The sequence below is a fragment of the Micropterus salmoides genome, unplaced genomic scaffold (assembly GCF_014851395.1).
Source record: "Micropterus salmoides isolate LMB-PRFRI ecotype aquatic unplaced genomic scaffold, ASM1485139v1 Ms_hic_scaffold_9, whole genome shotgun sequence".
NCBI lineage: Eukaryota > Metazoa > Chordata > Actinopteri > Centrarchiformes > Centrarchidae > Micropterus > Micropterus salmoides.
Window position 1 is genome coordinate 33,482,887 of NW_024044681.1, and position 132,183 is coordinate 33,615,069.

At 39.4% G+C, this 132,183-nt stretch overlaps 2 protein-coding genes and 1 long non-coding RNA gene across 3 annotated transcripts in view; 2 read left to right on the forward strand and 1 right to left on the reverse strand.

The window, feature by feature from the left end:
• LOC119894908 overlaps window positions 1-8,235 on the forward strand; it is a 29,037-nt gene extending 20,802 nt beyond the window's left edge. The window contains exon 6 of the long non-coding RNA XR_005442998.1: window positions 7,019-8,235. This is a non-coding gene — a long non-coding RNA (uncharacterized LOC119894908). The remainder of the gene's footprint in view (window positions 1-7,018) is intronic.
• Window positions 8,236-31,811: 23,576 nt separating this feature from the next.
• On the forward strand, window positions 31,812-35,117 carry LOC119894906. The gene is made up of 2 exons (XM_038707618.1): window positions 31,812-32,510; window positions 33,314-35,117. The coding sequence occupies exons 1-2, from the start codon at window positions 32,135-32,137 to the stop codon at window positions 33,595-33,597; spliced, it is 660 nt and encodes a 219-aa protein (XP_038563546.1). The 5' UTR covers window positions 31,812-32,134; the 3' UTR covers window positions 33,598-35,117.
• Window positions 35,118-53,995: 18,878 nt separating this feature from the next.
• On the reverse strand, window positions 53,996-77,001 carry wscd1b (WSC domain containing 1b). Its single transcript, XM_038707510.1, has 9 exons — window positions 76,711-77,001; window positions 74,802-75,437; window positions 67,254-67,368; window positions 65,858-66,042; window positions 63,872-63,993; window positions 63,072-63,255; window positions 62,365-62,529; window positions 62,057-62,257; window positions 53,996-55,060 (listed from the first exon to the last, which is right to left on the reverse strand). Exons 2-9 carry the CDS (start codon window positions 75,223-75,225, stop codon window positions 54,708-54,710), a joined length of 1,749 nt encoding a protein of 582 aa, XP_038563438.1. The 5' UTR covers window positions 75,226-75,437; window positions 76,711-77,001; the 3' UTR covers window positions 53,996-54,707.
• Between the last annotated feature and the right edge of the window lie 55,182 nt (window positions 77,002-132,183).

Below are 132,183 nucleotides of genomic sequence, written 5' to 3' on the forward strand. Positions count from 1 at the left end.
TAGAATAGCTGCAATTAAATTAGATATAAACTTCAGTGTGAAACATAAAAAAATATTGTAATATTATGAGAAATGCAAAAGATACAAAAAATGTTCATCAAACTTTTTGTGGTTTTTGTGTGAGTAAATAAATACTGTAAAAAGAATATTAAAATTTTGCACTGAGTGAATGCACGGGATTTGGTTGGATCAAGATAATTTGCTTTTAGCATGCTGTCTCTGAATTAATATTGTATTTGAGGAGTCCCGTTTCTAATACATTTTGAGTGTGTTTCCTTCTCGAGCGTCTCTGATACAATGGGCTTCCCAGACCGGACTGCTGCGGTTGGATCTAGCAGCAGGAATCCATCAAACAAGATTTGTCTCGGTGGATATGCTTGTTTTGTCCTTCAGGATTAGAGCCCACCACCCATATTCTACCCTAGTCTGAGTTACTTCGTCTTCTGCACATCGAGACAGTTACCAAAAGTGTGCCTGTAGAGTTTTAATTCATTTAGGAACAAATTAGACTTTCTTTTTGTTTCCAACCTTTTTAAAAATGATCTCGGGAATTTGGCTAATTTCAGTGATGCAAACATTTAACAAAATAAAAAATACAAAATACAATGAAGAAAATAAAAAGTGCAAAATTGCTTCAATTGAATTAAATACCAAACTGCTGCTCAAAAAAATATAGTCTTTCAAGAAACCAGATTTGTCTTTATTTTACAATGATTGCAGGGCTTTCTTTGACATATTACATTAATATTTTTTTGCATTTTAATAGTGTTTTATATTTTTTATTTACTATTAAATATATTGAATAATGTTAGATAGGATTTGTTTTCTGGCAAATTTGCCTTTATATAATTGTTGTTTTAGATATATAATTTAAATTATTTGAAAAGTTATGCTTGCTATTTTCTGGTGTCTGTTTTGTTCCATATCCAGAGTTCATCGTTATCATCATATTATGCTATTTACTATATACCGTATGTGGGAGCATAAAATCTGACAAGTGTTTAGTCTCAGTCTATAAAATGAGCAGCGTGTTGCAAGAGGGCCTGTGTGTGTGTGTGTGTGTGTATGTGTGGGTGTGTGTGCTGTTTTGTCTATCCATTAGCACCCATTCATGAGACAATGAGTTAGAGAAGCAGACGATGGGCTTGTTAACACACAGGCATTAGTGAATCAGTATGTGTCTTTGAAAAGGAGGGGACACTCCTCTAGTGTTATGACGGGAGTCTTTCACTGACGATACACTCCACTCCAACAGCACAAGTGTCCGGCCACTGAATAGGGAGGATTTGTTGCTCTACACCTAATTAAACCGTGCTTTGAGTAGGGGCCCTTTGTTCCAGTTCACCTTCTAAAGCACCTTCGAAAGCTTAATGTTTGACTTTGGTGAAAGTGATGGAGCGCGTCAGGAACCATCTCTGGGACAACCACAGGAGCTGCCTTTCATACACAATGATCATATGTAGCTCTTCATACTGGTTGTGATCTACAGGGGTGTCCAATGTTGTCTTTCATCTCACAAATTAGTGCCACTTTTCATGTTTTCTTCAGATGATCCCTCATGTCATTATCAAAACTGACCTATTTAAGTAGTAAGAAGTAATCATAAATCAAATAGGAGGATTTTTAACACAGAAGCCAAATGTGGTGGAATAGCATGAGCCTGATAAAATAGTGCAGATGTTTTCTTAGCATTGTGGATTATGAGCAGGGTGGACTCCAGGGGGTTCAGGAGATTATGATGCCCTCTGTTATGTTTTGTGCAGCAGCCTATGGATTTGACCGGAGGGAGGGTGACAGATACCTTTGTGGCCTTGAGGAGGGACAATGACTACTGGTGTCTAAGTTAGTTGAGAGTGTGTGTGTGTGTGTGTGTGTGTGTGTGTGTGTGGAGGAGGTTAGTAGAAGTGTTTCCACTGATCTGTTGGGCTGATCTGGGCTGACTTTTGCCGTTTATTAAAAACTGTCATCTTATCCACAGGCTCCTCCTTGACCGCAGCTACATGAGAGCAATTTGTGAAGAATGCAATGGAGTTTGATTTTATTCACACATTTTATTATTTTGTTTAATTATTAAATTTGTGAATTAACTCTTTATTTAAGGGCGCAGTGTCTTCCAGGATTTTCACGCCTTTGAATTGATGTGGTCGGTCACCCTGACAACCCTGAAAGAATTTCATTAATTTGGATTTCAGGGGAGTTGTAGTGTCTCATGATGGTCTAAATGCTGTTTGAGAGGCTTTTAACATTTGTAAGACCCTTGCACTAATATAATTCTGATGTAAAGAGGACTACATATACTGTGTGTGTGTGTGTGTGTGTGTTTTTCTTTTTATATATAGATATAGATTGTTTAAGGTAAGGGATATTGACAATTTCCAGAAATGTAGCTGCTGACTTCTGAGTTGCTGATCAGTCTAACTCTAATTACCAACAGGAGCAATACATAGTGTGTGTCTTCTCAGCTAACATTAAAATGAATGATTGCTGTGCAGATATGTCACATGTAATCTGTAGTCACACAGTTTGCTGTATGCCCAATCTGAATTCAGGAAACCGGAACAGGATCAGAAAAAAAATAAATAAATCAGAGAGTGGTAGCTGGAACTTCTCAGCATTTGCAAACGATGGCATGTATTTGCTTTGCTTCGCTGCCTTGTAATGATGCGTATGTGCTGCTGACACTGGGTCGTGTCTTTGCAGCACTGCGAGCAGACGTGGTGGAGCTGCACTTGGCATTCGGCTGCCCCTGTTTCCAGGCAGGATGATGATGGTGATGATGGGACGCTGGTTTACTTGTATGTCCCAGGGAACATTTGCCAAAGCTGTTGCTGTGTGTGTCTGTGCTTCTGTGTGTGTGTGTGTGTGTGTGAGTTGCAGAAAAATCTAACACTGATCTTTGTTATCATTTAATAGATTTATGCTTTGCCTGATATTTAGTTACAACCAAAATACAATTGATAGAGTATGAACACTACCAGATCTGTGAGGCTCAGTTTCTGATCCCCTCCTCTGTACTACTCAGGGAGAAAAGACAAAAAAGGACAAAATTCAACAAAAGTCATTTGACTCTGATATCTGTATTTTTTAAACCACGTTGTGTGCCAAGACAAACTCTGTCTGGAACTGGTTTAAAACTGTAGTATAAAAATTATTTTAGCTAGAATTGGAAATATAAAAAGCTTCCCTATTGTATTTTATTCCCTGTTGTTCACAAAGCACAGCCTTTTATAATTTGATTTTGAATATTGTATCTCGTGTAAAATACGGGGCTAGTGTGTAATATGAGACAGGAAGGTTGAGCGTGTCTTTGTGGCATATTTGGCCGTCCCGTCCCTGTCGGTGTGTATGTTGGTTCAGTCGAGACATCCCCTCACCCCCACACCCCCCATCCCCACAGTTTTTCCTGCTCAAACCAGCTCTATTTTCAACATGTCACTACTGCTGTTAGTATCCCACAGGTCTGTTTTTTTTTCTTAACCAAAAGGATAAATTATGTTCTGCATTATTACTCTTACTGTATTTTATACTTGTTTACACTCATTTTTAGATATTTCCTTTAGATAGATTACAGAGAGAGAGATTACAGAAAAGGTATATTATATTAAATAATGACACTATATGTTTTACTCTTTAAATCTTTGCTCTTTTTATTAATGTTATTATGATTATTGTTAGGAATATAATACACACACACACACACACACACACACACACACACACACACACAAATACATATAATGGTATTCAGAAGTATTCAGTATTAATTAGAGTTATTTAAATCAGCATTTTTCAGAATAATTTGTTTTTGAAGATTTGTTTCTCTGATTATAATCTTACTAAATTTAAATAAAATAAAACTCCAAACTAATACTGAATTGTTCCAAAAGGGTTTTTTGCTGTTTGTTCGCGACATTGCTTTTCCGCCTGTTTAATTACATCATTAATTTTTACATAAAGCCAAATTTTATGAAGCAGACCTTTTGCCGAAGCCCTTTGGTTTTGTGCTGTTATGTGGCTTGTGGTGGTTGCAATATTTTCGGAGGCAGGCCTGGTACTCACTGTGGGAGCAGACTTGATTGTTGTGCGAACACAATGCCTTTGCCTTCTTACTTCACTGGTTCCTTTGCTTTCTGTCCTGTGCCTTTGAATTTGCTCATTTTCTGCCCTGTTTTGTTCCCCCTTCTGCCCCCTTTGATTGGCCCCTGCATAGCAACTTGTCACATGGAGCATGGAAGCTATAACTGCTCCTCTTCGCAGGCTTTGCTTTCCAAATTGGATTTTAAGTAGTATGTTCACAATCTTTACAATTTGTTTTTCATCTCATTTGATTATGTGCTGTATTTTTAACTCTCATTATGCATCTAAGCACAGTTAAAATATATATTATATATATATATATATATTACTTCAGGCTGTTAAATGCATTAGAACTATTTTTAAGATAAGTCAAAATATTAAAACGAATGAAATTCATTGATAACATTAACTGGCTTTGTGAGCATTTATAAATTAGATTCTTTACATTTATTGTACATATTGAATGTGTAAGATAAATCATGAAAACAAACCAGCAATTCATTTTGCTGTTTTACTACTGCACCACGTTTAATGTTAAAGAGAAAGTGGGACAAAGCATAAAATCACGTGTCAATTAAACAACAAAATGAGTTTTGCTTTATGAATCCGATTAAACAAATAGTCACCTTATCTGTGGCCTCGTCACTGATGGAACAATATTGATATGTTGACATTGATCGCCTCACCTTTTACTAAAGCTGTCATCGACGCTCTTGCCTGCCCTCTCTCTCCATCACCCTGTCAAATGCACATATACTCACCCATAACCATTTACTGCAAGAGGTCAATATATAAACACACACACTTTATGTCAACAGAAACAGATGTCATTTTAGCAGCCTTGAAATAATTATTATATTTAGGTAATTGTTCTTGATTACCAGGACATGACAAATTAAGTGTATTGTGACTTAAAATGCTAATTATGGTTATTTTGTCTCTGTAAAAATATTCGTTTAGATCAGATAACACAATAATTTATGCAGTCATCTTAATTTCCTATATATAAAAATGATGAAATTCTGCCAAGAAAAATAAGAAACCAACCACTTTATAATTTCAGCCACAAACAGCAGCTTTTCCAAATCAGGCTTCACTTGAAAGTTTTTATCTGTTTTGCCTTTTTTTCGCCATAAGATTGAAGTAGTTGTCACAAAGGGTTCAGATTTATTTTTGGAGTGTAGCAAATGTATTAAAAATTAAATACATAATTGCTTCACACCTCTGATTGCACCCAATGTCAGTTCCTAATTGTTTTATTCATTACAACTTAGAAATGCTTTTGTTGTGGATTTTTTACACTATTACATGATTTTATTTTTTTTGCACGGATGTAGAAATTTGTGTAATCAATAAATACAATTTCAAAAACATGCACTCTAAATCAAAGACATCAGATTATTCACTGATCTGTGAAGAATGAAAAAAATCCTCCAATCCTCTTTTCTGCGTCAATCACCTATCAAAATTAAATTTACCGTAGCAGCATTACTAGAGAGAGAAAAAAATATTTTAAATAAAAATGACGCTATTACAATTAGTGAGAAAAGAAAATCACAGCTCTGGGCCCGCAAAACAGACCTGAGAAGAGAGAGAGAATAAAATGCTTGCTAAGCTATCCGTTTCACACACGCAGGGACAGAAGGTTCGATATTCATTCGATCGATGAATGAAAAGGCACAATGGCAAAATCGGACGGGCTCCTTTTCAAATCCACGTCTCCAATGTCCCCCCCGCCACCCCTCCACAGTCTGCAGTCGCTGGGCTGCTGGTGTGGCAGGCAGAGAGAGAAAGAGAGAGAGAGGAGAGCAAGGGTTACATCAAGGCTGCTCCCTGGACCGTGCAAACAAGTCTAGACCAGTGACCTGTTCAATGGCTCCTTTTGAGGAGTGGGGCAAGTTCGGTCAGAGCGAGGAGAAAGGCAGGCATAGCCTCTTTTCACTGCCGAAGCAGCTCACAGCCTGCGATCGACAGGAGGTAAGGAGGGCCGGGAGGGCAGGCATCTGCTTCCATGGTTACGGGCCGGGTATGGGGACCCTACTATTGAGGAAGCTCCGTTCTCATGCTCCCACAGAGGCAATGTCACGCATTTTAAAAATGCGTCAGGCCGGTGCGAGGACCACATCCACCAGCGGCAGAGTCGCTCTTTGAGAGGGTGAAATAAAATGATAGCACGTCAGTTTGAGGAGGGGAAAAAAGAGCAGGGGTAATGCTTTGGGATGGGGGTGGCGGTATGTGCACGAGAAAGAAAGAAATGCGTCACATGATCGTGGCAAATCCTAATTCAAAGTAAGATGTTTTTTCGGCGAGCCACAGTGATGTTTTCAAATTTGCTGGGTCTACATTTTGAACTGCTTTTGTGCTGAAATTGTATTGTTCTGTGGAAATCAGGGGCACAGATGATTTATCCTCGGAGGGAGCAAAGGTCAAGGTTTATGTGGTGAACTCCTTTGTTGAGAAGTAGAGATATCATCATAATGAGGATTTTCACCAAACAGCAACTTTCACTTTTTAAGCCTAAAAAGGCAAAAGAGGGAAGAAGGGAAAGGAAATGATCTCCTTTTAATTTTTCACAGGAATTTATTGTTTAACATTTAATGTTTTTAGTTAGCAGAACACTGTAACCTGGTGAAAACGTCAGTGTTTATAGGCAAGTTTAACAGAACACGTTGTGCATAATTATTGCAATAACAGATTGTGTGCGAGGGCTTTGAGTTGCAAATCTGTTGAATGTGAGGAGTCACATCTGACTGTTTGTGTGTTGATTTGTTTGTGTTTGGGCACAAGCTGTGTGTGTGTGTGTGTGTGTGTGTGTGTGTGAGTGTGTGTGTATGGTGAGTTGAATGGATGCTTTGGGCTTTTCTTCATGAAGGAGGGGTGTGTTGGAACGTTGAATTTGGTCATGCAGCTGACGCTTTACCCCCTAACACACTCCAAACAGAACGGACAGATGGCCGGCCCTCAGGAAGGGCTTGGGGCGTTGGATTTGCTCTCAGACCGTGGGAAAGTCTTTGGCTGACTTCACCTGCTCAGGGAGCTGATGTGACTGGATTAAACAGCAAAGAAAGAAGTGAGAAAAGAAAAACTGACACGGACAACGGTGCACAAGGTTTTGTGCAAGTGCGAGCATTTTCTCATATCTTGTTTAAGAAAGAGAGAAAAATGGGACAAATGGGACCCATTAAAACGATTTACTATTTGAATTTAGATTTGTTTTCAGCATACATGCTTTGTAAAATATTTTTTTAGTGTATGCAAAGGGAGACAGGGTGGATGGGTTCATTCTATTTTTTGCATGTGTCTTTGTAATCCTAATTGGAAACAGTTGATCCTCAGTTTGTTGGGACATTAGACATGATGTTTGGCCATCTCTCTCTCTGCTTTTGATTATCTCTGTCTCAGAGAGACGGCCATGTGGAGGCTTTGATTTATTGTTATTAAAAAAGAATGGGGCCGTTTGTCAGCCTTTCATCTGATTGATGCTAAGATGCATGCACACTTCAGATTCATACTCATAAGGAAGCACGGGGCCGTGCATTTAATGGGTCATTAATTATCTGTTTGAATGTGCAATAAAGTTAGATAAATTACTTGCGCTGAAACATCGTGTTTTTCTCATTTCATTTAGTGTGTGGATGTGAGAATTTATGAAGACGCCACTTAAAGGTGTGCTGACAAGTGTGAAACTCCATTTTAAACCATACAAATGAATGATTGAAAACAAAAATCACTGTCATAACTGGAATAATGAACAGTGCAGCATGACGTCCAGACAGGTAGCTCTTTATTCACAGCTCAAGGATTCCCCTCTGCGTTCTGAGTGCAGATTTCAGCAAAAGAAAAGCAAAGATCCTCACGTTCAAACACCATCACCTGTGAGGTTGTCAATTCATGTTCCACTTGAATTCGATATTGTTTTTGATAAGTTACAGTAACCATGTCAGTAAACTCATTTTTAACATTTTCAGGATGGTGTGTGTGTGTTGTGTCTTTGAGATTAGTTACTGACAATATCATCCAGTTAATTTTCACTTACACTATAATCTATTACACATTTTAGAAATATATAGATAAATATATTTAACGCTGTTTTTGATTATTCTTTCAGATTTAACTGGCAGCGACTTTGTGGAAAATTCAGGGAAAAAAACTTGCCAAGTATCTTTGTGCACTGGCAAATAATTGCATAGTTGTCATGTTTATGACACCAGCCCAGGCGTCTCCAAATGTTGATTCATAACCACAAGAATCTGTGATTGCTGCTACTTTTGGTGCCATGCTCTCAATGAATTACTCCATTGCCGTTTGGCTACAAAAAGGCATTATCTTTCATACAAGTAGAGTGCATAAGAGTTCAATTTGGGTACGAGTCAAGGGCTCTTCATCCGAGAAGGGTGTGTGTGTGTGTGTGTGTGTGTGTGTGTGTGTGTTGATGGGTGGATGGGGCTGTGGAGAACTAATCAAACGTGGTTATGCGCAGAGCAGTGTAGTCAGTGTATGACAAGAAATGTGAACTTGACTCTGCAGTGCTCAAGAGACCCTTGAGGAATTGGAGCAGTTTAGTTTATCGTACTCTTCAGCTTTAGACGAAACTGCCTTATTTGTGGGATTGATTTGTGGTGCAAGGATTAGGTCTTGCCGTTTGATATTCATTTGGGCCACGTGCTCTACCAGAGCAGTGATGATGGCACAATGTCAACAAGAATTTAGACGACATCGTTGTTTCTTCCTCTCTCAGCCCTAAAGGTGTTACTCGTAGCAGCTAAGCACTTCATTCAAAGAGATACGATGTCCCAACTTCTTCTTTCCTCCTTCTGATTGCCTGTGTCATTGTCTGTGAGCTCATCTCAGCCGCTCATAAATGTTGATGCAAAGAAACGCTACTAAAATGTACATGACTGCTTAGCTGCATAACATTGATGTGTATGGCACTGGTCTCTGACAGTGGACGAACTCTAATTGGGTTACTAGAGCTCGTTCCCCATTCGCTCATTCACTGTTTGTATATATATACACACACACTAAGAGACATTTTGTGCTCCGGCCTCTCTGACCTGTTCACATCATGGTTTATTTTTATAGTGGTAATTTGCCATTGGCCCGATGGTTTGGTTTCAGAGGCCCACATCATTAATCATGGAGGGCATTACTGCAGTATAATTACACTTTCTCTAAGTGAACCCGCAGCATTTCCCGCGTGTGCGCTCTCTGTCTCTGTCTATAACACAAATATACACACAGTCGGGAGGTAGTCAACGCAGCAGCACGAGAGAGAATAGAAGTGCCTGGTCTATATTGCTAATTCTGCATACCAGTGTGTACTTTATGAAGTAATAAGAGGGATAATATCCTCATATAAAATGCGAACGTGAATATTCTTAAGAATGACTGAAAGAGTCGTGTTGGTGTGGATTGACCACACTGGGACATCCTCTTAAAAAACACCGTTTGAAGGTGTTTACAAGAACTTAAAACAAGAGTTGACAATAATTGCAAACACCCCAGGAAACAAATGAATGTGTGTGTGGGGTGGGGGGGAATCAGTGGCAATGCTGTGTAACCCCTTTAAGATCATTATTCCACACAAAATGCACCCCCGGGGTGTGTGACACATTTGTGAATGGGCTCTTCCACGGGATTTAACGGGTTAACAGCAGACAAAGGGAGCTGGGACCATGTAGCCCAGCAGGGGAGACCCCAGTGGAAACACCAGGCTGCCTTATAATCCCTGCTCTGTCCCATCCCGTTTGCTCTTCCTGCGATCACGGCTGACTGGCATGTGCTCTGAAAGGCTGCATGGCTGTGGGGTGAGAGGAGCCACATGTTTTCAACGGGAAGGCATCTCGGCAGAATTCCTTAACACCACGTCTACCTCTGCACACACACACTCCCCTCCAGGCCACGTGAAGATAATTTGCGTTTTTGTACAAGAGAAATAATAATTAAAGACAAATGGTTTAACACTGAGCGGATGAACATGAACTTTGGCCAGATGCCTTACTTTATTGTCTTGACCAGCTACATGGGATTTCATGCTGTAAGCCCTGATCTATTATACATATCTAGAGGTATCACACATACACTGTAGGATTACAGAGTACATGTGTCATATAGATCTGGGTGTATGCTGGAGATCAGAAAGGCCTAGCAGAATAAATCCAGTTGCACAGTTGTCAGCTCCAGTCATGTTTGCAGCATATCTTTTGTCTGTGGTAGACTCTAATTTATTTTTATTTAAAAAAAGAAAGATTAGGTAAGACACAGATTTTCACTTCCTTTATGAGAGTCTGAAGCAGGTCAGTAACTCAAGTTTTAAATTCGACATTTCTTTGCTGTGTGAAAATGTAGCGAGTTATTTATGAAATCCAAATGAGCTTTTGCTTATTTGCTTCAGATATTTCCTTCAACGTGGGCAGATTGTTATGAAAACTCAGTACATAAAATATAATTGGATGATATTTGTGAGAAGACTGGTGTAACACCAGCATGCACAGATGTTTTGAATGCTCAGTTACAAATCTCTCATACCACTTTTTGTGTTTGGAAATAATAAAGTTCTTTCTTGGAAACATTAACCGGAACTAATGTGCGTGATATCTTCTAAACAGCAAAAGTGATTATTGTGATTATTCTAAATAACCAGACACCACAACAGTTCCAAGCTCCTTGTCTTATAAAGCTTGTGAGATTTATTTAGTTAGATTTTGTAGTTTGATTTTCACTTTGTCTAACCTTTGCCGAAAACATACCTGTGGTGATCAGTCTTCTTCATGAGGCAGTAAAACAATTAACAGCAGTATTTCTGAAAATGGCATAAATTAATTTCCTCAAGGCTCTTGTTTTTGCACAAATGTGTAATTAAACTAAATAAATGTCTAAATCATTTAGAATGAGTCTGGCCTCTCAAGTGAATGGATGGTAATGCTTCTTATGGGATTATTAACACATCTGACAGTCTCAGCCGGTTCTGGAATAATTTGAAACAGTTCAGTTCTGTGAAAAGTTTTATGTTGAAAGTTGTTGTTTGACCTAGCTGAAAGCTATGTGTTGCCATCTGTACGTCTTTAGAATTCAGAGCATGTTTCCGGACACACTCACATGGTGCTTAGGAAGTCAATTAGAAGCTAATGGCCATTTTCATTGGAAGGCAGTGCTGATTCACCTGCTGATTTACCTGCAAGTCGCCTGCTTTATTAGCCACAATAAGAGCTGTGGACACTTTCTCCTACCTAGTACCCAACTGTGAGCAAACGGCATCTGAGCTCAAATAACCATTTAAAAATCATCAAATATTAATTCATCTCCTCTTGCTTATGAGTTTTAGCTTATTGACTGGTACCTCCTAATTGTGTCTGATTGTTTTGCAAGAGCCTAATTAAAGTCTTAAATCGGCAATCATTTTTCCCATAGTCTTACACTAATTCATGTAATTTTCAGTGTTCTTCTTCGCATTGTCAGGCGATTGCTTTGATAATGAGAGGTTGTGCAGAGGGATTATCTTTGGGAAAGCATTTGCTAAAGCCACACGGAGCAAAGGTATCATTACCTAAATGAGAAGGCATCCTTAATGTAGTCGATTACGGTCCGCTCCTCTGGAGAGTCTGTGGAATATTATTTCTGCCATATCGTGTTCTGAGTTTCTTTGAAATTTACACACCTGTCACTAAGATCTTATAGCGGAAAGAAGCAGGAAACTGTCTTTTAGTTTGGTTATTGATGTGGAACTAGAACACAGCAGTGAATGAGTACTGACCGTTAGAGATGTACCAGATTCAATCTGGAGGAATCGTTTTTTGTCGACTACTTCAACAAGTCTGTTTAAAGAATAATTTGATTGTACACTTGACAATGATAATAAAATAAATCTTTTTTTTTATAAGCGGTAATGTTTTGTCTCTTTCAGTTCTCTGAATGAGATGTGTTTGTGAGCCCCTTGAGTTTTAGCTCACCTGCACTAATGTGCTCTTTATCCTCCCCTTATTACTGTGTTATCTATCTAAAATGAACTAATTTCAGGAACATATTTAATCTGGAATCTGCTCCGTTTCAGCCTCCACATCAAATGCTGTTTTGCTTTTTTCTCAGTCAGGATAATGTCAAGAGCATTTGTCGGTCATCTACACAAGCTTCTCTTCTAATGACAGACCACATGAATAACAGCAAATGTTAAAATCAAAACCACGTGCCCACCCACTCACATGACTTCTAATGAGCATAACATGATCAGTATTATCAGGATCAGGGTATGTTCTCTCTCTCTGTCTGTTCGGTGTTAGCATTGCAAATTATAATATTAAATCACAAAACAACTACCTACCTACCATGTAGACGCTTCCTTAAGGGACGATTTTGTAACAGGATCACACAAAAACATTTTAAATGTTTTCTGGGATTCATCTCTGGTTTCTGTGGCTTCCTTAATGTTTTCGTACAGCAGCTGTGTGCTTTTTAATTACATTAGATTCGAGGACAGTGCTACCCTTATCTCTGAATAGTGCTAATTCCATCACTATATAAATGCTAAACTAAGCCTTTCATTTCTCCTTTGTTTTTTGTTGTATTGCCAAGGCCGCCTGATAGGAGACAGCGGTAATTAAAACACAAGCCAGGTCATGAGGTGAGCCACACACACAATAAAAAGCTTTCCGAGAGATTCCAGGACGAAGGTGCCACACGGTCCAATCCATTTTAATTGTCGTTTGAATTAATTTGAAAATGCTCAGGTCAATTAAGAAGATGCATTCCTCTGGCTGTGGGTAATGTCATATTCATCGATCCGCAGGGATACTTTATGCACTCATGTGCAGGATACATTTATGTTTCTGAAACTCCGCCGTTTGGAATTCATTAGGTATTGATCCCTTCTAGTGACGCTAAAAGCAAAGTCTGATCGCCTTGTCTGAAGTCAGGTTATCAATTCAGTGCCATACAGAAACAGATGCCCTTTTACTTTGTTGTTCTTATAGGACAACATTTTATAAACGTTTAAAATGTCTTCATATTAAGATGCAGCATTTCTAGATATTTACCCCAAAAATCGAAAATGGGGAGATTTTTCGTGAAAAGAAGGACAGAAGAACTTGTCGTGTCTGGTCGGAGGAGATTTTGACTTTGCGTGCTTTCTCAGAGTTGTGTGTGAGGTTTGGTTGTCTCTGCGAAACCTCTTCCTCTCCTTTCTACTCTCACAGTCTGATTTTTACCCTCTATCCCTCCCTCCCTGTGTGCTGGTTGGCTGTCGGTTAGTCAGCTGCAGCCAATAAGGCTTGGTAAAAATCTCAGTGTTTAGTCTGGTGCTAGGCAGCAGGATCAACAGACAGGTGGGTCAAGCAAAGTCATCGCCTTGGCTGGCTGAACGGCAAAGCAGAATTTTTGTTTAAAGCAACATTACACCCTGGGTTAGCAGTCACAAAACGTTATTTCTATCATCCCAAACAGTTTAGTCAATATTAAACTATCTGTGATACTGAACAAAGTGCATCACAGGGCAAGCAAATTTCCAAAACGAATGGTTAATGGTACAACAAAATTGACCTCATGCAAGTGTCCTCACTCTTGTCTCTAGGTGTTACACCTACTTGTTCATGCAGACAAATCATATTTGTTCTAATACAGAGGTAATATATTTTTTGGTGAATCCTGTTTTCAAGGAGTTGAAGACTGAGAATAAGGGGCCAGATGAGGGCAGAGTAAGGCTAGGCCTCTCTACAGGGGAAATACAGAGTCAATTGTGTGTGCTGCCTCAACTCTCTCTTTCATTGCCAGTCATAGTCTGCAGGGTTTTCTTTTTTCCAATATGCAAAATAACTCAGGAAACAGTTATCCGAATGTCAAATTTCAGCATTTGGGGATTTTATTGTGTTATTCTACCCTTGACAAGTCAAGTCAAATACTCAAAAAACTATGAAATGGCTGTATTGGTATGGCTCTCATTAAACTGAACTGAACTTCCGTCTGGATTAACCTGTTGACTGTTTTTTTCTGCCACGGCTTGAGGCGACATTAAATTAATGGAGATAAGAGCTTTGAGCCAAAAATAACACCCAGTCTCTGGTGTGCCTGTGGAGAATAAAATAGCACACATTATCTTCCTTCAGAGTTTTGGCTGTCAGTATGCAGGGTTTTGGTGAAGATAATAAAATGTATAATGTGTTGTTCACTTGACGATTCTCAAGTGAACAACTCTTGATTAATATAGCATTGATATTGATATTTATTTTCACATAAACTGTAGTTTATCTCAGTTTGGGTGTTGTTTTTCACCATAATGACTTTAAAAATGTGCTGGTTTGGCCGTTAATCATTATAAAATTTTTCGGTTACCGTGCAGATGTATGTTGTCGTTAGGGTAAATGAACTGGGCAAGCCTTTTCATGTCTGTGCAGATCCAATGTGTTTTTAGTGTCCACCTCTACCTCTCCCTCCCCCAGTGACTATAGATTTTCATCATCTTATGTATTACCAGGTTGAGTAGTCTGGCGGATTTTTCCACCCCTGTCTGGTGTGCAATGGTATATCCCCAAGGGAAGCCCGTTACCGCACCCATTCTCATTTGAACTTTGACCCTGGCCTTCAGCCTTCCAGGATATGACCTCTCAAGGGGGGAATGCTTTGGGACTGTTTTAGTTGAGTCTGTTTAATGTGGGCTGCAGCAGATGAGCAGCTCAGAGGGCTGCATGGCACGGCATGTTGAGATCTAAAGGCTCTATTTTAACTGTACCATGGCAACAACAAGTCATGTGTCTTTAGGAAATGAGGACACTTCGACACTTATGTAGGTCTTTTTTTCTTTTATATAGTGTGCTGTGCGCAAAATGGTGGCGTGACATGCAATATATATAGTGTGGTGGTTAATCCTTTCTGCCAGTCATAGCGCTCGCCTCATGTATTTAATAAACAGATGTGCCATTCACGGAGCATGATGAAAATGGTTGATCAGAGCGGTTTCTCCAAGTGAAGAAAATCATTTTGTTGTTAGTGAAGTGCAGAGTGCAAATGTGTCCCCAGGATGTCACCATTTCCCACACCCACTGGGTTGCAATAAATAAGAATGCAAGTTGTAACTGACCAGTTTAATGTGCAGAGAAGCAGCGACGTTTGCATGGTTCTTTTGCAGCAGAGAGGTGTTGGCTTGACATGATAAAATCAACGTTAACGTGCGAGAAAAAAACCCCAAAACAATATAAGTGCCAAGATGCAGAGTGTTGTTTGCACCAGTCCTTGCACCACAATGAAAAAGGGATCTTAGTCTGCTTGTCCTGGCCACCACACCAGTCTGTGGTCGACAAAGCCGGCTGTAAGACAGACAAAGTGGATTTTGAAAGAATATTCTATGGTTTATGCACTTGATTACTTATCTCTTATTGTCTTCTGTAACTATTATAATTTCCGTGTTCTTTTTTTTTTTGACTCAACCATAGTGCCAGTGCATGTACAAAAATCTGTTTCGAACTGGCATTTCCGGCAGCAGCTACACAGCTGTACCTTAATTTATAGTCATCCACACTAAAATCTGATAATAAACACTTAATAACAAATATAAGTGTTTAGATATACAATAGGAATATCTTAAACTTAGCCACTGTGTGAATTGACTTGCAATATATTTTTCCAAATATGATCTGTGTGTGTCTCCAGTGCACACTTTGGATACTTGTTGTGCATTAAACACTTGTAATGTCATCATATATGATGGAAGTGCTTGCTATACTAGCATTTGGCTATTATTGACTGTGGAAACCAAAATTAGGATTTGATTATGCGTGACCAAAAACATTTCCACATACTAACACAGTGAGAAAAGAAAACAGAAAAGTCAGAGTAACACAAATATTAAGCAGCCTTTGACATAGTTCTCCCGCTCCAATCACAATCTGAGCGTTTTCTCATTTATTTATGGACAGAGTTGAGCAAGTACGGCCGATGCTCAACAGTTTGGTGCTAAATTGAGTGAGAGAGCCGGCACATGAGAGGAACTTTAATCTTGTCTCTGGCGGATACCTTGCTCTTTAGTGAGTCACAGGTCCATGACTTATGCGTGTGTTATTGTTAACAAACCGCCTGATTGTGTTTGGCTACTGTTCTGGCTAAGCTGCAGAAGTACGCAGCTTGGGAAAACACGTTCGTCTGCTGTTGATACATGAGAGACTTTATTCGCTCACTGAAGAAAACAGGAATTTAAATGTAGTGTATGAAATAAAACAAGTGAACTGTTGCATATACAATCACAGGTTCCTCGCATCTCTCAGTGCCCCGTTACTTGGTACGGTCCAACAATGCCGCTTTAATGAATTGACTCATTTGACTTATTATGAATCTGATCTTCTTTTTGTTTGTGTTGTGCTGAAAGGGCTCGCATGATTTAGATGAATTGTGTTTTAAACGCATAAACATGTCAACTTTGTTTCAGTCTCCGAATGTATTTGAATCAGGAGGTTCAGTATGAGTTTGTCAGTTTTTTGTGCATCCAGTCTCTGTCAAAGAAATTTTGGCATCTGAGCTGAAATCTTAAGCAACCAGCACGCCCATAGAGTTGACTTTGGAAGGCACTAAGCATTCCTGCTCAACACCATATTAGCCCCTACTTCTCTCCACCTCGGGGTGCTGGGCAGCCTGCCAGGTAGAGGTTGCCATGACTCCTAACACCACCCTTTACACTGCTCCGTCCCCCCCAGAAGGAGCCAGAGTTTGGGAGGGGGCAGGCCGGGCTAACGTTTTGATTTAGACAAAAGATGTCTTCACAATGTCAGCAGAATACTTACTGGGAATGCTGTGGCTTTCTGGTAGGAAATCATGTGATCTTTCCAGCCAGGGTTTTGTAATGGTGCCAGGCGAGAGAGAGAGAAAGAGACAGAGAGACACATAGAGGCAAAAAATAGAGGCAAGAAAGGGGGAAACTTTGAATAATGATGCCAGCTAATCGTTTTTATCCAGTTTTTTCTTCCCTTGTTCTTGTTTGTTTCGGAGAAAATGGCGGACAGCGCGTTGCCTAACTGAACCCGTACTGTCAGTAAGCTCAGTTTAGAAGTGCCCCTCGGTCTTTTCATCCTTGCTCTCATTTCCAAAAAAAAAAACACAAGAAAAACAACCCAACGCTTGTAACGCTCGCTGCTCTTTGCTCACTCCCAGATAAAAAGTGTGGATTGAGAAAAATAGAGATGATAAATCAGACAAGATAGTAGAAATCTGGGTAAGTAGCATTTTCACTCTCTTCTCACTTCGGACTTTCCTTTGTCGCACTGCGGCCGTAGGAATATTCCGTTGTTTGTGGCTGCATGGCACTGGCACAGTTAATGGTAGCTGACCGTGGCATGCTTGATTACACTGGCATCCCTCTCAGGCTCTGCTCTCTGCTATCTGCGGTCTTGGCTAAGTTGAGCTAACCTCTCACCACAGCCACATTGCTGCTGGCCAGGAAGAGGACTGCTTTGGCAATTCTGCGGGCTAGTTTTGGGGTAGCAGTCCACAAAAGAATTATGATTGTTATTATTATGGACTTAATTTCATATCTGGGAACTGCTGAGGCATGTGACGCTCCCAAACTGAGGCACTGCAGCTTCAGAATATACAGTACTTTGTGTTTAATGTTTTCTCCCCCCATGTGGATCTGATGTTTAACAGTTACTGGCATGTTTTACCTAATACTCTTCCCTTTATCACCAAGATACTACTCGTTGGTTTCTTATGCAGTTTACTGGTATTGTTGCTAGTATTTCATAAAGCACTGTAGCTGTTCATCCAGTGTTATATATAACTATTACTGTTCAGTACCAGGCCTTAAGAACACAACAGATACATACCATAATGTCGTGTTTAAGAAGAACTTTCTTGTTCCTGTTTTTAGAGAGGCGAACTACAAATTGACCGAGGGCAACAAGGACCCCTGAGCGAGACACTGCCTTGAAGGGTAAGTGATCACAATCCTTTCACCATGTGCCTGATGTACTTTCATTTTTTGGGGTGAATCTCAACAAAGGCTCTTGCTGCAGTTTCTCTAAATGCCAGCTGAACTGAATTCAAAGCCCTTTTGCTCCAGACTTTCGACTCCCCGTTTCTGTCGTGCTTTATATGAACGCTGAAGACCGCCTACACTGTCAACTAACGTCCAGCACACAAGGGAAGGAGTTCTGAGGTCAAGTCCTGTTGTTTGACTGGCATCTCTCTCTAAATAACATTGTTAGAGACACGTCACACGCATTAACTTTTATAGTTCTTTGTCCCATTATCGGAGACCGCCGTGCTTACATTTTACGCTACATCTTTAGTCCTTTAGTCAATTATTTTGATACTTTGGCCATAGCCATTTGGCACAAACCCGTAGATCCGATCTTGTGGCAAATTCTGACAGCACAAGCTCGCCTCTGTGGGTCTTTGTCATTGTGGTGTGAACGTCGTCTTTTAACCTTCTTTTTTTTTCTTTAATAACTTAGGTTGTATGGGTGATATGAATATGTGTAACACATACACACACACACACACACACACGCACGCACATAATAATTTAAATAAACAATGTGTTGCCCTGACCTCCCAGCAATGCACAACATCTCTGTTAGCTGTGAAATCTTACATTAACTTAAACCCCAAATATGATGACTGTGATGATGCTTTGTGCTAGATAAGGAGGACAAAGGGTTATTTCGGCTAAAACAGGACAAACTTTGTTTAATAAACAGAGAAGAGGAACACTAGTTGAAAATGTGTGCATCCGGGTTGAGGTAGTAGGTTGTATGGTTTAGAATTACACCCTGGGAGTTAACTGTACAACCTTCTAGCTTTCCTTGGAGTACACGTATGACATCAATCTGTGCCTTATAAAGCAGCATGCAGTATGGAATCTCTTACTAGCATTGCACGCTATAGTGGCTCTATGCAGTGTTAACGGTCCTCCTATTAATGTCATTTATGCCCACCTGAGGTTCTCATTTCATAGCTGACCTTTAGCCATGGTCAGCCTGCCTGCTGGGGCTCAAAACCTTCAATTAGCGTTAGCTAGAAGTATGCTGTGTTTTTAGACATAATGCATTGTGGTTAGTCAGAGTAACCGCACTGCATCGATTGCATTATGGTGTGCCTTTAATTGCAAAACACACAGAACAAACAAATGAGCAGCCTACTGTTTTCCTCTATCTGTCTCTTACATTCCCATGTATCAAGTCCTGTTAATGGTCAATCTTAGGAACAAATGCAGCTTTGTGCTAGTTTTAGGCCACATTACATGTTAAATGGTTCACCCAGCACCGTAGTATTATCATCGACAAAGACTTTCTTGTGCTATCAATGTGAAATTCAGCATGTGAAAAAAAAACATGTGTTCTAACTGTGCTGTATTTATTATCTTATTTGGAATTTGCCGTTTCCTCGCTAAGGTGTAATTGTGTGATGGAACCTATTTCACACAGTGATGGCTTTGCTCTTCAAACTGTTGCTCCATCTTTGCGGCCGGGTGTTACACCTCAGCCTGTTTAGTCAGCGTGGGGCCGTGGCGTCTTCTGAATCTGTCGCATGTGAGCTGTGTGCCAAACATTATGATGCACAGATGGTTTGATATAAACACAAAGTATGAAATATAGTAATCATAATAAATCTGACTTGTTACTGTTCAACAGATTCTTCCCAGTGACTGCCATGCCCTGTGGTTTTACAGCGTTGCCTTTTACACATTACATTTGAATGTTTACGCAGCAGCTGACTCAGGTTAGACATATTTCTCAGGGATTTAGAGTTTTGATTGTCATACCTAACAGTATTTAAAGCTGGTTGCCCCAAGCTGCCTTAGTAATATTCCACATTTCCCAGCGTGGAAAAAGCTGAATGTTGTCTCTGGGCGTTGTGATATATTGTCCGCAGCTCCGTACAATGAGCATTTGTGATATGAGGTCTAGTTTCAGGTTGAAGCTTGCTGCGGCGACACTGAAGTCTCTGTTTACTGTAGAGTTGTCCACTAGGCTGAATGCGTCTGACTTCATCTCTGTCTGGCACTAAGCCACGGCTTGTAAAATGACTCCAAAGCACCGCACAGGAGAAAAATGGCCTAGCAGATCAGCCCAAGATTTACCACAGCGTTTGTTAGTCTTCAGGACGACCTGATTTGAAATGCAGCTTGAGTGGGAAACTTTGTTGTAATTTGTGCTGTAGTTCTTTATCATCGTGACAGTGTTTTCTTTTTATTTGATGGATGACACTGCTTTTGCTGTGTTTAGGGCCAGGGCTGAGTGGACCGCCTTTCAGCAACCTTTGTCATTTATCCAATTAGCTCTGTGGTTTCATGTGGTTGAGATTGCATCTTTTTTTTCATGGTGTTAGATGCTCAGAGTTTCCACTGAGCTGGCCTTATACTAAGCCATATGTGTGGTTATACTTTACAATTTAAACTGAAATCATTTACAGTAATCTTAAGGCTACATTTGCTCTTTTAAATAAATATTATTTCTAAGACTCCTTTTGGCTATAGGATTGTTTATACATTACACTTATAATAATAACCAAGTGAGACTATTCATTTTACAGTAACAGCAAGAAATGGAAACCACACTCCCAAAGCTGCATAGTAAGGGACTAGCTTACACAGACTAGTCTTCTATGTTGTTTTATTAAATTCAGGTAATGAAAAAAACACTGGAAAACCCCTTTCTTGTTTCCTGGTGTGCAGATATTGAATGGGATTAATTGGAAACAGCCATTTTTAGATAATCAGAAATCCAATCTGGAGTGATACTAACACCTCCATTGAAGCCCAGTGATCCTGCTCAGCCTCGCATCACCAACAGAGTCACTGTCATCAAACAGGTTTCTGTGAGGTAATGTGATCCTGGAAAATCCCTGGAAACACAAAAACTCAGTTCATCTCCTATTTTGCAACCCCACTGACAGGAAGGCCAAGCCTCCCCGTTCAGCCAAACATCACCAGGGTTCATCAGTGCTGTTCTGACCCACTCGCATGAAAAATAGTCAGAATTACCGCTGAGAAGTGGACAGTGTGCGGCGCGACACAGAGGGAATATCATGCTATTCAGCTTCAAATGAACTACGAGTGAAGGCAGGAACAAATATAAAACAGAAACATATACTTTACTTTACAGTGTAGCTAAAACAAAGAATCGTTCCTCCTCCTTAGCGCTCAAAATTTAACAGAGCGTGGAGAGTCAAGTTTATTTTAAGAACTGTGATTTTCCCATCTTTCCTCACCTCTGAACCCCAATCGTTCCTCCAGATGTGTAGAAGAAAGCTTCGCTGCTAAGAATTATGCTGCCTCAGCACTCTCCTGTCCAGCTGCCCCAGCAGCACAGCTAACAGTCATTATTCCAGCTGGGCCTTCATTTATGGGATGGCTGAACAAATAAATTATGGGATTAGATAGGGGCGGGTCAAGCCGCTGATTTTTTCCCCGCTCTACACTGCTATAACAGCTCCTTAGAGAAGTCAGTTTGCCAGGAGTCTCAAGGTTCTTCAGCTGACCTTAAGAATTAATAAAATAAAGATTCTCTTTATTGAATTTGCTATGCTGCGGTCCAAATGATGTATTATGTATAGCAGAAAGTGCTGGCAATGCCGTGAAGCTCGACAATGACTCAGTGTCACCTTAACCTCATATCCTCACCGAGAAACAAGCAGTAGAAGCAGTTAACCATATACCTAAACTGTGCCTAGTTTACAATAGTATCTTGTAATTATTTTCTTGTTTCAAAAACAATTCCTAGAAACACAAAGCTGTGAATTAATTGTTTCAAATATCTTTTCTTCGCGCTTGGCCAGTTCAGTATGGATTAGTCAGTCTTGAAATTAATTGACTGCTTACTAACAAAAAAGTTTATTGCCTCCTATTGTGTGTACTCCTAAACTTATAATGACACTGAGAAGATGCAGAGCTCTTTGTAGCTCCCCTTGAAGGTAAAAGCAAAAACAGATAGTCCTCAAAGTACATTTATTTCATTGTCAGAGGAGTAGATTTAGTATATACATTGTGATCACTTACACTTTAGTTTTATGCGTTGAGATCTGAGATACTTTCTTTTCCTCAGGTGCTCAAGAGCCATCCAAATCGTTCACAGGGAGTGACACTAAACTCTTGTAAAATCAGCCAATTGCTGCCTGTAACCGATCCACGAGCAGTGACTGGCTCCTTGTTCTTGACGTCACCGGCGGGTAGAGACCTTAGTAACAAATTGTCTGAGACCAGAACACTGTCACTTCTAGCCAGACCGGTACTTAGGCTCCCCAACTCATAAAATCTCTCTTCCCTGTAAAAGAGAGCAGCCTCGAGCACTATTTCTTCCCAAGGAAACATATTCCCTTAATGTGGTCGGGTTAATAGCAAATGAATAATCATAACACAGCGATGGCAGACGGAGGGTGTCATTGATCTGTCTGGAGTCAGCCTCTCTCCGCCTGCTGCATCAGCCACTCTCCCCCTATTGATACGCTCTTGCCCCTTGACCCCTGGGACAGATCAATGCCATTGATTGGAGAAGGGCAGGGACAAGGGCAGGATCTGCTGACTGGCCCGACAGCTAGTGTGACAAGACATGATCGTCATTAATGTCCCGCTGGCTGGCTGGCTGGCTGGCTGGCTGGCTGGCTGGCAAGGCGCTTTGCATCACATATTCTCTGCCTCCTGCTCCCCCCCCCCCCCCCCCCCCCCACGTCTTCTCCTCCACCGCTCTCCTCCTTCACCCCTCCTAGGACTGATGCTCCGTGTTCCCATTCTGTGCTGCTTGCACTGACTGAGATAAGTCCATTGTTTGGATACCTGTCTGGTGCTTGCCTGGCATCTGTGGCACAGATATGCATCTCCAGGCTGCATGGAGACATTTTCAGCTTATTGTAGAAAAACGAACGTAGTCATTGCAAGTGTCTGCTGCATAATGTCTCTTGGCTCATTGTGCGTGCTACTTACCACTCACAATGGAGCCGGTCCTATTTTTGGGTGCTTTGAAAAGCTAAGTCTTGGTACAATTCAAAGCGAGTGAATTACAATCTGCTTCAACTCTGTCACAACAACTTCCGTATTCTCTGATCGATGGAAAATCCCACCCTAATAAGATACGTGCCCTGATTCTCACCGCTGCTCTGAAAATGTCATTGGTATGTAACAGCGACTGGATTGTGTATCTGCCGTTGTACATCGTTTGCTTTTGTTTCATCGCGCCAGTGGTTTATATTTCCAGTCTAGACTGGAAGATTGTTTGTGTTTGTATGTGTGTGTGTGTGTGTTTGTGTGTGGAGGGGTGATGGGCGGGATGCGGCGACAGCTCCAGACTCTGCAGTGACACGGCTGTAATGGAGCTGATTGATCACCTATATGGCCGCCTGCTAGCCCCGCTGGCTTTTGCATACAGCAATTCCCAACCCCCCGTGTTTACGTCACCGCCGGTACGACTGAGCCAATCTGCGGAGACCCTCCATCCCCCATAGACTTCAACCTGGCCACGGTTTTGACATTGGCTGCAGGGTTTACATCTACACCTTTTCGGCGTTTGGCTCGCCCTGCTTCTGTGTGTTTCTGTAGGATAGAAAGGTACCGACGCATTTGCCGTCTTTGATGAAGTGACATTTTCCAATTCTGCCTCTTCTGTGTTGCAGCAGAGTTAAAAAGCTGCTGTTTTCCATTTGAATTAAAGGGCATAATCAATCAATGATAACATTTGTAGATCTCTCTCCCTGCCCCCTCCATGTCACACAGGGTCATAACCCTAATCTATCCAGGGTGTTGAAGGTGATTAAGCTCTGCGATTAGAACAAGCTGTCAAGGGCAGATCTCATTCAGACAGGAGAATGAGAAAATGTCTTCTTTTACATAAATTCGCAAGTGTAAAATATACCATACTATAAAAATGTATTATTTATATTTATAAAAACATTTATCACGTGTACAGTACCTAGGAAAAAATGGATTTTTGTTTCCATTAGTGAAGGCTTTGTTAAACATTTAAACCCCAAATAATATTCGCTCGCTGGGGGGTTCCATCGGAAGAACATTTAGGTGACATGAAAAGAAAATGTTCCCCTGAAAAGTAAAATTAACTTTCAAAGGAACATATTTCACTTACCATTTGTTATTTGCGACCCTGCAATATCCTGCATATTATTTAATAGCTGTATGTATGAGCATGGATAATAACTGTTGTGGAAGCGTTGACACGGCTTCTAAATGTAAAGGCCCTCGGTGTGCTTCTGTGGTGCTAAGCTGGAAGAGAGAAGTATATGTTTAGATAGTTTAGAGGAAGACACGGGATGAACATCTGCAAATGTGGAGCCTTCAGATCACAAATAAAAAGGTTATTCTTGACTTATTCTTTCCAGTGATGGAGGAAATCTCTGACACAACATTAGCCGCTGCTTTCCCGTCTGACTCGCACAGTTGTGTGCCTTACGCTGCTGCTCGCTGCTCTCAAGCCTCGGCAACAATGTTGTGACAGTGACTGTTTGTGTTCTTGCTTGCACTGACCACATCGCTGTCTGTGTGTTTTAGCTGACCATAGCCGCTGCAGTGTCAGTCTCTGTCCCGTGTCTTGCTTCTCCAATCAAGCTGCGATTTAAAAAAAATAATAATTTTGGGTGTGTGTGTGTGTGAGTTTGTCTGCTGTCGCCTGTGCATGTGCTGCTAGATCTGTCTGTGTGTGCTTCCCTGTTTGTGTGTCGTCTGTCTCAGATTTTTGCATCCCGAGCTGTATCTGTTGATTAGTGTCTGTGTATGTGTTTGCATGTGAGAGTGCAAGTTACAGTCCGTGTTAGAAGACAGGGGGGATACGCGCTACGGTGCATCCTCCTCCATGGCCAACCAGTTCGCTGCAGCGTGTGTAAGTGTGAGTGTGTGCGCCGCTGGAAAAGAGAAGAAATTGATCAGCACAGGGAGGAACGTGTTCACCAGCAAAAGGCTGGGTGGAGGGTATGAGAGAGAGAGGTGGAGGGGGAGAGAGAAAGAGCGAGGGCTGTCGCTGCAGACTCTTGCTGCAGTATCTCACTTTGGGCAAGCAGCTGCAGACAGGGAGTAACAGACAAGCGAGACAAGCAGACAGGTACAGACCTGGTGTGATGGGAGGGGATGGGTGGGGGTTGGGGGTGTGGAGATAGTGGCAGAGGGCAGTAGATGCTGGAGAGGCAGGACTTGGGGGTGGAAGGGTCAAATGGGGGAGGGGGTGTGGGTGAGTGAAAGGTAGCGGGTTGCGGCGGCAGAAGCTGGAGGAAGCGAATGTTTTTTGGCTTCTTTTTTTTTTTTCGGTGATGGCAGCTCATCATGTTGGACCTGTGACGATAGAGGAAGGAGGGAGAGGTGGAAAAATAAAAGTAGAAGGTGTAGATGACAGTGTCACGGCACGGCTGATGTCCCAGTGTCTGGAGCAGGAAGGAGAAAGAGGAGGAGGAGGAGTGGTGGTGGTGGGATGTTAAGATGCTGAGATGGAGCTGACAATGCAAGCGCTGGGTGTTGGTATGGGGTGACGGGGTGGGGGGGGGGAGGCGTCCCACCTCACTGACCTGCGTCTGGCTGCAGCTTCCCGCAGACACCTCGTCCCCCCCTCCCCCTCCCCCTCCCCCCCATCTCTTTCTTTCAAACCCTTTTTTCCCTTCTTCTACCGCTGCCCTTTTCCCCCTCTGTTCTTCCTCATCCTCAGCTCAGAGGCGGATAACAAAAGGCGTAATCGGTGGCAGAGTGAGCATGCGAGGCAACGCGTCGGGTGGCGCGGAGCATTCATTTCCGGAAGACTCCACTTTGCCTGGCATTCCCCAGAGAGAAGGAGACAGTCAGAGACATCTATCCGATTCTTTTTTTCTTTTTTTTTTAGTCTGAGGGGGAGGAGTTGTGAGGTGGGTGGCGGGATGGGGGGACAGGGTGGAGGGGGTGGGGGTAGTCAGTGGTGTGTTTGGGTACATGACAGGCAAAAATGCCATGGGAATGTTTTCAATATTACTTTGTTAATATTCACTGCAGTTTGGCATTTTATGGCAATTGATGTCTGGAGTCTTTGTTTCCAACCTGTGCTTTTTTCTTTTTAGTTTAATAGAAGCTGTCTTTTGTCGGACTGAAGCTTGTTGCCTTTGACACTGACAACTTATTGGTTGCCAAGCTTGCCGCCATGGCGGCAGAGTTCGGCGGGTAGGTGGTAGGGTCTGGCTTCAAGGGTGTTGCAGTCAGTGTGGTGTTTTACCTGTGTTCTTATCAATGCTGTTATTCTTACTTGATGTCTGACCGAACAGTGTCGGCGCTTGCCCTTGTGGAGGAAACCCAGAGGCTGATAGGTGGCTCTCTGCATCCATCGGTCAGTGCCGACGGAGAGACGGACTGACGAACCGGGTCCGGGTCCAGCCGTCCTGGAAGAGAGAAATTTAGACTGATGATCAGCCGACGCTCTTTAGGACAAAGAGGCGAGCCCGGCTGCTTGGCTGGGGGGCTTTTCCTTTTCCAACACAAAGGCTAGTTAGCACAGAGCAGGCAGTGCAGGCTTGTCTGTTTGTCCGAGCCTCTGCTTCTGCTTCTGTCTGGGTGCTGCGATGAAGATAATTTGTCCAACAAATTTGCCTCTTTTTCTTCCTTCGTCATCTCTGTTCTCTTTTGCTGCCGCTGTTGTTGTCTGGTGCCTTGTGGTATTTATTGCGTGTGAGCATTTGTCTGAAAATGTTTCTACCTTTGCATGTCTTTGTGTGCACAGGAATCAAGCTGAGCCTTCTGAACACAATAACTTATCTGCGGTGGAGCAAAGGAGGAAGATGGGAACCGTTTTCTCTGTCCAGGGCGCAGAGCCGTTTTTTCTGTTGATTGCAGCCCATGCTGTGGGTGCCTTTAGGTAGAAATTGGGTACTTTTAAGTGGAAGTGGTTGAGAAAGGGACAGGTTGTGTGTGTGTGTGTGTGTGAAGCAGAGAGAGAGGGAAATGTGTCAGTGCCCTGCAGCTGACTGCGGCTCCTCAGTAGACTCTGTCGTACTTCACCTGCTCCCTGAGACCCTAACTTGTGAGCTCTCTTGATAAAAAATCACGGGTTAGGCTCTTGGGACGCGGGCGGAGGGCACAATCGACTTTCTACCGAATGTTCCAAGGGTGGAGTTGGAATGAAGCACCAACTGATTTACTGTTGAAAATCTATACATGGTAGGGACAATGTAGAGAAAGGGAGAAGAAACATGAAAAGGAAGTCGTGTAATAAAGAGCAAACGTTTTTAGGATTTTTGTTTGATCAACTCCTCGGTCACATCATTTATAAAGTGAACTGTAGTCCTGATGGAACTGTGCATGTAGGAATGTGCATGTTTGGTATCGCCGAAATGTTTAGTTTTCCCCCAAAAATTCATCAAGAACGCCTTTCGTGATCGCAGCAGTGTCATCGCTGTAAAACCGAAACACTCGTCTACGCTGCGCTATGTTCTCAACCGACATTGTAATCTCTCTCTGTGTCAACATCTTTGTTTGAATGCCATTCGAGTAACACATGATCTGATTAGAAATGGCAGGACACCGACCACTCCAAACCACCACACCCCGGACTCGTGCTGATTAACCCCTGTCAGCACCGCATCACAGTATCGCAGAGACCCAACCAATACATGTGATCCTCCATTACCGAGGCAGTCGCTCTGAATTTGATCACTCCAGCTTCATTCTGACGTTGCAGGAGTAGTCTGATCCTAATGCCACATCTGCCGCTGCTGTTTTACACGTTGTAAAACTAAAGATTCTAATGCAGGTTACAGTTTTGTTTTCAGTAGTGGGATAACTTAATCTCTTGCCTGCTGCAAACTCATTTATCTACTCCTTATTTCTTTTTTCTTTTTTTTTTAACATACACACACACACACACACATTCAGTCATTTTAGTTATATAGCTTCATCATTTTAAACATTTTAAACAAAATCTGAGCCAGCTATCAGAAAGAGTTTAGACATTATGATATTGCCATATTTCAAAATCAATACCAGTATTCAGCATCTGATAACAATTCCCTGAGAAGAGTATTTTAAAAAGCACATTCCAACGTACCCACTGATTAACAAATACACGGAATCCCTAGGGACAAAAGCCAAATATGTATTATTATCACAATTACAGAGTAATTATTTGTTTTCTTAACAAATAAATTTTTAATAGTAACTGGAACTGGAAATGTATTCAAATGAACCTCTTCTATACATTAAGTTGCTGGCTATGGTAAAATCAGAGATGCCAGAAATCTTACAGTATGTTAAATAAAAATAAGCACATTTTTAAAATGTTCAATCAGTTCCAAAGGAATTTTATTGCTCTCTTAATTTGATCGGTTGTAATTTGCCATTGTCGAGATGAGATGTCCCAACCAAATTGGTTAATGGTCTAAATCCATATTTTAACTGGAGTTGTAGGCCGACTCTGACAGACATTGTAATTCAGCAAAAAGGTAGGCTGGCAGAAAGACAATATTAAACATTGTATAGAAAATGAAAATATTTGACTGGTCTCTTGTGAGCACGGCTAAATAAGTGCAATTACAATAAATTAGGCCTTCCAAAACATAATTCTTTTTCTTTATGCTATTCTAAGGTGACTTCATTCAACATTACAGCTTGACCTGGATTTTAAACTTTAAATTTTTCCCAAGGCAGCATGCTTTTCTGAAAACCTAATTTCTTCTAAATTACCCATATTAGGAATGCAGTTCAAAACAATTGATTTTCTCTCTAATACCCTCCTCTCCATCTCTCTCCCAGTCTCCAGTCTCCCTCTCTCCCTAATTATGTTTTTTTTTCTTCCCGTCTCCCCATTTAGTTTCATAGTGAACAATGCCGATGCCAACTAATCAGTCTGTGCCTATGCCACAGAGCCCCCAGCAACAGCTGAAGGAGTGCCATGCCCCATGAATACCAAACAGCCAGGCACAGTGCGACAAGTGCTGAGCAGTCAGACGCAGCACAGCCAGAGTGGAGCTGGTGCCCACAAAACAGCCAGACAGTTTTATTAGGGTCTGTCTGACACGCAGCAAAGTCTGGCAGCACCCGAGCCCACTGATGAAATCCTCACCGCTCCCCCAACAGTAACAAAGCAGCATGCTCCCAGCAATCCGCCAAGGATCCAATAAATATCACCCCGTAAAAATCTGCCACCGGCTAGTTTGTAACTCCACTGAATGGGGAATACAAACTTTGTTCAAAGTCAAACTAGTTCTCAATAAGCAACCACTAAATGAATCTCTTTTGTGCCATCTGAACATTACACTGCATCTGACGCATCAAGGGGAAAAAAGAAATCTCCTTAAGGGAAATTCTGCAAAAGCTGCTATTTTATTGAAAATAACAAAAATGAAAATGAAAAAAAGCCTCATTAATCCACTTTTGCATCTTTGACCTTTTTAAGCAAAGCAACTTTTAAAAATTTTATATTTTCAGAGGAAATTCAGAATCCTGCTCCGTTTTTGTCAATGTCAATTGGCTATGAGTTACTGAAGTGTATGAAATATGAACATATTTGTGAGAGCAGTGCTTATAATTTTGCTTTATTATGGAAATAATTCATTTAATGAAATCTTTTAATTTTGATATAATTAGATAAGTCATAAAAAATTTGGAAGTGGTTGTCAAGGTCAATTATGCAATGTGTGCAATAAAAACATTTCTGTTCTGTGTTTGCACAGAACCAATCAGACTATTTTACAGTGACAATTTAGACAGAAGAAATGATTATGAAACTGATGAAGAAGCAGAAATTCTGCTTTTGCTTCATTTGATGCACAAGTAACTAATGCAGTGCCTCAGCAAGATGTATATAATATAAATATGGCGTAATACACTTTAATCAGTAGATGTCCTAAATAAAGAGCATTCGCCGCGTTTGCGCTGGTTTCTATGCTCAGCTAGTCTTCAATTCCTGCAGGAAAGATTGATTCAGACCTTGAATAGGTGTAGATAAACCAAAGGCTCCAGCTGATGGACCCGAGTGTGTGCGAGAGATTACACTCCATTGTTCAGAGGTGGTCATGTAACACACTTCGCCGCTGCATCGCTTCCCGATAAAAGTAATAAGACAGATTAACATTTATCCTCCACATTTGGATTTGGGCTCAAGCTGACATGGAAATCAGATGGATTTAGTGAATCAGAGGGCTTGATTATTTTGTGTTTTTGTTTTTTTTCAGTGATTGTCAGGTTGTGTTGTCTGGTGAAGCAGTTTAGTGTTCACCGGATCTCTTATCGCAGCAGGATGGGGGAGGAGGCGCAGGTGGGGTGGGGGTGGGGGGCGTCAGGTATGCCTGAAAGCGGAGCAGCATAGAATGGTGGGGGGCAGGGATTGTGTGTGTGTATGGGGTGGGGGGGGGGCGTCTGAGTTTCCAGACACTGCGGCAGGAGGCCAGACAGTCACCTGAACACACACACTCACGCAGAAGTGTGCCTATGACACCACAAAAACATGCAGACACACATTTTATACGCAAAGTCCCCCCCCCCCCAAAAAAAAGTCTGCACTGAAACCAATTCAATTTTGTTTTTAATTCAATCAAGGGTATAAATTGTTGTGCCACTCGTAATGTAATTATCCCTGTGCATCGAAAGCACAAAAGTTTCTTTATTATTCTCTGGGCGACAAGGATGAGAGATAAACTCCATTAACTTTTTCAGATTACAGTAAGTGCTGTGGGAGGTGGGGGCGTCTACTGGAAGGACAGACTGCGCTGAGACTGGAGGATTTTCGTGGCGGGCCTGTGGGCATAGAGCAGGAGTCTGGAAAGTGGGGCTGATGATTGAAAACCAAACAACAAAGCTCAAAGGGAGCTGACTGACGGCCTGCAGGCCAGAGGTCTCGGCACATCCAACTGCAGTGCTCTCAGACCTGGTTTGTTGTGTCTGTTTGTGTGTGTGTGTGTGTGTGTCTGCTTGTGCATGCCAGCATTGCACATGTGTGTTTGTATTGTCTAAAGGTCCTCAGTATTTGAAGATGCATTGCCCCTTGGTCCTCCTCGCCCAGCTCCCTCCCCGGGTCCGGTCTTATCTCCCCTTCTCTCTCTGATCTGTGATTCACTTCGGAGGCGTTGCCAGGGAAACCTGGTATCTGGCTAGCAGCTTGATGGAGTTATTGAACTGTAACTGGCTGGGATAATTATGCTCTGTCTTGCAGGTTGGCTATCCAGTGGCTGGGACTTGCTTGTGACCTATAGTGGGCGCAGCATTGTCGCCACAGGCAAAAGCTTTTAACCCCTTGGCCACCAGACAGCTGAACTGTTGTAACTTTGACAGAGATGCCCAATCAGAGTTTAGACTGTCAGCTTCTCTGTGGCTCTTGTTTTTGTACACCGATGCTGCATTAGCAATATAGTCAGTTATTTAAAGTAAAACTTCTCACTGTAATTCTAACAGACACACACACACACACACACACACACACACACACACACACACACACACACATGTTTGGCTAGCCTAGTCACATTCTGGTGGTTTGCTTTGTGTCCCTCAAACAGGTCATGGCCACACATTCCTAGTGTTTCCTCAAGTGCATCCGCTCAGCCCCCGGGCAGGTGGACACTTGGCTAATCACAGTGTGTTTACTCTGATTTTGTCTGTGATGTTCCACCACAAAAGAGCTGATGTTTCAGAGATAGTCTGAAAAATAAGTCTGCTACATTTTCCTCTCGTTTCCAAGTTTCCCCATCCTTGTAAAGGCAGGAGACACGGACACCGTCCTGTATTTTCCCACACTTATTCTAAATTGCTATCAATATCTCTTCTTCTCTAGGAGCCCTGGCAATTGTCTTTCTGTCTGTCTCCGAGCTCAAAGGTAAGACCAATTAAATAAGACTTGCATTTGCAACACAACAACAAAAACCTCACTTTCTGGTCTTTTTCTGTGTGATCCATTTTTGAAGCAGACAAGAGTGGAGGACAGCGTTTGGGTGTATGACTGCCATGTTTTGCTTGCACACTTGCAGTAGTAGAGTGAGTGAGTAAAAGTGTCAGACTGCTGTAACAGACGGCCTCCGCGAGATAATTAGCCTGGAGTCATTTGGAAGCTGCTCAGCTCTGCCCAGGTGCCCGCTGTGCACAGAAAGAGACCAGACGACCTTTTACTCAGCTCCATCCCACTGCAGTCACTTAAAACAGTGATGGATGCTTCCCTTAACAGCCCGCTCCCTACCAGCCCTTGTCCTCCTTTTCTCCCCACCTCCCCCTCTTGTCTCCTCTGCTCCAGCACCACTCTCCCCTTATTTGTCCCTTTTCCTCTCCTTGTTTTTTTTTACAATCCTTTGCCTTTTACAGCCCGCCCATTCTCTCTGTTCTTCCAGAGTGATGAGGAGGAAGAGGAAGAAGAAAGGTGGGGGGATTGGAGTGAAGTCAAGGGGGCGTTTCCTCCTGGTGCAGAGTCAAGCCCTCCCTCCCGTCAGCGCCTCATTTGTATGCAGCGGCTGTTGCTCAGGTGACATGGCCGCTGGATTCGATCCCGACTGCGGGAACATCAGCAGCGTGGCGGAGAGTGGGATAGCAGGTAAGGACAATGAGAACAGGTGGGAGAAAGAGAGGAGAGAGAGAGAGGGAGGTGAAGAAGGAGGAGGACAAAGGGGTGGAAGGAAAGGATGGATATCTTTGAAGGACTTAGCACCCCACACATACACTTTATACTGCTGTAATGCATGCGCACATATTATCAGGTTCGAGTCCAGCCTCCCTCCCAAAGCCGTATCTACAGTTCAGCACAGGAAGTGTGTGTTTTCTTTAATTAAAATGACTATTACTCTCTGAGATATGCTAGATGAGTTATAGTAGTAATAAATATCTAGGAACATGCAGTTTTTTTTTCTGTACATAAAGCATTTGACTTGGTGGGTGTTTTCAAAATTAATGGAATATCTTTTTCTTGTATTTTCTTAACAAAGAATGGAATATTTGTAGATGTTACAATGTCTACTTTTCATATTGTATATAGAGTGATTTCAATAAAGGTCTTTGTTGAATATGTCCTGCGTTTGGTTATTTAGAAATTTAATGGTTTAATCCATGTAAGCAAACAAGGAAGGAATCCTGCAGTTTCCCCTCAAAACATTTTCATTGTTTTCACTTGTGAGGTTTTCATTCCCCTTGATATTGGTTTTGTTGCCAAAGGCAACAAAGAGAGAGGTGTATTACACAAATACTCATACATTCTGAGTGTGTGTGTCAGAGGAGAGGGTAAGAAAGGGAGGAAATAGAGTCTGTGTGTAGGTGTGTTTTTGTTTGCTTTATTTGTGTGTGTGTGTGTGTGAGAGAGAACTAGACACAGACTTTGTGTGTTTGTGTGCACTGGGGGAGCAGTGCGGCCAGGCTGCAGATATCATCCATCTCCCTGTCACCGGCCCAAGGGCTGCTGGGAAAGTGGCAGACAGCTCCCCGGCTCTGACAACAGAGGCTGCATCCTAATTTTCCAACACAGAATGCCTGAAAAACCTGCTCTGCTCCTCCCTCACCACCCAGTATGGAAAACCATTAACCCCGCGATCCGGGAACAAAGCACGGAGCTCAGCCCTGACCACCGCTGGCTGCCTGTCGTATCAGCGCCCATCATCTACCAGACTCTGAGCACTGAACATTTTGCATGAACACCACTGTATAAAACATTTATTACATCTCCAAGACTGCCACGTTAGAGCTGCACATATAGAGGGACGCCATAAAATAAGTTAATTTCTTCAAGTCACATCAAACTAGGAGGTCTTACACTGACTGATCTTTAAATACATTGTAAAGTGCATTTTCAAAATAAAAGTCCTCTTTGCAATAGCTGTTATAAATGGATTACATGCTTTCTGGTTAGCCATGACTAACTGTGTTATAAAGCTGTTGTCAGACATTCTGTAGCTTTTGTTATATGCGCCAGCACTTTTGGCACAATTCGCATCTCTCCGAGCATTTCTATTGCTCATCTCTTCTCCTCGGCATCAAATAAACATTGGCATGAGGATTGAATTAGTACTCATTAACGTGTGGTGTGTAGCCGTTTGCAACATTTTTTTCCTGCTTGTAAAGTCATTTGAGTTTTGCAGTTTATTTTTCAAATTAAAAAGCCTTCCAAAAACTATGCACTGCATGTAGTTCTCACATAGACATAAAGTCAAAGGTGCACACATGGGTCAGGTCCCATTTTCAGATATAATTAACATAATGAATGATAGGTCTCAGAAAAGTAGATTATCTGTGTAAAACAGTATATTTGGTGTTATTTGTAAACTGTAAAATAGATTAATCTAACTTTTTGACACATTAAACCACTTTAAATGTTTTACAGATATATATGTCAGTGGATATATTTCATATCTATAATTATTTATTTTTATCAGTTTCATCTATTTCATGTCACTCATTGTTTTTTAGTTCATTAGACTATTACATTCTACTGTCAAAAACTAAGCTGATACTTTACTTCAGTGAGACTGTCTTATTCTAAAGCTGAAAAAGACATTTCTGATAGACAATTGCATTTGAATCCCGCTCCCAAATGTGGCAACACAAACATTTGTTCATTGTAAACAATGTAATTACTGGGAAAATGTCATGAATCAAAAGATGAATTGATTTTCCTGTCAGAAAATGTCTGAAATAAAACTATTAGTAACAAAGTAGTCCATTTATTTTTGTGTTTCTACAATATCTAATATTAATCTTCAAGTGATGAAGCTGAGTAGGTCGTGCTGGTTTAGCATCTCGATGTATCATCGTTTGAATAAAGTACGTTAGACCATAAGAATTGTCTGCTGTCATGGTGAATGTTGCCTTATCCTGCCAAAAATATTTAAACAAACTTTACAATATGATATTGACATAAGAACGATCTCAGATGATATTAAGATGATTTCATTTTTTCCCAGACTATATTCGATATGGGAATGACTGCTGTCAGGGCTTTAAAAGCCATGCATGTATGATCAAAGCTGTGAGGACTAGGCCTGCTTTAGGTCTTGGATTATTGTAAACAAATCAGTAGACCACGCTGGAGGGATCAAACACGTTCAGTATTGAACTAAACATCCACATGTTACGTGGGAGGTACTGTATGTTACTTATGTTACCAGTAGAGCAAAAAACAATCCCCTGAACAATATGCAACTGTGCTGCCCATTATAATGTCTTGAGTGCTTAAACTGAATACAAGTAAAAGTGAAGTGTGACGTTACAGAAGGCGCTCCAGTCAAAGCAGGACTACAAGACAATGATATTATCACTTATGTCAGCACAATCAACATTTTACTGTCAGAATTATAACCTATTTGTAACCCTTTATTTTAGGCAGTATGTAAGCAGTTAATACAAAATAATGTACTTGTAAGAAGATATAGGGACATTTTAAGTTTTGTATAAATACTGAGTAATGAATGAATGATTGAACACATTATATGTTCATATTTAATCTAAATATGAACATATATTGTATTGATTTATTATGTTTACTGATTGTATGGTACTTTTATTTATTAGAACTGAATATTGTTATTACTTCTAACTTTATGAACATTTCTTCACTGTCCATGGCAACTGAACAAACTGAATGAAGGCCACCAGATGCAGCTGAAAGACCGGGAAGAAGATTAACACTTATTTTAGCTGCCTGTGACTGGTTTGTTTATCTATATACACAGATAATAAATGTTTTATTACACAGCAAGAATGCTCATCTTCCTAAGCATATGTCATTAAATATGATTGCAACTATGTTATACTGCATAATCAATCATTCAGTTGCAGATGCTGATAAAAAAAATACTTGTATCTGCTTACAAATACATTACAAACAATTGTTAATTTACTGCTTGTAAATTATATGTATATAAGTAAAGTGTTTGAATTTTACCAAAATACATAGCAATGATGCTGCATTCATGGCATATGGTTAAGTAATAATTTAAAGGTTGAAAATGCCATTCAGCTGAGCTTTTGGGTCATTAGAACTGAAAAAAAATTGTCTTCCTGAATCCTGGTGTCACTAACAAGGAAAGCACCAAATGATAGGCCCACAGTCACCTTTAAATAAACAGACAGAACTTAATGCCCGCGGTCATTTTTTTGCTGACATAAAAAAAATAGCATGAGAGCGTTCAACTTGCTGGATGTGCCATTTGTGGTTTACATTTCTATGTTTGGCTTTCTGTGAAACACAAACGCCATAACAAAATGCACATGTGAAAAAGCTTATGAGGGGAAGCCAAAATCTGCAGGCAAGTGCAATCACAGTGTCGTTAAAGCTTCAAAGTGTTTCAAATATGAACACTTCCACTTCTTTGACTTTTACCAAGAAGTAATTTCCTCAGTTATTCCCACATGACATGAACGCAGCATGAGCCTTTTGTTATTTCACACAGGAATAATTGTGCAAGAGGTGGTGTCTTCATGTCAACGTGTAAAAGAAACAAACAATCAAAACAATTGTGTTCTTGCCTTTTTAAGAAACATTTCAAAGGACAAATAGCAAACAGCACCCAATAAATGAACTGCAGTCAAAAAGTAAATGCCAACTGTTTACAGCATTACAGAATGAAATAACCTGCTTCTCCTTGATTAACACTTTCCCACATGATAAAGCCTCTCCCTCGGCTCTGCTGTGGTGTCTCTCTGCAGCATTGTGCGTGAGGGTTTTAGAGCTTCCCAGCTGTTTTGAAATCCCTGTGATTCAAACACAGCTTGCAAACGCTACGCTGAGCTCAAAAAGACCTCTCTGCAGCCTGGGAATCCAACCCTGGCTGTGCACAAAGACGACTTTGATTTCTAATGAGTAAAATAAACATCATGCTTGTACATGTTACCAGAATTTGCTGACTGTGTCTGAGTAACTGGCCTCCGGGAATCTCACACTCAGAAAAACAAAACAAAAGACAAGCTTCTCAAATGTTGCAAATGAGGCTTGAAAACACATAAACTCAGCCACAGAGAATGGCTGAAAGTGTGTGTGTGTGTGTGTTTACAGACCACAACTTCATGTGGGTGTGTGCGCATTTTCAGCAGTAACGTGATCAGCAGATGACTATACGCTATGCACTTGTTGTTATTTTGCACTTCATGGTCCACTTACAAAGGAAAGATATATGTTGTCTGTTGCTAAAGTGTAGTTTATTTTAGTTAAAATCGAACTGACTGTGGAATGAATAAATTACATGTTTAATTTTGTTTCATACCATTGAAATGGTCCATACCACATGGGATGACATGGCACACCATAATACCACATATAGGCCTAAACAAAGACATCCAGCAGTGACATTCATGTTCCAAAGAAAAAACAATCGTTGTCCTGTGTCATGTACTTCACATGGTTTTTAAAGCAAAGAAAAGAAGGATGTTTTGGAGACACAATGTAAAAGCTGCTTGTATAACACATTTTAGCTATGCTATCTGCGTGGCTCTGTGGGTGGCAATGTTCAACCACCTTGGTGCAACAACTGTTGGATGTACTGCCATGAAAGTTTGTAGAGTCATGTCCCCCTCAAGATGAATTCTAACAACTTTGGTGATCCCTTAACTTTTCATCTAGCGCCATCCTCAGGTCAAAATTTCAACTTGTCCAATCCTTTGGTTTATTACCAAACTAATTACCTTCCCATCAGCCTTATCTGTACTTTGTGTTTAGTGCTAATTAGCTAAGTTCAGCTAATTACTTTCTAACTAAGATGGCTAACATGGTAAATGTTATACCTTTAAAAAAACACCAGCATGTGAGCTTTCTCACTGTCAGCATGTTAGCATGAAGATATCAGCACTTAGCTCAAAAGGCGATAGCATGACTCTTAGTCTTGTTTCTTAATGACCAGGCATCCTGAAGATACATTTTCATAAGTGCAACTTTTATAGTCTTCTTTTTTTCAGCATCTTTCAACATTGTTTTAGTTCTACTGAATAACTTCTTTCATAGGTCATAAATAAATGACAATATAACACAAACTGTGTTTTATTTTCTATTTCATTTAACTCACATATATCAGTCTTGTTCATCAATGCTAACAAGATGCTGTTTCCAGATAGATAAGATACCACACCTCAGTTGGGCACACAGAAATCTTTTGATTCATTCCACACAATTTTCAGTCCTAAATTCAGTTTTGATTAAACCATATGTCTGAGTTTTCTGCTTCTTCTTCATCTCAGTAGCCATATTTTTCATTTAACAACTGAAGAACGAAATCAGAAATCAAACCAATATTCACTTTTTCAAAATGTATCATTGAAATAAAGTATTCCTTACACAGTCAAAAACAAAAAACCCAGTGCAGTTCACAGGGTTCCCATCCCATGTCAGCTGTCACAGCTATGGTTGGAGCAAACATATTCATTCCCAAAAAGTATGTCATAGTTTATGACCTGTTTGAACCTGTTCACATCGCTTTAAATGTCCAAACGTGAGCAGCATCTACTCCAACACAGGGCAGACTTAGAAGAGTTCAGTGCACGTGGAGTAACCAAATAACTGAATTTAGTTTTACCTATGACTCCACCTAAGCCCTGTTAGCTGATAAATAAGTGGTTATCCCCATTCTTTTCTCTGTGTTTATACATAGATAGTTGTCACTTCTCATACCATTCACTAATGAGAGAAATCATACATTAAAACCTAAAATGTACCTCTCACATAATCCTATGTCTGAGCATCAGCATGAAATGATGACATTTGCTTAGAGGTTTAAGGGCTGATACAATAAACCACATACAGTACAGTCTATAGGCCTCTACACTGAACACACAAACACAGACATACACACACACTGTATATCTTCAGATTATTGATTCGTCTTTATTTCACAGTCTCACACAACAATGATGGCGGCCACGGCTCGCCACGCAGCCAGGCGAGCGTGCACCTCCCCATGTCCTGCCATGCACACTGAGCAGCACATTGTGGAGGAGTAGAAAACTTGAATATACAGATGTCTCCGTCCCTCACAGGCTCACTGGTGCCTGCACGCAAGACAGCAAACACACAGCACTGCTGCTGCTGCTGCTCAGGCAACAGCCTGTCAGACAGACATCCATCAGTGCAGAGATGGAGGATACAGCCGTTTCACTGCGGCTCCGTCTCGATGATGTAAATGACTGGAGGAGACAGATTGTGTCAGAATTAGCTGCTGGAACAGAGAGGACATGTGTGCTGTTTTCTCGGTGTGTTAAAGAGACAATGTAGCATCTATGAGAAGCTAGCTCTAGCTTTAACACAGAGATGGAAAACAGTCCAGGCTGCAAAGGTGATTGACAGCTTTTCATACCAGAGACTTATATAATAGTTAAATACGTAAAATGTTTGTAAACCTCAAAAAATAGATTTGAAATAAGACTACATGCGCTCTCCATATGTTCATCAGCTTCATTAAATAAGAAATAGCACAGTAACAATGAGTCAGTGATATATCTCTCTGTGGTCTAATATCCTCAGGCCTAAGACTCCTGCAGACCTTAACATCAGTTGACTGGATGAAAGTCCTGCAGTGCTACCTTGTTACCAGAGAGACCTCTGCCGCCATCTTGTGGCAGATGTGAGGACATTTAAACAGTTAAATGCCACATTTCCAATCTCCATTATCTTTATAGCTTAACAACCATCCACCCTCCATTATACCATTGTATCTCTGCTTTCCTTACCTTCACTCCTTTTAGAGTCTATTAGAAATGAGGGCCAATCCTAACATTACAGAACATATGTTACTGCACTTATTCCACTAAAAGTACAGTTTAATTTACAAGGAAAGCGAAGTCATTTGTCTTTGTTGCGCAAAAGTTAACATTTTACCAAAAGTATTGTTTTTACAAATGGCCAAACATTTTGGCAAATACTTGTTGGATGAGAAGATTGATACTGAATGATAAAAAGGTCTGCCTACCAGCACATCAAAAAGTCACTTACAGCTCATTCGTTTAATCCACACAGAAGTGTACAAATGACAAGCTATGGTTTTGTGAAGGTTCTGTGCCAGAGACAAGTTCACTTGGAGACAAATTTCCAGTGCTTGTGTTGCATTAAGCTAACCAGCTGCTGGCTGTAGCCTCATATTCAGTGTGCTGATGATAGACTGGTATTATGATTCTCCAATCTACAGCAAACCAAAGTTAGTTTGTAATCAGCCAACTATGAGAACACATTCTAATCATAATTCTAAATTTTAACAATATAGGTTGTTTATGGAACTTAAAAACACTATTCCCTGAAACAATGAAAACTCTGCTTTATACTCCACTCACCATAGCTCCCTCTACTGAGGCCCATTGGATTTTCTCACTTCCTGTTTGGCAGTTTAGACCCATGAACAGCTGGTGATATGGATGGTTGCTCACTAATAAAAAAAAAAGGTCAATTAAAGTGGAAGATAACCAGTAAATGAGCTCGATTTAAAAAAGTAAACTAAATAAATTTTTTTACTTCATTAACAATGTTAATAATGATTAATTACCAGAATTACATTTGTTAGCAGGTTAGCATGCTACACCCACATGTGCATACTATGTTAACCCAGAGAGACCTGGGCTGTACAATTTAGTAACACAGGGACTACAGAACAACTGTGCCAACAGAATGTAATAAATATAAATAAATAGAGCTGCAAGAACTACAATGTGCTAGGCCAGTGTGCAACCTACTGTTATAGGACACCGGTTAGCACTGTGACACCTGATTTACTGGGGTAAATAACCATAAAAAAATTTCAGGGCTGTAATTAAATAAAATCAAGCAATTAAAAGTACAAAAAAAAAAATCAAGCAAAAATACACACAGATCTGCAAAACTAAAACGTAGCACCCTAACATAATGCAACAAAACAAAGGAGGCTGAGGGACATGTTAATGAAGCACATCTATATACAGCACTAGTAGTAGAAATAAGGACTGTGGACTGAATCTATTGTTTGGATCAATCTTAATCAGAAAAGTAACCTGTAATTATAGTTTTGTTTAATTAAATAAATGTAGTGGGGTAAAAAAAATACCACCACTCTCAGAGAGATGTCTAATCAGGCATTAAAAGTGAAAACACATCACTTCCATTGTTTTGTGGTAGGGACAGAAATGACAGACACTTCAAAACCTGGCTGAATAAAAGCCAAACTCTGCATGGCTAAACACCACTGGAGGTAAGTACGAACATACATTTTTTTCTGTGATGCTCGAGTCACTGCAGGTTGACAGCCCAGCTCCTTCTTAAATAATGTTAGCTACCACTGCAGTGTTGCCAGAATGTCTGTATTTTCTCTTATATAAATAAAAATCCATTATCAAACAGAATGTGTAATAGTTTGGTCATACAACAAAAATGCAGCACATGACAGCATTAAATGTGGCAGAGAGAGAGTACACAAATATGGTGGGATTGTGACCAGCTGTGGGCTGAAGCGAGCGACCGCAACAGCTTGAAGATGTAAATGAGGTTAATTTGCAGAACCACTGTGTTTACAAGTTCAGAAGAAGAACAAGCTCAACTGGCTGCCGTGCTGTCAGTGTGAATTAGTCTGACATTGTGCTTACCCACAGGGATCTAGCAGCAGGTAACGGTAATACCCTTTTTTCTGTCTTGACTGCAGTGGTGTTGGGTTTTTTTTTTTCACTGCAGCTGAGTTTTGTAAATCGCTTTATGCAAATACGTTCCTGAAGAGTCCATCCTCTTCCTCAGCCCGATGAGGTGGGTATGTTGTCATGAAGATGTATCCTATGATTGATTTATTGACAAGACCAGCCAGTAGTGAGGCTGTAAAGTAAAAATGATGTGTGTGTCATCACTTCACTGATTACTGAGTTTACCCAAAGATGTAAAGCAAAGAGCTGTTCAAAGCACTGTTCAGTCAAACAATGAACCACTGTAAGGACATTTCACTGTCAAAACATATATCTGCAGTATGTGTGTCTGTATGAAAACCCTTTCCTTTAATGTTTCTTTCCGTCACACTATTTGCGTGGCTCTATAAGAATGACGATTTCGACTGAAATATCTAGAAGACTATTGCATTAATTTGCCACGAATTAATTGTTTTATTTCACTCCCAATGACATTAGTGATCTACTAGCATTTCCTCTAATGCCACAAGCTGATCAAAGTTTTCACATATCTTAACATCTACCAGATAAATTGCCACAACATTTTGTACAAAAAGTAATCACAGACCATAAATCCTGCCATCACCTCTAATGAGGTTGACATTTATGGTTTTTAAGGGAATATCTCTTCAACTATTGTAATGAACTGATTTGGTTCAAAGTCAGACATGTCCGCATCAGGATGAATTGTCACAACTTTGGTGATCCCTAAACCTTTCACCACATCAAGGTTTTAGTTTATGACCAAATACCAGCAAAACTAATGTAAGATGACATTTATTTTGGTGAAGTTTTATTTTGTAGATCACCTTCAGTTATGTTTATGGGAATGGTTTACATGATTTCATTCATTCTAACTAGCCAAGCTGTACTTGCAAATGTTAGCATGCTAACACACTAAACTAGGATGGTTCTCAACATCAACATTATACTTGGTAAACATCAGCATGTTAGCATAGTCATTGTGAGCGTGTTGAGGTTAGTAGTTAGCTCAAAGCACTGCTGTGCCCATGTTCAGCATCACACAGCAAGGCTAGCATTGTTGTGGACTAGTTTTGTAGTAGACCTAATATGCTGCGTACAGGTAAATTGCCAAGGTAATGACTCTGTATATATGTAAATAATGTAATGTAAGTGATAGTTTGTGCAGTGATTACATTTGTTCAACCACAATACTGAATCATTACTTTATTTATTTAAAAAAAAAACAACACAGACATATTCCTTTTTACAGATAATGTCTGCACAGACACTGGAATATGTGCCAAGTTTGAAAAACGTTGAACTATACATCACTGTCATCATTACTAAAATGAATAATTAGTCTTTTAGTTTCTTTAGTAACAAGCCAGATGCTGCTAACATGACCTGCACTGGCTGTGTGGAACAGCACTTTGTTTACAACCTCTTAGTAACTCTAGAGGGGTCACTTCTAATGACCTTTAAAGGGCAGACTGGATCTGGATCACTGTACCTGTTAATGTACATATATATGTGTGTGTATAATATTTTTCTTCATAATTATGGATATACAGTTTATAGTATATACAGTTATATATATATCCATCCATCCATCGTCAACTACTTATCTTGTGTACAGGTTCGGGGGGGCTGGAGCTCGCAGAGCGCTTTTCTCCCTGTCTGCTCACCAGAGCAAAGAGCAACCCCGCGGGGGCTAGCGACTACGTTGTGATTTTAAGAACGTTCCTAAGATCGACATCTTCCCCAATAGTAATCCGCATGCAGCAATTAGCTATCCTCTTCGCTATGGTATTTGATTGCTTGTCTTGATTTTTGTTCATCTACTTCTCCCACACGCTGCATCCAGAGTAGTCTGCCTTTTTCAGACCATTCTCCGTAAACCCTAGAGATGGTTGTGTGTGAAAATCTTAGTAGATCAGATCAGTAGATTAGCTGTATTTATGTTTACAAGCAATTGAACAGGTGTGCCTAATAAAATGGCTGGTGAGTGTAGATTATAACGTCTATTATTAAATTTAAAATGACATTAAGAAATATATTTGCATACATTTTTCAATATATGAAAAGTGTAATATATTAATACATATTGTATATTTTCAATAGTTTTGTATATATTAATATTGTATTTATTCCATTTATTATTAACCATATCAGTCAATATAATATATTGACAGTTCATATATAGTGAAATAAACTTTCTTTGCTTAAGGGGCTGGTGGGGTACTGAAAGGAATAAGGTAAGAGTAAAAGGCCAAGGGATTTCCATTTGAACAGGAGTGCTTGAGTCTTCTCTTGTTTTATCAGAGAGAAGAATGTGAAAAGTAACTGATATCCAGCTCACAGGACAGGAGTAAGAGTCTACAGCTCAGTGCCCATCCAGACATGTTATCATAAAGTATTATATTACCAGTCCAGCTGGGAGATGATGCTCAAAGCTTCAAAAACACCCAGGATCTACTCAACATCTGAAGGTTTTATGATTTAAGTTTTTCCTTTTTATCCTTTCTGTAGCTCCTGCTGATTTATCCTCACAGCATAAAAGAAACCATAAAAAGAGAGGTTGGGTAGCTGGGGAAATACTGGTGTCAAACAACACGGCATCGTTGCTCAACAGCCTCTGGATCTGTGTGTCCTAAAACCTGACTCTGCTGTTGGCTATCATATATTTTACAAAGGTTCAAATATTTGCCAAACATCCAGCCAAAACAGACACTATGTTCTGTCTGTATATCTTCCTGCCTGCCTGTCTATGCTCTATAAAATCTAAACTGGACTGAAAGTCTTAACATTTGTAGTGGCAAGCTGAAAGTCATATATAAGTGGATGCACATTCTTCCCATTGTGTATTAAATAAAACTTCTAAACTTAACTATTTTAAGTCATCTGTGGAGGCCCTCTAAATGTTTGTGTATTGTTGGTCTGCTGATGAGCCAGTACTGTGGTCCAGACTGAAAAATCTAAAACAAATGATTGGACAGGATTGCTGTCTAATTTGCTGCAGATATTCAAGGTCCCCAGAAGAGGAATCCTAATGCCTTTGGTGATGCCCTAACCCACCATCAGGTCAACATTTTAATTTGTCCTGTGTGGAGGATATTTCTCACGGGGCTTAATTCAGGTAACAGGACAGGTGAGGCAGGTCACCACAAGTGTATGTTGACTGACCTTCCAGCTCTTGTCCTGCCTCTGTCTCACTCACTGTCAGGGTGATAACAGCTGGACTGATAAGGGAGAGACTGTAGTTCAGGCGTCAGACTTCAGTGTTCTCTGGGAATCTTATATGTTCACAAGAACTTAAAAAGGCCTAAACCTCAAATTTTACCCTGCCAATCTTATCCAGGTAGATAAATAAATCAGTCGGTGTGTTTCTGTGGTTTGTCACAATGTGCTGACTACAAAGGTCAAGTTGTTATGGCCTTTTTGCGGTGAAAAAAGTCCATATTTTGCTTGGTTAAGGTACTGTGACGGCCCCCTTTTCATACTGCTACTCATATGCTTTCTGTCTCCAGGGCTGCAGACCTGATTGGCAGAGTAATCAGCAGCATGGGACACACCTGGGCCCGGTGTGCCCCATGCATATAAGCCAAAGCAGCAGTCAGTCTTGGTTGGACCTCCTCATCTCAAGGCTTGATATTTTGTGTTTGGTTTCTTGTCTTTGTTTTTATAGCACAACATCCATGCAGCACGTGCTCCCCCATCCACTCCCCACACCATTCATTTTGCTTATTTTTCTTATCAATAAATCAATTTGTTATTTAGTTTACCCGTGTCTATTGTTTTTGTTACAGTCCAAGAGCTGGGCTGTGACAGTACATACACATGATCACTACTGTAAAATAATATATTTATATAAAAGTATAAAAGTAGAGTTGTTTTTTTTAATAATAAAAATCAACAAGTCAACTATAGCCCATCTCTAATGTGATGGTCGTGTTCCAGTACAGTCCTTCTCTTTAGCACCCCCAGTGAACATTTGTTTCTCAAAACTGTGGCAAAATGTACCTGAGGGTACGTAACTGTGGCGCTGCAAAAATGTAGTCAGAGGTACGTATATCCCATGAGACCAGGTTGTTCATATCACATATAAATGTAGTTGCTACCTCTGCTGGACATTCCTAGCTGACTAAGGAGACCTCTGCATTGCTCTGAAATAATTGGGAGAAGTCTTAACACTGAGGAACATTTATATATGACATTTATTCTTAATTCTAAGAACAGAATTACTTTACTTCTGAGGAGCTTTATACATTCTACCAGCTATTTTCCCCTATTTCCAGGAAAAAAAACCTAAAGTAATATCCAAAATGAACCAGGAATAACTCCTCAACCATTTGGCCTAGATAAATAATTAAATTCTGGTCTCAACTGTAAATGAACCTGTTTATTTTGCTATTAAAGAGTAAACGGTAATGCAATAAAGGACAATATATTTTCATCCTCGCCTGGTATAAAATGTGTAATTTAATAGCAATATCACCATCATTCAACTCATTATAATGCAAGTGAATATCTTCTAATACACCTGGAATACAACTGTAACTGTAAATTTGATGAAAATAAACTAATATACAACAGTTATTGCACAATTATAATTTATACCAGGCAAATGTCCATGTTTTATGTGTCCATATTTACTGTTTATATGTTCACTGGTATGGGGAGTTTTCTTCAAAACACTATTTCTGTCCATACAACCACGTTCCAAATAACATAAAGCTTCCAAAACATTGAAATATTGATAAAAACAGAGAATATTCATCAACATTCCTATGACTGAATGAACTCCCATGCTTTACCGGCCTGTAACTTGAGTCATTGGAATCCTAGGGCTGATAGTGGGCTCTATCTCTTCGTCTTGAGTAGACAAATCATTTGGTATATTGGATGTCTGTCTGTCAACGATAGAGAGCTTAGAGGGATTGTGCAATATCCAAAATGGCGGCCAGAATTATTTTTGTCAACAACTGAGATGTTTTTGGACTGAAAACAGCGAAAACAGCAAAAGAAAGTCAGCTGTTGTAACTGTAAATGTATATTGGTGTGTTTGTTGTTATTATCCGGCTAATAACTCTGTGAGTTTGGTGATTTGAGTGATATGAGTTACACAGCTGATCAGTGCTGGAGCTGAGCTTTCTTTAGAGTGGTCGGATTGAGGTATAGGATGAGATGAGAGATTTCTGGAAGGCAATACTGCAGCCATGTACAGTGATTACAGAGCGATTTATGTTGTGATATAAGCTCATTTAGATGCTTGGTGTTTGATGTGTGTTTGGTGTGGATAGAAAGATGGTTGATTTGAGAGTCCAGATGAGCCTCCTAGCCAGAGATGGGGACTCGAGTTAGAGACTCGGACTCGAGTGCAACTTAAGTCGCACACACAGTGACGTCAGACTCAACTTGAGACTCAGACTTGACTTGGACTCGAGATGTTTATTTTTAGGAAACGTCTGATGAGTTTGCTGTTACTCCCCTCCCTCCGTTACCTATAACCTGCCTACATAACACTATCTGCTGCGCGCGGCCACACATGAGAGAGAACAATAAACACCGCAGCTGCTGTGCTATTCATCATAAACTTTGGCTTTAAAACTTCATACAACAAGACCCAAACAAAGAAGCGCTGAACGCAAAATAGGTTAGTAACCTGTGGTGAGTAGACATGTTTAGCTCAGCATTGGCCAACGTTAGCTTGCTTCTTGCTTCAGCTACGACCTACGAGAGGTTTACTCGGACTGTCGTTCGTTATGAAAAGATGAACAAGCGTTTGTTTACTTGCCAAACTTGTGGTGGTCGATTAAGGTAATCATTACGTCCCGCTGGCTGCCATCACCTTAATTATTACTGTTGGCTAGAAAGAGGTTACAGGTTTATTGTTGATCATGTAGCCTTACAGTTTTATTTTAAGTTACACTGGTTTGAGAGTCTGGGGGATGTGTGAAGTAGTTTAGAAGCTGTCATTAACTGCATTGCACATTATGGTTGTGCTCTGTAAGTTAAAAACAGGTTACAACTTTATTGTTGACCATGTAACTGTACAGTATTATTTAGTTAACTTTACACTGGGTTTGAGAGTCAACAGGGTTTGTTGACATACAGTAGTTTATAAGCTGTCATTAACTGTAGACGCATTGTACATTAGGCTGCATGGTTGTGCTCTGCAAGTTAAAAACAGACAGATTTATTGTTGATTATGCAACGTCACAGTTTTATTTAGTTAACGTTACACTGGTTTGAGAGTCTGGGGAGTGTGTTGACTTACAGTATTTAATAAGCCGTCAATAATTGCATTGCACATTACATGGCTGTGCTCTGTAAATGAAAACAGGTTAGTTACAGAATTCCTTATAGCTATGCAGTTTTATTAGCAACATTGATTGATCGCAGCAGGTAATAACCACGAGAGACTTGAGACTTGACTTGGACTCTTGCTCAAACACGTGAGCATCTCTGCTCCTAGCTCCACGGAGGTGTGTGGCATGCATAGGGTGACAAAATAATACACAAATGGATTTCTCATTTTCATTTTTCAAAAATCAATTTACCTACCCCTATACAGGGCAGGGCAGGGCTTTACAACACTGTGTCCACATTCTGTGTCCATGTCAGTTCATCAGGACTTCTTCTGTACAACTCCATTCCCTAAGGCATGCGCACAATGAAGCAACGCTGCAGCTCAATATTCAGAGCGATTTTCTCCAGCTCTTCAGTTCTGTGAGAGCAGTTGGTGTTGGTCAATCTTCTAATGAAGTGAGGAGGCAGGGCCTTGTCCATATTAAACCCTAATGTCCACCAGGAGGCCTGTATTGGTTATATCAGCTCTAATTTATCTTGATGATAAGGAGCTGGCGTGCCGAGACATGTTTTGTTCAATACATATGAATTTACAAGATACAATAATTGTAAAAGTGCGTCTTTGTCTTTAATTTTTTCAATAGTTTAATTAATTTACCAGTCCACCTGGTCATCGCTCACACAGCAACCTATTCTGTAATCTCTCTTCACGTGTTTGATCAGTTTGTCTGATTAAACACCCACGAGTGAAACGGGGGATACAGGCTTTCTGAAATGAACGCATTGGTGCTTGAGCCTGCAGTTTGTTTAACTGAGAAATGTCACCTTCACTTCTGACCTAATCACTTTTCAGTCTGATGTCCCTTTGTGTGGGGAGAATTAAAATGCTGGCAAAGAGGAATACATCATGAAAATAATGAACTAATACCCGGAGAACTACTGACAGCAGATAACACTTTGGAAAAAAGGTCCAAAACATATGCGCAAGTATGGATGAGACGTGATGATTTGATGCATGTATAAATGCATGTATCATGAATTCATGTCGCTCACTATTTAAATGATCAGGTCACTGTGAGTCCAAAACCTCATAGAGATTTATTACTGCTTAATCAACCTTAATGGCATCAAATAACTCATTAATCAAAGTTATAGTCAGATGCAATCATCTACGTTCACCACCTAGTTGCTAACTTTGTCTGTCTGTAGTTTGGTGATGGCCACAGGTAGAGTATAGTTGGTTTGTAGAGCTTTTATCTTTCCAGAAAACTAAAATATGAGAGCGGTGAGAGTCAATCATAACAGTAAAGTTGCAGCCGGAAAACCAAAGAATGGGCTGAATGATGCTAAAATGCTCCACAGAGTTCTAGGGGACCTGCAGAGTTGAGTGATGTACGTTTCTCTGTGTGTTTGTCACTGTGAGCAACCCATCCATCCATCCATCCATCCATCCATCCATCCATCGTCAGCCGCTTATCCTGTGTACAGGGTTGCAGGGACTGTGAGCAGCCCCTTTCACATAAATGTAGCCATGTGATCCATTGTTTATTTTAAAAACATTAATTTTAGCCACTTAAGCATGTGTCATGTACCCTTATTATTACTATAAGAGAGGTAAAGTTGTGTCGAGAAGTTTGGAAATAGCATGTTTTAAAACTAAACTCCATGATTTCTTGTAGCGTGCTGGGAGTTAATTACTACATGACTGATTACTGCTCACATAAGTATCATTCAAATATTATCTTTTACTTTGGCTTGGTACCCACAAGCTGCACATATATGTATAGTATGTGCAATGCCAGCTTCTCAGTTATCTAGTTATTACAGTCATCCACTAACGTTAACTGCAGTCATAGTCACCACCAGCATCCAGGCTTTCCTCCTTATTCATTATAGATGATTACAAACCAACAAAACCTGTTTCAACTCCAACCAAACAACCAACTGAAATATAATTTGGGCGAGAGTTGTTGTTATAGTGGGTTTTGTAATCCGTTTTGTTATATTACAGTATGCTAAGATGTCCGTTTTGGTATATTTATTAAAAAAACCCAGTCAAAATGGACATTGCATATGGAAGCTTTCTACAAAAGTAATTGTCAAATGGATCAGTGGGGAACAGTGGGACTAACATTAGTCCAGTCTGAGGGACTGATTCCAAATGCCATCTACTTCTCATTAGAGGCACCGGCAGCTGTTATCTGTTTTCTCCCAGCATGCAGTGAGTCTGATTTCACAGCAGCAGAGGACTCTCAGCTCACTTCAGAGGACAGCGTGAATTATACTGATCACTCAGTTTCTTATTTTGGAGTACTACTTCAAACCTGCAGTTATGGTAGATTGGGCTGAAGTGAAAGAATTTCATAAAACCGATTAATGCTGGATATTCACAATATTTCGTATGAGCATCTGTCCACCTGATAAATGTTTTTCTGAGCTGATTGGGTGTCATATTCATTATAATGTTGAATATTATAAAATATAATTTTACACTGTCATATAGTATAATTAGGCCTATGTTTTTAGAGATGTATTTCCTTTCTGACCATCTCTGCTTTCTGTTCCCTGGCCATGATGGGAACTAGATGAAAGCAATAAAGCTGTACTGTAGGTTAAATGATACAGTGCTCAAGACCAAAAACAGGTACATTTGTCGAACAGTTGGTGAATAAAAAAGTTCTATCTTACAGCAAAATAAACTGTGTCATGAAATAATGTGGGACCTTAATGTACTGTGAGATGAAAATTACTATAGCCTGTCTGAAAGGATAGATCCAGACAGACCACTTCATCCCCAGGTTTTCCACATCAGTCAGAAACATATTGTATCTATAGTTTTGGACATAAACAAATCGCAAATCACTGATCTGGACAATCCATTAGACATTTCCTGAAATATTATTATGAAGGAGTATAGCTGTTTATGTGCAGTACATGTGTTTTCCATTGCTGAACTGAAGGGCTGTGAAACCTCTGTGGTAGCGGCTGCAGTGTTTCATAACACAAGAGCAGAGAGGCTGCAAATGAGGAAAACAACACGTGTCTGAATTGTGTGTGTGCTTGTTAAGTACTGAGGTCAATGTGCTATTTTGGTAACACAATATACCACGCTTGATCACAGGGTGGCACTGTCACCTAGGACCCACTACAGTTTGAAAAGTAGCACCAAAATAGATATAGAATATAGCATAGCCATACTGTTTTTCATAATATTGCTGCTGTGATGCTGCTCAGCCCGTATACAGCACACCTTTAACACATATAAAACTAAAGATTTTGCTCAGCTACAGATAAAACATGTCCCCTAAATTAGTATTGTCATTGCACAAGGAACAACTTTTAAAAATAATTCCAATTGGATCAATTAAAAGACAAGTACAGGCAGAAGTATACAGATCTAAGTCACAATAGTACACTAAAAATACTCTAAATACTAAAAATAGAATAAATCCTACATTTAAAATATTAAAATTACACTGAGTATTACCACCAAAATATATATATATGTAAGTATCAAGTTAAGGTACTCATGCAGAATGGCCCCTTTTACAGTGTCACGTTAAGTTATTATAATGTTATATTATATTATTAGATTAGTGTTACTGACGCATTAATGTGTAAGCAGCATTTTATTGCTTCATGTACTGTTGGGTTATTTAATCTGTAGCAATGCACCATATAAACTCATGATGTGTTTTTATAAAAAAAAAAAAATGCAATATTTTCCCCTGAAATGTAATTGAGTAGAAGTCTAAAGTAGCATGAAATGGACAGGCTAAAGTCAAGTAAGTACCTGAAAACAGCACTTAAATACAGTATTTAATGTAATTTTAATTTACTCAATGTATATACTTAGTTACTTTCCACCCCTGAGTACAGGTTTTTTTTTTACTTTACATATTAGTTTTTAGTGGCCAGTGCACCTTCTTCCTCCCTCGTTATCCTCCCTTTGTGATTCGATGGAAGCCATACTGATTCTGACATTGTGTGTCCTTTGCTATTCATCTGAGCTGTCAGGACTGGCTCATCTCACTGTCTGTGCTGCACAAGTAACAAGCTCGAATCCTGTCCATGTGACAGGAGGGAGAGGCGCGCCTGGCCCGAACATCATCTGCAGTCTGGCTACATCCTTCATCTCTCTGCCCTCCCCTGGTCTCTTTCGCTGGAACGTTTTACTTGCAGTCAAATTTATATTCTTTTTTTTGCACGTTTAATCGCTTTATGTTTGCAAATAGACAGGAAAAAATGTTTTCAAAGCAGATGGTGTCGGGAGGTCTTAATATAACCCATACGAGCCGTCAGTCCATTCACCGTTTATGACAGACACCTGACTGTGAGGCCTTATGGCACTGCTTCACTAATTAAGCTTAGTCTCAAACTCATTCGACCCTCTGGGAATAACACAACTGTTAAAGAGAATCAACATGATGAGCCTGTACGCTTGTCACCCAGCCTTCAGTGAACTCCTCTCAGTTTTAGCATCTGATAGTGTTCAATCAGTCAGATCACGTCTGACCGTCATTTCTATTTGAGAGACATTTAATTAACTTATAACTAAGAGATTGCTACTGTTTGCACTGAGAAACTTAAGATACATATTCCATAAATTGGATCATTCTTACCTACAACAACCCATATACTTCAACCTGCATTCCGTGTTGGTTTTGTTGTTGTTTTTTTGCCCACTTGAGGGCAACACAACAAGCTGGATGCTCAACACGTCGCCTTAAAAAGTTGATATGGGGAACATGTTAGCCAACAGTTGCCTATTTACACACCAGATATGGAGCAACATCATCATTCACTTCAATATTCACTCTCCTTTTAGCTCTGTTTTGGTCTCCCCCAACTGCTAGTTTCTGAGTCTGTAGTTTGTGGTGTTGCTGTATGGGCAGAGTATTTGAGGAGATAAAGCGCCTTACGGTGATGTTGCCCCCTACATGAAACTGCTCATCACAGTCAGGTCCACTGATCACAATCATGCTACCCTGTCAGCCAGAAGAGCCCACAGCACTGTGTCCACCCTCTTATTCAACCTGATTTTTATTTGGATACTTGAACTTTTGCTTTGCAAAATCATCTCCACTAGAAATGGCTGGACGTACAGATTAAAACACTGCCTCCGATTCTCATTGTTTGCATTCAAACTCTGTTTCAGGTGTTTCTTGCAGGTATGCAAGGAGGAGGTCCAGGAGAGAAGAGCATGCATACCTGAGGCACACAATGCTGCAGCTGTATAGATGGGTGTTTATGAGGATGTAGTTCCCAGCAGGGCCGTGAACCAGCTCATAAATCCGGGGATTGAGACTGCTTCTGTGGATTGGATTTTGGTTTGACATTCAATCTTTGTACTTGTACTGTGCCCAGGAAGGACATCAAGCTGGAATCTTGCCTTGTCCCTGTGACAGTGGCTAGACACAAAATCATGAAAGCTGTGCAGCCCAGTATCACAGCCCTGGAATGAGGCCTACTTTTTATGAAACTTTTAATGTTCAGTTTAGTTGACACAGTGTCAGAGAGCTATGAATTTACCTGCATAGTACATTTTAAGACCATAGTTCATGATGTTTTCTTGGAAGTTACTATGTTAAAGTGTCCTTTATATTTGTAATAAAATAATATACAATAACACACTCTCACCAAAGGAAAAGACTACTGCTCTGAGTTCAAGTGTTATTGACATTGTGTCTCTCCTCATACAGTGACAGACATCTCTGTGTTGTAGAGGTTCTCTTCGGTCCCATATGCCGCAGACTCCTAAATAATGTAAGGTTATTTCTAGATTTTTGATCTAGCTTTTCAAATGTCAATACTAAAATCTGGTCACAACATTTTTTATCTTCATGTCATCATTTTTTTCTCCAAACTACAGTCAGATCAAGGTGTGCACGTCTCAATCTTAAATATTAAAGCTTGTTTCACTGCAGTGTCTGCAGTTCATCCACCAGGTGTCACTTTCTTTCAGTCCATATATAAATGATTAAAGTGGTGGAGTAGCACATCTTCAGCATCTGTAAGAAGAGTTTTTTTGCTCAGATCTGTACAGTGACCACTGACTGATTGCTTTTAGCCTCCGTTTGTGGTAACAGATTGAACACTGTGTACACAAAGTACTATAGTGCCTCTCCTTGGTCCATTAAAGTGAAAAACATTTCAAGTAATGCAAGTGTAAGCAACTGAATGCATTTAATGAAATTCAGTACTCATAGAAACAGCTGGATTTCATTTACAGTTCAAAGCATAAAGCACGAAACATATTTCAAGTAAAGTCAAACTAGTTGCATGGAGACTTCGTACAGCCACATGTGGCAGCTTTGAGGCTTTTCTCTATCATGATTGCACACCTGTAGCAACCAGCGGATTCCCACAGAAATCCAGTACAATCTGGGTAATGCTAATGCTGTGGTTGTCATCTGTGTATGACTGGTCGTTTTTATTAATATGGGTGCTAAAAACACAATGTATGTATTAAAGTGAAATTATAAAGAGCCGTGGAAAACCCTCTTCAACCAAATTCAGCCCATCCTGGATTTACACTCATATTTGTGCAGTCGGGCACTTTGCAAGATAATCCCAACTCTGCAGGCCAACAAATCATGTCAAATCCTCTCTGAGTATTTGTCATGTTTGCGGCTCTCATAGAAGCAGTCCCTGCCCCGAGGCTTTCATTGCTGTTCATCATTGGATTTCACAACGAATTGTCATATTTTCCCCAGCGACCTCCAGTGTGTTTCCATGACCCTTCAAGCAGTCAGGTGGACCACTTACATCAGCCAGTGTGTGTCTGCTCCTCACAGAGCACTTGGTGAAGAACTTCTCTCTCGTAAATCCCTGCTGGACCAGTCATTCTCAGGGCTATATGTATGACCTTTTCACATCATCATCTGGGGAGGTATTCTTTAGGAAGTCTGCTGAAGTTCCTGCTCTGCAGTGCCTGGTCAACGGTTTGAATGAAGGGGTCAATCATCTGTCTCATGTCAGGAGTAAATGGGTCGAAGGAGGGCTGCTGGGCCCCCGAGCGTTTGAAATGCCCGTCCTGGTTGCTCTGTGCACAAAGCAGCCTCTCCTCAGTCATAGTGACATTTAGAAAGGCCGTGATGAGACGGAGCTGAGGGAGAAGAGCCCTCTGCAGCTCCTCATAATGGACCACCAGCAGGCGGCGTCCAAACTTCAGCCAGCCCAGAGCGTGGGACGCCCACCAGGGGGCGTAGCTGGAGACAAATTCGGGCCAATCTGCAGGTGCAAGAAAGTAGAGTTAAGAATTTAGAGGACAGTGAGTTCCATCAAGCATCATGTGATTTGTCAATATCATTCCTAGATCTTATACTAATTGTTAAATAATAATAATAATAATAATAATAATAATAATAATTGGAACTTTCTTTGTACAGAACTTTTCAATACAGGAAACAAAGTGCTTTACAACAATCAATGTAAACAAAAAACAAGTTGTAAAATATTTTCATCACACAGTGGCTTACAACAATGATTATCTAAAACATAAACAAGGCAATAGTATATAAATAAAGGGGAAATAAAATACGCCTCACACAGTGGTTTACAATCAATAAATAAAACATGACCAAGTCAATATACAACTAAAGGAAACTAATTATGAATCACACATTGAAAGCTTTGTGTAGAAGTTTGTCTTAAGAAGTAAGTTTAAACCAGGAACAGACTATCTGCTAGCCTGAGCTCCTCTGGTAGATTTTTCCAGAGTGTAGGAGGACAAACAACAGAGGCCCTGTCTCCTTTGGTTTTTAGCCTAGACCTAACCCTAGGACCACATAACTAGACACATTTCTCTACGTGGGGTTCAAAGCACAAGTCTTGGTCAAAAACTACCCCAACATTTCTGGCTGAGGATTTAGCTTAAGTTGCTAGTTCACCTAACTTTGCCATGATATGATTTCTATTTGCTGGGGTACTGAGTACAATGACATCAGATTTGTGAAGGGCTGCAATGTTAGACTGCTCACCGGCTCTGATATAGAGCTGTGTGTCATTGGCATAAGTGGAATTGTACAATTTATTTGCAGATAATATTACTGAGGGGGAGCATATCAATGGAGAATAGAATGGTACCCAGGAATGAACCCTGAGGGACGCCATAGAGCAAGTTTGTGGGGAATGAGCCTGCCACAGTGAAACATCTGTTAGAGAGGTAAGACCTGAACCAGAGAACGCTGACATCCAAAAGAACTAGAATGGAGCACTCACCAGCATCTTCAGTCAACAGAAGGTCATTACACAAGAGCAGACTGAAATATTTTGAATAAATTGTTGTCAAATATAATAAATAAATACATAATTGCCACTAATGCCACTAATTGTTTGAATGCAGCTTTTTCTTGGACTTTAGATAAAATTATAAGTTTGAAACAGGTCTGTTTCAAGTAATTTAGACTTAGTCTAAATTATTTTTTTTTCCCAGAAAGCTTCAACCAGAGCAGTTTTAAAACAAGCGGAAACTGAGGCGGAGGTCAGGGAGCTATTTTTAACAGTCAAGATGAAAGGGCCAACAGTGTGCATAGTCTCCTTCAGTAATCTGGAAGGGACCACATCCAAGAGGCAAGTAGATGACCTGATATGGTTAACTGTATCAATAAGGGCAGAGAGAGACATTGAGCTGAAGGAACTGAAGGATACAACATCACATGATATGCTGGTTAATGGCTCTTGGAGAGATCGGTTGCGGGGCCAGCTGCTAACAGACTGGGATGTGATTTTTTTTTCCAACTCTGATGAAGCTTAATCATAGGGTGAAGAGTAATATCCTTTACATCAGAACCAATCTTCATCTCATATAGAACGGCCAACAAAATATTATAGTATATGACCTGAATACAATCATCAACTGAACTTCATACTTAACACAATTTGATAAATAAGATGAATGCTGCAATATGTTTTCCTGGTCTGTGCTTAACGAAACTCCTGCGTCTCTTTTCCACTGTGATCGTATATTTATGCAACAGATGTAAAAAGTGTATAGCGGTTTCTCAGTAGTATCTTTATGGCTAAGCACGGTGCCCTTAGCAATACAACCATTTAGTTGAACGTTTTACAGTGTATACTGAAAGAAGTTGGCATCTTTTAAATTATACTGCATTTTCAGTTAATTAAAATTAAGAATATTGCCAAAGCAATTGCCAAAATGTATCTTTAATAGCTCAGGCTGCTTCAAGTGAAGTAGAAGTAAATCTGAGTGGAGATGCGGGACAACCCTCTCTAAAAGATCTAAACAGTTGAAAGGAGGTGATAATATTTTGTTGGTGCAGTAATTAAAACCCAATAAATTGCCTTAACCTACTATATACATATTGTACCAAAGCCAAATGTGGATGTAAGATTTAAAAATGAAACCACTCCTTAAAGATGTATTGCAAGAATCTTTGCAAATACTTTATAATTATTTAACAGACTTAGTAGAAATCTCAAATGTTCCTTGCCTGCTTTTGGCAACAGAGAAATCACAGAGGAATTCATACTGTGCCACACTGACTGACTGACCGACTGTAATGTTAATACAAAGTAAAGTGAGGAAGGGGATCAGTAGGGGTAGTAAAGGCCGTAGTGGATACTGCTGCTTGGAGCTTCTTTATTATATCAGTTTATTCAGCACACCTTTGTTGTATTTCCACAAAGAATCCTGGTAGACATGAAAAGGTTTGCCTCTCCAAGACAGGTCCATTTGGACATTTTTATTGGACTTATTTTTAGTCCACAGAAGACAATCAACAAATGTTTACTATGATTCAAAAACATTTCACTGTCCACAAATATGTATATTTACGTTTGCATTGTGTAAAATCACATCTACAGAAATACAGAGTGATTTGTACATGTGAAATTGGTTTTGCACATTTGTGGATCACTTCCTGTCAGTATGTGAGCCATGTTACATTTGTGACTTCCCTTTAACACATTTGTGGTATTTTCCCGTGTCTACAGCGGAAATCTGTTAAAGAGGTGATATTTTTGGCTTTTCCCCTCTCCTTTATTGTGTTATCTCTCTTTTTTGTGCATGTAACAGGTTTGCAAAGTGAAAAAGCCCAAAGTCCAGCCCAAAGGGAGTTCCCATCTCCCACAGAAAGCTCTGCTCTGAACTGCTTGAAAACAGCTCGTTTGTAGTGCAGCCCTTCACTTCCTTTACTTGTGACGTCACAATGAAAACGCGTCATAAAGCTTGCCAAACGGCTAGCGGGGTCAGGCATGCCCTCAAACCAAGCTAGTCTGAGCAGAGGCTCTTTCGACTCGCCTTTGTTGGTTTTCCACTGTAGAAATGTTGCACCTGTACCCGCTTCCAGGTACTTTTTTTCGTATCACCTCACCTCCGTCGAGGTTCCAAGCGAGCTGAGGGATACTAAAATGTAACGTGAAAACACAACAGACTGCTGATTGGTCAGAGAGAATATTCACTATTCACTGCATCATCATTGTGTGCCCCCAGACAGAGGTCTAGCGCACGCAACAGCAACAGAAAGTTTTATATTTTACAGTTTTTGTATGGAATTTCATCACTAAATCCACTTCTGAGAAGTTTAGATTTCAAATATTGACAGTACGATGTGATGGCTGAACAAAAATGTGCTTGAATATTTTCGGAGTTGAGGAGCTCTGCAAGTGGCTGTGGGGGAAGCCTGCGGCAACCGGCGGGAGGAGCATGTGCTCACAGAGCCCTCTGCTCCCGCCGTCACACAGACCGCTGCAGCAACAACGGCAGAGGAAAACACATCTGTCTTTACATTCATTTTCACTTAAAAAAGAGAAAGCTGTGTGGGTCGCTGGTGTGTGTGTCGCATTGAATGTTAAGTCGTGGCAGTTGTGTGTGGCGTCGCTATGACGACAAGCTATGTACTATCTCTGGGTACTGTCTGCAATGGAAAACGGAGCAGGACCGCTATGGTAGTATTTTTCGGCAAGGCAGCATAGATCATCAGAACACCGGCAACAGTTCAACGTTTAGTCCTAAAAGACGATGCAACTCCAACTCTGTTTGGGCCTGGAAATTCACAATCACAACCTATAAGTATGCTTTACTGTGAATTGTATTTAATATAAACACGGCAATGTAACTTCTCAGACTGTTCAAGTGCGGAGTTGTTGTAAACGTTGGCTAACACAGCTAAAGTTATAGCTATAATGCTAATGTTACACCTGATGAGAAAGCTACTGAGCAAACAAAACCACTTTTTATGTAAAACTGAGTGGAAATAGGGTGATTTTTGTAGTGGTTTATGGTAAGATGTGGAACAATGATGTTGTGTGGTTATGGACCATCTGCTAGGTTACGGTTGCAGTCTGAAGCGTCCTTGATTTGGATCAACCTTGTTTCTTACGACCCGTCCTTCTCTGCTTCTGATTGGCTAGTAGTCCTTCCCTGGGAACTGCGCATGTGCAACTCCCAACAAAGATTTTGTACAAGTAAGATGCATCACTCTGTAGCTCAAGAGCGGAGCGTACAACACAGGGTGAAAAGAGGAGCTGCAGCAATGTGCAGTATGAGAAAAATATGGTGTTAATATGGTGAAAATTAAACCATATAAACCCCTAAATAAGATTTTGAACATGAAAATGAGCATGATACCACCTCTTTAAAAGAAATGAGAGTCAGTTTACTAGCTCCACCAGCAGGTGGTGGGAGCAACATTCCCTCACATGAGTTGACAGGATTACAACTACCTAGGGTCGTGCTTCAGGATGCGGTTCGTCCTGGTCATCTCCGTTTAAATGTGCTGTGCTGTGCCTGGTTCCCCACAGTTTTCTAAGTTTGTGTTAGCTTTGGTAGTTAGATTAGCCCACGTTACGTTACAAGCTCACGTGAAATAATTTCGTTCAAGTCGAGAGATTTTATGGATTTCACAAAAATTGGTAATTCGTACTACAACTGGAACTAGCCTACCTATCAATTATATACCTTTATACATTTACCAAGTCAGGTGAACAGTAAACATGTTTAGCTACATGATTATGTGTGTGATACATTATGAGGGGGGAAAGTAATAAATATTAATTGATAAAAAAGGAGGTGATGAAAATGGATGTGAAATGAAAAATAGTATGATAAATATTCAAGTGATTTGATTAATTTTAAGTCGATTGAATTAAAACAGTAGTGATAGCATTAAAACATAACCATTTTTATTCATCAATCAACATTTACAACCCAAAATTGGAATTCATCATTTAAAGCAGGTAGCCTCAAGGGCTAAATTAACAAAAAGTTGATAATAAAAAGGAGGTGATGAAAATGCGTGTGAATTGAAATGCAGAGTGGTTAAATTTAAGGTGAATTGAAATATAAAGTAATAAATTGTCAACTGATGGGATAAACTTTATTTACCATTCATCGTTCACAACACCCCACTCTTGTTCATCGTACAACGCCAAGCGGGAAGCTTCCGGTCTACAATATGAAGCCGATGCGGAAGTCCCTGAAACCTGCATTCTATTGAAAATCCAGCAGGGGGCGACTCTTCTGGTTGCAAAAAGAAGTCTGGCTCCATTAGAAATAATGGGAAAATGAGGCTTGTTTCCTGCAACTTACTGCTTTGCTTTAACTTTTATTCCAGGACTCCAGGACCTTGTTTTAGAAAGCAGGCTCAACAAGCTCTAAGATTATCGCTGAGCTTATCCTTATCAATACATTTTATTCAGTCCAGCTCATCCATCATTTACCAGACTGGAATTTCCCAAATGAATGATAAAGTGCAGGAATTCTCTTATAGCCCACTGCATTTTAAATATGAAGGCTATATTTACTCAGCTGTAATCTGATGGGACAAAGTGCAGGTGGCAATAACTGCAGATGAAAATATGGATCAAACAGACCAGACACAATTTTGTAATTTGTAAATGTCAGACCCAGTAGGCTATTAATGTGTCTATAATAATTAATAATAATTGTCTATAGGTACAGACTGAAATTCTGAATTCTATTTTACATAAAGAAAAATCTTGCTCATTTTGTAGTCAAAATACTTTCAAAATCTCATTTTTGTTTCTCATATTTGTTTTAGCTCAGTGCGACTTATCACAATTTGACAGTTGATTGTTCATTGATCAGTTACAGCTTCATGGACCTACAGATAAGTTTGATTTAAACAGTGACTACTGCAGTTGTAGCCCACAGTAAGTGGTAAGTAACGGTTAATAACCCGACAGCGTCAAAAGGACAGTGCAGCCTATAGCTTTTAATCTGAGGATGAATCCCAATGACCAGAGATTGCTGTCTGTCCATTTCAATGACAAGTTGATCATAAAGGCGGGGAGGGTTAGCTTCACAGCATCATCCAGAGTTACTGATTTAGGGTTTGTCTGATTTCGGTCTCTGGAACAGAAAACCCAGAGTTTCCCTCATCTCTGGCTCGACATACTCAGAATTTTTACGAACTCTGCTTTCCGAAACAGGGCCCTGAACACTACTGATTTAGGACTCTGGGTTCCTATCCACAAGTTCTATCATTGTAATTACCTAATAACACATAATTTCAAGTCAATAATGGAAATAAAGTGGTGATCTAAACTTAAAAAATATGTCAGTTAACAACTGTAAATTAAAACATTAACATATTTTGCATGTATGTTAGTGGAAAGTAAAAAATGAAAAGCTGATGTCATTTACTGGTTTTTATTTGGAAATTTCTTTTAGACATCACTTCCACTGTATTTTCTCAAAACCTGGACGAACCACCACCAGAGGTACAGTAAATGAGAAACGTGTGTTTTTGTGATTAGGGTGAAGAACCCTTTAAACATTCTGTATTCTGTTGTGGTTACAGATGGCACCACAGTGGTTTTTGTCTGTACATGACTTTACAGAACAACGTGAGAAAGATGAAGGATTTTCTGTGTGGGAGTGAATGGATTGTTCAAGTGCCATTCAAGTGGGATTTTAATACTCACAAATGTGACAATTCTCAGTTGCTGCTTATCATGAATACTGTCTTTTTGCATTGCTACTCAATAGAAAAGCTTTCAGAGAGCAAATGTACTTTATGTTACCATGTGATAAAATCTGTAATACTCAAGAGTGCAGTCTTCACTGTAAATATGACAACTTACCTCCTTCATGATGTACTCACAGTCTCATCACAGAATGCCCTCTGGTCTACTGTTACTTAACATCAACAGCAGGACTTTATGCAGCAGTAACTGCAGCATCTTTCAGCAGAGCAATAAAGCACTCAACTCATTATCTCTTTATGGATTGGATTGTATTACCTTTGCTTTTCCACTGTACATCTGTGGCGTGTCCTAAATGTCCGGCACACTTGCGGTTGAATTCAGCCATGAGGGAGCGGTAAGGGTTTCGAATCAGCAGGATGGCAGAATCGAACATCTCAATTTCTTTCTGACCGCTCTCGTGGGTCTTTACGCAGATGCTGCGGCCACTCTTCCAGTAGTCCTTCTCTCCTTTGAAACCTGGTGCCAATGAATAAATGAATGAATAATGGTCAGCTGCGAGGCAATCTTTCACCAAGCACTCACTCTAACACCCGTCTGAACGTTTGTGTGGCGCCCTCCCCCACCTCTGTTGTACAGCGTGCCGTCGAAATAGAAGCTGCCAGTGTAGTAGCCGGTCACGAGCTCAATCAGGTGCCGTACCCAGGTGTTGCCTGCGCCGGGAAAACTAGAAAGTGCCACCAGGGAGCTGGACCTCTGAGGCAGAAACATTCTCTCTTTGCACCTGGAGTCTAGAAGGACAGAGTTTTTGTCATCAGTCTTAGTTTTTAAATGAAGCAGAAATGCAGCATATCAGAATATATCAGAAGGGGAAAATGCAGAGAGAACAAAAGTAACACAGAACAAGTCATATGTGACAAATCGGGATGAGTGAAAATATATGATTTTGGGTCTGATATAAGTTTGGAATGAACACTGCTTTCAAGAGCAATTCCTTCCTCAATCAAGTGTTCTTTCCCAAGGAAACGACACAATATTCATGGGCAGTGTCAGGGAGTAGGCTAGTTTTATCAGAGGTTATTTTTACAGGCCATTTTACAGGAGGACAGACAGGCTGGAACTCTAACTGCTGTGTGTGATCCGTAAAAATTACTGACATGGCAGAATAGGATGGGATTAAAATACAGACACGGTCTGGTGATTATTGCAATGTCCCATCTCCCTCAGTAGAACCAATCAGAATGAGGCTTTACATGATTGGAGTTTTAAACAAGACCCTGTCACATGCATATATGATTGACACAGGGTTGTATCTGTCTAACAAATATCTCACCAAGTACAGGTGTGTGATACACCTGGTAGTGGTCATGCTCAGTGGGTGATGTGGAGGTGTTGGTGTGGTTCAGACCAGCGTTCCCCACACACTGCTGGTTGTCAATCTGCTGGCTGAGACTGAAAAGAGAGGATGTCCACGTACAGAAACAGTGGGCCTTCTTGATCACGGCCAACGGGAGCTCCTACAAACCAAAAGCACAAATGTTCCACGTGTTTTTCTATGACTCATCTTACTTCTTTTCTTTACGAAAGACTTACGTTCTACCCAAGGCTGATGTGTTAGCTCATTTCAGTAGGAAAGTGTGTATCACATCTACACTCCACGCTTCACTTTTGGTCATTATCTTTTCTCACTTTTCCAGTAGCAGGAGGTCAAAATGCTCAATGTCAAAGCATGAGTACAGACACCGCAGTGAAACTTTTTAGTTAAGTTATGCATAACCACACATACATGCACACAGACCGCATTGTCTGAATAAATTACAATGTAGTCACCGCCAAATGATGTGCAATATTTCTACCAGGCATTTCTGTTTTCAGACGAGACACAGCTGCACCCAGTAAGATCTTGGTGCAGGATCCAGACTATCTACTCCTCATTAGATGCACATTAAACCTTAAATATTCAGCAAAATCCAGGGAGCTCTGTGCTCCCACATGTGAACTCATGGGAGTGGAGACAGCTCTCTGAGCTATGGATTTTCCTCTCCTGGAAGTGGAGAGCCGCTGGTACCATACAGAGAGCTATGTGCAATAAATTGATAATCAGGTCTGTAATTTCAGAGAAATAATACAAACCTTATCTGTGCAGGTCTCGATGCAGGACTGTGTGGTTAGGTTGGGCTGAAAGGAGTTGATGGGGAAGGTGCTGATAGTGCTCTTCTGCAGCTTGAAGCAACCTCGGTAGTGAATGTTTCTGACTGGAAAAGGAAAAATACACATGCAAAAATAGTTGCTCGCTAGTGGCTGGATAACAAAAATGGATTTGGTAGGATTGGGATTGCTAACTGCATTAACCAGCATTACGTAGTATTTTCATTTATTCACTGACAAGGGCAAATAAAGGGTTTATTCTGAAATAAACTATCGGATTTAAAATAAAAAAGTTATTCGACATCAGGCTGAATTTAAATTACCAATAAATCCAAATTATTTCTGCCCTAATTACATTCCTATACTTAACTGAATTCTGGTGTGTAATATATTCACAATTCAGCTGCAAATCTCCGGAGACACCGAACCTTCCAATCATGAATATTAATACTGTATATGATATAACTTCTTACATAATATATTTGACCTTGCCAGAAACAGTAATGTGGTGCATATCCTCAAAGAACAGACAACAGTTTTTGTAAGAGAAATGTTCATGTATAATCAGTCTGTTGGATTTTTATGAAGTGGTTTGGATTATAAATACACAACAATACACAATTCTGTGACAACTGTGAAGTCACAAGGGTTATACTGACATGTTCCTTATATATCTTGTTCTTTTAAATGAAATGTACAGCTCAAATCATCATGGTGCCTCACAAACTATCTGTGACATGGCCTGTGCAAGCAGACAATGTGTATACACTCTCTATAAACTCCACAGTTGCCGCCTCAGAGAATATTCTTTAACAAATGGCATCAATCAAGCGTGATTTTATGCAAAAATGCACCTGTTTAATCAGCCTAAATCATGATATTTTCAGCCACAGATAAATTTAATGCCCTAGTGCAGTGGGCGCTGCAGCACTCTGGGGTGTTTTGACAGACCAAGGGTATCAAAATGTACAGTAAAGAAATGGGAACATATTTATATTATGTATATTCCATTTCCCTGTATCTAAACAGAAGAATAAACTTCTAAGTCACCATGTTATATTATGCAGTAATAGCACAGTCTGGACTTGTGATCGCAGGTTACGGTTGGTGGTTGTCGTAGCAATGCAAGACGCTTTCCGTTTTTCACGTCCACATCAGACAGATATAACAACTATTAAAGCAGTGATAGAAAGGTTTATTTCTTTAACTCAGTCGTCATGACAGTCTGAGACAAAAACTAAAATTAGACCGTACAGTGATGACCACTTTGCTTACAGTTTTTATGTGGAGAGGAGAAGTTAGCTGTCCCACAGCAGAACATAGAAATTTACTCAACAAACTAGCATACTTGTTCAGAGTGTTCTGTTTGCTATATTATTTTCTTCCGGTCATATATTTAGCATTTTACATCAAACTGAAAACATTGTCTGTATGTGTTGTTTCTTTTAAAAAATGTCTATAGAATGTGTTATCACAGGAAAAAAAAATCATAACTAATCATAACTAAATGGGCTATAACAAGGAGAAAAACAATCAGTATAAAGGGATGTCGTGGTTTAAAAACGTTTGGTAACCCCTGCTCTAGTGAGTTATTCTGGCAGCAGGATGGTGTATGTGGGATAAACTAGAATGCCCATGTTCATGGTAATGAAGGACAATGTCAGTCATTGCAACAGTGTGGCTCATAGATATGTGTTTAATGGTTTTTGGACAACAATAGAGCTCAGAGGGACACAATATATGAGGGTTTACAAGGAGGATTAGAGATTAATTCAACATTGGTTTTAGCCAGACTCATCATCGTGTGAGGACTGCACAGTTTTTTTCTGACATCGCATTCTGTAGACTGATTTTATCTATTTAAGTTTTGAAGTTATTTCTTCACTCGTCTGTGAAGTCACCCACAGAGCAACTCATGCAGAGAAGAAATAGCAAACAGTCCTATGTCCTCCCTGAGGGAAGTTGACTCACATTTTCTGTGACCTGGCAGCTGCTCCTCCACCTTGTAAATGGAGAGTCGGCCCACACCGCCACAGGGAGCCCCCCTCTCACCCCGACACACCAGACTACAATCCTCCTCAGGAGCCCGTGGGCTACTGATTCGGTTCCCACAGTGGCATTCAGCACCATACTCCAGACCTGCAAACTGGTACCCACTAGCCACACACACACACACACACACACACACAGAGCCATGTGTCACAATCTTCAAATACATTCCCCAGACCCTTAAACACCACAACTACATGCATAACCCTTACCCTAATATTAATCTGATTCTAACATGAAACCTAAAACCAAGTCAAGTATAGTGGAATCCGGGTTTTTGGACTATAGTACAAATATAGTAAAACAAGCCCATACACACACACAGACAGACACAGACAGACAGAAACATAAGCCATAACCCCCAGCTATTGCCCTCAGGCTAGGCCACCCCACAGGACATTCATTAACATTTCAAACTTATCATTGAACTCAAACTTCTTAGCAGTAAAGCTACAGTATAGTCTCTCCCCTGTGATATTTATCAGCACTTCTCCTTCCGCACTCACCTGACTGTGTAATGCCTGTTTCTAGCTGATCTGTCGTCATCTCTGATCTGTTCTTTACATATCAAGGCTGTTGTGACTCATCCTCGCTCTTTATCCTCTCTCTTTGGGACAGACAGAGACCTCATAAAAAAGTGACCTTTTCATATATGTCCTTTGAAGCTTCCTCATAAATTGCCTTGACTTTTTACTTTTTTACTCATCGCGGTAATTGGCTCTCTCAGGTAACGAGCACGAGTGCTTTCCATGTGGATGGGGTGGTGGAAGGGCTCAGTGGGCTTTAGATGTGAGCAGCAACTCTCAGTCTGACTGAATCCATCTGTCCTCGGCTGTTCTGTTTCAGCAGGGCTACGCTGCTTCTTTGCTGGTAAGATATTAAAAGGAATTATTCAAGATGGTCATTCCTTGAGTTTGCTTTGAAAAATCCACCTGTCTCTGCACATTTTTTTTTTCTCTCTCAGCTTTGGACAGCTATTTGAATGCTGCAACTTCAGCTTGCACTGACCCAATCAGAGATTTTCACCCCCAGGAAATATCTCACCTCTGGCTTATTTACCAACTGCTGTAGTCAGCTCATTAAGCTTTCTAACACACACACACCTCCCTCCTTCCTTCTGCAACAGATCAAGCCTTCTGTCCTGCTCTTCACTCTCCCCTCTCTCACCCCCCTCATCTTTTACTGTCACCCAGCCACCTGGCTTTCCGCTGGCTGCAAACACAGGAGGCATTCATGGAGGAGACTGAGATCCAAAGCATTTACTCAAACAGCAGGCCTTCTGTGGTCCCCTCACAGGAGCCCGTCGCAAACGCATTACCTTTCTGAGCAGGTGTCTTGACACAGAGAACTGGTCATTTTGCGCAGGTCATAAAGCATGGTCCCTCCCAGTGCCCGATCACTGGCATTGTGCAGAAAGCAACCGATGTAGGTTCCTGCGTGTGTAAAAAAACCCAGAGAGAAACAATTCAGATTGAAAAAAAATCCTTGTAAAGGGCACTCAGCAAGTGGACACAATTTGGAATGTGTGTTACAATAACATTTTGTGCTCAAATCATTTGTGAATTAATAGTTTTGTTGTCACGAAAAAACAGATTTAGATAATAAGTTAATCTTCAGTTTGTCACATGTGAGGAACTGCCTCTTTCCCTTTCTTTGATATGATGGTACATTAAATTTGGGCGTTTGGGATGGTGTGTTGGACAAAGTAAAGCAATTTGAATTTGTCCCCTAGGGAAACAGTAATGGGATTTTATCGATTACATGATTCGTCAAGCAAACTAATTGACAGTTTAATGAAAATAATCATCGGTTGTAGCCCAATAACATGAATTACCTCAATTTGAAGTCGATTTTCATGTTTAGTCTTTAAGCTAGATTCTGAGCATATTTACACACAAAGGAAAGAATTTTTAGTTTAGAGTTATTCTGATGCATTTTGTGTTTGCAAAAATTGGATGCATGTGCGTGAGCATAATACACACACTGACAATGGATGCTGACACTCTCCTCTTTAAGTTGATTTGGACATAAACCAGACCTACTTTGTCTTTAGTCTGGCACAGGCAACATCTTTTGGCAGTGCCAAAGAAGCCTTTGCATCATCACTTACTCACAGTAATTATACACACCAGCGTGTATTGTGAGCCATAATATCCAACTAATTTATATTATGGTGAGGCCTAATTTGTCATCCAATAGAGATGATTCCCATTTCTACATTACTGTGAACCTGTTTACTTACACTGAAATCACCCCTGGAGAAAGAAGTATGTAACACATAACAGGCTACGACAGACTATTATGATAGGCTGATAAGATTAAGGCTTCATATAAAATATCACCTAAATTCAGTCTTTGATGTTATCCTAGTCTTTGCCACACAGCTACATCAAACTCTACTCAGCTGACACATAAATGTTTTCTTTATAAATACCAGTCTGTGTGGGGAGGGTAGCATATGCATTTCTTTTGTGTGCAGACTTAATTTACATCTTGCCTCCATGGGTCTGAGACTCTCTGTGTTTCTACAGGTTTATGCTAGAGGTTTCTTCAAGAACTGTATGTTGTGAACGGGAAGATCAAGTCTATCTTGAGGTGCATGTAGTGCATACATATAAATCCTCAATGTTGACTTAGATTTATTTCACAAACCCTAGTATGAATTTGTATTCATAGATGTTTTAAAGGTTTCAAGGACACTGGATTCAGCTTGCGTTATGTTTACTACCAACATAAAAAAGACGGAATGCCAACTACTCAAAAAGAGGATTTAAAGAGTGTTGGAGGAGATACAAGCTACCAGGATTGAAGAGATGTGGCAGCAAGGTGCACAGACAAGATGGAGGCAAGCAATGGACCATGAAATCTCTGGCAGGCCAAGCATCACCATATCAAATTTGTGATTCAATCAGTCTGTGATGTCCTCTGAAGCCCGTCCAGCCTGTTGTGCTGGGGCGAGGCTGAGTCACCAGCTGCCTGTGCCTCAGGAGACAAACACTGGAGAACACCAGCAGCTGCTGCCTGAAAGCACTAAGAGACTCGGGCTGCCAAAGTCTGTGGCAGGAAGCATCTCAAGAGGCATCACCCAAGGTGGGTTCCCCCCTACCCTACTATCCCACTCACCTACCCAGCAGGGCAGGTCATTCTATAATCAAAGTGAAGGAGATGCCCCAGGCAGCTGCAGCTGAGGGTTAATGGAAGGAAGCAGCCCAAATTCCCAGACATGATAGAAATGACTGCACTTAGGCCTGACACCGTGTCGCTTTCTTAAACACTAAGACAGATGGCTGTGCTGGAGCTGATTCTTCCCCACAGGATTGGATGGACAAGGCTAATGACAGGGTGGCCAAGTGTTAGTGCATGTGCCACTGCTATGGGTAGCATGTGCACTGTGTGTGTCCGTTAAAGTGGGCTAAAGAGGGTTCACAGTCCTGCTGCTGCGTCTATGATATCTGCAGCAAAGGGTCTCAGGACATGGTAGACTGACCTAATAAGTTGTGGTCAGTGGGGATCGTCTCAGCACATTAGCAGATAGACATTTAACCAAGTTTGGTATCAGATGTTTTTACATATTTAAAGTCTTTATATGTATAAACACACACACGAAAAACTCACCCTAACACTAAAAGGCTGATGTGCCATAATGATAATTAGAATAAGAGCAAAACATAAGGATTAGAAAAAATAAATCCAGTGGATACAATTCCAAAGACAAATAATTGCAAAACCTTTTGAAATATAAATCTATTTAACACAATATGATAAAATTGTTTATTGTGTTTCCCATTATAATGGTATTACAATAAAAAAGAAGAAACGCTATGTAAACCTGAACCTCTGTGTTATTAATGCACTAACCCCACTTAAAATCCTTTTGGTTTATGATATTTCTGATAATGCTGTAACTGCATCCTGACTACAAAGAGTTCTGTGATTTACTGTATTGTCTTTGACATTCAAAGAATATTAACTGCATAGAACAATATAGATAAAATATTTTTTAACACTAATTATTATTAACTAACAAACAAACAATTAATAATTAACTAACAAACAGTGACAGGACCCCTGAGCCCTGAGCAACAGTGTCTGTAGATATTTTTTCAGGCAGCATCCAGCCCCAACAACCTTCGCCAGTAAGGTAGGGCAACATTTATGTAGCCTCAGAGGCAACAACCAGGGGCAAAAAAGTCTGCAAAGCACTTGCCACAACACTGTCGGCTGCTTGTTAAGCTCATTGCTGTGACCGCAACATTTGTATCGGCTCATCTACTCTCATCTGGACTGGTGGCTGAACAGTCAGAGGACAATATTTAGAAAGACATAAATAAGAAAATTCAACCTGAAACAAATTGTAGGGGACATGCACCACCCACCCCCATGCCCACTAGAAATTACACCCTTGTGGACAACCCAACCACCTCCACTTCCTGACTTCCTAAAAGTTTGCAGGGGAATCAACACAAACTTCATAAAACTCAGATATCATGAAATATCAACACAGAGTGTCGCTCCTACTGTGCAACCCCTGTAATATTTCTTACTTCTGATCCGTCTGCACATCCCTGGGTGTGTAATTCTTCTGATATGTACTTTACATATCAAGGAATCTGTGACTCATCCCTGTGAGGCACAATGTTTCCAGCAGCAGACACAAAGTGTTTTGCGTCTCACACTTTTATATTAAAATGTTTGAATAGGTAGGGCTCCTGGATCTATGAATATCTAAAACTGAAAAGGCATGTGCGAACCTTTCCACACAGATGTGTAATGTTATTACTGCTATGGTAGTGTTAGTCAAAGCCAGTGAATAAAGATGGAATACAGATTAAAAAATTAAACTGTGAAAAGATAAAGATTGAATAGCAAACCACAGAACTGAAGATATTAGGATAAACACAGAGAAACGAGCTGCGAATGATTAGAACTGCAGGCTTTTCATCTTAAATATTATATGATGATATTCTATTTTACCATACTTCTTTTTACATTTTCTTATTTTCTAATCCTTTGGGAGTCCAGAGTAGAGTCGGGCAGACACATTGGTATATCCCAGATATTAGTTAATGACATTGGGGAGAGCTGGGACAATTAAAACACTTTCAGATAAATGTCATTTTAAAAGATAACGTTACATACAGAAACTATTTTTTGTTGTGATCAACTCCTATGTGTGTTAAATCAATACCTGGTACTATTTTGTACAAATGTGAAGCAAAGTTGGTATTATTTGACTTACAATGGAAGTTGACCATTGTGTCCCGACCGGTCGAGACAGCAGACACAGGGGTGGGAAAAATTAAATAGATTATGACTCCTGACTGTTAAACTTGAGTCACTTCTATACTGAAAATCTCTGACATGGCAAACTTCTGGATGTGTTAAAGTATTAACTAATCTGTCATATGATCATGACAAAAAAACCAACTACTTGTCATTCAAAATTACCAGTTGAGTGAATTAACTTTCGGTGATTGAAAACAGCTTCTTCAGTATTACTGTACGAAAGTGTGATGGATTCACCCGTTTTTTTGCACTTCTGGTAAGTATTGAATACTGTACATGCTGATATAGTCTGGCTTATCAGACTCATATGAGCTTGGAGAAAATTGCTGTGTTACTTTCATCCCACGTTTCATTCATCCTGGCTCTCCCTTAGAGTAAGTATCAGCCAATAAATATAATTATTATTAAAATATTAAATATTGTAATTGCACTTCAGAAAAACCAAAGTCTCTTTGCATACTGTGTCTTGGTCACAATTTATCAAATTTAAGGGATTCTTATCAAAAATATTTGTCTTTGTTTTATGGTTATGTTAAAAAGTGAATTGCTGCAAATAATTAGTTATCAGATGATTAAAAACTCAACATCCTGTATTGGTCTGGCTGTAGTCCAGAGACTAGAGACAGCTATGAGATTTGGATAACAAGATTGTGTTGGATGGCTAAGAGCCATTTAATGACTGCACACACTGGCCGAACACCTCATGACAGTCCTGATTTAGTACCTTATCATTTGTACTTGACTCACAATGTGTAAAAACTGTTTTCCAGTCATTGTTTTGTCCATTTCCCTTTCTTTATTCTAGTAAAGTAAGAAAGTGCTTGTTGTAGAGTTGTAGTCAAGACCGCCCAAACTGAGACCAAGTCAAGACCAAGACCAGAGTTTATCGAGACCGAGATAAGACCAAGACTTTTAGGGGTTGAGACCAAGTCGAGACTAAGACCGAGTCAAGACCAAGACCAGTCCCCACATTACATGACACACAATAAAATGTGCAACAAGATCATAAGTGCTTCTCAAATTGATCAGAAAGATCCACATTCCCATTAAAACACCCACATAGAAAGAAAAAGAGCTGAAATCAACGTAAGCATCGCGGGGAGATGTGACAGTTGTTAATGAGAACAACGCATTTTTAATTAGCGTTATTGGTTGCATTTGAAGCAATACGTTTTACATCCAATCAAAGTTAGGATGTTAACAAATAAATCAGATATTGCAAAAACGATTTATTGATATTCCCAAAGTTATGGTCTTGACTGGTCTTGAATTAAAATTCCGAATCCTCAATGTCGGAGACTGAGACAAGCCCGAGTACAAATGCGGTTGAGTCCGAGACAAGACCAAAACCATCAAAAAGTGGTCTCTAGTACAACACTAGCTTGCTGAACCACTTTTAGAAGACTCATCAGAAAGGATGTTACATTTGTGGAACATTGAAGCTATGACTGCAGCTAACGATTATCTTGATGATTGATTAATCTACATGCTTTGATTTTAATTGATAATAACTGATTGATTAATAAGAGATTGTTGAGATTTTGATGAGAAGATTGACACCACTCATGTATCCGTACTCAAATATGTAGCTACAGCCAGCAGACGGTTAGCTTAATGCAGCACAATTCTGGAAATTTGTCTCTAAGTAACTTGTCTCTGCCATTCAACCTTCACAAAACCACACAGTGAAAAGGGAGACTCCAGGTAGATAGATTAAACAATCTATATAAATAAATAAATATATATATATATATATATATATATATATATATATATATATAACATGTTAATTAGTGAGCTTCGGACATGCTTATAGGTATTTTTAAACTTTGGACAGAGGCAGGTTAGCCGTTTCCAGTCTTTATGCTAAGCTAAGCTAACAGGCTGCTGTCGGTGGCTTCATGTTTTCTGGACAGATGCGGGTGCGCTATTGATCTCTCATCTAACTCTCAGCAAGAAAGTGCATTAAGTGAGCACTAAGTGACATTGAGCAATGCACATACAAGTGAACTGTTAAGGTTTATTAATTATACCACAAACAGTGGGCCCTGGCTATTTCTCTGAAACCTTCAATCAAATACTCTTTCAGGGCATGTGGTACAATAGGCCAGGGTAATTTAATTCTGTGTCCTGGGTAATACTTTTTAAAAGGAACCTTTGCCAGATTGCTGTTGCTGAAACTGATCTCATTCCTGCCTCCAACATTTTTCATCTGTATTATCCTACTTAGTGACTGAGTGGTTATGTAGTGTCTGTTTAAAAAAAGGATTAAGAGCTCTTGTAGGATGCTTTTCAAGAATGAGCTGGAAGAACAAATGTTCCACTGGAGGTAATTCCATTGTATTTATCATTTCAACAAAATGGCAAACGCACTGACAGGCCGTGTTCAACAACACAGTAAATCTCCAGGGATCTCTGAAAGTCCTCAACTAATGGTGAAAGCTCCTTAACAGAGAGTACAAGTAAGGAATCATATCATTTTTATCTACATAATTACTAATTTATTTTCTAGAAACTGCGTTGGCTCCTGCCTGCCTTTTGCCTATTGCTTCTTAGAGGATCAGTGAGCACGATACCTCATCTAGAAGATATGAAGCACCCACATGTAAAATGTCATATAAATGTATAATGAAGCTCTTCTAAATGTTCTAAGGTCATGAACATCTCTTCATAAATGTACAATGAAGCCTGTTGTGAGTGTGCTATGGAAGCCCAGAGCAGAGTGTATTATCTCTGCCCCAGGCTATAGGAGCTAAAAATGTAAATCACAATATGGAAAATAAACATGTATATTTGCTCCTTCATATATTATTCAACAGGAAGCCCACCGTCTCAGTCAACACATATTCACAAGGATTTTTCAGTCTTACATAGCCTCCCTTCCACTGCTGTATGTCAGATAGCATAATAGTGTTAGAGGTTAGAGCTGAGAGCTTTTTCACCGACTTTGCAATGATATCTGCTTTTATATAATGGCAATAGAGGTGCACAACCTTGGCTCCTCATCAGTTAATGACCGGCAAAACCACATTAGATGTTGTGATGAGGCCACACAACCACAAGCTCATCCGGTAACATATCTTTCGCAGCCATGTTAGAGGTCCCTGAGCTTCGGAAAACAAGTAGCTGATCGAGTTGGTTAAAGCACAACTTTACAGTCTGATCAGCATTTATTAGTATTGTTTCATGTCTGCGTACTTTGGGGTGAAGAATAATATTCATTTTGTATTCACATAATGCAGGTCAGCTAATTAAAGATAGTATTGAGCAGTATATCATGCTCATGTTGTTAACACCTAACTGGCACACTAATTAATGTAAATAGGGCAAGCAGCGGCCAGTGATCACATGTTAACATTAATACTGGCTGCTTGCTTCTTTTGCCTCCTGGCTAGTGAGCTATAAGAAAAGCTGCAGTGATGTTTATGAAGTTCCAACTCTGACTATTTAAGAGTAGAGACCTGGACTGAAGACAGTGTCAACTCAATGTGGAGACAAGTCTAGCTCTTCAGACTGACCTTAAGTAAAATTTTTTGAGTATGTTCACAGAAACAGCTGCAAGGTCTGTATCGTTATTTACCTTTATGTCTGCTGCTCCTGTGGAGAGAGACCTTCTGCTCTGGACTCTCTGGCAGCAGACTGTGAAACCAGCGGCGATGCAAGTGTTGGACCCCCAGGCTTTGGGAAGCAGGCCAGCGTCGCCCTGCTTTGACTCCCCCTCCAGACACAGACTGAACGGCGGCCCATCTGGAGCGCGCCCTCACACCCAAGCCTGCAGACCTGAGGATGGTAGGAGGTGCCGCAAGAGACAGCAGGGGTGGCAGGCTGACGAGGTTTGACTGGGCTACTCTGACGCTGGAGCGCTGCAGGAGCAGGATGCTGCCTGCCATGAGATAGGCGATGCCCAGGCAGAGCAGCAGCATCTGAGCACGCTTCAAGAGGCAGTGCAGTCTGTAGAAGGGCGCCACCATACTGTCTCTCACCTCAGTGGAAGGCCATTTCATGGATTAGGATTGAGAAGATCTGTAACCTACTTACAACTTCATAATCTGGGAAAGACCTGCAGCATCTGGCAATGCTGTATAGACATTGTGTCTTGGTTCTTCATGGCCACAGAGTCCAGTAGCATCAGTGGAACAATGGATATGCCACAGCAGAGAGGGATTTAATATCTAAGGCTGCGGTCACTGACTCCAGGATGATCCTTGGGGAAAAACTGAGGCACAAAAACAGAAGAAACCACAATCAGCCTGATTTAAAGCACAAGTGCATTTCTCTTAATGATGTGAGCACAGTCATAGGCAACAGAAGTATATGCCTGGCGGATTAGATGCACAGCTCATGTTGACACACGAGCTTGTTTCTGTCTTGCAGCATCTTGCAACACATCCCTTGGTGTCTGCTGCTTCGTTGCTTTCATTCTTGCCATTTGTTTATAATTCAAAACCCAGTGTTCTGCATCTTCTGTAATTCCTGTTTCATCTGTGTGTCCTATCACATGAAAAGGGGGGAAATAAGGAAATGATACCACTCTTTACTAATGTGGCTTTTAAATTGGATTCTCTTCCAATACATGGATTTCATTCAATTCCTTAACTGTCAGATTATATTTATTTTAACACTGGCAATATCTCAGTTATCACAGTGAAATGTCATCATGTGATTTAAAAAAAAAAAAAAACTGTCTGGAGAGCGCATTATAGGTGCTTATGAAATGGAGATTAGTATGCAGACCATCTCTGGCCTCATCTGTGGAGAGATGAAGAAGTGATGAGTAAAAAGACATGCAAAGATGAGATGCTGAAGATTTCTAAATGATAAGAATGTAAAACACTCATGTATTCGCACTGATACTTTGACTGAAGAGAACCTGCTCCTGTGTCGGTTTTTCTGTCTCAATGGTCTCTTGCAATCCCGTCTTTGATACAGCTGGTTTTACTTACAGCCTGTAGAGGTTCCCATGTAACCAGCAATGTTTGATCACCCCTCAATATATGCAGACTGAATCTCTCTCCCTTCACATCCGATGATTTCCATTAATGCTCCGTTGTGTCGGTGGCCGTCACACAGCGTCATGCCCTTCAGCTCTACTTTTCATTTCAGGCCTCACGTATTCTATTTTGTCAAGGGGACACTACCCCCCACCACACACACACACACACACACCTTAAATAAAAGTAGGGGTGCGGTAGTGCTCCCGAGGATAGAAGCAACAGTTTGCACAATGAGCAGTCTCTGATCAAGTCTCCAAGTTGTGTTCAACTCCAAATTTGTGAGCATAAAATAACTCACCAGCACGCTAAATGATAATAAAATCCACGCCTGTCTGTTTCGTGTGTAGTGGTTGATGGGAGCATGAAAGAGAAATGACAAAACAGCGAGAGAGTAAACACGAATCCCCTATTTAAGAATCCGTGGTCTTCCATCTTAAAAAGCCCTCACTCTGCCTCCACCATTTACAGTAGAGGATATCTGAACACGCGGCTTACCTTCAGCAGTGGAGGGACGCGCAGGCATCCTCGTGTCGTGCGATCACTTGTCAGTTTATGGCCGTTACGATCGCTGATTCCTCCGCTTGCTGTCCAGTGAAGGTCTCCACGGCTCTCCAGCATTTCCCAGAGCTGGTGTTATATAAGCTCTCTCTCTCTCTCTCTCTCTCTCTCTCTCTCTCTCTTTCAGCCAGCCAGCGCTGCTATCCGTCGCTCTGAAAGGCTGGCATGGCGATATAAAGCACAGACAGTATATGTGAGTGTGTGTTGGTTGGCGAGAGAGTGAGAGGAGAGGAGGGGGGGGGGGTGATGGGGAGGAGGAGGGATAGTCAGTCTCATTTGCATTGATGATCTAAACGCGTCACAGCTCCTCCACTGTGCAAACGGGAGAATCGTGCCCAGCAGCCCACAGCTTGCACTGAACATAAGGGGTCCTTATAATACACAGCGGCCTCACCATATAGCCTGTACCGCAACATATTATCTTCTGACACCGATACACAAGCTGCACGCACGCTGCAGCTCAATTGACAGTACAGTGAGTTTCTTTGAGGGAAAACATCATCAACGGTGATATAATTTGGCTTTGTGCATTTGCTATAGTAAACCTGAGTTGAACTAAATCTAATATTGCTAGGTTGTCAAAATCTGAAGACGTTTATTTTGTATTAAGTCCCATCAGGGCTAGATACCCTAATAGCAGCTGATAGTTAGATCCACAACTCAAATCATGTGTCACATTGACCAATTCACTGTTCTCCTAATAAGTGTTCCCTTGGTTTTAGTCATGCGCGTCAGTTTAGTTGTACTAAGTAAATGAATGGACTTTGCCATGAGTCATGATGTCAACCCGTGTTGGCGTCCCTGCATTTCAGCACCACGAACAGCGCCTCGTCTGCGCGCTCCCGCCACGAACAAGGGAAATTAACAGCGCATGACAAAGCCCTTTGTCACGGCCGATTGACCTTCAAACTAAGGCCTCCACGCACCGGACATGGCCTGGAAATAAGTGCATTGTTGTTCAAGTGTGCAGGGTGCCAAAACATATCCATTCCCGGTCTTTTAATTTAGAGTGGAGTCTTAAAATGTTAATCTGCTCTGGAGTCTTAAAATATTAAAAAGTTCCATTTCATAAAACATCTAAAGAAATCTTTGAAACGAAGTGGTTTGAAGAATTTTATATATGTGGAGAGGACAAGATATTCAGGCGGAAATGATCGGCATTTTAAAACATACAGTAGGGACATGCCACTTGTTTCTCTCCCTTTCAATAAATGAAACATAATGGGCTTACAACCTTCCTAGAACATGAGAACGTCAAAGGGGCAGAACACTTATATTACACGTTAAGTGGTTTACTTGTACTGTTTATACATACAAGAGGTAATCCACAACATAAGCAACATGGTGCCACAACTGATAAAGCATACCAATGTCTGTTTTCTCTCGCATGTTTTTATCCCTTGCCCATATTATAGTCTCCTAAGACAGCTAAGTCTGCCTTTGTGCATTATCACCTCCTCCTTAGTGACAGACAAATGGTGTCGTCCTGCTGGGAGAGGCGTGAGATCAGAAAACAATTCAACGTGTCGTTCTGGAGGGCATGTGTAAACGACATATTTTATCATTTAATCTGGATGACTTGTCGGCTAACGCAGAAGAAAGAGCCACATTTCCACGCAGCGGCCAGGACATCATCAGTCTGCCTGACTGACGAGTTAGCAGAAGTGCAGAGCCCTGCCACTTTGAGAAGCCACAGCAGCTCAGCTCTGCTGCACGTCTGCACAGTGCTGAGATGTTATGCTTCTGGAAGTTGTTTTTGTACTGTTACGCTCTTCGCTGAATTTTCCCTGTAAAATGTCCTTGTAACTGCAAGAGAGGGCAAACTTTTTCTGCTACAGTGAGCAGAGCTAAGCTGTTTGGTGGCGAAGAAAGTTGGAGCCTGTTTTTAAGTTTGAAAAAATTTGTCCTCCTTAACAGATTGTTTTAGATGTTTATCTGAAGTTAGTTGGATCCAAGCCTTACTCAAAGTCTATTGTGTGTGTGTGTGTGTGTGTGTGTGTGTGTGTGTGCGCGCGCGCGCGCTCGTGTGTCTGTGGGATGGTTTTATGGTTTGTCAACGTCTTTAGGGGCCGGATGGTTGTCACTATTGTTTCTTCCTGTATTTTATTTATTCTCATGTCACTTGTTGCTGTATGCGCTTGTATGTAATGTATGTTGAATGTAAAGCACACTGAGTTTACCTGTAATGAAATTTGCTGTATAAATAAAGTTGTCTGGCCTTAAAAATATTGTGTCTGGGCTTGGTGTGTTGCCTATGTTGCCTAGTGGGAGTAAGCTGTAGTAAGCTGTTGCCTTGCTGTTAGCCTCATTTGACAGGTGCTTTGCTGTGGGCTTGTTTTTGATCCAATTTATAAAGAGTGACACTGCCTCCCCCACTGAGCTTAACACTCCTGTTATTATTCCAATCGGCGTTAATATTGCTTGGCCTCAGCTTTTTTCTCCTGTGGTTATATTTGCGTTGCAGCCTTATGTAACTCACCTGCACAGCTGCACAAAAACAAGCAAGCTTATCCACAGGAGTCCAATGGGGAAGGACAAAGTAAATCCACATCAGTCTGCCTATTTGTTTTTATTACTTTTCCCTTCACAGTAGCCTCATCTATCTCTCTTCTCACCCCCCACTCGCTTTTTCAGAGGGCGGGCCATCTGTCCCCGACAACGCAGTCAATTTAACCTTATTCAACCCTTTTGGTGAGCTAGTGCTCAGACCATTGTGGAGACAGAATGCTGGAGCTGTCAGTCAGCAGTCCAGACACCAGAGCTCATCTCTCCCGTCTCTGCCTTTCTGTGCTGCCTCACAGACATTGATCACCTCAGACAAGACAGAAACACTTGCTGCTGTCTCTATGCAGCACAATGCCTCAGTCTCTCCATCCTGTATTCCTGAAGCTGGTTTATGATCATAAACTTGGTTCAGTTTCCTACACTGCAGACTTAATAGTGCAGGTCTTCTTCATTTAAATTACAAATGTTCATTATTGTAAATTTTTTAGTTTCATTTTGGATGACTGTTAAGGAGGGCATTAGTGTTTTTCAGCAGGCTGAGCGCTGGGATCAGCACTGAGTACGTTGTAACGATCTGGAATTCCGTACTTATACACAACAGTACAAGTCTTGTGTCTGTCCTGTTGCAGATTATACTTCATTTCACTTCACTTTATACTTTGGCATTTGGGAGTTCTGTCAAAATGTAAATTCATTCAAACACAGTTCATTGCAGAGCTATTCAATGTTTTCTAGGAGTTTCTGGGAACACGAGTGTTGTGGCAATTTCACTTTGACAAAGAGGAACGAGTCAAAAAGTCTCTTACAGTACTGTTACACTTTAGTAATGCTCAGAGCATGGCACACAAGACAGCGGTTAGTTCATAATGTGCCCACACATGGTCAGTCTTCTACTCCACTTGTACCTTGGATTGGTCTCTCTTCTGGTCAAGGTAGCTTCTTTCAGTGAACATTCTTCTCTAGTTTGGCGCTGCATCAGTTAGTTTCACTCTTACATTCCGTCAGCCTTGACCCTCATAACAGTTTACAATTAGCAACTTTCTGCTCTCAAGGCAAAGTGCTCGTAAACCAGAGGGTCAACACTGTTCAGTGACATTAGTGGTATGAGATCACTTCTCTCGAGTTTTACTTCCTGTCTGGTTGTTATTCTTGCAGTGGTGAGCGCCCGACAAATTTGTGGACATCAACTTCCATTAGGCCTTTCTGTTACAACAACAATGCCCTTAGAGGAAAATCAGACTGGTTCACTCAGTCAAATGTTACATTGTGTAGATTCACATACAATTAAAAAAATAGATAGTTGAAATCTTTATTTTTTAATTTTCAAAAAAGGTTACAGTATAATATTTATGATGCTCAGTGCAAATTGTTCCTGATGTATAAGGAAAGTTGATCTGTTGATGTTTGGAACAAACAATGAAAAACAACTACAACATGTAGAGTCCTATGTGATGCAGAAGTAAATTGGCAAATGTTTAACTCACTGTAACAGTATTTGTGGTGTCTTATATGACATGTGCATGACACAACAAATAATACATATATGTAACTAACTATAACATACCCTCCCCGCGACCCGACCCCGGATAAGCGGATGAAGATGGATGGATGGATAACATACCCTGCTACTCAATACAGTGTTGTACTCTATCACACGTCAGGTCAACTTAGTGGCTTCTAACAAACATGATACATCTTTCCTCACCTGGACGTCCCAACAAAGAAGTGGAATTATTTTCCATCACTATTTGTCCTCTGCATTCCTGTCTCGACTAAACCCTTTAATCTGGTTTCACAACTTTCACTGCTTAGCAGAATCTGCAGTCAGCAGTATTCCTCTCTAACTCCATAGACTGTGCTACTCCTTCAGCAGCTGTCCTCTGTTCTTCTTTTGACCTTCACTGTGATGATTTCCTCCTACAGCTTGGCTGTCTGAAAAATTAATTGAAAACCCCTCCCTGCTGCTGACGGAAAGTGGCAAAAAAAAAGCTGCCTTGTTTGAATTTGTCTTGCACTTTTAATTCATCCTCTCTATACTCTGTCTTTTTTGCATCTCCCTCAGTGGAAGATTCAGCAAAAACAACCCTCTGAAATCACATCTTTTATGTAGAAACCAGCCTCAATCGTCTTCTCAGCTTCTCCCTCTCCATGCATTCAGCCCTGCTCTTAGCAAAATGTCAGGTACATCTACCGTACATCTGAGATTCTGACATTCTTTTTATTTTGTCTTCCAATTTGAGGTCTGGGAATCTTTTTCCACCATCAGGGTTAGCAACTCCTCTGTTGACCTCATCCAGCCCTCCAGACTATCACTGTTCCATCAATTTTCACTATTAACTCCCTCTCAGAATGAGGCTAAAAAGCCACAAAATGGCACAACGTTTGCCATACTTCTTTAGGGAGCGGTGGCTTCAAGTTAGAAATTCTCATCTGTGTTACATAGTAAGTAATGCTATTAATAGATAAATGAATCGACTGATTGATTGATCCTTCTTTATTGTATTGCATCTTAGCCAAACCTTCACCTGACCAGGCTTGTAGAGGTCTGAAGAAAATGGCATCTAAAAAAATCAATAGATGTGTGTCCATTGTGTGAGGGGTCTGGTTTGCAGAGATAACCTCTATAGAAGCTGCTTTTTGCTTTGAACCCTATGAACCTCAAATGCTCCTTGCCATGTTTGTTCACCAAAGAATCTTGTGTGATTCATCTCCTAACTGATACACATTTCTGCCCTCGCCAGGGTCTCCGCTGTCACTGACATCCCCTGGGCTCCAGTGCCACTGCTGCTCCTCTTCTCTTCGACTCTGCTATCACATCCCACAAGTTTTCCACGTATTGTTAATGCTGACAACACTAAACTCTTCTTTTCTCCAATCGACACACATATTGAGGCTTGCACCTCTGCTCGGCGAGCTGACATCTGCAGTTGGATGCCTGCCAACCACATCAATCTCAACGTTTTTTTTTTCTTCTTCAGCAAATCCTACCTTTTGTAGAAGCCCTCGGTTTCACTGACAACATCACACCGTCTTGTGCCCAGAGTACCAAGAATCTCTGTGTTATGTGCGCAATGCAACCACAACTACAACCACCACTTTCTCTTCTTTTCTTTTCTTGTTGTCCAAAAATCATCCCCTGTCTGTACTACTACAACTCCCTTCTGGCCTGGCTCCCAACAGACGTTTCTCCAGCCTCTACAACTCATGCAGAGGGATGCAGCCTGTCTCATTTTCATCCACACTAAATTCTTCTATTTCATTCCCCTTTCACGGGCTCTCTGACTCTTCACACTAAATTCGGCTCAGCTCTCTTCTCCCTGTGTCCCAGTGGTGCGGTGACCTCCCCACCCCTGACAGCACTACACAGTCGCTCCCTATCTCCAAATCTGAACTAAAAATTTTATCCAGCCGAAACATTTCATGTCCGCCTTTCCCCCTATCTCCCCTGTGTTCTTGCATCTCCTCTCTTTCCATTTGCGTTAAAACCTAGTCATGCGTGACTACCCTTACTCTTACATTTCTTTGCCACTACAGTTCTCTATACATGAATAGTCAGCATCCATGAATATCAATTTGTGGGTTGAGCTGAAGCTTTAAACATATATTTTCCACGGTGGCGTGACCTTTCAAACAGCACTTTAATAAATTGTAGCACATAGATTTATTTTCTTGGCTGATTAATGTGGGACTTGAAACAAGCAAAAGAAGACATTAATGAAAAACGTGAGAATGTAACGGATCCCTCACCATACACCAAAACTGCACAAAACAGCTTTATTGTTTCTCATGGACACCACTAAGGCCATTTCCACTGTGGCAGAGGTCTAAGCGTATTGTAATAATTACCTTGAGGCATGCTAATAGAAACCCAGGGCATATTTAAAACCAGACTTTCCCTGATTGCCCACCTTGTTTCACTTCTTAATCAAAATGAACACACCAAATTGTCTTTGCATGTGTTTCTGCTGATCCCAATTAGCTGTTTTGGCTTTTCAAAGGATCCAGAAAGCAGAATTAGCTCAGTTGGAAGAACCTGTGACACAAAACACAGCAGTGGTTACCGTTTTAGCTGCCTGGCTTCCTGCTGGATGTTGAATCAATTATTGACCTGCCAATGTATTCAGCACACCCTACAAGAGAACTGTTATGCTGAATCAGACCGCAGCCAAAAGCAAGCTGAGGTATGTGTAGATAATAATTGCTACATAAAGTATCAATACCAAAGTCAGAGACTATGAGGGTTTTTTTTTTGCCATAAATCAAACTTTTTTTCCCCATAACTGTCACATCACACGATCCTAAATCTTTAAATAATTTTTTTGGTAAGCATTTTTATTTGAGTGTGGCTTACAAACTTATTAATGTGTCTCAAATGATTGATTTTAAAATATCTGACTTATTTCTAAAAGAAAGGTATTTTTAGACAAATACTTAAGAATTTGATGTGCACATATATATATGTATCTAGGGCAATAGTGGCTACATGGTGGTGCAATCTTTTCTCATTTATTTAAATGTGTTCTCATAATTAAAACACACAGCAAATATACTAATTATGCAAATATTAGCAGTTAGTTCACTGAGAAACCGTTGATGGCACTAATTCTCCAGTCAGTGCCATGAAGGGCGCAATGAGATGATGTAATTAAAAGAGTACCAATCAAACTTCCAACAATGGAAAAATCTGTGGAAAACACAATGGAAATATGACATTTCGGTTTGTTTCAAGTGTTCATCTGAGTAAGGTTACAGTGTTCTCAACGCTCCAGACAGATCTGATGTTCAGTGGTGAGACGGAAGGGTGGTGAAGCATGAAACAACAAGAGAGAATGAATAGTGGAGGAGCATGCTTTTAAAGCTGCAGACTAATTGGAGAATAATTATCCCTCAGCAGTACTTCAGCTAGCTCTGTGAGTTAAAGTCAAATATATCTGCGAACAAATTCAGGGTATAAAATTCACTCTAAATGAAATGACAGGCGTTTCTTCATAAAATTCACCACAGTCTTCTATTTGATTTTAAACTCATCAGCTTGTGTCAAGATGCTATGTTACATCAATTCTCTCACAATTAGTTTTGTTCACCAGAAAAGACAAGTCAACAACTCCTATTAGAGTGCAGAGCAATAAACTGAAGAGACGAAACACTCTGCAGTAACACTGCATTTATTCTCCCACCTATTTGCCATGCCAGCAGCTAATTTGAGCCTCTCCGCTACAACTCGCTTTGGCATTCTTGTTTGTGGGCAGAATGTGCCTCTGTAAAGCTACACCAGTATTGGCAAGTTCTTCATGCAGATGGTTCCCCCATCTTTCCACTGTTCACTGTGTTATTAATTCTGCCAAGTGCTCTCATTTTCTTTGCCTGAGAAGGAGTCAGTGAAGAAGGAATGATTGATTTTTCAACATTTTGTTAACAACTGAAGAAGCATTCTTCTCGTACAGGACACATCCACTAGCTCTAATAGTACTTCACCACTCCCTGACATTGCTGTGGAAACTGAAAATAGTAACTAATGGTATATTAACTGTTTTACTGAGATTCAGATTAAAAGTACATCAGAGCTGCTAGTAAAAAACACTTTTGAGCTTGAGCTTTGAGTTAAATGCTAAACTCGGCACGCTAACATGTTAACAATGGCAATGCTAACATACTGATGCTGCTAAGTAGGTTGACTATGTTCACAATTTTAGTTTAGCCTGTGAGCCATTTGAAATTTAGCACTAAACACAAAGCAGCCTTCAGCTGAGAAGTTTTTCAAAATATATAGCCATAAAGGTGTTCGACAAAGTGAAGAGAGATCTTCATGAAGGGATCACCAATGTCACCAATTATAATATATCCTGACGGGGAGAAGAATTTCAGCACCAAAGGTCATGGCATTCCATCCAACAGTTGCTGAGATGATTCAAAACCACAAATGTCAACCCCTCGTAGTGGTGCTGGAGAAAAAAATCAGGGGATCACCAAAATGATTAGGTCACATCATCTGGGGACCATGAATGTCAGTGCCACAATTTACAGCCGTTGAGAAATTTCAGTGTGGACCAAAGTGCTGCACTGACCAACTGACTGACAGACATTGCGTCCCTAGAGCCAATGCTGTCACCGTGGCTAACATCATGTTCACTTACACAGGACACCATTTGCAAGACTCCACACAAGTCAAATGTGTTCATGTGTTACAAATACTAATTTGCCACTGTTTATTTTTTTTTTTTATCTTTCCATCTATCTTGCCTTCTGCTCCTTTCACACTCTTCTCTGATTTAATCTGCAGGTTTCAGTTTTAATGGGAGTCATTTTTTTCCTCAGGTGTCCATCTCTTTGACATGGCTCTGCCAAGCGATGGCCTATGCTAACTGAGCACTCTTATTATTTGCTTGCTCAAGGTCACCGAACAATCAAGAGATTGACTATGAGCAAGCTCGCTGTTTCTGCCTCAGAGGGATAAACAGGATTAAGCTTTTGGGAGGGCTGCACAGTTAAAGCTTTAGAGATTGGAAACACAATCAGCATGTCTCTACATGCCTTGCGTCTTTCAATCATCCAAAAGCAATCATGGCACGAAAGGAAACCCCCGTCCCCTTTGCAAATCAGACAGAGAGGCTAAAGAAAAAGATATGATCCTTGTAATAAGCCTCTTATGGGTATGACGTGCATTTGTGTGAGGATTCACATCTGTCCTGCTTAGTTTGCATAATGATACTCACTAGATATGTATGTTAAATCTTAAACGTGAAGGGAACAACACCCAAACTCTGACGCTCAGTTGGTATAAATATTAAAGGCAATATTTTCTTAGATGCCATTAACCTCAAAACCTTGTTTGCTGTAAGTAAATGCTGCATGAAGCATAACGCACATCTGAATCCCCTGGGAGTGTTAAAGTGTGATTTTACATAATGCATGGATCATTATATGGTTGGAATATTCTGAACCACTACATTATCTCCAGCGGTGACTGTAAGATTAAATCGTAGTGGTCCACCTATTCTGACTACTGTTAAAAGTAACTACTTATTAGTTTTTTTTAAGGTACTGATTAATTTTCTATCCAAAGAGGGGTCATGGCTAATGCTCAATATATATGAAAACGTCTTGGCAGAGAAAGTCCATTTAAAATGTATTTTTATGATGGTATGTGCTCTTGCATTGCTGTCTGAATGCAATTAGCTTGTCAGTACCTAAGGGGAATCCAGTGAGTTTTGCATTCTTACCTCAGCGTGCCCTTGTGGCTCATTCATCTGTCCTTGTGTATGTGGCGGAAAAACATTTCTCAGTAGTGACCCTTTTTTTTTGGACATGAACTAGACCAGTTGTGCAGTTATGCTGACATACAGATACATGGCTACAATGCGATTAATGATGGGACATGATCAGACAGTCATGAGGTTCGGTGACAAAATAATTGTGATGCCATTATACCATCATTTGAGGTATGCTGCTAAGTAGGTTGACTATGTTCACAATTTTAGTTTAGCCTGTGAGCCATTTGAAATTTAGCACTAAACACAAAGCAGCCTTCAGCTGAGAAGTTTTTCAAAATATACAGCCATAAAGGTGTTGGACAAAGTGAAAAGAGATCTTCATGAAGGGATCACCAATGTCACCAATTATAATATATCCTGACGGGGAGAAGAATTTCAGCACCAAAGGTCATGGCATTCCATCCAACAGTTGCTGAGATGATTCAAAACCACAAACGTCAACCCCTCGTAGTGGTGCTGGAGAAAAAAATCAGGGGATCACCAAAATGATTAGGTCACATCATCTGGGGACCATGAATGTCAGTGCCACAATTTACAGCCGTTGAGAAATTTCAGTGTGGACCAAAGTGCTGCACTGACCAACTGACTGACAGACATTGCGTCCCTAGAGCCAATGCTGTCACCGTGGCTAACATCATGTTCACTTACACAGGACACCATTTGCAAGACTCCACACAAGTCAAATGTGTTCATGTGTTACAAATACTAATTTGCCACTGTTTTGTTTTTTCATGAGGTGCCAACATTGAGTCACAGTTAAGTTTAGTCCAATATTTTTTGGTTTATGAGCAAATATCTGCAAATTAATAACATTCCCAACAACCTCCACTGTACTTTGTGTTTAGTGCTAATTATTATAATTTTAAATGTTAGCATCCTTACACATTATTAAACTAAGATGGTGAGCATAGTGCTCTAAGCCTTGGTGTGTCAGTACAGCCCCAGAGAGCTGCTAGCATGGCTGAAGACTCTTTGTCTCATTAAATCACACTCTTGGGTATTTAGATGGAATACTAGTGCAGAACCCAAAGTGTCCCTTGAATTGTTGCCACAGTTTCACTTCAACACACCTGACCGGTATACTATCCTTTACCAGTATAAAGGCAGAGGCCCTTCTAGGAATGACAGGAAGGGCAGCATGTGCTAGAGCCCAATAATGAAGGGCCTAACTGTGTTTTTTTGTGTTGTTGTTTAATAATAGTTTGTGATAATTTGAATAGTTTGCGCTTAATTTCCTAGTTTTTTGTTTCTTTTGTGATTTGTGATATATTGCTTCAACAATTCACCCTTGCACCACTGCACTTTCCACTTGACTGATGAAGAAGAGTCCATGTCTTCTCCTTCCACCACGGGGCTAAATATAACAATAGGGGTATTTATACTAGTCTTCAGAGACACCAAACCAAAATTAATTTTGTAATCTCACTGTAATCAATGTCAAACAGCCAGGATAAAAATGAACAGGAAGCGTGTATGCCTTGGTTAGCCAGAGCATTTCAATTTTGAGCCTGATTAACTTTATTCCCTAAAGTGAAGCAGTTCTTGGAGAATCCCTACAGATTATTATGATACTGTCACGGCCACAGCCCTTTAGTGTCATTGTTCAACACTACAAGCACACTTAATATAAATAACAGAAAAGTGAAAGTAAGGAATCGGTTGGGATGGATGGATGGGTACTTACGCCCAGGCCTTTCTTGTCACTAGCTAGTTTTCTAGTTCTCTGTTGTTTCGATTGTTTAATTCTCTCTCCTTGTGCTTCAGGACCACGCTCTGCCTGCCCACTCTCAGCCTGCACCGCAGAACCAACACCAGCCACCCATGCCAGTCTCCCTTATGCATCCAGCTTGCTCACATCTCTCCAGCATTGCTCACCACCCTTTGCCCTCTACCTTCTCCAGCAATGATGCCACCCTCTCCATCTCCCTTTACAAAGTTTTCTACTGCTTGGGTCTGAGTGTGCTCCTGGGTCTAAAACCTGCAATCTGTAATAGATACCACCAGATAGAAAAGTAGTGCTTAAAACCATTTTCCTCCCAACAGTTTCAGCAACATGTGGTCAGTTCTTACAGTAAAACTGGAATTCATTCAAATAGCAAATGTTCTGTATAGCACAATTCATCCTTCTTTTTTGAGTGATGACAAAGAGGACCTGTTTGGCTTTCAGAGTCATGTCTCGACCTATTGGGATGAATGCTGAAGGACGTGTTTTGAAGCGTGAGGTTACATCTCTCTCTGTAAGGCCTTTGCTCTTTCATCCTTGCCTCACCATCCTCCTCAGCCCATCTCTCTGCTCTCCCGAGCTGCAGCGATAGCCTCCAGTGTTTACTCGTCATACTGCATGACTTATACATGAAGAGTCTGCTCTTTATTCATCTTTGGAACTCCCACAGCGTGAGTGCAGCTCTCCGCCGTCTGTATCACTTCAGCTACTGTGTCTTCTCTAACCTTTTTATCTTCTTGCACGCACAGACGTTCGCACTGTGTTCATTCATACCTGGGAGCCCTATGGAAGGGAAAAGGACAGATAAAGCAGGCCCTGTGTTTAGCCTCTGTGTTTACATTGTGTAAATACATTTGTGTAAATACATTTGTGTAAATACATTTGTGTGTGTGTGTGTGAACTTGTATGTTAAGGGTAGTTGAACTTGGTTGTCTAACTAAGTAAAATGTTAGGTATGTTTGAGTGTTGTGAATCCCTCATGTTGTTTTAAATATACTTGACTTGGTGATGAGGACTGAAAGTTGGAGCATCATGATGGCTGTACAGAACCGCAGTTATTAAAAATATTTTAAGCCTTGCATGCCGCATAGATTAATGGATTTTAATGTTGGTGTGCTGGTCCACCAGACTGAAATATGATTGCCATGAAATGTTGTACGTCCATTCACGCTCGGCGGATGAAGCTTTTTGCACCTAGGTTGGATGATCCAGTGGCTAAATGAGATTCCCATCTGCCACAGGTCCTCATGGAAAGGGTATTAATGAGAAAGCTAGCCTTCGTTATCAGCTGGTTGAGTTGATGCCACCACCCCAGCACACCACAGCAGAGAACAGTGCTGGCTATTGGACTGGTAGAAGATCTGCAGGAGTGTGTTGCACACACTGAGAGTCTCCATGGGAAGAACAGTCTGCTCTGTCCTCTCTTGGAGAGGGTGTCAATGTTGTGAGACCAGTCCAGCGATAACTGGGACAAGGAGCCTCCTGTTCTTCCGGCCGCCCACCACCAGCTCTTTGGTCTTGCTGATGATTAGCTTCAGGTGATGTTGTTGCACCATGTGATGAAGCTCTTTATCAGTCCTCTGTACTTCTCCTCAAAACACTTTTGAAGTAGGCAGAAACCATGACTGAAACGGATGACCTTTCTTTGGCACTGGGAATGTTGGGTTGTGGGGGCAGAGGTGTGAATTTGGGAAGAAGTGAGGGGTGGGGACCTAGACACACTGTCTGAGCACACAGGGGTTGGGGGTGTTTAACGCTATTGAAAAATTGGTTCATCATATGGTGTCCTCACAGAAATGGATGTAGTCAGTTACGCAGTGAAAAACACCTTCATTGTCATCCCAATAATCTTTCAGACCATGACAAAGAAAGAGTGCACTGCAAAAACTAAAATCTAAGTAAGATTAATTATCTTAATTGAAGGCAAAATATTTGTCTGACAAGATATTTCTTCTTACCAGACGGCTTTTATGTTAGAGAATTTCAGTTGTTTCAAGTTTTTTTGTCCTTATGTAGCAAGTGAAATGTTCTTGTTGGCAGATAATTTTGCTTATTTTAAGCAATATTTGCCCCATTTTTTTCCTTGTTTTTGAGAGCTCAGTTTTTGCAGTGTGCAGCCTGACAGAGACTAGCTGTAGACTCTGTGTGGCTACTTTATATATTTCATTCCTTTATTCAGAACACAGAATATATAATTTCATATCAGTGCATGTTAACTCATTTTTAAATAATAAATATCCATTAAACTATAAACAGAGAAGATTTTCACTCACCCACCAGCTCTTCATTATAGGGACTTCAGACTATTGATGAAGAGTACATTTAGAAAATGTAAACCACAAGGACCATTGAAATAGTCTTTTATCAGTAATTTAATGCTATGTTTCTGTGCAAGCTAGATCAACATTGAAGCTTTAAATTTTAAGTCTTGAGATTTTATCTCATTTATCCTCCATTTAGAGGAAATAGCATTTTTTATGTGATTTTCATTCACACTTATTTATTTTCTAAGTAAGATACAAAGAGGAATATCTTTGGGATCTTGCTAGTGTAATGGTTAGAAATTGCTTCAAAAACTAGATATACCGTGTTACGTGTCCAAACTTTTAAAATTTCTCCTTTAAATTTCTCAAATTACATAAAGTACACTGGTAATATTTTCAGCCAGATTTAAAGACTTACTTTACTTACCTCCACAACATGAACAGTATATTCATCTTTGATTTACATTAGGTAGCTTTAACTTTCTCATGTGTATCTACACAGATGTATGTCAAATAGTTTTCTACAAGGGTGTAATGTTACATGCCTGATGTGTGCCTCGCTACGTGCCCAGGTGCCAGAATAAAGGGTGATTGCCCTAAAAATAAATTAAAATAAACTTGATTTGGTGTCTGCTTTCTGCAGATAATCCATTTCAAGTGGTTTTAAGTGTGTGAAAATGAAGCGAATACAGTTTTTTTTGTTTGTTTTTTACCATATCTGTCCCATCTGATGTTTGTTTGCCAGGAATACACTGTGATTAATTGCAATTTCTCCTGCAGAGAGCCTAATGAGACTTCTGATGGAAAAATTTGTAATGCTCTGCAGGAAGCATCATTCTTTAACTCCTGAATGTTTTATAATTTAATAATTATCATGATAATCTGTTTGGATGAGTAGCATGTTGCCACAACTCATACTAATTACAGAGATAGATTGCCACACTTCAGGTTGGGAAACCAATGCATTAATGCATTAAGTATCCATTGTAAAATGCCTTTTTGTGTTGTTGTTAATCTCTTAGGGAATTATTTTCCTCTTACCGAAAAATAGATAAAAATATAGCTCATTTTGAGAGATATCGAGGCAAGACTTGTTATTATTGAGCTAATGAGGAAGTCCAGATCCTGATTTACATAATCAGTGTCAGCTAATTAGATAACTCACAAAGTAGCTACAGTCGGTAAATGTATTCTGACTCAACCTTCTCCTCCCCAAACATGCCATTACTGGGCTCTAATGGGCTCGTGGTCAAATAAAAACGGCGGAGGTGCTCAAAGGTTGGAAATATTTTTCAAAGCAATACTTAAATTAACATTATGTAGTCATTTTACCTTAAAATAACAGCTTCAAAATCATTTTGATGGTACACTGACTTGTAATAGGCAGAACGGCTTCTCTGTCATTGCCACTCCAGCCCAGAGCGCCTGGTATTGCACAATGTAACATCGCAATCCTGGGCAGGATTGCTTTGTCTTGTTTTGTGGCACTCTCTTGATGTTTGGGTGTGTTAGCAAAGTTGTCGACTTGCTAGTTTTTGATCATAAGTATTATAATCACAACAAACGCATGTGCACAGTTGTCCTTATTGAGGACAGAGGTGTATAAGTGAATTGCACACTGAAACTGTAGGGGCACCACATTGTAAAATCAACTCTTAAATAATGTTGCTTTTATAGGTGCAGCCTCAGTTTAGAGCTTTAACAATCTTTAGGTTCAGAGTTTTCTTTCTTTGAAATGAAAGAGCCAGTGTCCACACAGATAAGTGCAAGAACGGATATTTGTCCCAGTGTCTCATTTCCTGAACATCCATTTTTTGATAAACTCACAGCACTTGCAGCTTTTTTGTGATGAGCCAAGGATTCCCTTCACTCCTCAGTCTGATGATATACTCGTAATATTGTGTCTATGACAACCATATATTGAATTTCCCTTGATGTGTTGGGAGAAGCTGGGCTCAAATTGTACTCCATTTCATGTCACTTTCATCACTATTTGTCATTATTTCCCCTCATACGAATTGCTTTCACACCTGTGTGTGGAGCTCATGCATGATATGAGCCTGGCTATTTTTGTCTGTCATAAATGCCAGATGATATACCTGATGGGGTCACAGCCTCAGCATGCGGGTTTATTGAGGTCTTATAAATCACTAGTCGGATTCATGCCTTGGGTAGAAAACACTGCAATCATATATATACACAGCAGATACAATGAATCATTACAGAAATGTTTCAGGCCACAAAAAGAATATTTCTGATCATCTAGTCAGAACACAGTGCAAACTGAAATAATTTGCTTAACAATCAAATGATTAGATGTAATTGTAAGCTATCCACTGCATCCTTCCTCATGGCTTCGCCTTTTGGTCTGAGTAGTTTTTTTTTATTTTCCTTCAAATGTGAATTTTAAAAAAAACATCCATTAAGATCTCCAAAAAAGAACGATGAGAGGTTGTGTTCATGCAACCTATTGTGGGCCTTGCTGTCAATATCATTAACGGCAGAAAAACTCCTCTCACACTCTGATGATGTGGGAAGGTGTGTCCTGCTTTGCTGTACAAAGCTTTTCCAGTGTTTCGCCTGTTGCTTATCTTCATGGCGACTCTGCGCGCAGACTGAGTGGGACTCAGAAAGTTAGTTTCTTTCTGATCTTTGAGTTAAAGTGAGTGAAATTTATGACATTGCACCGACGCATTTCTATCTTGATGACAAGGACATCATGCATGCCGTATTTTTATTAAACTGAATTGGTGATGAATCACACTCATGGATCAAGCATACATCAATAGAAGCCTATTTCCACATATGATCAATGATGAAGATATAGAAAAATAGAAATGCATGGCAAAAATTCCATATATATATATATTATTTTAGAGACCTTAATCATGTTTTTTGGGGAGCTTGTGGCTCATGAAAAGGAGCCAAATCCCTCTGTCTCCCCTGTAGTTCGCACCCTGGCATTAATTAAGATTCAGAAACATCCTGGAAGAGTGGATCAGCTGTTTTTCCTCTATGATTATGACACAATGACTCCATGATTATGGCACCTCAAAATGGTCCGTTCAGGTTTTCATCTTTGAATGACAAAAGATTTTACAGTTTGTTTGTCAGCAGTCAGAACACAACAGGAGGTCTTTTTTAACAAAGGATCTGTTGGCTAGGTGGATGGCAAGGCTGGAGCCAGCAGGAGGCAGGCAGGCTGGTGGAAGCGTGGTCCGGCTAGTGATTAGCTGAGATGAGGTGAGCAGTATGGCGTCATCCAGTGTGTACATGGCAATCCTTGTGTGGGAAAACACGTTAAGAAGAAATCACTGGAAGATATCACACAGCTACTGGAGTAGACACTGGAATTGGAGAGGCCGAGAGTACTGTAGGGGGAGAGCCAGCACGACTGAAACACCTTTCAGATATACATCATTTTAAAAGATAAGGTTACAGACAGAAATTATTTGTTGTTGGTATGGATAGAACATCTATCTGATATGGATATGGATATGATATGGTATGGATATGGTATGGATAAGGATATAGTATGGATATGGATATGGATATGATATGATATGATATGGTATGGATATGGATATGATATGATATGATATGGATATGGATATGGATATGGTATGGATATGGATATGATATGGTATGGATATGGATATAGTATGGATATGGATATAGTATGGATATGGATATGGATATGGTATGGATATGGATATGGTATGGATATTGTATGGATATGGATATGATATGGTATGGATATAGTATGTATATGGATATGGTATGGATATTGTATGGATATGGATATAGTATGGATATGGATATGGATATGATATGGATATAGTATGGATATGGATATGGAGATGGAGATGGAGATGGAGATGGATATGGATATAGTATGGATATGGATATAGTATGGATATGGATATGATATGGTATGGATATGGATATGGATATAGTATGGATATGGATATGGATATGGTATGGATATGGATATGGATATGGATATGGATATGGATATGATATGGTATGGATATGGTATGGATATGGATATTGTATGGATATTGTATGGATATGTATATGGATATAGTATGGATATGGTATGGGTATGGATATGGATATGATATGGTATGGATATAGTATGGATATGGATATGGTATGGATATTGTATGGATATAGATATGGATATGATATGGTATGGATATGGATATAGTATGGATATGGATATAGCATGGATATGGATATGGATATGGTATGGATATGGATATGGATATGGATATAGTATGGATATGGATATGGTATGGATATGGATATGGATATGATATGGTATGGATATGGTATGGATATTGTATGGATATGGATATGGTATGGATAGTATGGATATGGATATGGATATGATATGGTATGGATATAGTATGGATATGGATATGATATGGTAAGGATATGGATATAGATATGGATATGGTATGGATATGATATGGATATGATATGGTATGGATATGGATATGATATGGTATGGATATGGATATGATATGGTATGGATATAGTATGGATATGGATAAGGATATGGTATGGATATGATATGGATATGATATGGTATGGATATGGATATGATATGATATGGATATAGTATGATATGGATATGGTATGGATATTGTATGGATATGGATATGGTATGGATATTGTATGGATATGATATGGTATGGATATGGTAAGGATATGGTATGGATATGGTAAGGATATGGATATGGTATGGATATTGTATAGATATGGAGATGGAGATGGAGATGGATATGGTATGGATATGGATATGGTATGGATGTGGATATGGATGTAGTATGGATATGGATATGGATATGGTATGGATATGGATATGGATATGGTATGGATATGGATATGGATATAGTATGGATATGGATATGGATATGGATATGATATGATATGGTATGGATATGGATATGGATATGGATATGGATATGGATATGATATGGTATGGATATAGTATGGATATGGATATAGTATGGATATGGATATGGATATAGTATGGATATGGATATGGATATGGATATGGATATGGATATGGTATGGATATGGATATGGATATAATATGGATATGGTATGGATATGGATATGGATATGATATGGTATGGATATGGATATAGTATGGATATGGATATGGATATGGTAAGGATATGGTATGGATATGATATGGATATAATATGGTATGGATATGGATATGATATGGTATGGATATGGATATAGTATGGATATGGATATGGATATGGTAAGGATATGGTATGGATATGATATGGATATGATATGGTATGGATATGGATATGATATGGTATGGATATGGATATGATATGGTATGGATATAGTATGGATATGGATAAGGATATGGTATGGATATGATATGGATATGATATGGATATGATATGGTATGGATATAGTATGATATGGATATGGTATGGATATTGTATGGATATGGATATGGTATGGATATTGTATGGATATGATATGGTATGGATATGGATATGATATGGTATGGATATGGTAAGGATATGGATATGGTATGGATATGTATAGATATGAAGATGGAGATGGAGATGGTATGGATATGGATATGATATGGTATGGATATAGTATGATATGGATATGGTATGGATATTGTATGGATATGGATATGGTATGGATATTGTATAGATATGAAGATGGAGATGGAGATGGTATGGATATGGATATGATATGGTATGGATATAGTATGATATGGATATGGTATGGATATTGTATGGATATGGATATGGTATGGATATTGTATGGATAGGATATGGTATGGATATGGATATGATATGGTATGGATATAGTATGGATATGGATATGGTATGGATATTGTATAGATATGGAGATGGAGATGGAGATGGAGATGGATATGGTATGGATATGGATATGGTATGGATGTGGATATGGATATAGTATGGATATGGATATGGATATGGATATGGATATGGATATGGTATGGATATGGATATGGATATAGTATGGATATGGATATGGATATGGATATGGATATGATATGATATGGTATGGATATGGATATGGATATGGATATGGATATAATATGGATATGGATATGGATATAGTATGGATATGGATATGATATGGTATGGATATGGATATGGATATGATATGGTATGGATATAGTATGGATATGGATATAGTATGGATATGGATATAGTATGGATATCGATATGGATATGATATGGTATGGATATGGATATGATATGGTATGGATATAGTATGGATATGGATATAGTATGGATATGGATATGGATATGGATATAGTATGGATATGGATATGGTATGGATATGGATATAGTATGGATATGGATATGGTATGGATATAGTATGGATATGGATATGGATATGGATATGGATATGGATATGATATGGTATGGATATGGATATAGTATGGATATGGATATAGCATGGATATGGATATGGATATGGTAAGGATATGGTATGGATATGATATGGTATGGATATGGATATGATATGGTATGGATATGGATATGATATGGTATGGATATAGTATGGATAAGGATATGGTATGGATATGATATGGATATGATATGGTATGGATATGGATATGATATGATATGGTATGGATATGGATATGATATGGTATGGATATAGTATGGATATGGATAAGGATATGGTATGGATATGATATGGATATGATATGGATATGGATATGATATGGTATGGATATAGTATGATATGGATATGGTATGGATATGGATATGATATGGTATGGATATGGATATAGTATGGATATGGATATAGCATGGATATGGATATGGATATGGTAAGGATATGGTATGGATATGATATGGTATGGATATGGATATGATATGGTATGGATATGATATGGTATGGATATGGATATGATATGGTATGGATATAGTATGGATATGGATAAGGATATGGTATGGATATGATATGGTATGGATATGGATATGATATGGTATGGATATAGTATGATATGGATATGGTATGGATATTGTATGGATATGGATATGGTATGGATATTGTATGGATATGATATGGTATGGATATGGATATGATATGGTATGGATATGGTAAGGATATGGATATGGTATGGATATTGTATAGATATGAAGATGGAGATGGAGATGGTATGGATATGGATATGATATGGTATGGATATAGTATGATATGGATATGGTATGGATATTGTATGGATATGGATATGGTATGGATATTGTATGGATAGGATATGGTATGGATATGGATATGATATGGTATGGATATAGTATGGATATGGATATGGTATGGATATTGTATAGATATGGAGATGGAGATGGAGATGGAGATGGATATGGTATGGATATGGATATGGTATGGATGTGGATATGGATATAGTATGGATATGGTATGGATGTGGATATGGATATAGTATGGATATGGATATGGATATGGATATGGTATGGATATGGATATGGTTATAGTATGGATATGGATATGGATATGGATATGGATATAATATGGATATGGATATGGATATGGATATAGTATGGATTTGGATATGGATATGGATATGATATGGTATGGATATAGTATGTATATGGATATGGTATGGATATTGTATGGATATGGATATAGTATGGATATGGATATGGATATGATATGGATATAGTATGGATATGGATATGGAGATGGAGATGGAGATGGAGATGGATATGGATATAGTATGGATATGGATATAGTATGGATATGGATATGATATGGTATGGATATGGATATGGATATAGTATGGATATGGATATGGATATGGTATGGATATGGATATGGATATGGATATGGATATGATATGGTATGGATATGGTATGGATATGGATATTGTATGGATATTGTATGGATATGTATATGGATATAGTATGGATATGGTATGGGTATGGATATGGATATGATATGGTATGGATATAGTATGGATATGGATATGGTATGGATATTGTATGGATATAGATATGGATATGATATGGTATGGATATGGATATAGTATGGATATGGATATAGCATGGATATGGATATGGATATGGTATGGATATGGATATGGATATGGATATAGTATGGATATGGATATGGTATGGATATGGATATGGATATGATATGGTATGGATATGGTATGGATATTGTATGGATATGGATATGGTATGGATATAGTATGGATATGGATATGGATATGATATGGTATGGATATAGTATGGATATGGATATGATATGGTAAGGATATGGATATAGATATGGATATGGTATGGATATGATATGGATATGATATGGTATGGATATGGATATGATATGGTATGGATATGGATATGATATGGTATGGATATAGTATGGATATGGATAAGGATATGGTATGGATATGATATGGATATGATATGGTATGGATATGGATATGATATGATATGGATATAGTATGATATGGATATGGTATGGATATTGTATGGATATGGATATGGTATGGATATTGTATGGATATGATATGGTATGGATATGGTAAGGATATGGTATGGATATGGTAAGGATATGGATATGGTATGGATATTGTATAGATATGGAGATGGAGATGGAGATGGATATGGTATGGATATGGATATGGTATGGATGTGGATATGGATGTAGTATGGATATGGATATGGATATGGTATGGATATGGATATGGATATGGTATGGATATGGATATGGATATAGTATGGATATGGATATGGATATGGATATGATATGATATGGTATGGATATGGATATGGATATGGATATGGATATGGATATGGATATGATATGGTATGGATATAGTATGGATATGGATATAGTATGGATATGGATATGGATATAGTATGGATATGGATATGGATATGGATATGGATATGGATATGGTATGGATATGGATATGGATATAATATGGATATGGTATGGATATGGATATGGATATGATATGGTATGGATATGGATATAGTATGGATATGGATATGGATATGGTAAGGATATGGTATGGATATGATATGGATATAATATGGTATGGATATGGATATGATATGGTATGGATATGGATATAGTATGGATATGGATATGGATATGGTAAGGATATGGTATGGATATGATATGGATATGATATGGTATGGATATGGATATGATATGGTATGGATATGGATATGATATGGTATGGATATAGTATGGATATGGATAAGGATATGGTATGGATATGATATGGATATGATATGGATATGATATGGTATGGATATAGTATGATATGGATATGGTATGGATATTGTATGGATATGGATATGGTATGGATATTGTATGGATATGATATGGTATGGATATGGATATGATATGGTATGGATATGGTAAGGATATGGATATGGTATGGATATTGTATAGATATGAAGATGGAGATGGAGATGGTATGGATATGGATATGATATGGTATGGATATAGTATGATATGGATATGGTATGGATATTGTATGGATATGGATATGGTATGGATATTGTATAGATATGAAGATGGAGATGGAGATGGTATGGATATGGATATGATATGGTATGGATATAGTATGATATGGATATGGTATGGATATTGTATGGATATGGATATGGTATGGATATTGTATGGATAGGATATGGTATGGATATGGATATGATATGGTATGGATATAGTATGGATATGGATATGGTATGGATATTGTATAGATATGGAGATGGAGATGGAGATGGAGATGGATATGGTATGGATATGGATATGGTATGGATGTGGATATGGATATAGTATGGATATGGATATGGATATGGATATGGATATGGTATGGATATGGATATGGATATAGTATGGATATGGATATGGATATGGATATGGATATGATATGATATGGTATGGATATGGATATGGATATGGATATGGATATGGATATAATATGGATATGGATATGGATATAGTATGGATATGGATATGATATGGTATGGATATGGATATGGATATGATATGGTATGGATATAGTATGGATATGGATATAGTATGGATATGGATATAGTATGGATATCGATATGGATATGATATGGTATGGATATGGATATGATATGGTATGGATATAGTATGGATATGGATATAGTATGGATATGGATATGGATATGGATATAGTATGGATATGGATATGGTATGGATATGGATATAGTATGGATATGGATATGGTATGGATATTGTATGGATATGGATATGGTATGGATATAGTATGGATATGGATATGGATATGATATGGTATGGATATAGTATGGATATGGATATGGATATGGATATGGATATGGATATGATATGGTATGGATATGGATATAGTATGGATATGGATATAGCATGGATATGGATATGGATATGGTAAGGATATGGTATGGATATGATATGGTATGGATATGGATATGATATGGTATGGATATGGATATGATATGGTATGGATATAGTATGGATAAGGATATGGTATGGATATGATATGGATATGATATGGTATGGATATGGATATGATATGATATGGTATGGATATGGATATGATATGGTATGGATATAGTATGGATATGGATAAGGATATGGTATGGATATGATATGGATATGATATGGATATGGATATGATATGGTATGGATATAGTATGATATGGATATGGTATGGATATGGATATGATATGGTATGGATATGGATATAGTATGGATATGGATATAGCATGGATATGGATATGGATATGGTAAGGATATGGTATGGATATGATATGGTATGGATATGGATATGATATGGTATGGATATGATATGGTATGGATATGGATATGATATGGTATGGATATAGTATGGATATGGATAAGGATATGGTATGGATATGATATGGTATGGATATGGATATGATATGGTATGGATATAGTATGATATGGATATGGTATGGATATTGTATGGATATGGATATGGTATGGATATTGTATGGATATGATATGGTATGGATATGGATATGATATGGTATGGATATGGTAAGGATATGGATATGGTATGGATATTGTATAGATATGAAGATGGAGATGGAGATGGTATGGATATGGATATGATATGGTATGGATATAGTATGATATGGATATGGTATGGATATTGTATGGATATGGATATGGTATGGATATTGTATGGATAGGATATGGTATGGATATGGATATGATATGGTATGGATATAGTATGGATATGGATATGGTATGGATATTGTATAGATATGGAGATGGAGATGGAGATGGAGATGGATATGGTATGGATATGGATATGGTATGGATGTGGATATGGATATAGTATGGATATGGTATGGATGTGGATATGGATATAGTATGGATATGGATATGGATATGGATATGGTATGGATATGGATATGGTTATAGTATGGATATGGATATGGATATGGATATGGATATAATATGGATATGGATATGGATATGGATATAGTATGGATTTGGATATGGATATGGATATGATATGGTATGGATATGGATATGGATATGATATGGTATGGATATAGTATGGATATGGATATAGTATGGATATGGATATAGTATGGATATGGATATGGATATGGATATGGATATGGTATGGATATGGATATGGATATAATATGGATATGGATATGGATAAGGATATGATATGGTATGGATATAGTATGGATATGGATATGGATATAGTATGGATATGGATATGGATATAATATGGATATGGATATGGATATGATATGGTATGGATATGGATATGGAAATGGATATGGATATGGTATGGATATTGTATGGATATTGTATGGATATGGATATGGTATGGGTATGGATATGGATATGGAAATTATATGGTATAGATATGGATATAGTATGGATATGGATATGGATATGGTATGGATATGGATATGGATATAGTATGGATATGGATATGGATATGGATATGGTATGGATATGGATATAGTATGGATATGATATGGTATGGATATGGTATGGATGTGGATATGATATGGTATGGATATAGTATGGATATGGATATGGATATGGTATGGATATGGATATGGATATAATATGGATATGGAAATGGATATGGATATGGTATAGATATGGTATGGATATGGATATGGATATAGTATGGATATGGTATGGATATGGATATGGATATGGATATGGATATAGTATGGATATGGATATGGTATGGGTATGGATATGGATATGGATATAGAATGGATATGGATAAAGTATGGATATGGATATGGATATAGTATGGATATGGATATAATATGGATATGGATATGGATATGATATGGTATGGATATGGATATGGAAATGGATATGGATATGGATATGGATATGGTATGGATATTGTATGGATATGGATATGGTATGGGTATGGATATGGATATGGAAATTATATGGTATAGATATGGATATAGTATGGATATGGATATGGATATGGTATGGATATGGATATGGATATAGTATGGATATGGATATGGATATGGATATGGATATGGTATGGATATGGATATAGTATGGATATGATATGGTATGGATATGGTATGGATGTGGATATGATATGGTATGGATATAGTATGGAAATGGATATAGTATGGATATGGATATGGTATGGATATTGTATGGATATGGATATAGTATGGATATGGATATGGATATGGTATGGATATGGATATAGTATGGATATGGATATAGTATGGATATGGATATGGATATGGATATGGTATGGATATGGATATGGATATGGATATAGTATGGATATGGATATGGATATGGATATTGGATATGGTATGGATATGGATATGGATATGGATATGGTATGGATATGGATATGGATATGGATATAGTATGGATATGGATATGGATATGGATATGGTATGGGTATGGATATAGTATGGATATGGATATAGTATGGATATGGATATGGTATGGATATGGATATGGATATAGTATGATATGGATATGGTATGGATATGGATACAGTATGGAACACACATGCTATATCCATACTATATCCATATCCATACCAGGCTTGTGAGAATGTGGAATGACTTCAGTATAATTTGACTTTGAACAAAAGGTGCATATTGTTTCATTCGCCCATACTGAGCGGGACAGATAATAATAATAATATAATAATAATCCTTATTTGTAGAGAACTTTTCAAGTTACAAAGTGCTTTAACAAGTGTAAAGACAATAATATCCAAAAGACAATATTACAAAAACAATACAAGATAAAAGCAAGAAAACACTGAAAAGACTAAAATACACATTTAAGATAAATATAAAATTTGTAAAATAGAATAAAATAAAAGGGATAAAATAAAGTCAAATATGATCGGGAAAGGCTCTCCTATAAAAGTATGTTTGCAGAAGGGACTTAAAAGAAGGTACGTGCTGGTGCATATGGGACTAAAAGGTCAGAAATATAACAAGGTGAGAGGCCATGAAGAGCTTTAAAAGTGATCAAAAACATTTTAAAGTCAATTCTAAAACATACTGGGAGCCAGTGTAATGAAGCTAAAATAGGGGTGATGTGGTCATATTTCTTTGTTCTGGTTAAAAGCCTGGCATAACATATAACATATAAGATAACACAGGGGTGGGACTAAAGAAACACAACGATATACAAATTGTTTATGTTATTATTTTTATTTTAAATGCTTGACACTGCCCTTCTTGATATCTAATGGCAAATGTATTATGTCAATTTTCTAAATAAAAACATAATGAATATAACTTTTAGAATTTCAAACAGTTAATGCGCATTTGGATTAGATCTCAGCTGCCCTTTTCATGTACATCTGCAGCCTGCTTTCACCGTGTAGACCCTGTTATTTGGCTGCCAGTAACCTGGTTGGCAAGTCTGCAGCCTAGTGGACTCTGCCCCCCTCCTGCAATATCTAAATAGGACAGAATGGCTACCTGTCGACAGTGACTCCTGACTCTTATCTTTGTGGTTAGCTGGAGGTTACCCACATAAATGGACTACACACCACATCTGTACTCAGTGTTAATAAGATCAATCAACACTTGATAAAATATTTTTAGATTTCAACCTGACTTGTTCCACCGGGGTTGCAGCTGAAATGATGTTATTCTTAACACAATAGCATTACATTCATACTGTGATTTAGAGAGAAGATCTTAATTTATTAACGGGCCAATTTCTGAGATGAAGACCATCTGTATCTGACTTGATAGAATTATCCTAAATGTTTTCACCTATTTAGATTGACTATTTTAGGTGTCCAAAGACGTGTGGGGGTTAATAATCCGAGAATAAAATTCCTAGATGAAGGTGGTAAATTTGCAAGAAAAAACCTCGGGAAATTCCCAGAGTTTAAAGGAAGATGCCAATTCCCAATTCACTGCAAAGTCTTTAAAGTCCAAATGCATATGATAATATGGTAATTGTAAGCTGAAATCACTAATATTCCCTCATTGCTAAATCCAGTTGAGAAGTAAAGTAATTTTTCACTGCATGCATTAAACATTGCAGAGGTGTGTGTGTGATGTTGCAGCCTTGCAAAATGAAGGGATGCGCTTCCTTGACAAAAAAACACTATTTTCTTTCATAAATGTACAATTTCAGAAAATATTCAAGTTTTTTACTTGTAGATTTGTTATAAATTTCTCCCTTAAATTTACCACTTTCATCTTGGAAATAGAAATATCATTTTCTCTGATTACTGCCCCACTCCCCTGGCTCCTGGCTAGACCTAATAGATAGCTGTACCTTTACTTCTTAATTATATTACACGTAAAAGAATTACAGAGACTTACAACAAGAACACAATTAAGATACATACAAATTTACTCAACGCACTGCAAACAAGCTTAACCTGGATTTGTTGGCCGCCACGGTGTTAAATTTTGCCGTTAATGTTTCTTTACACTCCTCGTATCCTGACCCATTCCTGGCACTATCATTGGGCATTGTTCTGGGGAAAATACAGAGCATGCACCATTGTAAAAGAACTCTGCCTGCGCTGCCGAACACACCCCTTTTAAATGAACCCGCACAAACTCCAATTAATTTAACACCGACTCAACTAACTTATTCACTGTCATAGTACTGTTTATCACCTGTGTAGGCAGTCAGAGTTTGTCAACCCTGAGTTTGCTTAATAACCCTGAGTTAGATCTGAGTAGGTGAAACTCCCTTCGTAGTGCGGGCCACAAGCCACAAAACAAACAAGGGAGAGAGGGATAACTGGGGGGAAAATACACAGAAACACCAGAGTCACAGCACTGGCTGTGACAAAAGAAACATGAAATAGTAAAGAAAGAGAGGAACATGGAGAGAGGGAAAAAAGCAATGTGAAGGAGTGGAAAACACAAAAGTCTATTTTTTCCTGTCTATTTTTATTACTAAGGCTGAATTTTATAGCTGTCGCTAAATCAGCCCATGAGCTTGGGCTACAGTAGCTTTTTACTCCAATAGACATTTCAATTAATCAGTCAGGCTCCAAAGCACAGGCAGAAGGATGAGTGTAAAGGAAGGTGCTGGCTATTTAAGCACTTTCTCCACCACCGTTCAGAGTATCAGAGACAAACTGGGTGCTAGTCAAGGGCCACCTGGAGTAGGTTTGCTGTGCTATCGCAGCTATTACATCAAAGCTGACGCATTATTCTTTAGAGCCAATTTGGAGGCTGAAGAATTAAATTTCAAATTACACTAGAGACGTTCTTGTTATTGTAGGCACTATTTTAACAGTCCTTTCATCTATTCACCCAGCGTTTTCTTTAACCTTGGGCCGAATCCGCCTGAGCAAAAGCAGGACATTACTTGTCATTCAAGGGTATAATGACTCACCACTGTTCCTCCTGGCACCATCAAAGGTCATCCCTTCACCGGCGTCACACTCACTCATCAGAATACAAAGACTGGAGAAAAACTTGTCTCATCTGCTCTCCCAGGTGCCTTTTAAAGAGATATTTCACTGCGGCATTTTATAATTTTCTGCACATGCCCACAGCCCGTGGCTACTCATGAAGTCAGACACTTTGTTGATCCAAACAGGGCTCAGTGCCTTGCTCAAGGACACTTTGACAAAATATTATGTCAGTCTCTATCTATGAAAGAAATAAATACTGTACGGGGCGGGGGTCTGATTGCTGGTGTTAATAGCAGATCCTGGGGGCAGGCAATTTAAAGGTTGATTGTTCTTGAAGCATGGTGGAAGTGGGTTATATTAATTTTCTCTGATTTCAACTCTGATTCAGTCTGCTCGCCTACATCATCGCTCCATTTCTGCCATGAAGAAATGGCAGTGAATGCAACACTGAGTTGCCGAAGCTGCCGTTCTACCCGCCAGCTTCAAAGACATGTCTCTGGTCTCAGAGGACCAGTTTTTGGAGCTGGAGCTGCACAGACTGTGTGCATATACTGTATGTTTGGGAGGTTTTAACTCCAAATCACACAATGGGCTTACATCTCCCAGTCTTATCCTACCGCCTGTGCTGTCCTACAAGACAGCCAATCACTGTATGTACTGTGTTCTCTTCGTTCTTTCATACAGACCTGAGATGAGAAATGTAAGGATTCCATCGTACTAACAACCAGTGAATCCAGCTCTTGCATTATAGCATCCCACAGAACACCATCTTGGCTCACATGTTTATTCACACTCCTCCAATTCCACCTTTTGTAATGTCCTGTTTCATTCTTGCATCAATCACTCAGCTCTCTCTTTTCCTTGGGCATCGTCTACAGATTGATTACCTTTCAGGAGTTCAATGTAATGACAGGAGGCCAAGCTAATTTCTGAAGTGATAAATGGTGAGCTAAGTGACTACAATCCACTGGGAGGCAAATAGTCCTGGAGCTGCTCTCTTTGAAGTGGCCCCAGCCTTTTTTGTAATGGAGTTCTCTGACAATGTTAGACAAAATGAAAGACAAAGACTGTAATTAAGCATATATCAAATAAACAAAGATATGAAATCAACCAGAATGAGATTACGGCTGCTTTTCTTTCAAAAGTCCTCATTTGATAAAGAGCCTTTAAGGCCTAGTTTATAATGGCAAAACAGTGAAAGCTAATGAAAAAATGTCATATGAAGTAATACTTGAAGGTGTAAAAGGGTCTTTAAATTGGTCATAATTGCTGGATAAACCAGATCTACGGTTAGAATTAACATGAAAAAGAGCATCTGTGTAACTCCAGATAACAATCTTTTAAGCTGGTGAAATAGTTTTATATCCCTGCTGTTTGCCTTACTTTTGGGGAAAAGCCGACAATCATTCATATTATGATGGCTTAACATTTCTGTGAAGCATTTTTATCACAATTCTTTGACAATGGGAGCACTCTGAAAATACAATCTGGACTTTTATTTCCCATTGCAATTTCAAAGCATCCTATGAGGTCGTATCGCAGAGAGCTTATGGCAGAAGCTTTGTACTGCCACTGCCCTTTGTATTGTAGATCTCAGCAGCCTAGCAAAGCTTTCAGGAAAATAAAAAGCTCTGCATATGACTCAGTTGGCTCACAATTGTTTGACCAGAGAAGCCTCTTTTCACCAAAGACGTACACAGCATTTAAGCTGAAATAAACATAAAATGTAAACTGTATTCTATTGTGTTCTGCAAATAGAGGCGTCTGTGGCCAAGGTCAGATTGTTCCCACAATCACAGGCTCTGTTGTTATAAAGACAGCTTGATCTGTTATTTTTTAACAATGGTTATTTAAGGGACTTCAATTCCGAAAGCAAAAAGGATTTCAGTTTTCTGAATATTATTGAGAACACAATTTACAGTTTTGAAAGAGCACTTCAAAACCAACCAACGCATTTCACCAAGGGGATCCTTGTATTTGGCTGTGGTACTATTTCAAGACCTTTTTGCAGTCAGCAAAAAATGTTAATTGCTCATTTTCACATGCTTGAATATTTTATGTAATGGATTTGTTGCCACATATGTCAATTAGCAGTGTTTACCGAAATGGGATTGGGTTGTGAAAAAGCAAACTGCTTCAAATCATGTGCTTTATTTCACACGAAGAGAAAAGTCACTCATCATCAGGTTGCAAATAACAAATTCACGTCTGATGTATGACGAAAATACATCATATTTTAGTTTTTATTTTCTTTTTTGCACCGCACTGACAAAACATGAGTTCATCATTTGTGCATTGTTTTCCTTAAATATTTTACTAGCACTGCAATGATCAATTGATTAATCAATCCGTCAAAAAATTATCAGAATCTATTTTTATAATAAATTATTCCTTTTTAGTCAAAAATGTCAAACATTATAGTTCCAGCTTCCACAGTAGGATGATTTGCTGCTTTTCTTTGTTTTAAATCATTGTAAACTGAACATCTGAGGGTTTTGGAGAGTTAAATGGAAAATATTTTCTAGACAAAACAATTAATTGATAAATCAAAAATATTATGAATTAAAATTAGTTGCAGGCCTAATAAAGTAAGACTTTCATTAATCGTGCAGACAGCATAGCAGACCTAGCAGTTCTCCTCTTTATTCCAAACAAATCATGAACATAAAACTGACAAACTCATGTGCATCAGAGTTTTTTTTTACCCACCGAATACAATTATAGTTGCAAATGTCAATGCTTTCATCAGCAGTTTATGGATTGAATTATATCGACTGCAACTGATGAGGAGTAGAGACGATGCCATTTATTAAAAAATGTTACAGATATTTTAACAGACGTATACAAATAGCTCATATTTATTGACAGAATAATGTGAACTAGTCTTTTTTTACCTACATATTGATGGTAAAATCTTTGGCATTAAAAACAAGCTGTTCCACTACTGTCATGGAAGAGGTCCATCAATGTTGCTCTGTGCCAGTGAAAGCATAAGTGCGCTGGTCATTACGTGCATTAGTAGCAAATTAAATAGATTAGCTTCAAGTTCCATTCCCTGGATGTGCTGTGCTCTCTATCTGCCTCTGCTCCACAATAACAATCACTAAATATGGTAACAAAAGGGAACCCAATTTTCCCATTTTTAAACCTATCCCTAATGAGCGTTGTTGTTGGGCTAAACTAAATGTCAACTAATGGATGGGCTCTAAGACAGCAATCTCCATTGGCCCACTGTCATCTCAGTCTCTTAGCCTGCTCATCAGGGTAAGTATACATGCGGGCAGTGCAGAAGCACAACTCACTCTCCAGGCCCTCAGCACACAAACTCTGTTTTAATGTCCTCTCCCACTCGTAAATAAGTTCAATGGGTCCCAGGCGGTATTTAATAAAATACATCTGATTGTGTGGGAAGGGGAGTTTATTAAAACAGTATTTCTTCCATACGCTTTGTAATTTTGGTGCGCACCCTGATTCAGGGTGTGTGACAGGTGCCATTATTCCTTACCCCACTCTCTCCCACTCAGACATCTTTAATGATACCTCATACCAGAGGAAGGCATATCTGGCTGCCCCCTCCCCCATGTTATCTTGTTAGATTAAAGGAAAAGTAAGAGGACAACTTCTAAGTAATTAGTGTAACTAATGATTATTGTGCCTAATACACTTTCTGTTTTCTGAGATGGACCCCCCTTTAAATCTCACAGTAAATCTATTTGACAAGCACATGGCAAAAATATATCTGTGTAAAATCGATAATTTGCTTTGTGAAAGTCAATCAAAAGCTTTTTGTGTGAATGGTGAACACTAATACTTTTCAAACATCTGCCCACACATGTTTCACTGGAAATAGGACACAGGTCTTGCAAGACACAAAACGATGCTTACAGTAATCGTGTTCTAGCCATGACATTGTTGCTCTATTAAGTAATTAAGAGTTTCAACCATTCAGAAATGCTGTGTTACAATGTGTCTTTTTGCATAACATTATGTGATTGTGATCATTGCAGCAATGGACAGAACAATGCAAGGCACTTGTACAATGGATAATCCCCTACTGTAGTGGTTCTCTTTCTTCATTAGTGAGTATACAAAAACAGAAAACATACAGTAAACCTTATACAACGCTCCTACATTATGTCTCCCACAGAAATACAACATTTGTGTGGGCTCATGTTTGCCAGTAATTAACTGCCCTGTCTCCAAGCAACGTTCTCCATGTCTTCCTCCAAGAAATCAATCACAGATATTTTTGCACCACAAATGTGATCAATGCCCTTAATTATATGTGAGTATGCAGAACGCTCTTTGTTTCTGCTGCTTTGATTTGGTTGCTGGATCAGGAACACAATTTAATCTTGTTAATGTTTCTCCACTAATTGTTCACTTTTAATTCAAACACAAAGCCAAACAATTACAACAAATGCTCTGTTTCTGCAGGCAATGTGTACTAGAAATAGGGCAATTAAATTGGCAAATATACTGTATCTTGTGTGATATCCAGACAAAATTTTCTTTCTGTACAAGTACTTTAACAATAGAAGAAAAAACTAAATTGTAAACATTAAAAGACACTCAATATCTTCTTTGTCCATGTATACCAAATATGACATCTGATGTGCTGTAAATTCTAGTTTATTTGTTTGTTTTTTTCATATGAAGTAGTACATTTGTATCTCATTAAATACATATTAATGTAAATCTATTGATATCATCTTAATACGATTAACATTTTTATTTAAAAATACATATTTATAGCAGAATCCTTCATGTCTTTAATCTGTACACTGCAGAAAGAAAATGCTACATCCACATTTACATGATCAAACAAACAGAACAATGGTTCTCTACTCTGCAGTAAAAGCTGACTCAGCCTAATCACCAAACAATGCATAACTGTGTCAGTTTACACAATGAGCTTGATGCTCCCCATCACTCTCAAAAATATGGCATCAGTCAGTTTCATAATAAAATCAAAAAATGTTTCCAAAACCCTCGCAGTTATAAAAAATGACAAATAAACAGTATTGATAAGTGGTCGATCTTCAAATTATCATTAATCACCCAATTACTCTGATGTTTATCAGTTTTATGTCAGTTTATCTGTAACTGAGTGGTTTACAATTCACATGCAGTTATAAGAACTCTGAAGTGTCAAGTCCGTGACTTTCTCCTCCTTCCTTTATATAACATTAGCTTGTTAAGCCTCACTCAAGCCTCCACACTTGTCCTAATTATGTACCTAGACCTCTTGTGATAACACCCTGTCACGTTGCTCGCTGACTGCAATCAGAGGTGTCTTCAGAAAATGTAAAGCCGAGGCCAGTGAAAATCCTGATGTGGTGCCATGAAAAGGTTAAAGCATATCAGAATTTCAGGTTAGGCTTCTTTGAAGTGGAGGCTTATAATATATCATTAACAACTTGAAGAGTAAATCAAGGGTATAGCTGTCCTTAACAGAGATAAAGATTAAGAACTTGCACTGTTTTGTGTCCAGGCCTATATACTATATTATTCACAACTCATCATTAATCAGTCTTCAGTCAATCCTTAATTTAAAAAGCCATCTTTTTTCAGATGTTAAGAGTCCATTTGATCAAAAATTCTGGTAGGTCAGGTAAGAATCTTTGCTGTTTCATAAAATATTCAACTATGGATCCGAGGACATGGAAGCCTAAAAACACACTATAGCTATAGCTTCTATACGGGCTGCAGTGCTCATTACACTCCACAATACAAAAGGAACAAGCATGTTGGTTGTTGACCTGCTGACTGACGATTTTGCTATTTTACTTGGTAACGGACTTTCCTGATACCGGGGACCTAATCGATTTTCGCTGTTCTAGCTGTTTTCCGTCCAAAAACAGCAGTCCTTTGTGTCAACAGAGACCGTCTGGCGGGCCGTCGTTTTTGTCATCAGATTGAAGTAGAGAAGAAGAGTTTGCTTTGGCGGAGGCGGTCTTTAACGGCCTCTGCTGGTGACCCGTAGGAGCTACACAGACATGCCGGATATCAATCGATTCGTCTCTTCAGTACGAAGAGAAAGAGCCCACTCACAGCAGGATGTTCTGTTCTCAAGCTGTGGGCCTGTAAAGCATGGGAGTGCTTTTGGTCATATATATTGACTTTTTTAAATCAATATTTCACTGTTTTGGAAACTTTATGTTATTTGGAACATGGTTGTATTGAGAGAAATAGTGTTTTGAAGATAACTCCCAATAAAAGTAAACATATAAACAGTAAATATGGCCAAAACATGGACATTCGCCTGGTGTATTTCTGAAAGATTGTGTAATAACTGTTCAGTTTCTTTTCATCAAATTTACAGTTACAGTTGTATTCCAGGTGTATTAGAAGATATTCAGGTGCATTATAATCTACATTATGATGGTTTTGATTGTTTATTGCATTAAAATATAGCTTTTTTTCCCCAGGTGAGGATGAAAATATCATATTTTATCTCCATGAAGCCTGTAATGGTAAAATAAATGTACAATGGATTTATATTCCTTAGCTTCTGACCTTTCAAAGGAGACCGGAATTTCGCATCTAGGTCTAATGGTTGAGGAGATATTACTGATTTATTTTGGGTATGTTATTTTAGTGTTTTTTCCTGGAAATAGGTGCCAGGGACCACGTGGAATCCCTACACTAACATTTGTTTTTAAAATTGCCACTCAAATTTATTGTGAATGTCAAACACATTCCATGATGGTGGTGCTGGAGAAAAGACTGAGATCAATATAATAATAAAAAATATGTCTGTGCTCAGCAAATGCCATTCAAGTGGATAGTTAGGCCTTGAGTGTCATGATGTTACAAAGATATCAAGATTTATCATCTTGTGGAGATCATAACTATCCCAAATTTCAGGGAAATACAGCTGTACATTTTGGATATTTTCTGTGTGCAAAGGTGACAATTTGACTTTATGTTGGAAAACTGAAGGACATTTTATCATGACATGGGGTAACCATCTCCTGAACACAATGGGAGAAAGCAGTTAATAAAAGCAGCTATAATAGGAGCAATAGTTCTGTTATATTGGAGAAACAAAACATTGAGTTTCCCTCACATAAATGCTCTTAGCTCCTTCCCAGAGAAAGTCCCCGAACCAAGAGAACTTATCGCATCACAGTAAAAAAGATTTAACAAAATACAAAGAACAAATAAAATACAAATCGCATAAATAAATTTGCTTATAATGTCTATTTTCCTTTTTCTATCAGAAAAATGACAAACAACATGAACCCTTCCTAAACCCGCATACCTTGTGGAGAAAACATTTGCTGAGTCACCCTCGTGTACATGCTCTCAGCTCCTGTGTAACAACATAATGCTTCATGCTAATAAGCGTCACTCACAAAAGTAGGCTACACTCTAGCGGGACAAATCACACCACAGCCTCGCGACACACACATGCTGATTGATACGTCTCCTTCAAGTAGCAGGTTTAGACATAAAAATAGTAAAATGAACATTGTCAGGTGGGTTTCAGTGACTTAACTTTGTTATTTACAACTGAAAGTAATAGAGAATAGTGAATAGAGAGCGACGAAAATATTTACCTTCCCAGAGAAAGTCCTCGAACCAAGAGGAGTTGAGTCCATCCATCCATCCATCGTCAACCGCTTATCCTGCATACAGGGTCGCGGGGGAGCTGGAGCCAATCCCAGCTGACATCGGGCGAGATGAATTGAGTGCAGTTAGCAAATTAAAATGTCCACAAAACTTCTTGTGATAGAACTCTAACATTTCCTCTTAGGGAGAATACCCAACCATAAGCAAAAACCCCATTATAGTCATAGACACATTAGTGAAAGAACACATTAAAGAGGTGCTATTATGCTCATTTTCTGGTTCAAAATCCTATTTAGAGGTTGTACCAGAACAGGTTTACATGGTTTAATTTTCAAAAAACACCATATTTTTTGTCATACTGCACATTGCTGCAGCTCCTCTTTTCACCCTGTGTTGAGGCTTCATTTTAGCTATGAAGTGATACATCTTGTCTCTAAATGATCTTTGTTGGGAGCTGCACATTCGCAGTTCCTAGTAAAGGACTACTAGCCAATCAGAAGCAGAGAAGGGCGGGCCAATGAGAAGCCAGTAAACAGGGCTTCGGTTCAGCTGAACATGTTGCTGACCAGCTTGGCAACATGGACTGGAGCAAGAGTTTCAGAGTGGTGAGTTATTAATCTGTAACAAAAGCATCTTTCATCCATAAATTTTTAACTGAGCTCTGTCTCTACATCACCGTAACAACTTTATGTCCACTGACTGCCTGGAGGGTAGCTAGTGTTTGGAAGGGAGAGGAGAGGTGTGTGCTGCAGCTCACTGTTTTTCCACCACTGTTTTTCAGGGCGTGTCGGAGTAGCCGCTTGGCGAGCGTTATATGACATTTAAATTATATATATATACATTTACTCTGTGCATGTGACGTCACAGGGATGAAAGGGACTACAAACGAGTTGTTTTCAGGCGGTTCAGAGCAGTGTTTTCTGTGGGAGATGGGAACTCTCTTTGGGCTGGACTTTGGGTTTTTTCACTTTGCAAACCTGTTACATGCACATAAAAGAGAGATAACTCAATAAAAGAGAGGGAAAAAGCCAAAAAGCATAATACCACCTCTTTAACACAGTTCAGTAATGCTTGATGAAGACAACAAAGAAAACAAAAACATCATGTCAGAATTAATAACCCGTATCCTTCAAAATAATAGAGTGTTACAATTTGCAATATATAAGACTCTGAAATGTACAACATCCTGTCCACACCATAGCCCAACAACTTCACACTACCACACACATCAAATCTAAAATGGACGGGATACATTTTGAATTCATACACCAAATTATCAAAATGGCTTGCCTATCTGTCAAGTGGATAATACTGATAAAGTGGAAACATTGTTGAGAAGTGGCTGAAGGATCTCCTGGACTTTTATTTGACAATGGAGAAGGCTGTGGTCATCCAGGACTAATGGATTCAGACCCTGGAAGACCTTGGAACAAGGTGCCATAATAATAGAAAATAATCAGTCACTGTGTTCTTCAAACTAAGTTTGTAATAACTTTATTCTGTTGAATTGAATACCACTCCTAATAATGTTTTAATTATGATTAGGTATTGATATTTTTTTAATGTTGTTCATTGACTTCTTAAGAAATAATTTGGAAGGTAAGAATTAAAAGCTCACCGTTATATAGCAATCTTGTCAATTAGATTTACCTATTGACATATGGTTGAGCACCGTAAAACAATGTGTTTTTTGTGTATTTTAGCAAGTGGGCCACAGTCTCTTCTGGCCCTCCCCCAGAGGGCCTCACTGACTGAAATGGCTCCTGTGTCTGCTGCTCCTGGCTTTCACCATGCTTCACATTAGCCTGCGGTTTTTCTGTTTGCATATTAAGCAGCAGTAATGGAGCTTGGAGGACCTCCTCGTTACGACAGGCCTTTGGGTGTTCCATTTGTCTTTTAAGGAGCACCAGTCCCCTCCCCTGCTGTTATTCCGCTGCAGTTCCTTTAAGATCAACTGCTCTGCTGTCACAGGCCTCTACTGCTGCACAGCCGAATGTGGGGGCTGATGGAGGCCAACTTCCCCCTCTGGCAACTGTTCAGACTTATAGGCTTTTTTTCTTGAAGGCTGACTCTTAGCTGCCCAAAATGACAACAACTCCTTTTCACCCCTGTGGGTGCTGTCTGTGCCACTTTGGATAACATCCTTAAAACGGGACGGCCCTGTGGGGTTGGACTTTAAGGATGGCCACTTAGTCTGCAGCAAGTACATTTGCAGGATTTAGGGGAACTGCAGTTAGAATTGCAGCTTTCAGACTTTCAAAGCTGTTGCCACTTTTACAGTGAAAATATACTCTCTTTTAGCTAGAAGACACACTCTCAAGTCATGACTAATTATTAATTAATTAATTAATTAATTGTAGTCTAAGGGGAAAAAGGGAAATAATGTAACTGCTAAATCAAACCATATTCTTTCTGTCTCACCTCAAGCTCTACATTATGAATGACATTTTATTTTTTATCTGCAAGCAGTTGTTGGCTTTGCTCAAATACGTCTTGTTCTCAGAAGGTTCGCATCTCTCCAGCTCTCACCATTCTCTTCTTGGGAGTCAACCAGTCTATTCCTGTTCGTCACTGTTTGATCCAGCCATGAACAATTACTGATTAAGGTAAGTTATTCATTTACTCCTTTTAGCTCTGGTTGTGGTCTCCAGCAGCTCCAAAAAGAAAAATATCTTGCTCTTTAGCTGCACAGGTGGTGTACAGGGAGTTTCAGAGCTTTTTCACTGAAAACAGCTGCAGTGACTGAATTAACACAGTAAAGTTTCAGCAGGTAATAATAACTTTTAAAAAGTACTCATGTAATCCATTGTTAATATAAAAATAGTCAATGCTGCTTTAAATCTTGAATGCGTAGTACCTAGCACTTAGTCTAATCTCATAAACTCTAAATTAGCTTTGTAAAAGAGTTTAATACAGGATCTGTTTGTTCAACCCGATCTTTGTTAGGCTCATTCAAGACAGGCTTTTCACTATGAGCCGTGCTTTTTAAGTCTCGTTTATGAAACACCACCCTGGATTGCAAATTCACATTAGGCTACTTCCCGCACTGTTTTCCTAACACTGCTACTGAGGTAGATTTCTTTATGTCGAGGCAATGGCCGCCAGTGTACTTGATGTTTTGCATGATTAACCTGTGTACCTTAATTTTTCCACACACAAATATAATTCATTTAGCAAAGTCACTACCTCTGCTGTACCATTCTGGTTTGATCTCCTGGCTCATCAGACAAATCAGTCGTCATAACAGCTGCATGAATTTGAGACATCTCTTCAAAGCTGCACTAGACTACTTTGTTCATCTGCAGCCAGAAAATGACTGTGACAGCAGAAAGCGTCTAGATCCATGATTCATGTGATGCAATTCTAATAAACTGCTCACTGTATGTTAATGCAGGTCAGGATACCAAAGGCACAGAGGCAAATGATCTAACGCTGATACCAGCTTTCTCCATACTCACTACTGAGATTTTATTTGAGCAGATAAGATGAATCTGTGGCATCTCATTTGGCTCTGCTTTGTTGCAAACATGTATAGCGGCTTAGTCTAAAACAACAAACAGGTACTGTTTGTACCCACTAAATGACAGGAGCCTATGTGATTATGGATCATTGTATATAGAAATCAATCTAATATCTTGTAGGCACATCTGTAATTTGAGAGGTTAATCAATACATACAGCTGGCAAACTGTTAACCTTTCTCACGCTATCCTGTCTTGTAGTATTCCGGTGTGTTCTCTTTTTAGACATTTATCAGTGTGTGTCACTTTGATGACATGAGTTAATGTGCTATTTTAAGCCAGATGAATCTTGCTCTGCCTGATAACACAGTAAATTGCCCTTGTCTTAATGAGCCAGTTATGCACTATGTTGTCATGAACAATCTATTATCTACAGAGGCTTCAGCTTCCTCATTAGTGCTTTGCGCTGTAGGTGTAGCATTATTCAGACTGAACATGTAAACAGAAATCTGTTTGCCAGGGGTAGTGCAGGGACTTTTTTAAATGTTAATTTCATAAATAATACCATCCACATAGTTGTGCTATCACTACTATTGTAATATTACATTTGATATGTAAAAAAAAAAAAGATCTCTTCTGTGTTATTTGCCTTTATTTTGTTGTCTACAGGCAGCATATAGAGGTTATATCAGGCCAGTTGTTCCAGCATTATAATTATCAACTGTTTAATTATCAACCAAGACTAAGCTGAAGCCACATGTTGAGCTGTTCAGAGACTGATGGATGTACAGATGTTTGCATGTTGAGTAAGTCTACATCAATTGTTTTTACCCAGCAATAGCCATTCTATTTATTTGTTGTGCATGGAATAAAAGAAAAAACATGTATAATAAATCTAATGTTTTCTTTATAATGTTTGTCCTGTCAATAAAATTAAAAACAATATAAATAATTACATTTAAGAAAGGAGTAAGGAGGCTTGGGTTTTTTGAACATCCTGTATATTTGTTTTCTGTGACAGAATCCTCTTTTTAAAGCCTGAAGCTATCGTGTTACTCAGCAGTTCGTCTGAATTGTCTTTCAGGATCATTGACCAGCAACAAGAAAACAATTTGACATTTCAATAGAATCAAGTAACCGAAGCACACTAGTTCTGCAGAATGTACACTTTCAAAGGCAATTACAGAACAACAGAGGTGAAAAGTAAAGTGATGAAGCAGGAAATGTTTTCCATTTGAAATGTTAAATGCACTACGTTAAGTGTTGTTGAAGCTTGACTGTTCACAAACATGAGACGATGTTGCTTTGTTATTGAGTAAAGGAACAGGGATTTCAATTGTAATTGTAATTGTGCAACAAATGATAAAAATAATAACCACATTTTTTGTGACTTCACAGCAGTCTTTGAATTCCGTGGGACCCAAAGAGTTCTCATCTCCCCTAGAAAAGAAGTGTTGTGGTGTAGTGGTTTGTTTGTTTCGATGGACCTTTCTCACAGTAGACATTTTGAATTGTCATAGCAGGAAAAAACATGTGTAATTAATAACATTCATAATGACTCTGTTCCATTAAAATGTCACACTAAGCCAGCACACAATACTAGGTCCCTGGAAGTGGCACACCTGAAAAGAATTTCGCCATTAATCATGCAGCTGTGGTTGACAAGTCAAGACATCTGTTAGAGAAAGGTCTATAAACAGACCTTCATGATGCATGGAGCAAGCAGCTCATAGAAATAAACAATATAATGTAGTTCAGGCTGGAGACAGTCAATCATCAACCGTTTCCATTAAAAGATGCAGGGAAGATGGTTGCCAGATGCCAGATATACAGTAGATGTGTGTCTGAAGAAACATTTGTGATTGTGAGTTTTTCATTGTAAACAAAGGGTTTATTGCAACTCTTTAGTAAATCATTGCTTTATTTACAGATATTTAATCATCCGCGGAAGACAAAGTCTTCATGGCTGAGAAAAAATTCAAACAAAAGACGAAGATGAGGATGAGGATAAATAAACAAATATGCGTCTGAAGGAGATGAAAGTGATTCAGAGGATGGACAACACTGAAAAGCAACCTAACAGCAAGGTGGATGGGTTGTATGGAGTACTGGAAAATATTCTGAAGAGGAGAACTTAAGAAGAACATTTTGATGTGAATGAGAAATTGGTGCGCTAAAATCAAGCAACTCAATCAATCATGCTCTCCGAAGAAGTTGAATCAAACCGAGGAGTCGATCATTGTTGGATGTAACATACAAATAGGACCAAGATTTAGCAAAAAAATTAAGATAGTTGTTGGAGATGGGTTGTGCTTGTGAACAAATTTCGACACAAATTGGAGATTGCGTGCCAGAGGCGCAGGCTCTGAAGTGGTGAAAGTTGCTTTTACTTGGTGAGGGAAAAGGTGGCTGTGTTACCAGAAACCCAACTCGCAGTTTAAAAAAGTGTATGTCTGATCGACAAAGTCACACACTGATCGAATCATGGAATCAAACCTGAAAGCGCTACTTTGGTATTTACCGACTGGAAAAAGATTTCTACATATGAGGTAATGGAAGGCCTATTAAGTGAGGACTGTCTGAGGCAGCAGCAGGTGCAACAGGTGGCCGCACACCTGCAACGTTGAGACCTTACGAAGTTGCGATCCAACTCCTGAGGCCCATTGTTGTGCCATTCATCCACGACCATCACCTCATGTTGCAGCATGATAATAACGGCCCCATGTTGCAAACAATTCCTGGAAGCTGAAAACTTCCAATATCCAGCAACTTCTCACAGCCATTGAAGAAGAGTGGACCAACATTCCACAGGCCACAATCAACAACCTGATCAACTCTATGCGAAGGAGATGTGTTGCACTGCATGAGGCAAACGGTGGTCACACCAGATACTGACTGGTTTCCAGACTTTGCGGTAAAATTATCAATTAAAAAACATGCTGTGTATTGTAAATAATATAATGATATATGCCTAAAATAATTGACTCACAGTGGTTTGGTCCACTGCCTGCTTTACCCATTTGCAAAGTTCCAATCTCTTCAGTAGTTGTGCTACTCCAGTAAGTGGGCTGGCAAGGCTATTTTATTCACTTTAAACATTGGATGAAGTGATTATTTAGTCATGACAAACAAATTTAACCAATGTATTTGCTATGTTAGCAATTTTAATGTTATCTTAGTGGCACAGTTGGGAACAGGAATCCTTCTTCTGGCCCTTCCAGGCCACATCCAGGAGGACAGCAAGTTGTGTGAATTATGCAAATTAGCATGAGTTCAGAATGAATCTCATTTTCTTCTGTATTGCCCTTTTCAAGATGAGCCAAGAATATCTATATTAAATGAAATGCCTGTTCAAAATGAAGAAATGTTTTGGTGCTCTGACGATGATAAAACGGATTGGTTGTTTGATTTTAATGCTAATAAGATAGGTAACTATGTTTCTAATGCTTGGAAAAAACCTCAGGAGGTTTTATTTGTGAAGTATTATTTGTATGTTGTTATTCTGGTTCATGATTTCTTCTCTTTTCCTTTATTTTCTTTGTAATAATTGTGTCTTGTAAGCCCGTTCGGGCTGGGCATATTATTTATGCATGGCAAAATAATAACAATTCATTCATTCTTTCATAAAGTTCATTTAGTAGTTGAAATGAGTGTTAAAACCTGAGAAGATGCAATTTTTAAATATGAAGAGCACAAGGTTATGGTGTATCTCAGTTAACATATTGCAGAAGAAAATAAGAATATGCTGTACACTGGCTCCTTGCGCATGCAGTAGAATTTGAAGTCAATTAGTTAACCCACATAGAGGAAATCTAATGGAGCAAATCGCATAACAAAAGAGATTTTTCACAACTACAGCATCAAATTGCAAATCATTATTTGGATGCTGAGGAAGAATGAGAGTTTGTCAAATATTTCCCTACTGAGGACAGATTATCTAAATTGAGTAATTCATCAAAATGAGGATTGCAGAGTCCCAGAAATATGACATAACAATATGTATTAAAACTCACGTTGCAGTACAGATCCAGAAGGACTGCCTTGATTTAAGTTAGTGTGCCCTTCTTTGAGCCTGTACGAGGAGAAATGTTTATTAAAGAGGAGTCACAGGGTAGTCTCTGCTCTTTTGTATTACTGGGTCTTGAATGGCCACAGATTATGTGCTTTTTTTTACACCCACGCCACACACACCCTTATTCACAAGTAATACAATTTTAACAGGCAATTTTTACTTATATGAGGGTGACAAGTGTATTGGAACAAAATGAATAGGCGCGAACAGTCCTGAATTGCGTCCTTAGGAGGCTTTTACAGCAAATTGTGGACAGTCCTCAAAATGTCCTCTACAGATGGTGTATGAGCTACGAGCGAGCTCAGAGGCGATGCTCAAACATTTATCTGTCGCCACGGCTGCCTAAAAACAAAAGATTCTATAAATAAGCAATCAGAATCAGAATCAGAATCAGTTTTATTGCCAGGTATGTGTACACATACGAGGAATTCGACTCAGGATTATACATTGCTCACGATGTGCTTACTTGTACAAAAATACCATAATACAATAATAAAATAATAATAAAATAAAATCAGACACAAACTACAGTATAGACAACATTAACATAGACACTATGAACAAAACAATAGACATATTGACAAATAGTGCAGTGATCAGAGTGCAAAGGATGCAAGAGTAAACTATTATTCTCATTATGTACATGTTGAAGGTGGATATGATATACAGGTACACATACACATACATGCATACATGTACACATGTACACGGTGTGATGGAACATAGTGCAAAGGATGTTGGAAAAAATAAATAAGACCTATGACCAGAGGTAGGTATATTGGTATACAGTATGTACAATGACATAGTATGAACAGCACTGAAATAGAGAATCATGACCAAACATGGCTGCACACTCTGCTACACAGCTCCTCAATGCCATCAAACAATTTGATTCTGTTGGCAAAATGTTATTTAGTCTAATCTAGATTTTTAAGATCGCCTCCTGTTTTTGAACGTTTTAAAAACTTCATCATTTGTATGAACTAATCTCATATTCTATAGATGCCTGTTTGAATTTTTGTATTCAACAAAGTGTGAAAAAACAAAACCTTTAAACTCGTCCATCTTGTAATGAAAAGTCCAGCACGTACAGTTGTCTGCTATAGTCTCAAATATTGGAAGGTGCACGACCACACACCACGATACACCAAATGATAATAAGGAAATAAGAGTATTTTTATTCCAAGAATGTTGAATGTGATTTGTTAAGTGCCAAATCAACAGCATTCTGCATGGAAAATTTGGATTTCACCCCAATCATTTTATTGATTAATTGATAATTGTGCTCTCACAAATCTGTCTGACTTCTACTTGTGAATTGAACCACTGGCAAACTCACATGCAAAAATAAATTATGATCGATATCCAGTTAGTCTTACTTACACAATTTTTTTATATTTTGTGTGTATTTTGTAAAACATACTCGTCGTGCTTCATGCTTTTTGGCTATTTGACCATGGTAATTATTAGGGCTGACCCCAAATAGATTTGATGCTTTGATGGGCGGAGACTGATTCAACTGTCAATCTCACAGTCAAAGCTTCGCAGTGAAACAAGGATCGTGCCATTTTGGCGATATGGGGGTACTCAACATCTGATTTTACATAGAACTGCCAGTTTCCTCCCAATTAGTTAATATACAGCCTATTACAATATACATTTCAACATTTAAGCTGTAAATAAACATAAATGTTTTTAAAGTGCGTGAATAAATCCAAAATTGTAACCCTAACCCTGGGGCGTCAGTGCACATGTGTAGGCGTAGCGTGTATGTGTGCAGTGGCAGAAGAGACCGAGCCCCAGCTTCACTGGTGTTGTGCCGAGTTGTCCGCACCTCGTGGGACTTTCGGTTGATTTATCACCGTTGATGAACCACAAAAAGAAATCTCTGCACAAGGCCGGTGAATGGCAGGTGAGAGAGAGAGAGAGAGAGAGAGAGAGAAAAAAAATGGTCGACAATAAGCCTCAGTTTAGCTTCGGCTCGCAATCACCGCACAAAAACACACGATTTGACTATCAGTTGACTATCGCCAGGACTTGACAGTTCTCATTCGACTATGTCAATCCTTAGTCGGGGACATGCAATGCTTAAGTGTTAACTTTTTTAACATAAAACTAAATTTATTCCAAAATACAGTTTTTTTATGGTTTATTAGGCTTGCTGTGATTCTCCATAGGAACACTGCTGACCTGTCAATCTTATTAAAAGAGATGACAAATGAATAGTAGTTGCTCAATCTTCTTGAAGAACAACAAGAATTAACTTGTAATCCATGGTCCTAATAAAAAAAGGCAGTTTGGAAGTTCATTTTGACACTGTTAGCACTTTTCACCTACTGTTAGCTAACAATGTTAGGTTTAGTTGCCCACTATGCTATACATGCATAGTTAGATAATCGAGTAACAGTTGGGGAAAAGATACAGAACGAAATAATTAATTTATTGTCCCTTAATAGCTGAAAAGCTAAACAGTTTTCCCTTTTTTATTTATTCTTCTATCTCTTTTTGTACTATTGTTAACTTACATCAAATTAAATTAAATGATACATCAAACAGGACTCGTTTTCATGAAAAGATCAAAAATAGGAAATAAATGTAGCAAAAAGGTTAATTGAATTGAACAAAGTGTGTATTTTCCAAATAAATATTTTCAGACACAATCAGGAACAATCTTACATACTGTTGCTGATGATTACAAATTGAAGTATTTCATGAACCACAATTAAAGCCCATAGTAGATGGTGTTCATGAAACACACCATCCAGTATTAAGCAATTTTTCACTGTGACATGTCATTTGCTTTCACATTGTGGGTAAATTTACATTAGATTATTGAGTTCACTGATTGCCTTACACAATCATGGATTAATTCCCTGTGGAGTACAGCTGTGAATGTAAGTCAAACCTTCACGTTATGATGTTTGGGTTTCATTTTCCTTAACCACACAGTAAATATAAAGCCTTTTTGACTTACCGAACCAAACAAAACTAATCCATCTTCTTCTGACAGTTGGGGTTCAATTCCTTACCCTTATAATATTTTCTCCTTCAGTAATTGCCTTTCTTTCTATTTCTCAGGCTCAGAAAAGGGAATTGATTAAATTGTGAGTCTCAGCGGCATAGAAGGAAAAAAAACCTCCCTCAAAAAAAATATAGTAAAGCCCCAGAGGCCAAGTAAGTCTTGCCTATAATGTATCTTTATCTATGACTAATGACACGACTTCTTTGGTATTCTCATTGCAGCTGAGCCCTTTGCTATCTCTCTCTATCTCTGAAGATTCTTCACACGTGTATGAACATCTATGTTGCCCTGGACGACAACAGCTCATGTCCAATATTCATTTAATCTCAGCATGTTGAAGTTCAGTTAGTGATGTTAATTTTCTTTCTTGTGGCTGTGATGAAACGGTTTCAAACTAATGGTTAGAGGGGGCTTATGGAATACAAGAGGCTGTAATTGATTAGAGAACCCTGATAAGGCACGAACATGAATTTCAGCTTATTTTCCACAATGTCCTTCACTGACACTAGCATCTACTCCTTCTCAGCTCACTCTCCTCTCTTCTGACACCTCCCTGCCACCCTCTACTCTCATAGAGGTTTAATAAACCAATTTCCCTGGAAAAAATCAATCCATTACAGGTGGATTCCAAGAAGAGGAGAAAATAAAATAATAATAATTAAGGGTGCAACAGTGAAAATCGCTGCTGAAATGAGCCTGTCCAATTAGATTCCTGAGCGGTGGCCCCATGTCAGGGTATAGATAACCTTTTAACAGTCCAATTTACTTTTTTACAATTATTTAGACCCACTCTATTAACTGAATAACCAGCTTTAAGTGATCTAGCCTCTGTGCCGTACTTAAATTGTGACAGCTATACAGGGCTACACAGCATGCCAATGAATTTACCTTGTGGACATATTGGAAAAATGTCTTACCTTTTGCAATAGTTCAGTCCAACTTTAAATTGGGTAAGTAAAAGTAACAACTTACTGGCAAAAATATTCTTACTTAATCTCCTATGAATCCAAATTGTGTGTGTAGAAATGAAACAAAACAATAAACAAATATAACACACTCTGACATCTGTCACAGCGAGCGATTTTGTTTGAGTTAACTGAGGAAAATGAAAGTACTTCATTGAAAATGCCAGCAACTGACAGCATCTCAAAATCCATCCAGTCTGGGCTTGTATTTATTGACCTTTGAGTTAATAGGCAAAGGATTGTGGGAAAGGGGCACATAGACGTGTACAATCTGCCGGTGGATGAAAGGTAAAAATTAAGTTCTCCTCAGTTTGTTGTATTATCAAGTGCCTTGTGATGTCTAAAACGTTTATATATGTTAAAAACACAGAAGGAAGAGAAGTAGTCTGGGAAATTTTTTACTCTCATCAGAGGCACTGCGCTTTAAACGTGTCAAGGACAGATCAAATATTTCCCCAAGATTTCTACAATCCCTGACACATAGTGGAAGAAATGGCTGCGTCATTTACATTACCAACGTCCTCCCGTCCAGACAAAAACAGTGAATCCGAAGACCTTAAAGAAGTCTGAAAACGCTGCTGACCTGACGCTGCTGGTTTTATAACGCACAAAAATGATGATGCAGACACTTATATTTGGCTTCCTGATTGGGTGTTATCAGTTATGCAAAGCAAATACATCATTTTTCTGACAGTGCTTTTGTTTTGGCATTGTTATGCAAATATTTTGTACTGTGCAAATAACACCTATACATAATAGTAGTACACCGTGTTACTCTGGTGTGGCTCTTCATCTGTAGTAGTACTTTCTACTTTTGCTAAATAAAAAAATGTGGAGTAGACAATCAGCTTCATATTTACACTGGCACGCGCATGTCCAGTGTACGTGAATGGAGTCTAGATGTGCGTTTTAATATTGACAGAGATCAACTCTGAAACACAGCTAAAATGCTGGTGTGGACCGATATAGTAGTGTAGATGTAGCCTAAGGGCCACTGTCGCGTTATGTTGGATTACTGAATTTTCACAATTCAATGCCTGTTTACAGACAAAGAGATATGAGGAGTCCCAGTCTGGACGCAGACATTTTGAAAGATGCCCCAGATGTTTTTCACACTCCGTTTTTGTCAGATTCTCTCCTTGCATTCATGATGCAGGCTTAATTGGAACAGACTGTCCTCAGAGCCACATTTGAAGAGGAATCAATGTGCAAGCTGAAGGCAGCAAACAGAAAGAAGGGAGGCTTGAATGACAATACAAAAAAGTTGTGCACATACTGTATAAAAATACATAGCCAGCACTGAAAAAATAGACCAGAAATGACAGAATACTCTATCTCACACTCTATGTGTGATTCTAGACAAATAGTAGCCAGAATAGTAAATGTCATCAAATTTCCCAGTCCCTGGTTATTTCCTGCTGCATATCAACAGAAGGCTGAATAGCTTTTTTTTCCATCTCAAAGCAGATAAACAACTTGTTCTAGCAAAGAAAGGGAGCCTGAATTTAATGAAATGGCTAAGGTGCAGGGCATGAGACTGAGACAAAACCAAAGCTAGAAACTACATTAGGGGTTGACTTCACTATTTGAAATTCATAAACCAAAGGCCTCTTCACCTTGATGTTGAATACAGCCCCTCTGGTCCCAGAGCTGCCCTCTATCCTCAGCTTCTCCCTGTGCGTCTGTAACCTCAATGTCAGCCAGACAAGTTATCCACGGTGGATCGGGAGATGTGTCACCTTTGTGCTCTCCTGCAACACTCTGCTGGTGCTCATCTGCACATTTGCTGCAATTCTGCTTGAGGCACTACCGGTCACGAGGTTTTCTATTCCTTTATTTTCTCTTGACACCTTTTTTTTTTCCTTTCCTTTCCTTTTCCTGAGGACAAGATAACATTATTACCTTTCATCTGTGATTGTACTGACATCGCACTGGACAGATAATGATGTCAACATGAAAGCTTCACTTCATTGTCATTGTAATCATTTGGTATGTTCACGTGACCTTTGTGCCATGTTACCTCCAACCGAGCAGGCTAGAAATAGGAGGTAATCCTGCTCTCTTATTCCATTTCAGAGCAACACCTTTGAAGTTGTAGTAAAACAGACATCTTATAACTGAAATATGAGTTTGCCCGTGTTTAATCTAACAAATGTGTGAGATTTCTGTGTCAGCCTTGGTATGATGTGAGGTATGTTCTCAAGGTGAGTAAATGTGGCTACAGATAAGACGGTCACTCACACTTATACCTACAGGCATATACGATTCCCCAATCTAACTGACTGGCAACACAGTTCTCATTGTTTTGTTTTTTTTCACTGCATTGGCCCAATTTGTGTGGTGGCCTACAGGCAGAGTACCTGGTACTGTTGATTGCTGGCTACTTTGTCACCCTTGGTCAATCTGCATGGAAGGTGTGAGGTCAGCCTCACAGCATTAGTGGCATTCAGCACAGAAAGCAGCAAGAGCGCCCTGGAGCAATGAGCTATTGTAGCACTGCAGTAAATCTAAGAAGCAGCTTTTAACACAGCAAACCAGCTAAAAACAGTCACTAGTAATTAACTGGAGTGAAGCTGCATGTATGCTTCTTCAGAACTGCTTGTCGGATGATCAAATGGCTTTTCAATATCGGATTGGTGGGGCTGTGTGACATTCACACCCACTTCACACAGTGACTGGCCAGCTGTGGGTAATGAGACACAAGGCAGGGTATCTTCTCTATCAGCTCTATAGCTGGGTTCCATTTACTGTACCTCTGAAGCTGGAAGTCGGAGCTGGGAATGACGACCAGGTGTTGTTTACAACTAGCCAGGTTAGCCAATGTTAAAATCATTTAAATGCATCTGTTGAGGATGTGGTCCTTGCTAGTGAATCACTTGTTATGTGAACTACCACGTGCAACACATGAATGCCTTCCAGAAGAGACCATCTGAAAATGTGTGTTGTTATCCCCATATTTAGATTCGCCGTACTAACTAACCTATGTCGTAGAATAGATGGAAACAATGGAAAGAACTAAACAAATTAGATGCAGGATCAGATCCAACAGCTGCTGGGGTTGGCTGCACCCTCCCAGATTCTTGACTGACCCCCCCCCAGCCCTTTCACTGATTTTGGATCACGGCTACAGTGACCAGGTGTTCCAATTACATTTTGATGGTCTCCGTTGTCGAGAATTGATCCTTCTGTCCAGGCACTGATGCTCCTTGACATTGACACTGAAAATCATAAAATAAAATAGACATGGCTCAGTGTGTGATTTCTCAACCGAGCAGGTCAGGTAGGACTATGAATGGCTTTGTTCCCTTTTGTGAATAGAAACTGTTTCTGTCTCTAGATTGTGTCCTAGCAGAGTAGCATAGAGGAGAAGAGGAGCAGTAGAGAGGTTACGGGCTGCTGCAGCCTTTGAAAGCAGAGAGGAAGTAGCCTAATTAAACGGTGAGATTCTCGCACAGACCCCATGTCTGTTTGCACGCTGAGACCCTGTTAATGCATGTTGAAAATAAGTCGCAAATGTTTGGGTAATTCATGTTTGTTTGCGTAATTAATACAATTTTAAAGCAAGCTCAGAGAACAGCACTTATGTTCCCATGTCAAATACTAAATTATGCATACGTCTGTATTGTTAATACACTGGTAATGAATGGGTTTTGTCAGCGTTATTTTCTTTGGTGAAACACTATACATGTCATTAATTCAACCTGCAAAATTGCTTTTTCTTGCATCCAGCTTCAGCAGGAAATTCTTGTTTTCAGTTCATTTGTTTCAAAGAATGGTCCAGTGAAAAGGTGTTACTAATTCAAAGAAATGAGAAAACAGGGATGACAAAAACCAGTGAAACTAAACAAATATGGAGCAAGAGGCTGAAATGTTTCCACCTGCCCAGACACGGTATTGTAACAAATAAGCTGTTGAAAACTAGCCCTTAAATCTCTACAGGAGACCTTCTTGTTTGCATCCATACACAAAATTGATGCTGTATGCATACGTACAGTTCCTGTATGCTATTCATGATAATGGACTCACCTGCAACAGTCAGATCTTTATAATGGAATGTAAAATACATTGTGCCTTTTATTTGTTTAGTTGGGGAATGCAAAAAAAATGTTCTTACCAGCAGTTCTTTACTGAATATCAGTGGAGCTTAGGCCCCTGGTTTCTTCACTGGCTCAACACACAGCAGAGCTCCATTGTCTTGCCTCCATCTAGTGTTCAGCAGTGAAACTGCTTACTGATCTGTGAATCTAATCAGATCTATAAAACAAGCTGCGTCTTGTCTCATTTGTCAGAGGAAAGGGGCAGAGATAACACTCCATGAAAGAGTGGGGAAAGAGTCTGTGTATACTAAATTAGACAAATAATGAAATAAAAGTTGAATCTCGTATAAACGAGAAACCCTGTAAGAAATTATGAAGAAGTTGGTCTTCCTCATGCAAAGGTATAGTTAGTTATTTAGAGACTGTTCCAAATGTGTATTCTTTAACTTTAAAATGAACTTGTGAATTTAATTCAGTTGGATCAGCCCCTAAACACAGAATGTCCAAATGCAAAACTACATATTTTAAGATGTAACATTACTCTAAAAAACATATATTGTTCATAATATCTGCTACGTTCCATTTACCTCAGAAGATGGAGGTTGCATCTGGGAATGACGTCACACCTTATTTGACTGCGTTCCAGTAAAAACAACAGGTTTAAGTTGGAAAACCATGATTGATGCTTCTGGCCATTGTTAGCAATACCAGCTGATAACAATGCATTACGCTGCATTTTGCACATACAAACACTGTTGCAACATGTCCACAGATATAAGTTGGACAGCAGTGTGTGTAAGACTGATTTAATGAGACACAAATAAGACAGATGTGCGATCAACATTATATTACTTAAGCTTTCACTGTTGTTGATGCTGGGAGCAGCTATCTTGGATTTCGAAGTCAGGGTTGGTGAGGTTCTCCCAACTTTCTGAGTGGAAATTTCAGACTTTGGGAATTCCTACTTCCCATGTTCAATGGAACGCGCCATTAGAAACTAGGTAACTGGTAGTCACTGATTTGATCTGAATTGGTAACTGCTTATACTGAACAATTTCTGTGTGTGATTAGTTTTTTACAAGTTCTAGTACAGTTTCAAAATTAAACTCATTACCGGGTGATTTAACAGATGTGCATAAATTAAGTTAATGTCCTGTCTGTATATGTGTTTCAGGCAGTAAGTAATAATTCATGTGTAATGTGTTTGTTTGTACCTGGGAGCACACTAAGTCTGTCCCATCATGTCCTCTGCCAACTTCCTTCACCTTCGCCAATGATATCATTGGAATGTGTATTTGTGTGTGCCTGTGTGTGTGTGTGTGTGTGTGTGTGTGTGTGTGTGTGTGTGTGTGTGCCTGTGTGTGCCTGTGTGTGTGTGTGTGTGTGTGTGTGTGTGTGTGTGTGTGTGTGTGTGTGTGTGTGTGTGTGTGTGTGTGTGTGCCTGTGTGTGTGTGTGTGTGTGTGTGTGTGTGTGTGTGTGTTTGCATGCGCTTAGGAGCAGGGGATGGGCACAATATGTAGAGCATCAACATGCATCTTCACTCCGAAGGCTGACTCATCCCTATATATCACGCAAACACACCATCATGTCTTGGCATCGTTTCTTTCATGTTTGCTCGTTTTCTTTTCCATCAGCTTGGCAGCGGAGGGTGTCAAGGAGGCGGAACAGTCTGAAAAAAAGATGCATCACTGACAGGCTCGGAGAAGTGAGGTAAATCCTCAGGTGAGTCACAGTTCTGTGACCTGTTAAAGCACTTTTCTGCAGAGAGACAGAGACAAAGTTGTGAGCAAATACTTTCTCACAAACTGATTTTGGTAAATGGCCAACGCATGTATTGTTCAATACATTTTACAGTAGGCCTGCAACCAGTGGAGGGTTGTAACATTCTTCTGTATCTTCGAGCTCTTTTAAGCCAGTGCATTCAAAATGTGATACAAACTAGTAACATGTGTCTGCTAATAAATGGAGTAGCTGCTCTCCACAACACAGACATAAAACTAATGGTTTTGTCTCAAACACAAGGAGAAAAATGTTACAATTCACCCCATAGTCTGGGTTAGTTGTAACATAACCTGGAGTGAAATGTAAAATTATGTAATAAGGAATATGAGAAATGTGATTTATAAAGCTTTTTTAACATTTAAATTATTTTTTTAATATAATTGGAGTGTGTGTGTGTGTGTGTGTGTGTGTGTGTGTGTGTGTGTGGGTGTGCGTGCGTGTGTGCGTGTCAGTGATAAGGACGTGAGTTTGAGACTTAGACTCGAGTCACACTGACGTTGCACACACAGTGACGTCAGACTCGAGACTCATTCTCAAAAGACTTCAGACTCGACTCGGACTCGAGGTCCGGGACTCGTGTTTATTTTTAGGAAACGTCTGATGAGCTTGCTGTTATTCCCCTCCCTGCGTTACCTATAACCTGCCTACGTAACACGTAGTATCAGCTGCCTGAGACCACACGTGAGAGAAGACAACAAACATCAGCAGCTGCTCAGCCATTCATAATAAACTTTGGCTTAAAACTTCGACTCTCGTTCGTTATGAAAAGATGAATGAGCGTTTGTTTACTTGCCAAACT

Excerpts from the sequence above, each read along its gene's own strand:
- LOC119894906 (XM_038707618.1), top strand. The coding sequence starts at position 32,135 with ATGCTTCCCTTAACAGCCCGCTCCCTACCAGCCCTTGTCCTCCTTTTC. Across the intron at positions 32,511-33,313 it reads GGCGGAGAGTGGGATAGCAG|TGCGGCCAGGCTGCAGATAT; the intron begins GTAAGGACAATG and ends CTGGGGGAGCAG.
- wscd1b (XM_038707510.1), bottom strand. The coding sequence starts at position 75,225 with ATGAAATGGCCTTCCACTGAGGTGAGAGACAGTATGGTGGCGCCCTTC. Across the intron at positions 66,043-67,253 it reads CAAGACACCTGCTCAGAAAG|TGGGTACCAGTTTGCAGGTC; the intron begins GTAATGCGTTTG and ends GTGTGTGGCTAG. Across the intron at positions 55,061-62,056 it reads TGTACAGTGGAAAAGCAAAG|ATTGGCCCGAATTTGTCTCC; the intron begins GTAATACAATCC and ends TTGCACCTGCAG.